This window comes from Sturnira hondurensis, unplaced genomic scaffold, assembly GCF_014824575.4.
Source record: "Sturnira hondurensis isolate 20B ecotype Veracruz unplaced genomic scaffold, ASM1482457v3 Scaffold0020579, whole genome shotgun sequence".
Lineage (NCBI taxonomy): Eukaryota > Metazoa > Chordata > Mammalia > Chiroptera > Phyllostomidae > Sturnira > Sturnira hondurensis.
Genome location: NW_028093210.1, coordinates 7163032 through 7307210, shown reverse-complemented (window position 1 = coordinate 7307210; position 144179 = coordinate 7163032). Strand labels below are relative to the sequence as shown.

The window sequence follows — 144179 nt, the reverse complement described above, 5'->3', positions numbered from 1 at the left end:
TAAAGTCAATATTTGAATAGCTCTGTGCCTAAAGTTTCCAGCATTGATATGTTGTTAAAAGGTTTAGATGACTGGACTGTTGGCTCCCACTTCCAGGAAACCACTGACCCAAAGGATCTCAGGTGAGGGCAAAGAGTGATTCGAGAATGTTGATCAGTGTTAGTTACAACAGCAAAAACCACAACCCGGAAGTGCCTCTAACTCGGGAAATGGGAAAATGAACTATGCCTAAATGATGAACTATTAAAGCACCATTAAATCTTGCTTTCAAAGAAGACTCCCTAACGTGGGGAGGAATAAAATATGTGAAGAGAAGAAAGGCAGAAGACATGACAATGAACATGCAGGGGTCCCACATTTGGGGCCAAGTGTGCAGAGAAAAGCCTAGGAGGCAAATCAGCTGTGACTACAAGTTACTTATAGTTTCTTCTTCATACTTCTTCTAATTTTGTTCTAATTTTATTATTTAAACGTTTTACTTATTTATTTTCAGTGAGAGGAAAAGGGAGGGAGAAAGAGGGGGAGAGAAACATTGATATGTGATAGAAACATTGATTGGTTGCCTCTTGCTCGCCCCAGTTGGGGGGCTTAGCCTGTGACCCACACATTTGCCATGACTGGGAATGGAACCGACGACCTTTGGGTTTGCAGGCCAGTGCTCAATCCACTTAAGCCACACCAGCCAGAGCTACTTCTTCTAAAAGTTTTACACTAAATGCATATCACTTAAAATTGGGATAGGGGAAAATCCCCCCAGATAGTATTCATTTTTTAAAAGCAGGTAAGATTTAGAACAATAGAACTGATATGTGGTGATGTGGTGGTTAATGCAGTAGAAAATAAATTCCAAAAAAGGCCATTACCTGATTCTCTCAAGAGCCACACTCTGTCTGCCCTGACAGGTATGCCTCAGTTAGTTGGGTGCTATCCTGCAAAGCACAAGGTTACCTGTTCCACTCCTGGTGCGGGCACATGCCAGGGATGTGGGTTCAGTACTTAGTCAGGCACGTACAAGAAGCAACCAATTGATGTTCTTCTCTCAGATCAGTATTTTTCTCCCTCTTTCTCCTTCACTCTCCCTCTCTCTAAAAATAAATAAATAAAGTCTAAAGTAAAGCCCCAAAACAAAAAACTATGCTCAATAAAGTCCCACCTGAAGCTTCAGATGGCTATTTACACACAGAAAGAACACCATCTGTCTTTTAAAAAAGCCCTGGCTGGTGTAGCTCAGTGGATTGAGCGCAGGTGGGCCTATGAACCAGAGGATCGCAGTTCGATTCCCAGTCAGGGCACATGCCTGGGTTGCAGGCTGGTTCCCTGCAGGCCAACTCCCAGCAGGGGACGCACAAAAGGCAACCATACATTGATGTTTCTCTCCCTCTCCTTCCCCTCTAAAGATAAATAAATAAATAAAATCTTTTAAAAAAGATTTTATTTATTTATTTTCAGAGAGAGGGAAAGGAAAGAAGAGAAGCAGAGAAACATCAATGTGTAGCCACCTCCATCATGCCCCCAACAGAGGACCTGGCCTACAATCCTGACATGTGCCCTGACTGGGAATCGAACCAGGGACTCTTTGGTTCACAGGCTGGCACTCAATTCACTGAGCTACCCCAGCCAGGGCAACAACATCATTATTTACAGAAAAATGTTTTGGCCTCTGAGACCTCTCTTCTCAGCCTGTATGCAGCAGCACCAGTTAAGAAGGACAGAAGAAGTTTTTGGCCATTTCTTACATCTTTGGCTTTTCCTAAAAACATCAAGTTGTTCAAAGCCTGCACTCTGGAGCATTGCAATGAGAGGATGTGAGTATAAACCACTTCTCCCTGTCATGAAGGAAAAGGCCACTGGTACCCCTGAAAAGCACCATGTTCATTTGGGAACTAGAATCTTTCCCACCTGTGGAGAGAGGGTGTGCTGACTGGAAAGCGTGTTCATTTGAAGAGCAGGTACCAGTTGTTTGTTCTGTGCCACCAGCTCTATCATTTATTACCCAGGATAGACCTTAGCAGCAAGCATTCTGGAGTGGACCAGAAGCAAAGGGATAAACACTCCCCACAGGCAGCATTTTGATTGCATCTGCTGGGTACAGTATAGCCCGGGACGCCTGGTGGCAAGAAAAGCAGAAGGGCACAGAGGGCAGGAGGAATTTAAAGGGAGCCGCTGAGCCCAAGGCTAGGCAGTGAACACCTGGCGCTGAGCCTCTCCTGGGGCCTCCCAAAGGCCACCTCCTTGGGGACCCACCTGTCCTAAGGAGAGCCTCCCTCTGCTGCCATGCTGGCTCTGGGGAAATTGCTCCCAGGGATTCCCCCTGCTGGCACTGGCCTTGGACACCAGGCTCTGCTCTCAGTTCCAGTCTAGACTCAGTCCTGGACTAGGGATTGCTGATGCCCCCTGGGACGGCTCCTATACCCTGTGTGTGATGCCCAGGACTGACCCCTCCCCTCCTATGTCTCCCCACAGCCTGCTCCTCAATTCCAGACTCCTTGTTCTCCTGTCATTTAGGACTCCTAGTGCCCAAGCTAAGTGAATGCCCCTGGGAAATAAAACACTGTGAAAAAGAAAATAAGGGCAAGGGCTCCGAAATGCAAAGAGCATTTGACAAGAGCCCTGGGTGAGGTGTTCTGCAAGGCGCTGGAGGAGGGCAATATTTAATTCAAAAGCCAAACCCCAAAGGCTGAATTCTGGCTTCCACTGAGGTGTCAGGTGTCTGAGCAATGAGGGGAGGGGACTTCAACCACCTCCTAGGACAGAAGCATCACCAGTTTGAGCTGGGATGTAGGGTAAGGTGTGGGTAAGAGGAAAAAAGCCCATTTGTCCATTTTCTCCCTGCAAGGCAAACCGCACAGTGAAACTGCAAAAAACACTTCCATACTCACTGGCATGGTTTTGTCTCCAAAGAAATAAATGGTCTTATAGCCGTCATTTTCCACATGTCCCAGGCAATACCTCTTGTCCCATCCATCAGGAAAGACATCAAAGCTGATCTGGCCTCCTGCCAAGTGGGGAGGGGAAACACAAAAGCTAAAGGTGGAAAGGAGGCTAATGACCTGTCACTGGAAAAATGTGCCATTTACTCGTGTCAGCTACTGGATTACACAGTTGATTTACACTTCTTTAGGGATAGGTTCTAGTTCATTCCACCTTATGTGTTTTTCCAACATTATTTCACCTAAAGTCTAAAAACGAGGCCTGGAGGATCAGCTCAGAAGGAGGGATGCATTTGCATTTAGATGCTCTGTCAAGCCCTGGGTGTAAAGGAAGCTTGGGGTGGGTGGGTGGGTGGGGTGAATGGGGTGGATCTGATAGGATTCAGCTGTGCTCATCTCCAGCTTCAACACACTGCATGCAGCTCATCTTGCAGGAAAAATGAAAATCACCCTGGGAGGTGTGGCTCAGTGGATTGAGTGCCAGCCTGTGGACCAGGGGTCACTGATCCGATCCCTAGTCTAGGGCACATGCCTCGGTTTCGAGCCAGGTCCCCAGCGTGGGGCATGTGAAGAGACAAGCAAACATTGATGTTTCTTCTCTCCTTCTCCTTCTCCCTCCCTTCTCCTCTCTAAAGATAAATAGACAAAATCTTAAATGAAAATCACACGGGAGGTGATTTACAGGCAACAAAATCCCTTTCACGGCTTTGTCACAGGAAGATGTTCATCTCACAGTTCAAAAATACTTAAAAACCCACCCATTCATCTATTATACACCATCCCTCTGCATTCCCATTACCCCACAACTGCACATTTATTAGGGACAGTAAAGTGAAAGAGCTTTAAGTGATGACTCATAGGCGCTGACAGGAGAAATCAGCTCAATTAAAGCATTTGACAGGCATATTCCACCAAAAAACAAGCCTGAGACATCAGTGCTGAGGGATAAAGTCTGTCAGCCACGAGAAATGTTCCAGTGCTGGTCTATCATGGCTAATAAAAGTCTGGTGAGCCTAGACAAGTCCCTTGCTTCTTTCTTCCTTTCTATTTTTTAAAGATTTTATTTATTCATTTTTAGAGAGAAGGGAAGGGAGAGAGGGAGAGAAACATCAATGTGTGGTTGCCTCTCATGCACACCCTACTGGGCACCTGGCCTGCAACCCAGGCATGTGCCCAGACTGGGAATCAAACCAACGACCCTCTGGTTCAGAGGCTCGAGCTCAATCTAATAAGGTACATCAGCCAGGCATCGCTCCTTTCTGGGCCTCAGTTTCTTGATTTGTGGAAACAACTGAGCTGACTGCTAAGGTTCCTTGCCTTTTCCAAACAGTACGTAAGTAATTTCAGAACATATTAAGTCTAATATATCTAGCAGGCTCTCATCCTATTTCTTTGCTATGGAGTTTACTAACGTCTTCTGCCCAAAGGTGTGAGGATAGTTCTTTTTTTAAAAGATTTAAAAAATTTTTATTTATTTTTAAAGTGAGGGGAAAGACAGGAGAAAGAAAGGGACAGAAACATCAATGTGTAAGAGATACATTGATTGGCCACCTTTCGCATGTCCCCAACCAGGGACTTGGTCTGCAACCCAGGCATGTGCCCTGACTGGGAATTAAACCAGCAACCTTTTGCTTTGCAGGCCGGTATTCAATCCAGTGTGCCATACCAGCCAGGGCTGAGGATAAGTTATTACTTGGCAATGAGCAAGATGCTCTTATTTTGATCATGAGAAATGCAGGGAGGAAGACTCTTGCTGGGTAAGACCTTAGAACTAAGCTCAGCAGCCCGAAAGTCATTTCCTAGCTGGGCAAGTCTCTTCCCCAGCCCACTATACAGGGCAGTAGTCTGCCCTAATTATGACTTCTCTTTAAATCCTCCCACTCACCTTAAAAGTGGACACAATGCAATTTCAAGCACCCACCAGCCACCCACAAACTGCTGGCAAAGCTAGAAACCCATTTGAACATACAATACCTATGGAAAATGTGAGGCCTTTTCCTGCAAACTCTTTCTGCAAATCTGCTACAAATTTTTGTCTTATATTTTCTTTCTGAGAAAAACAAAAAGATAATGATTGTCTATTGAACTGCACACTTTGACTATGGCCACAAAATGGTACTTCTTATCTTCACAAACCCAGGATATGTCAGAAAAACTCACTTTGTCGAGTTCATAGAACTCAATGCGTTCTTCTTGGCTGCAACTTCTTCCAATAGGGGACACATTTAACATTCCGTTTCGGAATTCAATGAAAGTACCCCTGGAGAGAAAAAGGGGACAGGTTCCTGAGGTACATTATTTTCTGTACAACATAATAGATAGATAACTAAGCTAAAAAGTTGGGCAACTTCAAAAGACAGAGGCTGGTATGATCTACGTTTCAGAGCTGTGCTGAGCCATATGGCAGCCATGAGCCACATGTGGCTACTGAGCCTTGAAATGCAGCTAATCTGAATTGAGATTCAGAGTGCTTTGAGATTTTAAACACTTAGTGGGAAAAAGGAATATACTCATCATTAATAATGTTTTATATTGACTGTTAAAATAATTTGGAATATATTGCAAATAAAATATATTAGGAATATATGGGGTTAAATGAAACATATTAAAATTAATTTCCTGTTTCTTTTTTTAACATGGCTACAGAAAACTTAAAATTGCAAGTGGGGTCCTCACAGGTGTGGCTCAGCGGGTTGGGCATTGTTGTGTAGACCATTAAATCTCCAGTTTGATTCCCGTGTCTCTGGTTGGGGGAGTGTGAGAGGCAACCAATTAATGTTCTTCTCACTTGTCACTGTTTTACTCCCTCTCTTCTCCTCCTTCTAAAAAAAATAAATAAAAATCTTTAAAAAAAAGACTGCATGTGTGGCTCACATTTCTGTTGGACAGTGCTGTCACTGGGCTGAGAATTTTATAGTTAATACAAAGCTATGAAAATCATGACCAGCTCTCCAAGTTCCCTAAGAGTTTGAAAATCTGTCTCAGACAACCTTGCTAGTGACCTCTCGAAGACACTGATTTTACCAAGCGATGCGACACAGGAAAAGGTTGTGAGAACCACCCCATAATCCTCTCTAATAACTGAGGAAATGCAAGTTACCCATTGGCAGACTCTTATTCAAGGGGTTGATTTGATCACAGAAAACAAGAACAGCCTAACAATTTTTAAGTTACCTTAACTGAATGTTAAAATAAAACAAAACACCTTTCCCCACCATGTTTTTACTTTGAGCCTCAAAGATTCTTTTAAAAATATATATTTTATTTATTTATTTATTTATTTTTAGAGAAAGGGGAAGGGAGGGAGAGAAGGAAACATCAGCGTGTGGTTGCCTCTCATATTCCCCCACCTGGAGACCTGGCCCAAAACCCAGGCATGTGCCCTGACTGGGGAATTGAACCGGTGACCCTTCAGTTCACAGGCCAGCACTCAATCCACTGAGCCACACAAGCCAGGGAAAAAAGTTTCTTAAAAACTCAAACAGCTTGTAAGCTATTTATTCTGACAATGCAACTAAAGTGTTTTGTGACAGACTATGTACTTTGAAGTGTCTTCCAGTTCCAAACACGGATGCCTACGAGGCTCTGAAACATTTCCCCTGGACTCTTTCTGCTCTTTCAGCCACACAGCCCTGATGTCCAGCCATCAGCCACTTGTAAATACTAGGAGGACACAGGCCAAGTGTGGAGTTGAGGACCTGCTCAAGGCCAATGTCACTTCTCACTAGGCCATGTGACTCTGGGCCCCTCTCTGAGCCTCACAAAGGGGCTATCAGCACTTGCTCTGGTTATCTCTGCAGGATCTTGAGAAAACCAAAGGTTCCCATCTATGTAAAAGCAATTTGTATACTGGGAAACAGTGAATACTCATCAAGTAAAGTAAAAACAGTAAAACTGCAATCACCAGATCCTTTCCCCTGCTGCGCTTAACTTGCAGAGATGTAACATGTGAGCCTATGACACTTTCTCAATATCCCCACCATCTGGGTGGTCCTGGAGTTGGTACAGACCAACCCTGCCCCAGCCTACTTCTTCTATCTGTACACCAGGGGACGAGGGGACTGGTGATCATTGCCAGGGCGACCCTAAGGCTGCAGGTCCTAAACAGTCAGAAAAAGAGCTCAATTATTTTCCCCAATTCAGGGACACAGTATTACTCTCATTCCCATGGTACGAAAAGAAGCTGATGCACCTTAGACAGCCTTCTGCTTTAAAAATCAGAATTAAGGCTACTTCCTAAGCAGTCAACTCCTCCCTGAAGTCCCACTGCACCCGCCCAACCTACATGGGGCACACTAGCCCTACTGCTGAGAAATGAGGGCAAATGCTGATCCAGGTGGGTCTCGGCTCTGCCTCCCGAATTCACCAGGCATGTCGTGCTAATTTGGAATTACAGCTCCGCACCTCGGTCTCCCTCATTAGATGGTACCTGTCTGAGGACAGCATTCTGCCTCATCTTTCAAATCCTTCCTTAATGCTTAGTCTAAGGTGAAGACTAAGCTGACCTGGGAGATAAGATACAGTTTTACTTTTTACTCTGGAAAATTTCTAATACATACAAAAGTAGACAGAGTAGGATAATGAGCCCCTATGTGTCCTCACCCAGCTGCAAGCTGGGTCCAGCCTGTCCCATCCCATGGGACCAGTTCGAGAAGGAAAGCCCTTTGCCCACTGATTGGAGGTGTTGAGCAGGGGCACTTGTTCCATCAATTCAGGTAGTTTCAAAAGTGCAGTTATCCTGAAGTTTGCCATTTAAAAAATGTTTTCCCCCTAATCATAGGTGTTCCATATAAAGGGCAGAACACTGACAAGAAAATAAAAAGCATTTCAAAGAAACCACCTGTACCCTCACCACAAAGAAACAGCCACTGTTAACATGTGTCCATTTCTTGCCAATCTTTTTTAAAATCCTCACATGAGTAGATATGTTTATTTATTTTAGCAAGAGATGGAAAGGGGGAAACATCGATTGGTTGCCTCCCATATGTTCCCCAATCTGGAAGCAAACCCATAACCCTTTGGTGCATTGGACAATGCTGCAATGACCTGAGCTAGGGCTCCTGCCAATCTTCTAACTGTGGGCTGTATGTACATTATGTTGTTCTTCAAGAATGGAATGAGATAACAGATCTAAGAGGTAGGTTCCCAAATCAAATGCCTACAAAAATAAAAAAAATAAGTGAAGTGGCCTGTGAAAGGCTGGAGGTAGGGTGGTGCTGTTATGTGGAATAGGACTTTCATCTCTCAGCTTTTCAGATGTAACGGAAGCCAGAATTCCAGACATTTCAAAATGGAAAACCAGACTTCTAAATGATGGCAATTAATTCAGGCATGATTTAATGTTTTGGGACAACTATACTGGGCTTTGTGTGTGATTTGGTCTGCTGGTCCCCAGTTTGAGATGTCCAGGTCTGGGCTTTATGTTGCTCTTTCCACACTGCTGATTCACAGGCACTTCTCCCCTAACTGGTAGCCTTTGAAGGCATATTGTTTTCAATTTCCATCAAGTGGACATGCTGTCCTTTATAAAATCATTCTTCTAGCACTGACTTTGCAGAAAGTTTCCAGTGATTCTTTATTAAGTACTGGGCTTTGGACTTAAATGAGTACCACCCACCAAAAGACATCACTCCATATTCCGTTGAAGCCTCTTTGCTAAAGGCAAACCCACCTCTTCTTCGGGAGTTTAATTTTTGCAATGTAGCTCAGACAGTAGTTGATTAAGTCTTGGATTAGAGCCTCACCCAAGTGACTTTGAATATTCTAGGATAAAGAAAATATTTGAGTTACTCAATTCAGTGAGAGGAATTTTCAAAAAGGTCTTCAGCCACTAGCAGTCGAGGATCACTAGGTGGATGCAGCAGGGAGGGTGACCAACCCACCACCTTTTCCCTTCTTTCCCTTTGTTCTCTAGTTGAAAACATTAGGCAAAACGGTAAGTAAGAGTGTAGTCAAGAGCACTTTCAGCTTCATTAGTCGAGATTTTTGTATTCATTATCATTATCATTATTCAAATGCTTAATGGAAGGCCTGAAGAGCTTATTGCTGCTGCTTTTATTCAAGCAAAATATCTACTGATTCTGACAAAAAATTTATATACCCCACTTTGGCTTTCTCATATATGTGACAGAACAATCCTAATACTAATAAGAGCTGCACAGTATTTCTTAATATGCTCGTAGTGAGGCAGCTTGCCCTAGTCTTTGTTTTCACAATAGAAATATTAGACTATATATCCTTAAAAAACAATTATAGAAATAAAGTTAACAAGTTGGATACATAATAGTCCTATAGTTTAACAATCAAAATGTAAAAAATACAGGGTGAGGACTCATCCGCCCACCCTTCAGCTCCCAAATATAGTATATTTTCCCAGAGGCAGACAGTGTCAATATCTTTTTAGAAAACATTTTACTAGTAGTAGACAGTTTGGATACTCAAGAACCTACCTGTTTACCCAAGAGTTTTCCATCTTTGTATGCTACCAAGCCATTTTCTGGAAACACATAATCATATTTTTCGACCACTGCAACCAAAACAAAACTCAGAATGTGATGAATTGAAACTTGTTTCTGTTTCTTGATTAACACTTATCTCCAACTGCTAAACTCCAGTGAGGGCTCTGAAAGAAGACCTCATCTTCACAGACTAGGGGAGTTTCTAAAATAGGTTTCCCAGACCCTGTAGACCTACTGAGTCAGAATCTGCAGTGAAAGGCCCATAAAAATCTCCAGCTTCCTGGGGTCCTGCACTGGTGATTGTGGTTCAGTAGGCTGTGGGAGAGCCTGGGAACTTACGACAAAGGGAACTCTGGGACACACTGCGTTAGGACAATAGAGAGGAGGCCCCTAGCCTCAGAGGGCACCCAAGGCAATGCTTGGGTGAGGACAGTCAGGAGACAGGGCCTGAGCTTGAGGTGAGAAGGGCAGTGGATGGGGACAAGTATTAAGGGCAAGGCCACAGACACTCACCGTTCTAGGTGAATCTATCAGCAACTTTAGAAATTTATTTTATAGGATTAAAAACAGAAGAAAATAAAGACAGTGAAAATGTTTCCCCAAACAAGGACCTACCATTCTCAATATCCTCCTAAGAAGTTAATCTTCTACCAAAACATAATTAGCAGTGTAGTTTACCGTCATTTCCCAGTTGCTCCTGCACTTTCTCAAAGTCTGAGCCACCTACTACTCCGATTTTGACCTTCTGCCTCAATTTTTGTAGAAAGTCATCCATTTCTTTGGTAATTTTCTATATTTCAAAATGGAAAAATACAAGAGTTATAAGCCATAAAGTAATCAGGAGTCTAAAATTACAAAAATAGAACTCTTTCATATATGCCAATCCCATTTCTAGATCAATAGGTAAGTCCAAATATTTTAGCTATAATTTTGGGACATCCACTTTTTACCAGAAAAATCTTAAATTTTTCTTATTTTTACCTCATTTAATACATACACTATGTTAACACCTGTTGTGTACTGATCTATGCATTTATATATTTGGCTATAAGCATATACATATGTAAATTGTCTTATTTCTTGAAACACAAGTGGACTGAACTCATTCATATCTTCTGCAGTGACGTGATTTTTCATGTGGTGATCATTCCATACCACACACGCTGAGATCTAGTGCTTCCTTTCAAATGCTACATTTTACTCCATTTACAGATTTAAATCGTATATAAATCATATATATACTTGAATATATAAACATCTAGAGTTCAATTCTCTCTTTTTCTTAAAAAAATGTTTAAGAGTACTACATATGATTAATAAAAAGAAATTGTACAGAGGGCTTAAATAGAATGCAATATTCTTATCATCTTCTAGGGGAATCTTGACCTGGTAGACAAAATCTAGAACCATATTAGCAGCCTCTATGAGTCAATGATCATGAAGAGAAGTCCCTGAGTCCTTCTAGTGGTTTACTTAGTCTTGACATCAGAATGGGGGGAAGTGGGAAAGACTCCTTTGACTGGAAAATATTAAAAATGGTATACTAACAACAGCAGCATCAATACTTCCATCTTCAAAAAGAAGCCTAAGGAGAAAATTTTATCTTACCCTAGTGCATATCGGTAAGCTAAATGGTATTGTGGTCAGCCATCAGACCTGTTCTACATTGTGAATGGGTTGTAGAAGGTGCCTTTTCACTTTCAAGTGGCAGCAAATATTTAACAGGAAATAAGATCCAGCTGCTTATGACCACAACAGAACCTCTAAACTATTTCCCACTGCAAGACAGATCTTTAGAGCAAAATTGTTGTGATGTTCCCAAGTAACTCGTGTTAATAATTACAAGGAATTCTTTATCAATCACCCTAGACACAATTATTAAGGTGGAAAAATGTTAAAAATTCACCTTCTGGAAAAAAATCATAGAAGTCTCTTTAGGGACAACTAAGGAAAACTGAGTGGAACAGAGAAAAAAATCAACAAAATAGGAACTGTAGGCCAGAATAAGCCACTGCCTGTTTTTCTGTAAAGTATGACTGAAACACAGCCATGTTCACTCATTTACAAAATGTCTATAGCAACAACAGAGTTGAGTACCAGTAGGTGTGACAGAGACCACATGATCTGGTCTTAAGCCCTAAATATTTACCACCTGACCTTTTACAGAAAACAATTTGCTGACCCTTAGACTAGGGTATTTAATAATAATAAGACATTGGTGAGTTTTCTTAGGTGTGATGATTATGCTGTGGTTATGACAGATGTCCTGTGCTCAAGAGATGTCCTTAGGAGTGAAGTACTCGGATCACGGCAGCTTAAGATACCGTACAGCAAAGATGGAAAAAAAGGAGATAGAGTTAATGTAGACCACTATTCAATTTAAGTGGAGGGGTTATTGCTGTTCTGTGTACTATTTTTCAGTGGTTCAGTATGTTTTAAATTTTTCATGACAGAAGGTTGGAAAACAATTCACCTAGGTTTAAGCACTGCCCCCTTCCTTTTGCAGGCTTTTATTCTAAGTCTGAACTGTTTTTAGATGAAGTGGCATAAATTAGGAAAGTACTCAGTACAATAAAATACTAGGAAAACAGTGAGATGTGCAAAACCCTGGACTCCATGCTACTTAGAATTTACCTGTTTAGGTCGTATCGTGTTTCAGCAGCTTCAAGAAAAGCTAACCATTTGACTGCTACACTGTATTGTGCTTATCAACGTTTGAGAATACATTTGTGAGGAAGGGAGAGGCTGGATAATGAGTAGATTGTTGCTAAAATATTTTCATTTTTTACCAAGAGCACCCACCACATAGATACCATTCTCTTTTAAATTGCAGTTTTTTGAGTGTTAAAATGATTTATGTTCAGTGCAAAGAATATCATACTTCCAATGTTTTAAGGAACTATATACATTATGGGTTGCCTGGTTTCATTGCTATTTCATACTTTATGCTTATATAGCATAATTCCTCCTGTGAATCAGATGCTATTTCCTGAATGGCATTATCCAGCAACCAGAAAGGTTTCCACCTTAGAAGAATGGCAGAAAATGGTAAACTTAGCAAACACAATGCCCTGAGGCCAGGAGATTGGTACCAACCAGAGCTGCTGAGTGAAATCGAGAGGACCTTGAGTCTCAGTCTCCTTATGTTTAAGGATAGTAACAACTATACTACCTGGGATGAAAGGTTGAGAGGGTCCAATGATGTGTGTAAAAAGGCTTGGAATGTAAGCCCTACACCATTATGACCAATGGGACAAATTGAGCAGCCGCCTGTTTTTGTAATACAGTTTAACTGGAACACTGCCACGCTGTGTCTACATATGGTCTATGCTGCTTTTGCATGAAAGTTGAGTAGTTACGACAAGCCATATGGTCGGCGAAGACAAGAGTAACTACTGTGGTTCTTCAGAAACAACGACTTGCCGACCTTGGCCCTACACCACCATGGGCTTTGAACGACCCAGGAGCGTGTGGTGATCACTGAATCTCAGAGTCAAAAGGGGCCTTTGGAGAACTTGCAGTTGAGTACCTTCACTACATACATCCAACATGTGGCTCAGACAGGTAAAATGACACGTCCAAGCTCACACACATTTGATGTGGACTGCTGAAGCACACCACGTGGGCAAAATTAAGGTGGGTAGAGAAAGCACTTGAAGACAGTAAGGGGACTGGGCCTCGCGTTTGATTGCTGGCGTTCCGTGATCAGTTTGTACAGGAGGCGGCCAGAGTGAGCTCATCACAAATGCCGATCTTAACTGAAACCTCTCTTGCCTGTAGCAGCCAAATCTGGAAGTGGGAAGCAAGTGTCCAGGAGTCCAAGGAGGCTCTCCACAAGCCTCCTCTTGAACAGCCTGGGTCTCCTCAATCACCCCAGACCCTCGGCAGCGGCAGCGGCTGAGGAAGGGGCGATGGTGGTGGTTAATATCGGTTAAACATGACTGAACAGCCTCCTGTAAGGCAAGATACTTTCATGAACTTGTTCGATTTCCTTGGACCCTCACAAGCCCCATATGGAACAGGCAAAAACTAGACGCTGAGGCTCACAGGTTAAGGGACTGGCTCAAAGTCACAAAGCAGGGACTCTTCTAGGTCTGTTCGACCCGGAGACCTGTTTTCCACAGCCGGGCACAAGGTACACCCCACAGCGGACAGAACTGAGGAGGGCACACAGCTGCGAGGGGGGCTGAGCAGTGGTTCAAACCCAGGGCTCGCGGCGAGTGTCCAGAACGGCAATTCCCAACCCAAGGCAAGTTTCTGCCTTTCAAACGTTTTCGCCCGCTCCCATCTCCAAGCACCCTGAGGTGTTCGGGCTCCTGCTCTAGGGCACGCAGAGCCGCGTTCAGCCCTGTCACAGGCGGAAGGCGGTCCTCAGCCGCCCCTCGGTGCCCACCCTGAGGGTCGTTACCCTGGTCTGGGGCCAGCAAGAGATTCTGCACCCGCTGCCCCCCGCCTGCCGGGCGCCGCCTACCTGCCGCGGGACAGTGAGGGTCCCGTCCACGTCGAAGAGACACAGCGCTGGGGGCGACGGAGCCATGTCGCCAGACCCCACACCGCACCTGACGAGACCCGCCAGCACCTGGAACTCGGTCCGGAACTTCCGGGTTCAGCCCGGGTGCTGCAGGGCACGTCGGGAGGAGGAGAATCCACTCCCACAGCGCCCACAGCGTCAGCAACCTCTGTGGACCACAAATCCCAGAACGCAACGCGCCTCACGCGGTCCGGAAGGCGGAGAAGGCGGTCTTAGAGGTCCCGCAGGCTGACGGAATTCGGTGGAAGGTGCAGGGCCATGGTAAGCAGGTGGGTGGTGGGGACTGAGGGAGGAGATGCGCTTTTCGGGTCGGGGTCTGGGTCGGGGCCGGCAGGCCGAAGCCTGAGGGTGTGATTCGGGGAAGGCGCGGGAGGTACCTCCGGAGTGGGTTACGATTTGTTATTCCCGGGCTTCCTGTGCGCCCGGGTCACGTGCGTCAACTACAGCGACGCTAAAGCTCACCGAGCATTCACTGTGCATCAGGTCCATCGAGTGCTCCTGAGGGCTTTAAGACCATCATCTCGTTCAGTATATTCTGAATCCCCGTTTGAAAGATGAAAAAAGCGAGGCCTAGAGAGGGGGGAATAACTTGCCCAAGAATCCGGAGCTAGAGTGACTAGGAGTCGGGATTGGAACCCAGACCTGTTCCAAAGCCCACAGCAACCGTCACTGCAGTAGTCAAGGTGTGGGACTGTGCTTCCACTAAAATCCTTGTGCTTCCGTTTGGCTCCTTCACCCCTCTCCTCCTCCAGTCTTCCCGCTCCCACTAACAGGGCTAAGAAATCACCATTTCCCTTCAGCACCCAGATGACGCTCTAAGCAAGCAGAGATTCCGAAAGTTACTGTGCTACATAACTAACGGATTTGTCCCCCACTGGGACATTTCCTGTTTGGGGAAATAGTCACCTGGCCTGATGGATCCAGTGCCCAGCCCGCAGCTGGCTCTGCCTATGACGTATTTTTGTTTAAATGAAGGGGAAGGGCTGTGCCTCCTTCCTGTGCCTGCTTGAAGAGCCTGGAGGAAGGAGGACTGGAGAGTCAGACACTGTCCCACTCTCTGGCTGTGTGTTCCTGGGTAAATTTCTTACCTTTTGTGGGCTTAGATTTTTACTATTTCACACAGCTTTTGTGAAGGTCATGTGAGGTAAAGCACCTGGGTTTCCCTTTCCCTCCATCTTTGTCCTGATGGTGACCTCACAAGATGGGCAGGAGCCTGCAGGTAAGATGCTTTGCAGGTGTTCATTGTGTGATGAGCTTGGTCGAGTTCTTTGAGAGAAATGGTCTCTTGTCTCCCTTCCAGGCTGCTCTCCTCCGAGTTTTGATGCGGTTGCCAGTGCCAGCTGTGTGGGGAAGGCCTCTCTACAGGCTGCAGTGCTGCAATGGGCAGGATTTTAGGCGGTGGGTGGGGAGTAGGTCACCCTTGTTGAAAGAGAAACCCTCAGGCACAGAGACAGAGAAATTCCAGATGATCTACCGGTTTGATGCCATCAGAATCTTTAGGTACTTGTCTCGGCTGAAGGTGGCACAAACGGCCCTGACGGTGGTGGCCCTGCCGCCTGGCTTTTACTGGTACTCCCAGGGCCTTATGGCTTTCAACTCCCTGTGCCTTGTGGGTGGGATAGCTGGGTTCGCCCTGGCCATGCTGTGCTGGATGAGCTATTTCTTCCGGAGGCTAGTAGGTATCCTATATGTGAATGAGTCAGGCACCATGCTGCGGGTGGCCCACCTGACCTTCTGGGGCTGGCGGCAGGACACATACTGCCCAGTGGCCGACGTGATCCCTGTGACGGAAACCCAGGACCGGCCTCAGGAACTTTTCATACGGATCCAGCAGTACAGTGGGAAGCAGACCTTCTACCTCACCCTGCGCTATGGACGCATCGTGGACAGAGAGCGTTTCACACAGGTGTTTGGGGTGCTGGACACGCTTAAGTGAATAGCTGGACACTGGGCTTCTGGATAACCTTAGGCTACCTGGATCTCTGACAGAAGGCTGAAGGTGTGGGTGAGGCTAAAGAAAGGCGACCTGTGAGCTGGGGACTTTGCCAGGATTCCTGGGAAACTTGCCTTTTGGAATGAGGAAATTCATGAGGCTGATTCTGGTAACCTAGTTTAGGAAAGAGGCCTTAGTGCCAATTCTTACCGCACTTGTATATGACATTCATGTAGGTAATGGCCAGCAGGTTCTATTGGGAGCCAGTTGTTGGAAGAAGCTATGCCCTGTTCATAGAAACAGAAAGTGCTGTGAAATAGGAAGAAGGGTGGGGCAGGGGGAACATAGTATTTGGAGTCGGAAGACATGGATTTTGTTCATCCTTAACTTCTGTCCTGGGCCAGGTAGCTGAATCTCTCTGAATCTTAATTTTTCATTTGTAAAATGGAAATCCTGCCTGTCTCATGGGATGTATGTGAGAATAAATAATAAATGTTGAGTGCTTTGCAAACTCAGCCTGCAAGGGCAAACATTAAGTGTTAGTTCAGAGGTGATGGAGTGGTAGACCCAGCAGCAGACTGGACTGGGATGAAACCTGGAAGTGGGTCATTTGGTCCTGCCAGACGGTAACTACACGACGGGCGCGCAAGTCATCAAGCAAATGTGGCATGTTGAGGGCAAAGGGGAACTAGCCAGAACATAGCTGTAAGGAAGCAAAAGGTGTTTTACTAACTAACGCAAAGAGGCTCCGGGACACACCCAAAGAGCGGGGTGTGTTCCAGGATGTGGTGTAAGAGCAACAAGGTTAGTCAGGCAGATAGCCATCTGGACAGTTACTAGGGAGGGAAATTTTACCCCTGTGCACAAGCTCAACTGACCAATCAAGTAAAGGAGCACGAGCCAGTGCACGAGTTAACTCACCAATAATCAGTAACCCTATTGTGCCCCTGAGCCAACCACTAACTGCTACATCTGCTTTTGTGTCCAGCGCGCCTCCATAAAACCGTAAGCCTGTAAGTGTTTGGCTTGATGCTCATTTGCAGCCCTTGCGGGTACCATGTCTCCAGACACTTTGGAGAGTTCGCCCCTGCGCAGGTTAAACTTGGCCAATAAAGTAACATCTTTGGAACCCTGAAAGTCTCCGACATTTGATCTCGCGGTTGGTGAATGCAACATGGCACCCTTGCAAGACAGTGCTCACTACCCAGAGAGGGCTTGGGGCTCTCACATCAGATGTCTCTGGACTGTGTGTGCCTGGGCCAATTCTTTGCCTAAAGAATAGGTTCTCAATCCCTGGCTCCATATGTGGAATCACCTGGAGAGCTTTTAAAAAATGTTACCCAGGCCTGTGACCATGCCCCCCAGGTGGTTCTCATGTGTAGCCTGGGTTGACAGTCACTGGGAGGAAGTCTCACCACACTGGGAGGTGAGAGCCCAGATTCTCACCGGCTTTGATATGAAAGAACTTTTGTTCTAGTGCACGGTCTGCTCTGTAGTACCAGCAGGTGGCACATAGAACAAATGTGTTATCCATTCCTTTGTTCCTGAGCTAAAATCATACCTCTCCATGTGAGAATGGGAATCGGGTTAGGGCTTTTACCACATGTGTAGGGCAGCACCTGGGAGCTGTGCAAAAAATCCCAAATCAACAAAGAGAGCAAAACTACCGTGTGTTGAACCCCTGTAGGTTCTGGTAGAAACTGGGCATGTGTGTTTTTGTGCTAATTTGAAGGCAGCCCAAGTTTTGAAAATCATTTTGTGGGGTTTACCCTTCCCCAAAACCAAGCAGCAGCTTCTCAAAATGGAAGTATCCTGTGGATTCAGGTGTTGGAATTAGCCGCTTTGACAAAATCTAGCCTCATTAGCAAAGAGGCTACATTGGTGATTAGCCTCTTTGACAATTCCAACATAGTCATCTCATAGAGATACCCAAGCATCCATATGAGAATATTCACTGAATGTTTCTAACAGCAAAACAAAGCAATAGTACCAACAAAATGAAGTAAGCTAAGTCTCTGTTAGTAGGTAACAGTTAAATGTTGGCAATGTGTAATTGAAAAATAAAATGTTGATAGATCCATATTATGGGATGTTACATGGCCCTTAATCAGAGTTAGACTGATGTAATCTGCTGATGTGGAAAGGTAACCATGGGGTAATGTTATGTGGAACAAACAAATTGCAGGACAATATTGTCTTGTGTGATCTTGTGTTTTAAAAATGCATACATTCCAAATCGTGAACAGCAGTTACCTCTGGGGAGAGTTTTCAGGGTTGAAGGCAGTGGATGAGATGAAGGGCAGCTCCTGGTTCAACTCTGTAACCTAGTATTTAAAATTTTCAAGAGTTTGACATGTGTCTTAACATGAAGAAAAATGTGATAAACACAGTGTCTTCTTCCATCCTTTCTTCCTCACGTCAGCTTTCTAGGTAATTTGTCGACTATGTATTTCCACTCTGGACTGGGGAACTGGGTTGACAGGAAACATTCAGTCACTGAGAGTGTCAGTGGGATGTAACCGTGTCCCTTGTGGACTGGTTTTCCTTCCTGTCTGCTGAGAACAGTGTGGGTTTTGTGCCCCTCCATGCCGCTCCTGCGCTATATATCATTTTAGATGCTATGGTCTGCTTTAGACCATAGCACCACAGACCGTGCTATTGTCTGTAGCATGTCAGTTCTCATATAGTAGTTGCCATTGACTGACTAGTCCTCCCTAAAATCATATGTTGAAACCATAACCCCTAAAGTGATGATGTTTGGAGGTGGGTCCTTGGGAGTTGTTTAGGGTTAGAGGAGGCCTTGGGGGTGGGGCCCTCATGACAGGATTGATGTCCTTGTAGGAAGGGAATAAGACTGGGTGCAGTGAGGAAGGCCATATGAGCACATAACCAGGAAGATGTATTCAACAAAAACCTGACCTTCCAGAACTTGAGTAGTTAATTGCTGTTTAGGCCATCCAGTCTAAGGTATTCTGTTACAGCAGCCAGAACTGACTAAGACGGGCCTCCACACTAGGGTGAGGTCAGTTCTAGCTGGGGATGTTCACACTGGGCACAGCTGAGATCTGTGGTCCTTCCTACACTGGTTACCAAAAATGGGACATTGTCATAGGGTAAAAAAATCCCATTGTAGCCCATCATTAAATGACCATATTTAATGCACTCCCTGCATCTGGTGAACTTAGCTGCTTGCAGGGCTAGGCTGGGGTGAGTTGCCTGAATAACCAGGGTTGGAGTTTTCCTTTTGCTGCTTTATGGTTTCAGGGCTTTCGAGTCCCCAGATGGAAAGCAAAGTCCCCTTTGATTCACAGGCAAAGTCCAACTTTTATGGCTTTTTAAAAAAATTCTGCATCATTCAACTATAAAACCTTGGCTGATCAGAATTAGTCAAGCAGGGCCGATACCATCTGGCCATGCGTGTACCAGGTGGTGACAAAACATCCGTTTTCCTTATTAGCAGTTGAAATATATTCCAGGATGTCCAGTTGAATTTACCTTTTTTGGGAATTAGATTTAATATTTATAAGTGGGAACTTAACTCTGACAGAAATATGTAGTTTAGAACCACATGTGCAACGCTATTCACAGATGAAGTGGCAAAGGAAGTATCTTCCATTTAGCACCTACTATATGCCAAGCAATTACCACATGTAAACCTCCAAGCAACTGTTCAAGTTGAAGAGCTGGAGAGAGACAGTTGTATGTAGGGGGAAGCATGTGGCTTTGAAGCAAGATTCCTGCCTGCTTGAATCCCAGCCCTGGCTGTGACGTGGGGCCAGTTATACAGTGTCTGTTTGGACTTTGGTTTCTTCACCTGTCAAGCAATGATAATAAAAGCACCCACTAAGGGTGGTTGAGGGGACTGGCTTACATGTTAGTGAGCATTACTGTTATCAACCTCATTTTGCAGATGAAGCTGCAAGAGGTGAAGTGACTTGCTCAAGGTCATCCAGCCAGCAACTTGAATTGGGTCACTCTTCTGCTTCATCCTGCTTCCTCAGCGGAGCAGTGCAGAAAATAGAAAACAATGATTGTTCTTAAAAATAATATTCATCCTTGAGGTTCTGGCACCTTCCACGCACCTGCCTTAGGCCTGTATGTTTAGGATGTCATACCGAAAACTCACCAGTTCATATCCACATACCAAGGCCAGTGACCAGGCCACTGTGAGAAAGGTCATTGGTAGTCTCTATCCTTAACCATGGGATTGGCACACATGTAGGCACACACACTGATTATACATGTTCTATCTTTCATACATCCATGTGTATCCTGACTTCAAACTGTGATTTTGAGCTTCAGCTTCCTCTCATTGAAAACAGGCATACAAGTACATAGCTCGTAGGTTTCTTGTGAAAATTGTAAAGCAGCGGTAGAATGTGGTTGCACATTGTAGATGCTCAGGAAACAGTAATTATTATGAGTGATTTAAAAAGACATTTAATGGTAGATACTGCCTTTCAAGTCAATTGTTTCATAGACATGTCAGATTTCAGAGCTGGGAGATACCTTGGAAAGCATGTGATCCAAGCCATAGATTTTACAGGTGAGAAATATAAGGGTGGTGGAAGGCCACTGAGACATCTGGGAGCAGAAGTGAGAAAGCCCACCACCCCTGCTTCCAGGTCAGGACACCAGGAGGATGAAGGTCCAAGTCACTTCTGCAGGTGTTTACTGAGCATCTCTTCTGAGTCTCCCTATTGATTCTAGTCGGTCATCAGCTTATCACCTTTGTTGGCCATAGAGAATCTGACTTAATTGGTTTGGGGTAGGGTCCTGGCATTAAGATTGTTTAAAAAGTTCTTTAGGGTGACTCTAAAGTGCATGCAGTGTTGAAAGTCACTGTCCTGTATGTTTTGGATTCTGTGCTTTTCCTTTCCTTTCCATTCATCCCATTATTGTCCTGGTTAGACTCCCAAGTCATCTTGATGGTGGCAGTGGCCCGACTCATCTCTGCACCTCCCTGTTTGTCATGGTGAACATGGAGGACAACCTCTGAAATGCACATTGAAATATCCCCCTGCTCCAAACCTTTAGTAGCTGCATCACTGTGTGGAAGGCCCATGCCCTCAGCACAGCACAGAAGGCCCTCTGGATTGGAGCCCTGCCCATTTCTTTGGCCTCGTCTCCAGGGGGTGCTGAAATCTCTCCTGTTGTGATCTAGTCATGCTGAACAATGTAGAAATGCCTTTTGTATCCCCCCATCTTTGTCCCTTCAGTTAGCTATTCTCTTGAACTGGATGCTTTCCTTCCCCACTCTGTGTCCCTGGAGCAGTTCCTGCTCAACGTTGAGGAGGAAACTCAGGGGCTCAACTTCCACCCAACTTAGGACCAATCCTTTGTGCATGTACAGCGTCCAGGGTCCTCCTGTATCCTGGTCCTTACGCTGTGTTGATACGACCTTTGCTACACTGGAAGGTGAACCGAGAGTAAGTACCATACCTTGTCCATCCCTATCACATTGTATGTCCTTGTGAGCCCTAAAGAAATTAATGGCTCACACCCAATGCAGGTAGAATGTTCCCTGAAGACATCCCTAAGAGGTATATTTAATAGGTACTTAATAAGTACTTGCCAAATAATTAAAACCATTTTCAATCAAGAAAGCCACATTCACTCTGATGTTTCCATTATAAATATATATTTTAAAATTTAACAATACTGATTAACACAGGAAGTATTTATGGAATTGTGCATATGGTCATCAGTTACATTGTGACATGTTAATTTCTTTATCATTTATTGGCAATGTCAACAGAATACTGTAAACAAGATCACTTTGTATGCGTAAGTTGGCGATGTTCCCTAGCTGTGGTTTTTCTACCATGAGCTAATATGTATATACACACACTATATAGATAGATAAGTATAGCTATATTAATGTGCACAATTTTGCATGGTTACTGAGTGTCAGTAAAAATTATTTAAAAACACCCATTTATAATAAAAGGGAGGATATGCTAAAATGCACTATTACTGGACCTTATTTTCTGTAAAAGTGACAAGATTTGCTAGAGACATTTACTAAACTCTGGCACTAATGTGTGATGGATCCATTTCCAGTCCCTCACCACAGAAGCACTTCTCCCTGGGCTCTGTCCTACAGGGTACCCTGTCCACTGCCCCCGGGCACCCCAAATTTTCACCAGCCTCTTCCAAGTTCCTACAATCTTTAGCTGTGCTGGGAATTCTTTATCTTGACATTTTTCCATCCAGATCCCCCCAAAAGCAGATGTCTCAGGAACTCTTTATTCTGCAAGCCAGTAAGAACTTGGTAAATGGCTTAAAAAGTTTTACAAGAATAACTTCCTTTGCTAAGGAGTGCATAAGTCTGGAAATGAGTTTCTAGATAAAGTGGTTTCATTTTCTGTCAATGCCCTCTGGGGAGAGAACAAAATATTGGAGCCACTCTCCACCAAAGAGAGCCAAGTTTCTGGTTGTGCCTTAGTTTAAAAGCCTTCTGGACTCCAGGAACCCTTATTGTATGTTTGTATCCAGTGCTGAAGTTCTCAGTAGGTATCATACTCATGCCAATAAAAGAATTATGCTTTGGTTTGTGTTTTGTTTGTTGAACAAGGCCTTGAATCTGTTTCCCCAGTGAAAGGTGCGAGACCATGAACTGGTAGGTCTTTGCACATGCTGTTCCCTTTCTGCAACACTTTTCCTTGCCTTGCCTGTTTGGTGAACTCTTGCTCATTCTGCAAAACCCTGCTCAAATGTGACTTTTCTTCTTGAAACCTCCTCTGATCCTTAGGTGGATTGAGGCACTCCCTCTGATTTCCTGATGCTCCTGTACATACTTCTGTCATAGCACTGCCACTTAGCTTTAATTATGGGTTTAAAAGTCTGTTGTCCACAATGGGATGTGAATCCCTTGAGAGCAGGGATCATGTTTTATTTCACATTTGTAATCCCAGTGCTTAGCACTAGGCCTGGGACAGAGCAGGTGTTCAATTCCAGTTTCATGAGTGAATGATTTAATAAATATACAAAAAAGTGAAACCTCACAGAAAAGGGGAGGCATAGATCTCCACTTAGTCGGCAGTGTCAATGGCCTTAAACACAGCAGAACTCCTTTAAAGCAATGACTTAGCACTGACTGCAAGAATGCAAAGCGAAAAGGAACTCATGGATCTGTCTGTGCCTGTTAGGCATGTTAGTGCCTTTCCTTCTCAACAAAAACAGGTGGAAGATCAAGTCTGCTGAAGAGTGTAAGCTGAAAGAAACTGCTTTGAGATCTTTGGATGATTATTAAAAGAGCAAAGTGCTGAATGGAGAACTTTGATATGTCCGTCTTCCCAAATGGGCAAGCAAAGCATTGGGAGATGAAGTGGCTTCCTTTTGGAGAGAGAACGCAACAAGCCAGACTTTCTTCATCTCCCTGCTAAACAGTCCTCAGTGCTGTGGGACTACCAGCTGCTCCTTTTAGGAGCCTGATGGTAGGAACTTAAATCAGTTCCAAGAAAGTCTATCCTTCAGGAGAGTTCTCTTAGCCTCAGCCAAGGTACAGTTAAGCCTTCAAGTACCATGTGCCTGATAATCTCCATACTCATTCCAGTTAGAAAAACCTCTGATTGGAGTGGCAAGGACAAGGAAACCACCTTGAACCAACAGCCTAATTTTTTTCCTTCATGGACCTCTGGTGCCTTTAATTCATCATGCTTCCCTCAAGAAGAAATCTAGCAACTGAGTGCCTTTGATAGAACAGGAAAGCTATTCCTACGGTTGCTCAGAAGTGGAGCAAAGAAGGGTGAACAAAACCTAGAGAAAGAGCCTCCTGGGTGAGGAGTCCAAAAAGCAGACTCCAGGTGACTCAGAGACAGGAAGAAGTCACCTGTCCCAGACCCTGGGCTCATGCTCCAGGGAGCATGAGCTTCTTGTGCTTCTGATCCTTCAGCTCACATGTTCCCCTGTGTGTCCCCTTCTCAGGCTACAGTTTTGTTTCCAGAGGACTCAATTGACATTTAACGGGGAAAGAGCCTGGGGGAGGGGTGGTGGACATCAAGTAAGAAACATCCATGATGCCACCTGTGCAGTCTCCAAAGCCCCATCAAGGGCAGAAGTCACAGATCAGAAGAATCCCCAGATGTACAGGGAGGAGTGGCTGAAGTCTTGAGAAGACCCCTTTCCACACCCCCAGCTCAATCCTAACGTCCCTACAATCCTGCCTTCATATGATCTGTCCTGTCCTTCACTGGACTGTGCTTGGACATGCTCGGAGTTCCACGGGTTGGGTGAGGGATGAATATGTTTGCATAGGGCAAGGGAGCCAACGTTCTTTTTTAAATACGTTTTGTTTTAAAGATTTTATTTACTTTTTAGAGAGGGGGAAGGGAGGGAGAGAGGGAGAGAAATATCAGTGTGAGGTTGCTTCTCATGCACCCCCAACTGGGGACCTGGCCTGCAATCCAGGCATTTGCCCTCACTGGGAATTGAGCTGGCGACCCTATGGTTTGCAGCCCACATTCAATCCACTGAGCTACACCACCCAGGATGGGAGCCAACGTTCTTGATCACAGAATATGGCATTGAGGGGAACTGGAGCCCAGGGGCCCCAGCTACCCTTCCCAGGAGCAAGTGTTACTTCCTTGGCTGGTTTCCAAAGAAATTGGTGTTCGCAATGGGCGGATGAATGGCTGGGACCCTCATGGCCCATCCTCAGACTGGAGCTCAAACAGAATTTTTGAGCTTAGACCAATGGTCACTATTGGCTCTGCATGGAGGAAACCAAAACCAGGCCCTTCATTCTCTCCCCTCCCACAAGCCACCAAAGATGTCCCCTCCCCTCTCACCACCCTCCTGTTTTTGCATTCACCTCTGATACTTTAAGTGAAAACATGAATTAGGCAAACTAATTAATTTGACAACTGTTGAGATCAGGTGCTTCCCAGAGTGTAGTGGAAATGGCTTTCACTTGAAGTCAGCTAAGATGTCACTGAAAATATTGAGGAACAGGTGTGCATGGTGATCGCTGAAGACCAAGGTGGGACAGAAATGAATGGATTTGTTGTCACAGCCCCCCAACACCACACCTGAAAGAAATGGCAGGAGGTGGGTTAACAACTTGGGCTCAGAGTCACAAACTGTGAGAACAAGGAGGGTGGTTATGCACCAGGCTACCCCCACCCATCCATGTCATTTTTTCCATCCAGGCTTCTGGCTGTCCTATCCATCCTTCCATCTGCATTACCTCTCTCTTTTCCTTCATCCATCTCATCCAGCATTCTTTTCCCTCCCTCCTTCTTTCCAACTTTGAATGCCTGCTCTGCTGCCCCTTAACTAGGTCTGGTGGTAGAGAAATCCTGAGACAGAGTCCTTGCCTTCCAGAAACTCATGGTGTAGGGGAGAAAGAAAATGAGCAAACAAGTAAATTAGAAAAAGGCAGGTTAAAAGCATGCATTTTGGGCTCAGCTGTCACTCAAGAGGGACAGACCCCTTATTTTCAAGGGTGACTTTACCATTGATTTGCTGGGTGTCCTTGTCTTGGTTGCTCAGCATCTCTGAAACTCAGTTTTTTCTTTTAAGCAGGAGGGAAATCATCCCTACTCTTCAGGGCTGGTACATGGGTTCCATAAAATGGTACAAGTGCAAGACCATTCTCAACACATAGTAGGTGCTCTCACCTCACCACTATATCCCCCCACTCAAAACTTTCCCATGGCCTCTCATGTCTCTTAGGAAAAAGTCCAGAATCTTTAACCTCATCCACAGGTGGACACCATGTGGGCCTGATAGCCCCTCCCCAACTTCATTCCCTAGCCCATTGGTCCCCAATTATACCCCATTCTTTTCGTTTCTCCAGCTCCCTCCTGCTTCAGCTAATTGTACATGTCCCTCCCTCTGCCCAGAATGCTCATTCTGACCTTCTGCACCGAGTAAAACCCTGTCCATCCATCAAGGCATAAGTTAAAATGTCACTTCCTCAAGGAAGCCTTCTCTGATGTCCTGGACTTTTCCACCAGCTATTCACTCTCTTAGCCTTTTTCTTCTTTCCTAGGATTTATAAATGCAGCTGGTTGTTCATGAAATATTCTCTTTAATATCACTCTTCCTGCTGGACTGTAAGCTCCTTGAAGGAAGGGACCCTTGTGGTCTTGATCATCATTAGGTCTCTAATGTTGGTGCCAATTCTTTGGTGAATTTTTGGTGAATGAATTAATGCATAAGGAAAATCCCCCTAGTAACTTTCTCTTCTTTTGAGAAAGAAAATTCAGAGTGTCTTCAGCCCTGTATGCCATCTGCACTCCCCTACCAGGGTAATGTGGGGTACTGATTAAGCCCACTTTCCACTTCTGGTCACCTTACCTTTGTTTCTGGCTATTAAAATGAGTTTATTCTGTGTGGATTCATCAAAGGAGCGAAAGGTGCCTTGTCTCTTACTCTGCTGATGAACTGGGGGTACCGGGTCTGGCAATGGAGGAAACAAGGCTGGCATCAAAGTCTGTTACCTTGGGACTTCCGCCAAGATGGAGGCATAGGTGGAAACACTGTGCCTTCTCCCACAACCAAGTTTGGATACAACAAAAGTTTTGGTGAACTACCACACATCCAGAAGCCAGAAAACCGAATTATACGGACGTCCGACAGCTACGAACCGTTCAACGAGGACGGTAAGAGGCAGAACCAGCAGCAGAGCTGGGTCAGCCAGGGCAGATCTAGGAGCGCAGGCAGCCCGGACCTAGTCGGGGTGCGGAACAGACTGACCAAGGTCGCACGCTCTCGCACAGTGAGACGGACCACACAGGCCCCAGGGGGCAAACCCAGTGGTGGAGGGCTGACAGTGGTGGCACACCCGCGTGCCGAGGAGCGGGGCGCGTGGCCCTGGTGACGGTGGTGGCTTCGGTGCTGGTGGGGGTCGCGGCGGCGGCGGTGGCGACTGCGGCTGCGGTGGCGGGCACTGGAGAGAAGCCATTGTCCCTCTTTGACACCGCCCCCACATACAACGTCACAACCCAGCGACTGAGTTGCCCTGCTCTGGTGAAAACCTAGGGCTCCGTTCCTGCTACTTAACAGGCACAAATAGCCCAAAGGATGGCTCAAGAAGAACTCAAAGTCCCAGAGCCAATAACTCTAAGCNTTAGGAGTTGTAATGGGATGAATAGTGGCTCCTCCCCAAATGTATGTTGACTTAGAACTTGAGTGTGACCTTGTTTGCAAGTAGGGTCTTTGCTGATGTATTTAGGTTAAGATGAGATTATACTGGATTAGGGCGAGCCCTAAATCCAACAATTGGCATTCTTATAAGAAAAGAGAAATTTGGTCACAGACACATACAGAGAGGGGAGAACACCATGTGAGAACAGAAGCAGAGATGACAGGGAAGCACTATGAGACAAGGAATACCAGGGACCACCAGCAACCACGAGAATCTAGTGGACTGGCCTGGGATGGATGTTCTCTCAGAGCCTCAGAAAGAATCAATGCTGCTGATACCCTGATTTCAGACTTCTGGCTTCCAGAATGGTGAAAACAAATTCTTATTTTAAGCCACCTGGTTTGTAGTAGTTTGTTACAGCAGCTCCAGGAAGTGAATATAGTCTCCCAGAGTAAAATATCTTGGTTATTCCCCACTCTCCATCATCCATGTGAAAGAGAGCAAAGGGGGGTTGGACAACCCACAATATTTCAGGTACTGGTGGCAGAGATGGGGGACAAGTGTCATCTTGTTACAGCCCCTTGGTAGGAATTCAGGTGATAATAAAGGCCCCACAGATATGCTAGGAACTCTGCTCAGCACTTATATGCATGTTCTTGATCCTCCACAGCACTAGTGAAGGACCCATTTTGGTCTCCACATTAGAGGAAGTGAGGCACAGAAGTCAATCCAGCACTCACTCTACTCATCCTTGTACTTGCGAATTGGCTGGGAACCAGTGATATGAACACATTCCTATCTCCCATCAGAGTGTGGAGGCCAGAAACAAAGCCTCATCCAGTTGGACACCCCTTTGTGGCCCTTGTCTCTCTCTCTCTCTCTCTCACACACAAACACACACACACACACACACACACACAGACACACAGTAACTTTAATTAATGCAGGAGTGAAAATCCCCATCTGCTACTCACTCAGTGGCTTTGAATGTTGCCTCTAGGCCTTTATATCTATATGCATCCTTTGTCTCACCCATTTGACTAGTCCTTGTTTTAGGGCATTCCTTTAATCTTAGCTCCTTCTTGCCTATAGCTTTTTAATGCCCTGATAAGGATGCCTAGCTGCTCCCATTCCTTTAAATGAGCCAGCTCAGGGCTTCTAAAAGCAAAGATGTCAGTCTTAAGAGGCTCTGCAATGTTTTCATGGAAGCCTTTTTTGTGGTATCATCCTGCATATGGAACCCACTGTGCACCCTGAGAAAGAAGACACCTACTAAGAAGAGCTCCTGGTGGCTAACTTGACTCAAATTAAAAAATAAACAACAACAAAAGAACCCCAAACAAAACCAGAGCCTAGCAGCCATTTCTACACAGGGGCCTCATGCAAAAGCCTGCACAGAACTACCGTCCAGTGTGCTGAATTGCCTGCCTGCACTCTTGTTTGTGCCACCAAAGCCAGCCTTTATAAAGAAGTTCCTGAAATTCTATTTCAACCAATGAGATTGAGGCTTTTCCTATCCAATCAGAGCTGAATATCTTCGACCAATCAGAGTGGCTTGATTCTGACCAATCAGGACAGGGTCTTCAGACCATTCAAACTGTGATGATTTGGAGTCCTCATTTGCATTAGTACAAATCAATTAGCATTCAGGGTGGGGACTTCTATCTATATAAACCAGCTTCCTGCTTGCTGTGAGAGTGCACTTTCCCTTTCTACCTGTTATTGTAAGCTGAACAGAGCAAGCTGGGTGGTTGGAGAGGGGCCTTGACCCTGGGTTGCCTCACAGACATGCTGTGTCACACTTGAGCTATTTTGCACCTGAATGAAGTTCCATTTTTCACCTCCAAATTGAGGGTTCTTATTGGCAGCTGAATTGGTGCCAAGGACCATCAGTGGACACCTCTTTGGGAAATACTGTCTTCAGATCTGGACAGGGAGCAGCCATGTTTATGATAGCTCACACCATCCAGATCCCCACCAGACTGGGCCCTGGCTGCATTAACATTTGTAAGCAGGGCTCAGACATCAACTAGGGAAATAAAGGCAACTAGTAGTTTCTCCTGCCCCAGTAATTTCTCCTGCCCCCCTGATGGTGAAGGAGCACCCCATCAGGAAGGAAGGGCCTGACTCATTGCAGAGGCTTTTTCTAGTACCTGTCCCTGCCCAACATCAATTCAAATGCAAATCCACCCCAGAAAAGAAAAAGAGGACTTCTGGTCAAGATAGTGGCATAGGCAGGCATGGCTCACCTCTTTGCATAACCACATCAATATTACAACTAAAATATAGAACAACCATCACTCAGAACTTTCAGAAAATTGAGTTGAATGGAAGTGTGACAACTATGGAATTAAAGATACCACATTCACCCAGACTAGTAGGAGGGGTGCACACAGAATGAGCTGGTTTTCTCACACACATGTGGTAGATATAAATTCAAGAGGGATATCTCAGGAGAAAAGGGTCCCAGCCCTATACTAGTCAACCAAGCCCAGGATTCCAGTTCAGGAAGGTAAGTCCCCACAACTTCTGGCTACAAAGACCAGTGAGGGCTAGGTCAGTGGAAGAAACTGCTAGAGCCCCAAGCAGTTCCTTTTAAAGAACCCATGCATGGACTGACCTTAGACCATATCAAAGTACCACCACCTTGCCCCTGCACAGCTGATCCTCCACAGAGGGCTGAGGTTGGTGGTCAGTGGTTACAGCCAACCCTTGTAGCTGATTGGATTGGGTAAATTCCTCCAACTGACCTACCAACAAGATCCAAGGCTCAGCTACAACAGGAGGGTGTATTCAGCCCACACAACAGGCACATCTTGAGTATCCATCTTGGGAATAGGAGAGGCTGTGCCACTGGACCCTACAGGAAAACTACCACTTTAGGCCACGCTACCACATCATGGATTCAAAGCTCTATCTATACATAGAAACAAACACAGGGTGGCTGCCAAAACAAGGAGACAAACATGGCCCAAATGAAAGAGCAGATAAAAACTCTGGAGAAAGAGCTACACAAAATGAAGATCAGCAATATACCAGGTGCAGAGTTCAAAACACTGGTTGTGAGGATGCTCAAGGAACTTAGTGAAGACCTCAACAGTATAAAAAAGATCCAGCCAGAAATGAAAGATTCACTAATTGAAATAAAGGGCAATTTATAGGAAATCAATAGTAGAGTGTATGAAGCCAAGAATCAAATCAATGATTTGGACAAAAGGAAGTAAAAAACAACCAGAACAACAAGAAGAAAGAAGAATCAAAAAATATGAGGAAAGTATGAGCAGCCTCTAGGACTACTGCAAGGGGTCCAATATTCTCATCATAGGTGTTCCAGAAGGAGAAGAGAAAGAACAAAAATTGGAAATCTATTTGAAAAAATAATTAAAAAACTACCCTAATTTGAAGAAGGAAGTAGACATGCAAGTCCAGGAAGCACAGAGTCCCAATTATGATGGATGCAAAGAGGCCTACTTCAAGATACATCATAATTGAAAGGCCAAAGATTAAAGTTAAAGAGAGAATCTTAAAAGCAGCAAGAGTAAAATAGTTGCTTACAGGGGAGTTCCCATAAGACTATTAACTGATTTCTATTTTATTTTATTTCATTTCATTTCATTTTATTTCACATCATTTCATTTCATTTATTTTTAGAGAGAGGGGAAGGAAGGGAGAAAGAGAGGGAAAGAAATTGCAATATGTGGCTCCCTGTTTCAACCAGCCAGGGCTCAGCTGATTTTTTAAAAGAAACTCTGCAGGCTAGAAAGGATTGGCAAGAAATATTCAAAGTCATGAAAAGCAGGCACCTACAGCCAAGATTTCTCTACCCACCAAAGCTATCATTTAGAATCAAAGGGCAGATAAAGAGCTTCCCAGACAAAACAAACAAACAAACAAACAAACAAACAAAAAACTAAAGGAGTTTGTCATCACCAAACTATTATTATATGAAATGCTAAAGGGACTAAATTAAGAGAAAAAAGTTCACCCCAGTTGGTGTGGCACACTGGATTGAGGGCTGGCCTGCTAACCAAAGCATGGCACATGCCTGGGTTGCCAGGCAGGTCCTCAGCTGGGGGTGCGTGAGAGGCGACCGCACTTTGATATTTCTCTCCCTCTCTTTCTTCCTCCCTTCTCCTCCCTCTAAAAATAAATAAATACAACCTTTAGAGAAATAAAAAGAAGATCAAAACTATGAACATACATAGGAAAAATAAATACCCATCAACAATTGAGTCTAAAAAACTAAGCAAAAAAGAATAGAGAAAGAATCGTGGATATGGATTATGTTTTGAGGGTTTCCAGATGGGGGCTGGTGTGGGGAACTGGGTGAAGAAATGAGGGGATTAAGAAGTACAAATAGGTAGCCACAGAATAGCCATGAGGATGCCAAGTACAGTATAGGAAATGGAGTAGCCAAAGAACTTATATGCATGACACATGGACATGAACAATGAAGGGGAGATTTCTGAGGGAGTAAGGGTGCTGGGTGGAGGGAGGCCAAGGGGGAAAATTTAAGATAACTGTAATAGCGTAATCAATAAAATACAATTAAAAAAAAGAAAAAGAAATTTACCTAGAAGGTCTATGTTGTCTTAACAGCCCCACTTAACCACTCCATAGTCTTTGCAATCAAGCATATCTGGGTTTAAAATCTGGCCCCCTTGCTGTTTCTCACCTTCCCAAACCTCTTTTTCTCATGTAGAAAATGAGAATAATAATATTTTTCTAAGTTCAATTTGTTCTGAATTAGGGTTTTCAGATAAAATATAGGGTGCCCAGTTAGATTTGAATTTCAGATAAATAATTTTTAGTATAAGTATGTCCCAAATGTTGCATGGGATATACTTTTATGCTGAAAAAAAGTTGCTGTTTTTCAAATTAAACTGGCATTTTATGTTGTAATTGGCTAAATCTGGCACCCTGCCTAGGGGCAAATGGTGGTCCTTGGAGTTGCTGCCTCAGCACCTGCTGAAGGAGCAGGAGTGCTGCCATGCTGGAGGGCTCAGATCCTGGTCTGGGGACTGTGGGAGCTATGGATGGGGTCCTGGGAGAGCTGGGGTGTGGCAGAGTTGGGTGGGTACCTGCAGGTCCAGCAGCCCTGTGAGCAGGGCCTTCCCGGCATGGGCTGCGTTATTCAGCAGGCCCTCCCGCTTGATGACATTGATGACCTCAGCCAGCAGCAGGTTCTTGGACGGGTCACCCAGCCAGGTGTTAAAGATCCGGTATGTCTAGAAAAAGCATGGGGTGTTGGAAAGGTTTACTCTTGGGCACACCCTTCACGGGCCCACGCCCTCCAGACACACCTTGCCCCCCATTTAAGAGAGAAACAAACTCGGTGAGTGTCGACTAAGAGCCAAGAAGGACTACACATATTATCTCATTGAATTCTCTCTATAACAACAACCCTGTGGGAGGTGGGATATCTGGTCACACAGAGGCCAATTCCTCATGTGCTGGGAAATCCCTCAGTGCTGGGGAAATCAAGAGTTAGTTGGCCCTTAACTGTAGTCATAATTTTATAGAGGAGAAAGCTGAGGTTTTGAGAGGTTGTGATTTTTCCAGAAAAAAAAAACAACAGTGCAGGTAGACTTAGGAGTGGACTGATGGCAGTTTGGCCTTCAAAGACAACCCAATTTATTTTTCTATAAATTATTCAGGGTGTCAATGCAGCCAACTAAAACATATTTCCCAGCTTCTTTTGCAGTTAGGAGTGGTGATGTGACCAGATCTGAATCAGAGTGTTAGAAATGCAAGAGTTGTGGGATTTCATGGAAAGCCACTGAAGGGGAGGCTCACTTTGTGCTTCCCTCCTTTTTCCTTCCCACTGCCTACAATGGGATGTGATGGTTGGAGCTCCAGTAGCCACTTTGGACCATGAACCATCCTTGAGGGTGTTTCTACATGCAGAAATGGTGGGAGGAAGGATCTTAAGTCCCTGATAACTATGTGTGTGTTTATGAGAATCCACATTACTCGTGTGGTACAGTATAGTAGCTAAGAGCTAGATTGTTGTAGAGATAAAAGCACATGAAGAGTACTTAGAAGTGCCAGGCACAGAGTAAATGCTCAGTTTATAGCAACAGTTATTAACACAGAGAAAAATTAGAAGACTGACAATAGACTGATATGAAGTCAGCCCTGTAGAGAGTGGGGGTGATTGAAATCACTGGTTAAATTGATAAGAATTGGCCTTTAGAAAACTTCTGTGTCACTTTAAGCATCCACTCAGTTCCTGGTTTGTGAAAAAGGCCCAGTTTTGAGAAAGCAATGATACTTCACCCATCTCTCTACCCCATCTGGAAAGGAAGAAGGGTGGAGTAGGCACTCACAGCATTTGGCCTGAACTCCTCCTTGTGGAAGAAGCCCCCGGTCATCATCTTTTTGCTGAAGGTCATCACATCTGCAGGATCATCCAAGCCCCAGTGCTCATGGGCCCAGAACTTGCCAGTGCAGCCCCCTCCTGTCTGGACCTCATCTACCAAGAAGACACAGCCATGCTGGAGAGAGAGGAGGGAGAAACACACACCCACCATGATCAACCAAGCTCTGACCCAGTCATCCAGCCAGAGTCAGGGCTTTCTAAACTGCAAGCCAAGTGCATGTTTCTGGGCAAAACTAAACAAATGCTCAAGCAGACAGTCCCACCAGAGCTGTGTCTGGACATTTCCTCCTGCTGTTGAGCCTGAGCCAAACCAGAATGTCGAACACGCCCTGATCCAAAGCCCAGCAGCATTTCACTTGGCTTCAGTTGCCCTGAACCAGCTGACCTACTCCAGAGGAAACGTGGCCCCGCAGTGAGGCCTGGCCCTGTCTCTCAAACATCTGCTGTCACGTTTGGCAGTTCTGCTCATCGCCAGAACTGTTCTTTACTTCACATTTTGTTTAAATCAAGTCATGTAGTATAACCTTCATCTGCGAACTTGAAGGTTGGATGCGCCATTTGTACATGTGTGCAGGACATTAAAATAAACATGACATTAACATAAAGTTTGTTCATTTTGCTTCTGCTGAATGTGGGCCACACGGGGCTGAAAGGTGAGGTGGGGACTCTAGGAAGGAAAGGGTAGAGTCTGAGGCCTTCCCAGGAATGCCTTGATTACGAAAGCCTCTGACTAAGAAGGCATGGCTGGATGGAGGCTGGCTTTGCAAAAAGATTTCAGGGAAGAATTCTCTGTCTTGCCCCCCTACTCCCAACTTCTCTACCCGAGAGGCCAATAGGTAGCCTCTGAACATCTGGAAGTTTGCAAGGATCCCAAAGCTAACCCTTTGATCTGGGAAACCAGCTGGAAATGGCCTGTGGCCTTGTCCAGCCTTGGCCAGTGCACTGACCTTCCTGGAGATGTCTCTCAACTTCCGGAAAAAATCATCAGATGCGTGGTTGTCTCCACCCTCAGACTGGATGGGCTCCACGATGATCCCGGCTACTGTTTTCTTCTTTTTTCGATATTTCACAATCAGATCCTCCACCTGTATCCCAAAGCGTGAAATGACAATGGCTTGTGGAGGCTCCTTGAGCAGCACCCATGCACAGGCACGTGGGGTCCCATGACCCCCTGGAAGTTATGTTGCACATGTGTTTGTGAGCATTTCCAGTGAGCACGGTGATACCCACTTCAAGCTACATGTGTGGATGGGATGTGTCCTACTTAGGATTTGTGCTGGCCCCTGTGGGGATACAGACTGCTAACTTGGAGCAAATTATCTGACGCTCTGGAGCCTCACTTTCCTGATCTATGCAACGAGCATGCTGACAGAATCTTTTGTCGTTATTGTTATATTGTTATCATTATTGGTAGGAGAGTCCTTTCTGTGCAGAATTGGGATGAATATCTGTTTAAAAAGCTGAGGCAAAACTCATCTATAGTGATAGAAATCCAAGCAGCAGTTGCCCAGATTGGGGTGGCGGTGGGGGTCCTAGACTGACTTCAGATGAATCCAAGGAAATTTTCCAGGCTGATAAGATGCCCTTGGTTGGAGTGATGGTTACATGAGCATATTTATTTGTCAAAACTTATTCAACTAGGCATTTAAATGACTGCATTTTATGGCATGTAAGTTATGTTAATAAAGTTGAAATTGACTTTTTACAAATCTGTTAACAGTGACAGGGTTGTAAGAAAAGCACCTGATTGTCTCCAAGTAGTTATAGTTCTTGAACTTGTATTCCATTATGGGCATCATCTTATACATAATTAAAGAGTGGTGACTGTGGTACTTTATTAATAATTTAAAAATATACATAATTTAAATACTCCAAACCATACACTTAGATAGAATAACAAAGGACAATCCTTCTGAGTTATGCAGAACTAAGGAAAAAACTTTCTGTTTGGATGATGTGATTTAGGCCTTGTTCTCCACCAGTCCCTCCATGGGAGCTCTGAGATGTTTTTCTTTGCTTTCAGAGAATTGTTTGCAAGTTGTCATTACGTGCTTACTTTCTTATTTGTTCAGTGCTGTGTTTCCTACTACTGGGCACTCTCTAATAAGATGGCCATGAGCCACATGGGGCTACTGAGCACTTGCAATGTAACTGGTCCAAACTGAGATGTGTCTCAGTGTAAAACACACATAAGATTTCAAAGATTTAACACAAATAACAAAACATAAAACTATCTTATCAATAATTTTAAGTATTAATTACATGTTGACATGATACTATTTTGGATGTATTGGTTCCATAAAATGTTACTAGAATTAATTTCACTCACTCCTTTTTACTTTTAAAAGAGGTGATTATCAGAAAAGGTACAAGGACTGTAGCCTGCCTTATCTTTCTATTGGACAGGCTGTACTAGACTCCATTATCTTGTGTCTTTTATTTACCACAAAATGTCCAGCACCTCGCACTTTGCTTCACACTTAGTACATTGCTTCACAATACCTACTTAGTACCTTAGTAGGTATTAACTATTGTTTGAAACAAATGATACGCCTAAGATGTAGAGTCAAATCCCAACCTGAAGAGTAAAAGCCATTTTCCCCAGCAACAGAGTTCTTCCAGTGTCTTACATGGAAGCCCAATATATGGAACAGGTCAAAGGGGTGGGGGCTCTTCTGGTTGAAGTGGAGGCACGGCAACAGGGGTACAATGTACTCAGTCCTTCCCCTGCCCCTTGCACCCTTAGGCTCCCAAAGCAACCCCAGGATTTGAGAGAAGGGTGGAAAACAGTGAACTAGAGGATCTTGTGCAACTTTTTCTATGAGCTGCCCCATATTCTTCACACAAATTCATTTTTTCTCATTCTAAAACCACTGATCCTTGCCTCCAAAGAAACTTGAATGATACCGAAATCGGTACCAAAAGTGGAGTTAGGGACACTGGGTGGCAAAATCAGTGAGTCATTATCTTTCCCAGTATGGAATGTTGGAATCGGAGGCCTCCCTGTCCTTATGTCCCTCCCGGGGAGTACTGTGCAGGCCCGAGATAAACTCTTGGGTTGTCTTCTCCAGGGTGAAGTGTTGGGGTGGCAAGCGTAAGGGAATGGGGAGGTGGGAAGGATCTGGAAGGGTCTGGAAGGTCCAGGTGTTACCTCTTCTAGGCAGCGGGCCTCTTCTTGTTTGTTCTCCTTCACAAACTCCTCCAGAGGGTATTTCAGCCGTGGGAATGGTGCAATGGGCCAGTCGAAGGAAGGAATGTCAATCTTGTGAATAGCTTTGGAGTGTGTGGTCGCTAGGCAACCTAGACTCCCCACAAAACAGAAGAGCAGTTGGTTGGCTTAGGGGAACACAATGAATAGTCTTCAAAAAGGAGATGATGGGCATTTCAAGCCAAGACCTTGATTGACCTGGGAATTCCTGTAACATCCTAAAGCTGAAGAAGAACCTGTGAATCATTTGTGAGTGTGTGTGTGTGTGTGTGTGTGTGTGTGTAGCTTTCTCATTCATCACAGATTAAGTACAGGCTTTAGAGGCAGGGAAACTGGTTTATCCTGGCTCTGCCACTGTATGGCCTTGGAATGTTTCTCTTCTTTCTGAGCCTCTATTTCCCTGTCTGCAAAGTGCCAATAACAATCCCCACTCTGCAGAGTGGTCTGGAGTCAATGAGACAAGGTGGGGAAAGTGAGATCAAAGGCAGCCTTTTCTATTGTTGCTGCTATTATCACTATGTCACCTGGGGATCCCAGCGGCCCCTCCTTACCCATGGTCCTTCCATGGAATGCACCCATGAAAGAGAGGATGCTGTAGTCTGGGCAGCCAGGGGCCTAGAAACAAGAAATCATGGGCATTAGTAACAGTTGTGAGAAGTAGGGGACTCTGTGGCTCCCCTCCTGAGAATGAGAAGGAACACCAAAGTCTATCAGAAGAACTGGGGGTCTCAGGCTGAAGTTACAAACTGGACCCCTACTTCTACAGCCAGCCAATAGATGTTTTGCCCGCGTGACCTGCCAAAATATACTTTTTCCAAAAAATATTTTAATCAAGACATTTCACCTAAGTATATGAAATGTTTTCTCTCAAGTTCTGTATCATTTGGGCTCATTTTTGTCACCCAAGCCTAAAGTCTGGGCAAATGTGCAGCTCCATGGCCCACTGCCTGTCTTTCTCCTTTATATCACTGGCCATCACCTGCTGGGCTGCTTGGGGCTTTTGAATTTTCAGCCTGTCTGCAGGCTCTTCCAACTCCTACAGGCTCTCCCCCCACTCCAGACTGCTCTGGCTTCCATAGAAACCAGGTGGGCTAAGTGGGCCATGATAGGAGGCTGAGCAGGGCACCTCACAGGGAATGAAAGCCCCAGACCTTTGGACCAGGTCTGCTTACACCAGAGTGGGAGGCCACACCAGAGTGGGAGGCTGGGCAGTGCAGACCCTCTGCCCCCATCTTTCTGTCTTCCCAGGGTGGCTGCCCCTGTGTTCAGGAGAGATACCTGAATACCCAGTCCCCAGTGGATGGCACAGCTGCATTGTTTCCTGACTCTCCAGCAGGCAAGGAATCAGAACTGTTTCAAGCTGACTCCGGGAGAGCTACTGAGGATGCCGCAGAGGGAGCCATGGGGTCCCCCTTGTCTCTGGAAATTTGATACAGCATGCTCTTAGGCTGGCTGATCTCCACCAGGTACCTGAGACCCCTGGTAGAAGCTCTAAGATATTTTTCCACAAACTGTAGTATACCATCTTGTCATTTCCCTTTAAGGAGAGGAAACACTTCCTTTGTTCCTTTGTATTTAAATATACACATACTATCTCACATCTTTGGCTGCACACATTAAACGGGAGGAATAAGATCTAAAGATATTGGTGAACTAGGATGTCCACAGATATCAAATGAGAAAGAGGTAGAGCAAGATCTCTTTCTTTTAAAAAATAGCCAGAAGAAAAAAGAAAAAGCTTAACTTTATGAAGGTTTGTATGAATATGGAGAAAGGTATAGATCTATTGCTAGCAAGAGGTGAGATCAGGAATAAAAAGTTAAGAAAGCACAAAGGGAAAATATGAAATAAAACAATCTCACCACTCATAGGCATCCTATTATAAACACGTTAGCAGGATTTCTTGTAGTAATTTCCAGTACATTTATTTACAGTGTCCATACAATTAACATTCTACTGTTTTTTGCTAAATTATAGTACACGTCTCCAAGCAACGAATAACCCTTTCTAACTATTTTTGCTGCGGGATGTTGTAGATGTTCATAGTGCATAATTGGGTTTAGTGACCCTTGATTCCTTTTTTAAAGTCATCAGACATTTCTGTCTAAATCATAATGGGACCACATATATGAAAGTGGGAAGGGCAGGCATGCTCTGGTTGAAGCTGGCTGCAGAGCTTGGGTCTACCCACTTGGTTTTCCCTGTGGTCCCCACTACTGCTGTGCCCCAACAGTGGCCTCCTGGGTGTCTCTGGGAACCCATACACTTAATTTCTCTTTCCTTATTAAGTGGTTTGCAATCTTTTTGGTTATTGTTACTCTAAACACCAGTGGGGTGAATACCCTTGAACACATATTTGTGTTGACATTTTGGATTATTCTAGAGATGACATTAAAGCCCTTCTTAGACGGGTTAAATTCAGGCAGTTGCCCTGGGAAGCTGTTGTCTCAGGTCAGGAAGAGCTCCACTTTGCCTTGATATCAAGGGAATGAATTAGGGAGGCAGAATGCTTGGGGAAGTGTTATGGACATTTATGGACCGGATGTTTATGCTCCCCAAATCATATGTTGAAGTCCTAACCTTGATATGATGATATTTGGACACGGGGCCTTGGGAAGGTGATTAGGGTTGGACGAGGTCATGAGGGAACTTTCATGATGAGATTAGTTTCTTTATAAAAAGAGGCACAAGAGAGCTTGCCAATACTCGATAACATGGGAGGACTCAGTGAGAAGGCACCTGTCTGCAAGCCAGGAAGAGAGCCTGCCCTGGAGAACCAAATTGGCTGCACCTTGGACTTCCAGCCCTCATAGCTGTGAGAAAACACAGGTGTCTTGTTTAAGCACCCCCCCCTCCACCGCACAGTCTATGCTATTTGCCATGGCAGCCTGTGCTGACTATTTGGGAAGGACAGGGTCTATTAACTATTGTTGTAGACCATTCTGCCTGGTTCTAGGAATTGTATCTCGACCCCTTGTGGCTAAGGGCGAGGGATGACCTTTGGAGTGCCAGCTGCAGGAGACAAAGCTTGTCTCTGGTAGCAAATGCTGCCTCAGTTTCCTCTCCCTGCCCCCAAAGCTTGGTTGGAAGTCAATGATGGGTAAGACCCCTCACAGTGGGGGGCAACCTAAGCCAGTCTCAATCACTTAGGAAACCTTCATGGAAGGACTCAGGAGGATGCAACAAAGAGCAATGGACTCTCACCCCCTGGCTTTGACATAGCCCGAGTCCCCATGTTCTTTGGGAGAAGCACTTCCTGGCTCTAATCCCCTAAAGCCTGAATACCTGTTGGGGAGAGGTGCAGCTCCTTGCCTTGCTATAGTGTGTCCTGGGGAAAAATCTGGCATCACAAAGACTTCCTGATAAACCTTTGAAATCTGCTCTGCTAAGAGTGCTTTCATTCATATGTTAAGGGTTCTAGCAGGAAACCCTAAAACTCTATTCCTGACAGACTCTGCAGCCCTCAGATTTCTTTGAAGTGTTATCTACTGTTTGATCCTTGCTGCCCTGTATTTCTGTGTATTACAACCCAATAAAAGGCTATGGAAGAGGGGGCTCGTGGCCTTTTTCTCCTAGGAGAAACTGGCCACTGCTAGCCTTTGTCTCTCCTGAGAAATTGGCCATGGCTCACCTCTCCTCCCTAAGCAGATCACATCATGTCTCGGCCGCATTCACTTTCATCCGTGGCACACAGGGGGTACTTGTGCGAAGTCACCCCCACAGGGCTCAACGCTTTCCCCCCTGAGAAACTGGCCACTGCTCATGGCCTTTTCCTCTGGGAAGATGACCACCTCTCCTCTGCAAGCAGACCACATCAGGTGTCAGTCATGTTCACTCTCATCCGTGGTGAGGCTGGGGGGACTTGTGAGAAAAGTTGCCCCCACAAACTATTGTCAGCCAGGAGGGGGGGTTCTGTGGCACCTCACCTCTCCTCTTGGAGGAGGAAAAAGGGCCCACTCCACTTACCTGGTTGACCATACACGTCTCCAGCTCCTCTTTAGAGAAACCCGTTTGACCCCTCTCCTTGCTCTGACAAAAAAGAACAGAACAAAGTCTCAGAGATGTTCTGTGGTAGGAGAGGCTTCCACTTTTCAATCAGACCCATAGTTAGTCCAGACAATTAGAGAACACTCTCTCAAGAGTTCATCTTAGGTGTTGATTGAGAAGTGAAGAAATAAAACAGAGTCACTATGGTCAAGCTGCTGTATTATTAACTTCAAGTGGTCTGAGGCATAAGGAAACAATTATTCTTGTTTAACTGACTCTGGGAACTTAAACTTTCAAATTCTCTATATTCTCATGTCAATAATTGGAGGTACATCGGTGCATTTGCTGTGCATCAATGCCTGGACATACATAAAACCTTCAGAATGACCTCAAGAAGAAAATGTTGCATTGTGCTGACCACCAAACATCTGACAATTACCATCTTGGACCAATCCAGGGGCTAATACAGAACTCATTCTTCTTAAGAATATACTTTTTGCTTGGTTCTTGGCACCATCCGCCCCCCCCCTCCGGCCCCACGGGGCTGTTTGAAAAGTCCCATCCAGGCAGTGCATTTTGAGCATGGTCACTGTGTCTTGTACTCCAGACAGTTGGGGTAAACAGTAGGACTAGGAAGTATGTGGCTGGGTGCTGGGGAACCTTTGTGTGTGTATGTCTTTGTGCCTCAAACCTTACCCGATACCACATGAAGATGGTCTTGAAGGCGTTTTCATTGGAGCAGGAGCCGCAGGCCATGGTGATGACCTGGGACATCCCTCTGGGAGCCACCTGTGGGCAGAGAAACAGCTTTGGGCTCAACTCCATCTTGACCCCTCCTCCTCCAGCTGGAGCTGTGGGAGGCAGAGGGAGGATGGGAGGGAACTGGGCACATCCCAGAAGCAGCCTGGGAAAGTGAACTTGGGCTCTTCTGGGGTGGTGGAGAAGCCCAGGCTGAAGGGCAGAGAGGAATAAAAGGAGAAACAAAGCCCAGTCTACCCCTCCTAATGCAACTGCCACCCCTTGAGATGCCCACATTTTGCAGATGAAAAGTTGAGGTTCTGAATAATGTTAATCATTATAACAACCAGAACAGAAACATCAAGGCAGGTCGAATAACAGGTAAACCTCCTGTCATGGAAAAAATATTTATTTTTCCTGAGTTCCATTTTTCCTGCACACAGGAATCCTTTATTTTCTTCAAAAGGAAAAGTAAAAATACCTTTTTGTGATAGAAACAATGCAAGGAGCAAGACTGAAGGAGAAACACCCCATCCTAATTGTTCAGCATCTCAATCCTCTCCTTCTCCTGCTGGTGCTGCCTCCTAGAAGCCAGGGCTGCCTTTCCAGGGTGGATGGGGGTGAGGGGGGATCTGGGCCAAAATATGGAGTTGAGTCCTAGTAGCAGAGGGTCGTTCCCATGGACTCCACTCACTGAGAGCAAGGATTCCCGCAGCTTCTCCACAAAGTTCTCCGGAGGCAGGATTCCTAGGGCAGGTCTATTGATGAACGTGCTCTGCAAAGAGGTCCAGAGACAAACAGTGACTTCTCAGGCCTGACCCAGCTCCAGGTCCACCAACCACACTGTTCACAGGGATGGAGTCCAATAGGCTGATGGTATCGTGTCCATGCTGGAATGATGTATTTCCCCACATTTGGGGATAAATCCACTACAATTGCTCTGGATTTTAAGAAGAAATGCCAATTTCTTGGTTGTGATATTGCACTATAATTATATAAGATGCTATCTTTGGGAGAAACTGGGTGAAAGGTACATGGAACCTCTCTGTACTATTTTTGCAATTTCCTGTAAATCTGTAATTAAAAAAAACAGCCCACCAGAATGGCTAAATATTGAAATATGGACAATAATAAGTGCTGATGAGGAAGTAGAGCACCTGGAACTCTCATCACAGCTGGTGGGAAAGTAACATGGTATGGCCACTTTGGGAGGCAGTCTGGCAGTTTCATATAATGTTAAACATACATGTACCCTATGACCCAGCAATGCCACACCTAAGAATTTATGTAAGTGAAATGAAACTGTATGTCCACACAAAGACATGAATGGACATGAATATTTATAGGGTCTTTTTAAAAATTTGCCCAAACCTGTAAACAACTCAAGTGTCCCTCTGCTGGGGAAAGGATTCATAAACTGTGATACATGCACACCATGGAATGCTACTGAGCAATAAACAGAAACAATCTACCAACACACACAAGGGCAAGGAGGACATGGTAGAATCTCAGAATTTTGGTGCTGAGTGGCAGAAGACAGAATCAAAGGGTTACACCCAGCATGGTTCCATTATGTGACATTCTGGGAAATGAGAAACTATAGGGACAGAAAACAGCTCATGGTTGCCAGGGGATGGGGTGGGATTGATTATAAATGGGCTCGGGAGAACGTTTGGGGTGATGAATTGTACCATGATGATTTTTGAAAAATGTAAAAAACATGTAACATAAAATTTACCATCTTAGCCATTTCTAAGCATACAGTTCAGTAGTGTAAAGTATATTCACATTGTAGTGTAGCCATCACCATTATCCATCTGCAGAATGTTTTATCTTATAAAACTGAAATTGTATATCCATAAGACACTAACTGTCCACTACCTCTCCCCCAGTCCCTGGAAACTACCATTCTACTTTCTGTCTCAATGAATCTGGCTATTTGAGGGACCTCATGTAAGTGGAATCATAAAGTATTTCTTCTTTTCTGACTAGCTTATTTCCTTAGCATAATGTCCTCCAAGTTCATCCATGTTGTAGCATGTGATAGACTTGCCTTCCTTTTTAAGGCTGCATAATATTCCATTGTATGAATGAGCCACGTTTTGTTTATTCATTCACCTGTCAATAGACACTAGTGGCTGATTCCACTCTTTGGGCCTTATAAATAATGCAGCTATAAACATGCATAGGCAAATGTGCATGAATTTATAATGAGTGTATGACAATGGATTTGGCAAACTCACACAACTGTACACTACAAACAGTGGATTTTACTGCATGCAAATTATACTTTAATTAAATAAACATGGAAAAGGGCACACAAGGCAGCAGCAGTTCTAAAATTTTTAGGACTTCCAGCTAAGATGGAGGCATAAATATATACACTTTGCCTCCTTGCACAACCAAAAGAAGGGCAACAACAAATTTAAAAACAAAAATAACCAGAACTGCCAGAAAAATGAATTGTATGGAAGCCCAACAACCAAGGAGTTAAAGAAGAAACATTCATTTACACTAGCAGGAGGGGTGGAGATGGGCAGCTGGGACAGAAAGGACCTATAGCAATGGGTCTTTTGGAGATGACTGGCTGACTGGGCGGTCCCACAATTGTGTGCAGATAAACTGGGAGGAACAACTTGGGAGTAAGACAGACTGTGCAATGCAGAGTTCCAGCACATGGAAATAAAGCCTCAAAACTCCTGGCTATAAAAATCTGTGGGGGTTGCAGCAGTGGGAGAAACTCCCAGCCTCACAGGAGAGTTAATTGGAGAGACCCATAGGGTCCTAGAATGTGCACAAGCCCACCCAACCCAGGAATCAGCACATGAAGGGCCCAATTAGTTTGTGGGTAGCAGAGGAAGTGACTGAAAGCCAGATGAGAGCCGAGCAAGGAATACTGCTCACTCTTGGACCCCACCTCCAATATATAGCACCACAAAACAGCAACAAGGGTTGCCCCACTCTAGTGAATGCCCAAGGCTCCCCCCTTACAACATAATGGCTACGCTGAGACAAATATGGCCCAAATGAAAGAGCAGTTCAAAACTCCAAAAATACAACTCAGTGCTGAAGAGATAGCCAACCTATCAGATGCACAGTTCAAAACACTGGTAATTGGGATGCTCACAGAAATGGTTGAGTATGGTCGCAAAAAAAAAGAGGAAAAAGTGAAGGCTATGAAAAGTGAAATAAAGAACAAATATACAGGGAACCAAGAGTGAGTAGACTGGGACTCAACTTAATACTTTGGAGAAGGAAGAAATAAACATTCAGCCAGGACAGAATGAAAAAACAAGAATTCAAAATAATGAGGAGAGGCTCAGGAACCTCCAGGACAATGTTAAATGTTCCAACATCTAAATAATAGGGGTGCCAGAAGGAGAAAAACAACAGCAAGAAATTGAAAACTTACTTGAACAGATAACGAAGGAGAACTTTCCTAATCTGGCAATGGAAATAGACTTCCAGGACCTCCAGGAAACACAGAGAGTCCCAAAAAAGTTGGACCCAAGGAAAAACACACCAAGGCACATCATAATTACAGTATCCAACATGAAAGATAAGAAGAGAATCTTAAAAGCAGCAAGAGAAAAGGAGACAGTCATCTACAAAGGAGTGTCCATAAGGCTATCAGCTGATTTCTCAAAAGAAACCTTGCAGGAAAGAAGGGGCTGGAAAGAAGTATTCCAAGTCATGAAAGGCAAAGACCTACATCCATGATTGCTCTATCCAGCAAAGCTATAATTTAGAATGGAAGGACAGATAAGTGCTTCCCAGATAAAGTCAAGTTAAAGGAGTTCATCATCACCAAGCCCTTATTATATGAAATGTTAAAGGGACTTACCTAAGAAAAAGATGATCAAAATTATGAATAATAAAATGACAACAAACTCACAACTATAAAAAATTGTACCTAAAATACAAAAACAAAAACAAACTAAGCAAACCATTGGAACAGGAACTGAATCACAGAGATAGAGATGATGCCTTGGCTGGTGTATCTCAGTGGATTGAGTGTGGATTGTGAACCAAAGTGTCACCAGTTCAATTCCATGTCGGGGCATATGCCTGGGTTACAGGCCAGGTCCCCAGTGGGGCCCACATGAGAGGCAACAACACATTGATGTTTCTCCTCCTCTTTCTCCTTCCCTTCCCTTCTCTTTAAAATAAATAAATAAAAGCTTAAAAAAGTATATTTTAAGAAAGATCAGGAGGAAGATGGTGGCAAGATAGATGGGAGTGCAGTCCACTTCCCCCTGCTCCTGGGTGAAACACCTTGCCGATCTTCTGAGGAATAGACTGGATAGCCAATGGAATTAAAGCATATATGAAGACTGGAGACCAAAAATTGTAGACAACATTGAAAAATCAGATGTGAGACAATGAAACCTGGAGCTGTGAAAAGACCAGAGCTGGACCCAAAGAGGAGCCACCCCAACTGCTGAGACAATCACAAAAAAGAGTCAGTGGGAACTGTGAACACCAGGATACCTACTGGAAGAAGAAACCCACCAACAAAGGAACCACCAATAGATAACAACAGAAGAAGGTGAAGGAGGAAGTGGAAGCCACACCAACTCAACCCAGGACTAATCTGGAAATACGACTAAATGGTAGAGAAACTACTCAGAATAAACTACGGAACAAGAGCAAGAGAGAATCTTCAAAACCTTGTACAATTGGAAGAACCAGCTTCAACACAACCTGCCCACACCTGTACAACAAAATACAAGACGTGGTGGATGGAGTGACCCTCAGTTAACCAGATGGAGGGAAGAACCCACCAAAGAAAGACCTAACAAGAATCAAAACTCAAAGACATACAGAGAGCCAACATAAATGACACCTAAGACCAGCAAGCTCAAGAGATCATGGAGACTGCACCGTTGAATCTCACAGGTATTGTACTATAGATGTTCACACCATAAACCCAGGGACTCAGAACAGATCAATTTAAGAAGCAGAGGCTAACAAGAAGAGCCCCACAAACAATGGGAAGACAAAGAAACAATCCCCAAGTGAAAGGAAAGGAGAGAGCCTCAGAAAGAATGCTAAATGAACTAGAGGCAAGTCAACTATCAGATATTGAGTTTAAAGCCATGGTTATCAGGAAACCCAATGAGCTGACAGAGAATTACCAAAAATTACAGGGGAACTACAATGAACTCACTGCAAACTATATCAACATGAAAAAGGAAATAAAAATTATCAACAAGGGCCAAGAGGGAATGAAAAATACAATTTCTGAACTGAAGAACACAGTAGAAGGAATTAAAAGCAGGATTGATGAAGCAGAGGATCGGATCGATGAGCTGGAGGACAAGGTAGGAAAAAAAACACCCAGAAAGAACAAGAAAAGGAAAACAGGCTCAGAAAGAATGAAGAGGGCCCTGGCTAGTGTAGCTCAGTGGATTGAGTGCAGGCCTGGGAACCAGAGGATTGTGGTTTGATCCCAAATTAGGGCACGTGCCTGGGTTGCAGGACAGTTTCCATCAGGGGATGCACGAGAGGCAACCATACATTGATATTTCTCTCCCTCTCTCCTTTCCTTCCCCTCTAAAGATAAATAAAATCTTAAAGAACAGAAAGAATGAAGAGGGGTTAAAGGAAATGCAGGACAACATGAAATGTAATAATATCCATATAATAGAGATACCAGAAAGCAAAAAAGGAAGAGCAAGGGATAGAAAACCCATTTGAAAAAGTAATGATGGAAAAATTCCCTAATTTGATGAGAGGAAAAAGTCACACAAATCCAGAAAGCACAGAGAGTCCCAATCAAGAAGAACCCAAAGAGGCCCACTTCAAGACACACCATAATTAAAATGGCAAAATTCCAAGACAAAGAGAGAATCTTAAAGGCAGCAAGGGAAAAACAGGAAGCAACGTATATGAGAGCCCTGATAAGACTAGCAGCTGACTTCTCAATGGAAAGGCTCCAAGCCAGAAGGGAATGGCAAGAAATATTCCAAGTAATGCAAACCAGAGGCCTGCAACCAAAACTAATTTATCCAGCAAGGCTCTCAATTAAAATAGGTCAAATAAGGAGCTTCCCAGACAAAAGAAGCCTCAAAAAATACACCTCCTCCAAGCCACCTCTACAAGAGATGCTAAAGGGTCTGCTTTAAGAATAGGAAGAAAAACAGTGAGAGAGAGAGAAAGGAACATAGGTACGAAAAATGGCAAAGAATAAGCACCTATCAATAATAATCTTAAATGTAAATGAATTAAATGCCCCAATCAAAAGACCTAGAATAGCTGAATGGATAAGGAATCATGACCCACACATGTGCTGCCTACAAGAGACCCACCTCGGAACAAAAGACCTACACAGACTAAAAGTGAAGCGCTGGGAACAAATATTCCAAGCAAATGGACAGGAAAAAAAATCCAGGGTAGCAATACTCATATCCAACAAAATAGACTTCAAAAAAAGAGCCATAAAAAGAGACCCAGAAGGTCAATTCAAAATACTCAAGGGAAAAGTCCATCAAGGAGACATAAACATTGTAAATATATATGCACCCAACATAGGAGCACCCAAGTACATAAGAAAATCTTGGAGGACTTTAGGAAAGATCTTGACAGGAACACAATTATAGTAGGGGATTTTAACACTCCACTGTCAAAAATGGGCTCGTCTTCCAAACAAAATATCAACAAAGATATTGCAGCATTAAACAACACCCTAGATGAAATGAACTTGACTGATATATATATAGAGCCCTTCATCCCAAAGAAGCAAAATATACATTCTTTTCAAATGCACATGGACCATTTTCAAAGATATACCACAGGACAGAACACGAAACAAGCCTCAACAAATTCAAGAAAACTGAAATCATATCAAGCATTTTCTCCAACCACAAGGGACTGAAACTGGAAACCAACCTCAAGGAAAAAACCCCAAAACACTCAAACTCATGGAGATTGAATAGCATGCTATTAAACAATGAATGGGTCAAGAAAGAGATTAGGGAAGAAATAAAAAAGTTTCTGGCAACAAATGGAAATGAAGTCACAACTATCCAAAACTTATAGGAGACAGTGACAGCTGTCCTGAGAGGGAACTCATAGTGATACAGGCCTACCTAATAAAGATAGAAACATTTCAAATAAACAGCCTAACCCTATGCCTACAAGAACCCGAGGAACAACAACAAAGACAGTCCAGAGCAAAAGAAGGAAGGAAATAACCAGATCAGAGCAGAATTAAATGACATAGGGACTAAAAACTCAATTCTAAGGATCAATAAATTCAGGAGCTCATTCTTTGAAAAGATGAACAAAACTGACAAGCCTTTAAGCAGGCTTATCAAGAAAAAAAAGAGAGAACCTAAATAAACACAATTGGAAATGAGAGAGAAGAGATTATGACTGATACCACAGAAATACAAAAGATTGTAAGAAATTACTTGGAAAAACTATATGCCAAGAAATTTGAAAACCTAGGTGAAATGAACAAATTTCTACAAAAATATAGTCTTCCAAAACTCAATGAAGAAGAAGCAGAAAGCCTGAACAGACCAGTAACAGCTGATGAAATTGAAGCAGTAATTAAAAAGCTTCCAACACACAAAAGCCCTGGATCAGATGGTTTCACAAGACAATTTTAGAAAGCATTTAAGGGAGAGCTAACCTCCATCCTTCACAGATTATTCCAAAAAATTCAAGAAGTTGGAAGACTCCCAAACTTTTTTTTATGAAGCCAGCATCATCCTAATCCCAAAACCAAATAAAGACATACTGAAGATAGAAAACTTCAGGCCAATATCACTTATGAACATAGATGCTAAAATCCTCAATAAAATGTTGGCAAAACGCATCCAGCAATACATTAAAAAGATCATACACCATGATCCAGTGGGATTCATCCCAGGGATGCAAGGATGGTACAATATTCACAAATCAATAAGCATAATACACCACATAAACAAAACAAAAGAGAAAAGTCATGTGAAGATATCAATAGGTGTGGGAAAAGCATTTGATAAGGTACAGCACCCATTTATGATAAAAACACTCAGCAAAGTGGAAATAGAGGGAACACTCCTCAATCTAATAAAGGCCTTATATGAGAGACCTACAGCCAACATCCTACTCAGTGGGTAAAAACTTAGAGCTTTCCCACTAAGATCAGGAACAAGAAAAGAATGCCTGCTTTCACCACTCCTAGCCACAGTGATCAGACAAAGAAAAGAAATAAAAGACATTCAAATTGGAAAGGAGGAAACAAAACTCTCATTGTTTGCAGATGACATGATAGTGTACATGGAAAATCCTACAGACTCTACCAAAAAACTGCTCGAACTAATAAATGAATTTGGCAAAACAGCGGGATACAAAGTCAATATCCAGAAATCAAAGGCATTTTTGTATACTAACAATGAATCAGCAGAAGCAGAAATCAAGAAAAAATCCCATTTGATATAGCAACAGGAAAAATAAAGTACCTAGGAATAAACCTAACCAAGGAGGTAAAAGACCTGTACTCAGAAAACTATACAACACTGAAGGAAGAAATTAAGGAAGACACAAACAAATGGAGGAAGAATTTGGATTGGAAGAATTAACATCACTAAAAATGTCCATGCTACCCAAGGGAATTTATAGATTCAACACAATCTGTACTAAAATACCAATGACATATTTCAGATATAGAACAACATCTCAGAAATTTATATGGAACCATAAACAACCCGAATAGCTGCAGCAATTTTGAGAAAGAAGAACAAAGCAGGAGGGATCACAATATCTGATATCAAACTGTATTACAAGGCCACAGTAATCAAAACAGCCTGGCATAAAAACAGACACATAGATCAATGGAAGAAAACAGAGAGCCCAGAAATAAACCCAAGTCTCTATGATCAATTAATACTTGACAAGGGGAAAAAGCATAAAATGGAATAAAAATAGCCTCTTCAACAAATGGTGTTGGGAGATCTGGACAGCTACATGCAAAAAAATGAAACTCGATCACCAACTTACACCATACACAAAAATAAATTCAAAGTGGGTAAAAGACTTAATTATAAGTCACGATACCATAAAAGTTCTAGAGGAAAACATTGGCGGGAAGATCTCAGACATTCCACGCAGCAACATCTTCACTGATATGTTCCTTAAAGCAAGGGACATAAAGGAAAGAAAAAGCAAATGGGACCTCATCAAACTGAAAAGTTTCTGGATGACTAAAGAAAACAGCAGTAAAATGAAAAGAGAACCAACTGTATGGGAGAACATATTTGCCAATGATACCTGGGACAAAGGTTTGATCTCTAAAATATATAAAGAACTCACATGACTCCACTCCAGGGAGACACAAAACCCATAAAAAATGGACAAAAGACTTGAATAGACACTTCTTCAAGGAGGACATACAGCCCAGAGACATACAAAAAAATACTTGTGGGGGTGACTTTGCCAGCAAGTCCCCCGTCCGCCACAGATGAAAGTAACACTACCAAGACATGATATGCTTGGGGAGGAGAAGTGGCCAATCTCTCAGAGGAGAAAGGCCAAGAGCCCCTTCCTCAACAGCTTTTATTGGGTTGTAATACACAGGAATACAGGCGGCAAGGATCATACAGTAGATAACATTTCAAAGAAATCTGAGAGCTTAGTCTGAGTCAGTGTCTGTCAGAAAAGAGGGTTGCAGAAACTTTGAAAGTCATACTTATTTCCTGCTCAGACCCTTAACATATGAATGAAAGCACTCTTAGCAAAACAGGCTTCACAGGACTTACAGGAATTCTTTCTTATGCCTGATCACCCCGGATCCCACTTTAGCTGGGCAAGGGGCTGCACTGCCTCCCCTATCAGAGGTTTTCAGGGGTTTTTTTGTATCCTGGGATGAATCTCACTGGATACATGCATCCATTTGTGGACTAGAGCCAGGAAGCACTTCTCCCAGAGGACATGGGGAAGTGCTATGTCACTGAAGGTCATGACCTTTGACTCAAGCTATGTCAAAATAGCTGGGGGCGGGGAGTGAGGGTCCGTCACTCCCTTTTTGTTGCAGCTCCCCAAGTCCTTCCATGATGGCCTCCCAAGTGATCGTGTTTGGCTCAGGTTGCCCCTCCTCTGAGGAGTCTTACCTGTCATCAACTATTGACCATGCATTGGGGGCAGGGTAGTAAACAGAGGCAGTGTTTGCTACCAGAGACAAGCTTTGTCTCCTTAGTGGCTCACATTCCAGAGATTGCTCGCTCATCCTTAGCTATGGGAGGCAATTACAATTCCTAAAACCAGGCAGAGCAGTTCCCAACAGAGGTTCAGCATCACTAGCCATCAGAAAGATGCAAATTAAAACCACAGTGAGACATCACCTTACACTGGTCAGAATGGCCATTATAAACAAATCAATAGACAAGTGTTGGAGAGGATGTGGAGAAAAGGGAACCCTAGTGTAGTATTGGTGGAAATGCAGACTGGTGCAGCCACTGTGGAAAACAGTATGGAATTTCCTCAGAAAACTAAAAATGGAACTGCCTTTTTAAAAATTTTTTTATTTTTTATTTTTATTTAATTATTGTTCAAGTACAGCTTTCTGTTTTATATTCCTAGCCCTGCCCACCCCCGTTAGTGCTCCCCACCTCCCTCCCATTTCCACCTCCCACCTTAGTTATTGTTCATGTGTCCTTTATACTTGTGGACCTGCCTTTTGACTCAGCAATTCCACTGCTAGGATTATACCCTAAGAGCCCTGAAATGCCAGTCCAAAAGAACCTATGCACCCCAATGTTCATAGCAGCACAATTTACAATAGCCAAGTGCTGGAGGGATAGTCCTACATTCATGTAGCTGCATTCTTGAACAAAAGCAGCCCCTGCCTTCCTGGCTTCAAAACACAGGCTTTGTTGTTAGCTGTTCATGCAACAGGGTTAGATACACACTCAGGGCCAATGGTTCCAAATTTCTCACCAGCTGGGCCTTGAATACTTTCCTAAAGTGAAGAAAAAGATAATATCCAGTTCTGGAAGAACACTGATTGGAGTAGAAGTTTCAAACACAAGATATGTTAGTAATGTGTGTTAAGAGCCTTATAATATTTTACACTCTGACCCAGTGATCTCATTTCATAGGCCTCCTCTAAAGATACGATTTCAAAGGTGGACAAAGGCTATAGATTTAATTATTCATGTAGCATTACTTACAACAACAAAAAAAGGAGAAATTCTCTAAATGTGGACAGTAGGTTATACAAACTAAGCAATTTCAACTCATAGTGATGTTCTATGGCTAGTAAAATGGTCTTTAAAAGGTTACAATTTTACATCAGGGTTCATGCTTGGTGTTACACATTATGGGTTGTGGCAAATGTAATAATGACTTGTGTCCACCATTATAGAAAAGACATAGATGGAAATGCAGATAGAATAAGAGCAGAGCCATCCCATCCCTCGAGGTCTAGCCAGTCCCCCTGGCAGGACTGGGAAGAATCTGGGAGGGGCTGCACAATGGATGAACAGTGAGATCACCCAGAACTGGGTTTGGGTTATAAAAAGGGATTGGACTAAATGCAATGCAGCATCCTGGACTGGAACAAAAAAGTAGAGATTAATGGAAAAATAGAAAATCTGAGTAGAGTCTGTGGTATGTAATACACAAAGGTTAATTTCTTAGTTTTGGTGAGGATACCATGGAGAGGTGAGGTGTTAATATTGGGGGAAATGGGTGAAAGGTAGATGGAAACTCTTTACAACTTGTCTGCAAATCGGAAATTAGTCTAAAATAAAAAATTTAATTAAAAAGAGTGAGGATTTACTGAGCCTGGAATCTGGGGACTTCTCGGGTCACTCTCTCTCTTGGATAGTTGGTGCAATTAACTCAACATAAATCCAAATAGTGGAATCACTGCATAGGAGGAGAGAGGACCCCTAGAACTCAGCCTCCTAGTTGCTGAGGAATTTGGCTCTGAATGCTAGACATTGTGGCAGATTCATACTCCAGACTAGGATAAGTAGCAGGGGCAAGTAATGCTTCTCATTGGAGAGTCAGGGAAACTGAGGACCAGAGAGGTCAAGCAGCTTGCCCCAAGTCAGACAGCCAGGAAGGGGCAGAACCATTACTCCAATCCAGGTTTTCTGACTTCAGATTCCATCCTTTACCAGACACTGTAGGCAGCCTCTGCCTGATAATGTTAATGATGGGTGTGAGTTTGCTTGGTGCAACCCAGGGACCTTGGCTGGCCGGTAGGGGCTTCAAAGGGCATTTCTTTTGGTTCTGCTCTGAGTGGCACTCCTGAGAAATCAAGCCTATCAAGAGATAAAGGTAGAGGCGAACTGCCATCATAGGCAGAGGTGGAAGCAACTCACAGTGGCGATGGCCAGGCTGGCTGGCAGCTTGATTGCCTGTGTAGGCCCAGGGAAGGTGTGTGGGTGATGTTCTTGTTTAGCAAAGCGTGACATTAAGAACAAAAGATATCTGGGTAGGGTAGCAGAATCAAATGAGGACAGGTTTCTAGAACCCTTGCTGTCAGACTCAGCAGCCCTAAAGTGCAGTGTAAAGAGAACGGACTTTGGTTTAAGTGGCTGTATAAACTAGGGCAAGTTACTAAACCTCTTGGGACTTCAGTGTCTTCATCTGCCAGAACAGGGCCCCTCCCTGGGTGCTGGTGAGGAGCCAGTGGGATGACACAGCACTCAGATGAGGCAGGAGCCCAGTCTTGAAGGACAGAGTCACACAGGTAGAGAGGCCCAGAGGTCATAGGGATGGCACATGTCTTACTTGGCCTGGCCGGCTGTCCTATGTCCACCCCAGGTGCCATGGATGTCAGACCACACTGACCATTCATTTCAGTGTGAAGGTGCACATGTGGTGCCCAATAATCATTGCATAACTTGTGGGCACTGCAATGACGAGGCCTCAGCAATGTAAGAAAATTGTAACTGGAACCCAGATATCGGATCTAGAAGACACGGCCTCATTTTTTCCACCCACCTGAAGTAACAGTGTGGGATTTTCGGGGTGCTGTGACCCAGGAACAAAGGGTTGATAAACCCTTCTTCAGGACTTCAATGACTTGGTAGGAATCTGCGCAGGACAGGTAAAACACCATAACCACCACCTGAACACATCTCCAGCCAAGAATTTAGAAGACTCCAGAGGTCAACCAGTGGTCACCTAGCCTGATGCCCTGGGTGTACCTACTGAGTTTAGGGGCAGCCAACTGCTGTTTCTCTAAGATTGTGCCAGTGACCCTGCCTAAACTCAGTCCTCCTTGTAACAAGGTCAACACTGTGATTCAGGCTGTAATCTAGACTGTTCTAGACTATAATCTAGACTGTGACTTCACCATCCAAACCCAGCACCAGAACAGTGTCCAGCACATAGCAGGTATTCAATCAGTAGTTGGTAAATAAACAAATGTCAAGAAATGAGACTGAAGAAGCGAGAGGCAGATCACAAAGGGCTTTGCACTTAAAGTGGGAGGTGTCCACAGGCAGTGGGTACCCAGAAAGGGTTCCATGCACAGGGCAGTTTGGAGGACAGTTTGGAGGAGATGAGAATGGATGTGGAGCTCGGAACAGCTGGAGAGGAAAAGAATCTGTTAAGTGGAAGATGCAGAGCTATGACGCCTCTGACTGGCTGAGAGGCGAGGGTTGTGGTAATGGAAGATGGAGAGTGGCATCCAGGTTCCTGGCAGGGTCAGGTAGAGGCAGGGCAGCCCCCCAAATCAGAATCCCTGGCCCTTAAAGTCACGTGTTGTTTGGGACGATTCTGCCTCCCAAGGCAGCTGACACTGCAAATGTGTGTGACATGTTTGTTGACACATTCTTTCCAGCACCAACTGCTGAGGCATCTGGGATTTGCACAATGTTTCAAAACAAAGTCAAGCTTTGAGTGTAAGCACACCCGCAGAGCCTACACACCCGAGACACCCTCAGGAGTCCCCTACTGTAGCCCCTGAACTTGTCAACTAACCGGAGGGCAGAAAAGTCTCTAAGTCCCTCCCAGGCAGGACATACCCATTTATAAAGAGGGAAATGTCTTTCTTTTCTATTATCTTCCACTGTGCGGGTTTAAAGGGCACAAAGTTCAAAGGCTGGAGTTGGTTCCTAATGGGGTTGGGCTCTCAGTCCTCCCCTGACTTTCTTAGATTTTTGAAGGGATTCATACTCCTTATGTGTGGATGCACATGTCACTCTCTGAGTAAAAGGAAAGTCCCCTCCCAATGACACTTGGTATCGGTGAGGATGTGGAAGGACCATAACTCACCCCACTGCTGAGGGGAATAGAAATTGACAACCAGTTTGGAAATGGTCTATGATGACCTGCAGCTCCACTCCTTGCCTTGTATCCCCTGGAGACCATGGCTGTGGTCACTGGAAGACACATACTCAAATGTTCACAGCAGCGGCCTTTGTAGGAACAACCCAAATGCCCACGAACAGTGGGATGGACACAGTAATTGCAGTGTGCTCACACACTGGATGGCTCTACAGCCTAGGGAAAGATGGTGTGTGGCTTTGCACGACAAGGATGAATCACACACATGGATTTTGAGTGAATAAGCCAGACATCGTGAAGAGTATACACTGTGTGTAATGCCATTTATGTGTCAAGAAAGAATGGAAGAAACACACCTGTGTTATTAGAATAAAGGAACTGGTCTGGGGGAATAGTAACGAGGTGGGGGCATGTAGTGGAGACCACCTGTAATTCATGAATTCTCACTGGAGGTGAAAAACATCCCACTCTGTGACAGAGAGCATAGACGGCTATGTGGTATTACCATAGCATATGCCATACCTGATATACCATATCATATAAACACATATGCACACATGCTATTGTACAGGTGTATTATCTACACAATATGGCTCCCAAGAAGATGCCAAACCCATGAATATGTTATAGGGCAAAGAGGACTTTGCAGGTGTGATTAAGGTTCCCAATTGGTTCAGATTTGGAGATTACTCTGGATTTTTTGGGTGGGCCTAGTGCAACTACACGAACCCTTTGCTAAGAGCAGAAACAGTGGTGGAAGACAGAGCAGAGGTTTGGACTGGGCTTGCTGGCAGGAAGATGGTGGGATCACATGGAAACTATGAGAATGAAATGCTTTCTGCTAACAACCTGAATGAGCCCCAAGGCAGATTCTCCCCCATAGCCCCTAGCTAAGAGATGATTTTAGCTCTCCCAGACTCCGAGCAAACCACCTGGCTGAGCCTGCATCCCGGCATGAGATTTCATCACACTGCTGAGAATGGCGCACAATTTAGAGCTTACGAATTATTTCTGGAATTTTCTATTTAATACTATTGGATCACAGGTAACCATGGGTAACTGAAACTGTAAAAAGTGAAACTGTGGCTAAGGGGGTTACTACACATACAATGCTCTTTGTTATTTTTTGTCATTATTATCATCATCATTGTTTATGCCCACATAGTACTGCTTACCTCACTCTACAGCACTTAGCATCGCTGGGATTCTCTGCTTATGTGTAGAGAATTAAATTAATTGACTGCCTCCATGGGAGTGGGGGCTGTGTTTTGGCTCCCAACGTATTCTAAGTGACTAGAACATAGTATGTGCTCCAAGGTCTTTGTGGGATAAATGAATGGACCGTTTCCAAAGGTGTCCCACTAAATTCCCATGAACACTAAATTCCCACTAAATTCCCAAATCCCCATTTGGGATTTACTCTGTGTAACCTAGGGACTTACCGCATTTTGAGGCTGTTGGACGAGTTTCAGGAGCGCAGGATGGCTATAACCTGGGGAGGGGGAATATGGTTAGAGACCAACATCACACCGGAGGGTCCCCATGCCCCTCCTCCATTGCCTGCCTCTCCCCTCCTTTCCAACCTTTTCTTATGCCAAGAGAACTTTTTATCCTTTGCAGACTTAAGACCCATTCCTGGGCCCACCTATATCCCCTGACTCAGAATCTCTCAGGGTGTGGCCCAGAAATGTTCAACAAGTTCTCTAGGCAATTCTGGGGTTCAGGTTTGAGACCCACAGAGCTAGACAGACATAAGAGGAGGTGAGTGCAGGTGAAAGTGTTCTCCAAGGGCTGCAGGTGGCTCCCTAGGCTCATGTGATGAATCACAATGTGGTCCTTGCTTTCTCCCCCAGTGCCTATAGATTGAGTCAAACTGCAATAAATGTTTGCTCAGGAACAGAGTGAGTGAGTGACACAACCTGCAATCTGTGACCAGCATATCTGGCTCTGCCTTCCTACATTTGATTATTCCCCGAGTCCTGTTGCATTTACTGTCCAGCTTGGGCCTGACATTCCAGGACAAGGTTTAAGATACCCTTTCATTCGGCAATCACTCTTCTATGAATTTATCCTACACATGTGTATAAGGACCAATGTACACATATCTTAATTGTGCCACTCCAATATCTCTAGGCCTGAAAGCAACGTGAGGTCCATCAGAGCAGATCAACTGTTGCCAGGATTAGCAATAACGAAGAAAAAGGCCTCTGCACATAGTGGATGTTCAATAAATAGAAGCTTTTATTGAAAAGGAGGGAGGAGTAAGACAGAACCGCATAGCACTGGAGCCAGATGCTCTGGGTTCCAACCCTTTACTTACATTTATTGAGTATCTTACTGTGCAGGGGGCTTTCTGTTCATTACTACAAGTCCTGGCAACAGCTCCCACAGGATGGTCAAGTTTGTAGGAAGTACAGAGATCAGGAGACCAGTTTGTAAGACTCTTAAAGGCAGTGGCAAGTGTTCAGCTCAACAGACATTAGTTGAATGAATGAATAATTCAGAGAATCCACTGCCATGGCAAGAACCCAGAACTGTCATATGTGAGAAAAGACTGGCTCATCTATGAATCTTGGAGCAGGAAGTAAAACTTAGAAAAACTCTTATCACACATACCTTGTACTTATTTTCTTTCAATCAATTCGCTTTTCAATGTAACTAAATTTACTTTGAAAGGAGACTTTATAGCATTATGGTAAGAGGCCTATCCACGGCTCTAAGATTGGGGCCTGGTGCCTCCAGAATAAGAGATTAGCGAATTTGGATGGGAATTAAAGACTCAGCATCACCCAGGGGAGAACTTCTCCATGGAATCAGAGAGAACAGAGGTGAAACGCTTGTGGTTTCACTCTGCCTGCTGCAGGAAGCATGGTCTCAGGGAGTCTGGGGGGAAACCACGGGGAGAGGGTTGTTGACAGTCTTCCTGTGTCCTTCCCCCTCCCCAAGATGATCCAAGGTAAGTTGGGCCCAAGGCTGAAAAGCACTACTGCTCAAGGAAGGAACACTGTGGGTTTTTTCCAACTGTTTTCTGGCAAGAGGTCTTTCAGCTCTGGCTCTTTATCACGTTGTCTGGGTGTTTATGACTTTTCTGCCTCAGCAGATAAGCAGGTTCAGGGAAATCTCATTAAGCCACACATTCAGCTCGTCTATTGGCTTCAGGACAGATGAAAGTAGAGCTGTCCCTCTGATCAGTGTAGTCCTACCTCTGGGCTTTCAAAGCCGTGGACTGTCCCCCCACAGCAGGGCAGGGCAGGGCAGGGCAGGGCAGGGCAGGGCAGGGGTGGCTCTCTGGGAAACTGCAATCACAGCAGCAAGCTTAGGTGGCAGAGTTACTGGTTCAAATCATTTGGCTTCCTGGACACTCTGGGCAAACCCTGTACTTTCTTGAAAGCTGGCTCATGATTAAACTGGGGATGCTGTTTAAAACACACAACGTTATAGGGCTGTTTAGGGATTTAATGAGATAACATGTTAGGCCCTTAGCAATATTCCAGGCATACAGCAAATTCTCAGTAATTATTAGTTTAAAAAAATCTCAAAGAACATAGATATGGAAGGCAAAGTGGCCAGAGAGAGAAACTTAGAAGTTCTAGTCTTTTAACAACTGCTGCAGGCCTGATCCCCACACCTGCAACACATACACTGGCTGGCTGGGGACTGCAACTGAGGGAGCCCTGGGGGTGAGAGGGAGGGTGGAGGAATCAGCTGGGGAGAGACATTGGCCCACAGTTCCACGGCTAATATATGGTAGAGCTCGAGATAGAATCCCTTTCACTCAGACACAAAATGGAGATACGGGTCGTAAATTTTAGCATCCAAAACGCCTTCAAAAGCCAAGGCATCTCTGAACAATGGGACTTTCCAAAAAGAATGAGTCACCTGCTTACTGTATAATTGCATCCTAATGGGAAATAAACAGGTTCAAGGGACTGTGATTGGGGAGAGCAGAGGAGGATTGGAGACCTAATTCAGGGTTTCAGGGGAAAGGCCTCCGGCTGCTGGGGGTGGGGAGCTGCTGACAGGGAGCTGGAACAGTCCAGCATCATCTGTGAAGGGACAGACCTTAGTGGACACTCAGCCTACAGACCTGTGAATCCAAGGGGAAGCCACAGATCAAAGAAACACCAACCATCCAAGCTGCAAACACTGGCTACTGCATGTCCAAGTCAGCCCTCTCCACCCTGTCATCTGTGTACCTTCCTACAGCAGCAAGTCATACTCTGTGTGACCAGAAGGTGAGCCTGGTGAGACAGATGCTGTTGGTGCCCCACTAGGGCACCTGTAAGGCTCAGGCCACCCTTAGCCCAGCTGCTGTGCATGTGGCCGATAATGGCTCCAGCTGTCTCTTTCTCTGCAAATGGCTCTTGGTGAATGGAAGCCACTTTACCCCAGAAATGAAGTGTCTTCCCTCCTGGCAGCTGATGGGCAACGACTGACTGGCACAGGGGCACAAAAAAGCAAGTCTGTTGGCTTAAGACTGAGACCAACTCTGGGGCACAAGACATGCTCAAGAGCCCCCTGGGGATCAGGTAGTGGTTGGTCTCTCTGGCTGACAGCTCCTCCCTCTCAGCTTTGCTCCCTGCCCTATGCCATTTCCCTTTCTCTCCTTTCTGCCCAGAGCTCTCCCATAATAAACTACGTGCACAGAATCCCTGCTGCAGACTCTTCTAGGAAATCCAATCAAAGAGCACACATCAAACTCTGTGGTCACACAGACCTGGGTTCTCATCCTGGCTAAACTTCCCTCTGCAAGCTGCTAATCTTCACCTTCTCTATCTACAAAACTGAATGCTAATGCATACTTACCATTTCTGGGGAGCGGTAAATGAGAGAAGACATGTAAAGTTCCTAGTAATACACCCTCTACGGATTACCCGTTCCTTTTCTCTGCCCTTGAGGGAAAGAACATGAGGGGATGTGCCTGCTGGAAGGGGCTTAAGTCCAGGTGGCCACAACTAAGAGAGAGAGGAAGTTACATTCAAAGACTGATTTTCCAGCTCTTACCTATGGGGACAGAGGAGATCTGGGAATAAAGATCCAACATTCGGTTGCCATCCACATCGACTAAGTAGTTGCCTCGGCTCTCTTCATAATTGCAGAAGAAATGCACAGCCTCTGCATTCTTCAGGGAAAGAACAGCCTGAGTAAGTCTTATCGCACCTCCCTAGATTCTCAATCTTTACGATTAAGCTTGAATTAGTGAAAAAAAAAAACAAAAACCCATGACCTGACCATTCTATGGATACATGGAAGGTCTCTATGGGTGCTGGCAAGGTCACATCTCTTGCCCTGAGCTAATTAATTACACTGGTGATTTGCTTTATGATAATTTTTTAAGCTGTGAATTTGTACTGTATGAAGTTTTCTGTATGTGTTTGATACATCACAACAAAAAGGTTGATATATAACTCTGAAGACAATTCTGGTAAGATGTATGTGGTAAGCCTTAGAGCTTCCACTAGGAAAACTAAAAGAAAAAAATAGTAATTATGAAAAAAATAAAAAAGTTACACTAGAAGTCACTCACTTAATGCAAAAAAATGTAAAAGTAAAAAAAATAAAAAGGGGAACAGAGGAACAAAAAAATGAGATAGAAAAAATGTAAACTGGAAGATGTAAATACAACTATATCAATGATAACATTAACTGTGGATGGACTGAACAATTTAATCAAAAGTCAGAAACTATCAGACTTCATTAAAAAATTAAACTACAAGCTATTGACATGTGACATACTTTAGTTTCAAGAATAACAAAGAGTTTGAAAGGATGCAAAAATACATGATTCTCACAGCAATCATAAGAAAGTTGGAATGATTTGTCTGATAGTAATATCAGAAAAAACTGACTAAAAACCAAAAAAAATGTTACTAGAAGAGAGGCATTTTATGATGAGAAGAGGTCAGTCCACTAAGAAGATTGTTTATAACAATTATAAACATAGAAGCACCTCCTAAAAGAGCCCCCAAATATATGCAGCAACAACTGACAGCATTGAAGGGAAAACATAATTCTACAAGAAAAGTTCTCTGTGTATTGGAGATTTCAATACATGGTTTTCAATAATAGATGGACTACATCGGCAGAAGATTAACAAGGAAATAGACTGGAACAATGTTCAAACCAACACACCTCACGAACATCTATAGAACACCCCACCCAACCACAGGAGAGGACACGTTCTTCTCAAGTACGTATGAAACATTTTCCAGGATAGACCATATGCTAGGCCATAAAAAGGCTTGATATATTGAAGAGGACTGAAATCACACAAAACGTATTTTCTAATCACAATGCAATAAAATTAGAAATCAATAACAGAAAAAAAACTTGAGAAGTTCACCAAAATGTGAAAAATAAACCACATGCAAATAACCAATGAGTCAAAAAACAAATCACAAAGAAACTTAGAAAAAAGGTTCAGAGTCAAAGCCAGCTGCATGTATGTATGTATGTGTATGTGTATATATGTGTATATATATATATACACACACACAAATATATATATATTTGTTTTTTAGGATAGAGCCAGCAGAGAGAAAGCACCTGTGTCCCTCAGCTAAACTGGAACAGAGAAGCAAAGGAAAGAATGTTACCTCATCCCCACTTACCTGAATTATATTCAGCTGTTTCATTAACTCCTGTGGGCAAGAAAAGCAAAAGCATTATAGCAAGGACACATGTTTCCAAAGTAGTTTAAAATCTTTTGTGTCTTCCCAAGTCTTGGAGCTCCTTTCCTCTTCATGTCAATAACTTTGATAGTTAATTAGTCAACAATATTATCAACATTTTAAAATTGCTTAATATAAATAGTAGGTGGGAAACTACTTTTGACAGTTAAATTACCCGTACAACAGATAGACTGGAGATTTAGACACTTGGAAGATAATCAAGTAAACTAAAATATTTGACAAAAAAGTTTAAGCTGAGGCATTTATCTAGTGTCCATAAAAGCATAGGTTTTCTTTTTATTAAGGAAAAAAAAGCTTTAACACCATGTTAGAAAAATAAAGCCAACTGAAAATGTACATGTGCACGCAAAGACCCATGTATTATAAACAGTCCATAAACCACTGTGCACCTCTGTATAGAAACCAGGAGTATACACAGTCGCTTTAATATAATAAACATTTAATCTCTGAAAATGATTTAATATAAACTTTGGCAATTAATATTATAAAATTATATACATCTACCTCAAAAAAGGAAATATTAATGACAAAATATCAAAAATTATTCCAAAATGATTTCACTACTATTGAAGGAAAACCCACTGCTTCCCAATAGATGTATGAGTTTAAAAGACTTTATTTTTGCTAGCAGATGCTCTCCATAATAACTATAATTAGTTATTAGTACAAAAATTTCTGAATTTATAAATAGCTGCAGTGACAAAAGGGCTATATTTTGACACTAAAAACGTTTACACTGTGATTTTTCTTTTAGGTGCAAACATTAGGAAGAGTACTGCATGTCACTTTATAGAATCAAGGCTAGTCAGTTTTCCAAAATGTGCTATATGCAGACTTTGAAGCATCTTTGAGTAGAATCTCCAGTCTCCCTCATCACTCAGTTTGTGTCTCTTCCATCTCGCACACTGACATTTACTCCAGGGATTCAGAGCTACCTAATGTCGTTCATATGCTGTGTGCTATCACCATGCATGATTCTCCACATACCCTTTCCCTTTCCTAGAACGGAATGCACTCCTTTGGCAGGTTCCTCCTGTCTGTCCTTCAAGATCAGGCTCAAGGTCATTTGTTACCCGTGCCCTGTGCCATATAGAATTGCCACGTCCTTCCACTGTTGGTAGCATGTTCTGCCCTAGCCCTTGACTTGCTTTGGACAACAGAACAAGGTGTAAGTGATGGTAGGCCAGTGTAAGGCCTGAGCCTCGAGAGACCTGTGGCATGCTCTCTTTTACCATTGCCACGAGAACAAGCCTAGCCCAGCTTGCTGGAGAATGAGATACATGGAGTGGAGTCACTGCATACAAGTCACTGCAGTGACAAAGTCAAGCCTAACCTGGAACAACCAATGGCCAGTTATTCCCCAGGCATGTAGATGAGACCAAGAGAGCTGACTAGCCAACTCCCAGTTAACCCTAGATGCATGAGCAATCTGTATGCTACTGAGATTTTGTGATTGTTACCCAGCATTATTATGGCAGCATATACTGATATCGCTCAACTGGGAAGACTTCTTTGACTTCTTATGATAGAATGCCCTTGCTTAATGTCCCAGATCTCTAGTGGTCAAACCTCTGAAAGCAGCTAAGAATACAGTTCCTACGCTCAGCCGTGTTCTTGCTTCATTGACCCCTTCTGCTCTTTTCCAAAACTTCCACTCAGGTGTGCTCAACTCACCTGAGATCTAGGCCCTGGGACTTCCGTCTTCATCAGAGGCCCATCATAATCAAATTCAACATCGACTTTGGCTGCAGCCTGACTGATATGTCGGGATCCTGCAGTAAACAAAGATAATGAGAACCCCTGGCAACAGTAGACATAGTGATAATTCTTCCCTAACAGACACCCTATGTTCTCAACAGAGGCAGTCCCATCCTAGCCTCAACCCATCCTAGCCAGACCACCACAGAACACTGAGTCTGGCCAGACCTGGGCACCACAAAAACACTACACATTTTTGAAAAATGGGGAAGCCCAGTGCCAGTGATGTTGTAGGCAAACAGGCATGCTCATGTCCTGCTGGTGTGAGTGCGAGCTGATGACAGCTTCCTATACCTTTTGACTGAACAATGTCATTCTTTTTTTTAAAGCAGAAGTTGGTTCTTTCTTTTTTAAAGATTTTATTTATTTATCTTTAGAGGGGAAGGGAAGGAGAGAAGGAGAGAAATATCAATGTATGGTTGCCTCTCGTGAGTCCCCTGCTGGGAACTGGCCTGCAACCCAGGCATGTGCCCTGACTGGGAATGGAACTGCGATGGTGTGGTTCGCAGGCCCACACTCAATCCACTGAGCTACACCAGCCAGGGCACAATCTCATTCTTTATGATCCATCCTATGCAAATAATGGGACCAGTGCACAAAGATGTAGGTTAAAAATATTTGTAATCGTACTGTCTCAAATAACAAAGAGAAAATGACCTAAATGTCTGACAATGAAGGGTAGCTCAATAGAATATGTACAACATATTCCACCATTTATGGACAATGGAATATTGTGCATCCATTAATAGTTTCAAGATAGACATACTGAACATTTATGGATATGGAAAGATGACCATGATATTAGTATGTGAAAGATCAGATAATAAAATCATCCAAATTTTGTAAAAATTTAATTTAGATCCAAATGTATTCATATTACAGACCAGAATTTCTCAGCATTGGCACTATTGATCTTTTGGGCTCAAAACTATATGTTGTAGGGGGTTTTGTGCACTGCAGATGTTGGGCAGCATCCCTGGCCTCTACCTCCTGGATGCCAGTAGCACCTACCCTACGTTGTGTCCCCAGTTGTGACAATCAAAAACCACCTGGGAGAGACAATCAAATGTCTAAATGCTGATAGTCCCCACTTACAGATTTGTTGTTAAAAAAGTTTTGGGCCCAGTCATTTGCTTGAAACTCATTTCACCTTTTTTTGCATAGTGATAAAATTATAGAAGGTGTTTGAGCTTTTCCCCAGAAAGCTTTTCAGTTCAGCGTGCTGCTGAGACATAGAGGGTAGCCTCAAACCCCAGCCTCATTGATCCCTGAGTGAAAGGCAGCATGGTGAATCCAGGATAAATGTGCAATGATTTATAATAATTTACAATCAGTAAGCCCTAGAAATCCCTATAATGTCCCTGGTCATCTTTTATCTTCCTGGTACATATTTGGTGTTCGGGAAACGTTAGTTCCTCTTACTTGGGTTGCCATAATTGCATCAAACTGGGAATCAGTAGTGACTTTATGTAACTCATATACATGATCTCATTTCATCTTTACTCAACCCTGAAGGGGAGCAGTTACTGCTTTCATTACATAGGAGTGGAAACTAGAAGCCAGAGAGGTGAAGAAATGTGCTACTATTTCTCTCTCTGTCTCTCTCTCTCTGTCTCTCTGTCTCTCTGTCTCTCTGTCTCTCTCTCTCTCTCTCTCTCTCTCTCACACACACACACACACACACAGCTGGCTAAACCATTTTAAGCCATGATATTAGAAAACATATTTACATTCATTCTTAATTTCCCACAATTGCTTTGGATATCTGAATTGATTATGCAATGTAATTAATTATGTTGCCCTTTGAATGTAAAGTCCAGTTAAAATCCAATACTACCCTTATTTTAAAGCATGAAGAAACTAGCTTTTGTTGGCTTCTGTTTGATCTTAAAATGAAAGAAGGATTCCTAAAGAGTTGATTCTATTAGCAGAGAGTTAAGGGTCCTGGGACATATTGATATTTATTTTTAATACTCAACTGTTTATCTTTTCCCTGGCCAGAACTCCACGTTACTGGTCAAGGCTGATTTCAACTAGGCCTGCATAAATCAGGGATGCATAACTAGATAAAAATAACTCTTAACTGGTGCTGATCTTGCTTTGTTTCAGCAAAGGGGGAAACTAAAAAATTCAAAATTAGCATGCTGTCCTCCAAATGAGAATGTGCAAGTTCTCCCTTCCTATGTCCAGAAAATGTCTTGATAACACATTGTTTTGCATTTCTTGGGATCTGGAAAGTAGGAATACCAGGAATGGAGGCAGTTAGCTGTGAGAGCTGCAGCTATGATGATGTCAAGACTCTGAGAAAACAGGAGCTGGTAGGTGGGGTAGGGAGGGGCAGTGGAGAGAGGGCAAGAACCTTTTCATTGGGAGCAGGTATTGATGGGGCACAGTACGGGGATGCCAAGGGCCAGGTGCAAGGCAGATGGGTCTGTTTCAAGAACTTCATCGATTCCTACCATGTGCCAAGCCTTAGTGGGTGTGGATGGAAGAGGGCCAAAACCGCTGGGCAGAGATCCTGAAAATCAGTGCCTGGTAAATTTGGTGGCAACAGTGCTGTCAGACAAGGAGAGATGGGGGACCTCACATGTGACCTAGGCAGGCCTTATTTAAGCAAACTCTTGCCTCCCACAATGTGGATTGCCTCCCCAATCCACAACCCACTTGTGAGAGGATATTTTTGTTTCCATTTTTTGGATGAGAATCATAGAGGTTTCCCTATGTCACATAGCTAGTGAGTTGGAAAGGCAGGGTTTGAACCCAGGTTTAATACTTCTGCTTTTCCCTACTATATCTCACTTTTCAATTCGTAGAGAAAAATAATCAAATACCAAATACCAATATAATATCAATGATGATATATAAGATCCTAATAATTCTCTTGATAATGAAATATAATGTCATAAACCACAAGAGAAAAGAACAGGATTTGAATAGTCAAGGAAGGACGCCTTTTCTGGGATCTATTGTATCCAGTCACCCAAGCAGATATCCATTTACCAAGCACTTATGGTGAACATATCAGGGATTATCCTGAGCACTTCACATAGATGCCTCATTTAATCCTCACAACCCCCAGCAGGTTAATGTTAGTCCCATGTTACAGAAGAGGACACTAAAGCTCAGAAAAGTCACTTTGCCTAAAGCTGTGAGTGGTTAAACTAGAAATTTGTCCGCCTGACCTTTATTTTCCTAGATAATTTTAATGTAACTGATGCAATCTTTGATGTCGCCTAGTGTAGATCTTGGAAGTAAAACATTTTAGCAAAACAACTTGCATCCCCTAAAGGCAAATTGCTACCAGAAGCACTAGGGTAAGGGTTACTAAGGAAGAAAAAAAAAAGAATATTGAATGATCCAGCATTTTCATAATAAATAAAGCAGTACACCCGGAAGGCAAGGGTCTGCCTTGACATCCAAGACGAGGCACAGTGGGTAAGTCCAGCCCAGCCCTTGAGGTCCAGTAGTGATGCTCACCACCCTCAGTTCCCATGCTGATCCACAGTCAATTTTTTTATTCTCACTCGAGGACATGTTTATTGATTTTAGAGAGAAGGAATGGGAGGAAGAGAGAGAGGGAGAGAAACATTCATGTGGGAGAGAAACATTGATTGGTTGCCTCTCATACACACCCTAACCGAGGAATGAACCCAAAGCCTAGGTATGTGCCCTGACTGAGAATCTAACCCACAACCTTTTGGTTTATGGGACGATGCCTCAACCAACTGAACCACACCAGCCAGGCCCACAGAATCAATTTTTAACTTCAAACTATAAAAACAGCCACCAAATGCTTTTAATGTCCTTTTGATCTCTACCAGGGGTAATGAATGTCATTTTCCCAAATAATAAGGGTGTAAGCCTAGTCAAAGTCAAGGTCAAGCTCACCTGGAATTGTTTGCTCCGCTTCTCTTTTAAATAATCTTATCTCTCCCCTCAACTATCCATTCTACTTATTTTTTGATAACATGCTCATTGAGGAAATATCAATAAGCAACAATGAAAGAAAATCTACATCTAATTTCACCACCCAGAGAGAACCATTTTGTAGTCAAGTCTCCCAGTCTCTGTATTCTGTTTGTCAATGTAATATTATAAACTTTTGGGGGTGTGGCATGAGACAATGCCACTGGGAACACTGTCTCAAGCTATGAACTATCCTTATGTTTAATGGCTTTATGGTGATCAAAGGGTGAGAAACACACAGAAGCATCTCCACACAGTGGGCATGCACTAGGCTGTGGCTTCTGACTTGGGTGCTCTCCTGCTCTCCCTCACCCAGAGAAAGTAGCTGCCATATGTTTAGCTGCTTCAGGAAGATGTCCACTGGGTCCCAAATCCAGTGCAATCACATGAGTGAGCTTGGAAGGGGACCCACAGCTCTGATCGTGAGCCTCAGATCAGCCCAGCCATGGCTAATAGCTTAGCTGCACCCTCATGAAACACCTGGAGCCAGAAGATCCAGATAAAGTAGCCCTGGATTCCAAATCCAAACAGTAGGAGATAATAAACACGTATTATTTTAACTAGCAAAGTTTGGGGCTATTTATTATAAGGCCATAGATAACTAATACATTGGTTGAGGGTGTGAGTCCTGGGGCCACACTGGCTCAGGCCCTTGCTAACTCTGGGCAAGTTACTTAATTACTCAGTTTCCTCTGTTTTATGGAGTTGTGGCAAGGACTAAATGGGTTAAGGATAAGCTTTTATTCCTATAATTTTAAAACTATTCTCCTATTGTTACTCACCCATAAGCAGTGTATGAGAGTGCACACATTCTTCTATCTTTGTCAGCACTGTATTTTAATATTAAAAGACTCTATCCCCATCCATCCATCCATCCATCATCTATCAATCCTATTGGATATGCCAAATTGATAGGCTAAAAGAAAAAATATCTCATGGTATGATTTTATAAGTCTCACACACATGTGTCAAAGATTCAACTCCAGCCAAGAAAATGCAGAGCTGAGTAACTCTAATTTAGCCACTTCTGGTTTTTTTTTCCTGAATTGTGTCTCCATATCCATGTTCATAGAAATAGAAGTTAGGATACTCCTCAATTTTTGTAAACATAAATGAAGTGCTTTCACATGAACCATTTCTTCTGATACAACTAACTTGTGAAGCAGACAGGATGTCATTACTATTTCCACTTTCCTGATGGGAAAACTGAAGCTTGGAGTTCTGCCCATTGTTAGGCTCCCTGGGCTAATAGGTGGTGGATGAAGCTGGTAGCCCAATCTTATAAGTCTTAATCCATTGCTCTTTCCTTGATGCCTCCCTGAGAAGGCTCAGATGGCCTTGAGAATGACATTCAAAGGCTGAGCCACATGTGCTCAGCACCCAGTATAGCACCCACTCAGCACCCAGTGGCTCAACAATACTGGTTATGGAATGAATGAGTCTTCCATGCCCACAACCCTCCCTCCTACTTGGTGCACACTAGACCTAGATTATTCTGGTTTCAGTTTATTTTTAACATAATAATGAGTAACATTGATATGCTTCTAACTAAATAAAACAAAAACCCTCAAAACCCACTAGTAACTCTTCAAGGCAATCAAGGTTGAGAACAAGAAAAGACTGAGAAGTTGTCACAGAGCAAGGAGAAAGGGGCGGTGTGACAAGATGCAATGTGGAAACTTGGACTGGACACAGGGCCAAGAAAGCATTAAGGGAGCACTGGTGAAATCCAAAGAGAAGCCTGGAGTTTTGTTAGTAGTGATGTACCAAGGTTGGTTTCTCAGTTTGGACAAGAGTATCCTTGTGATGTAAGATGTTAACGAGGTGGGAAACTAGGTGAGGGGAATATGGGATCTCTCTGTACTACCTCTGTAACTTCTCTATATATCTAAAATTGTCTCCAAATAAAACATTTCTTTTAAAATAAAGCCTGCTAATACTCTCAGGAGAGGAGCGAGCATTCCTGCTTTTTATGTCACCCAGGATACAAACATGCAAACCGAGGATGCAGCCATCAATTTGTCTTCAGAAGGCAGACAGGACTGACAACAATAAGGGGACACCATGATGACAAGCACATGGCTCTTAGAGAACTGGGGACAGGTTGGAGGCACAAGGTGTCCTAAAGGAGGTTAGCGCTATCCTGTCTCTCTCCCAGAGCCACATGGAGGCACACAGAGAAGGGGTGATAACTCGAATTCACGTGGCTTTGTGATCTTGGGCAAATGGCTCTGCTTCTCTGAGCCACAGTTTACTCACCTGTAAAATGGGATTCTCTCCTGCCTTCCTCACGGGGAACCATGGGGAACAAGGTCTCAAGGGATCCTACAAGCAGGGTGCTCACTGAGGAAGCTCACTTGGCTAAGCTGCCTGCACTCAGTGAGGCAGAGAGAAAAGGGAGCATTTGAGACAGCTCTTCTGAGGGACAGAAGAGCTGGTGGTGCTGCCAGCAGGATAGGTGTGGGGCGTGAGGAGGTGAGGGAGAGGGTAGTGGGTGTGGCATGTTCCAGGGAGGGCCGCCTCCTGTCCAGCACCCGTGAAGCACAGCTAGCCTTTAATCAATTCCAGTGACTTTTGTTGCTTTCTTTTCTTCTTGGCAACAGCTCTAGCTGTGTGTTTTGTCTGATGGTCCCTGTGGGGACAGCCTGGGCCCTTTCTCACTGTGGGGCCACCACCTCCATGCAAGCAAGTAGTGTGGGGTCAGCTCTCTGCCCATTGCAGAGCTGTCTGCTGGGGGGACAGAAGCATGTGGCAGAAATAGGGGAATGGAGGGGTGGTGATAGGGACTGTTTCATGGGGGATGGTGGGACAGCCCCAGAAACACTGGCTGACCAATGCCTTTGTCCCCAACGATTTTTCCAGCCCAGAGTCCCTAGTCTGGATAGCATCTTCTGCTAGGACCAGTTACTTTTTGTCAAGACCCCAGGGCTTACCGGGCCCAAGCAGGCAGTAGTTGCGCTGGAAGCTGCAGGCCAGCCGCCGGGTGAGCAACATGGAGGCCATGATGGAGGCCCTCTTTTGGGAACAGAGAGCCCCTTCACAGGCTCCCACCCTGAAAGAAGGGGAAACACAGCATTAGGCCAGGGAAGATCACTCTCCCTCCAGCCAAGTATTCCACTCCCCACATTTCCCCACATAGCGGAGGAGGTTCTTCTGACATCAAATCCTTTGCTTTTATACTGAATATACACTTTAAATCAAAGCCCACTCACATGTATTTTCATTTGACCTTGACCATAATACCCCAATGTGAAAGAAATAATATATGGAGCCACTTTAAAGTGGAGCTGGAACTGCTACGCCAGATAAACTGTCTTGAAACAGTGAAGCAGGGCAAAACAACTTTGGGACTGAGACTAAAGCAACCTTGTTTCCCAAAAAACTGCTGCCAAAGATAACAAGAAAGCAGATATAACTATGAGATGATGACTACCGGACTGAAAATTAAAAACATTCTCTACAAAAACATCACAATGTTATGTTATCTTCACCAACAGAAATGTCTTTCTTCTGTTGATGTAGTCGTTCCCTGTGCCCTCTCATAAATGTGCATTTCCTTTGTCTCCTAATTGGAACACTATTTGGGCTTCTTCCTGAATCAGTATGTGTGTTCGAATGGCTGTTCTTATTGATTTTAAATACTTGCTTGTTTGCCTCTCACTTTGAAAGTCCTTTTCATTTTGAAATTAACATCAGGTAGTAGGATTACACCCATTTTCTAGATGGAAAAACAAAGAGAGGAGATAGAGTTTGCCTGAGATGCCTTTGTAGATGAGCTCAGTGCATTATCTACCTGAGACGAGCTAAGCAAGTCTGTATTCTGCATGACGGAAGGACCAAGACGGAGGAAACTTCAGAGCAGATGCCTGGGAGCTCCCTCTGCCTTGTTCCCACACAGAACATTGGTTGTTGGGCTGTCTGGGAACCCTGCAGACCCAGGGGAGGATCTGGTGGCCCACCTTGGTGCGATGTGTACATCTCTAGCATGAGCAATCATCCTGAATTTGCTTCAGACTGAGAGGGCTCCCAAGATGGGGGATTTTCTAATTTGAAACTGCAACAGTCTTGGCAAACTGGATAGTTATCCCACACAGCACCAGCAGTCAGAATTCTTAGCTCCCACTTCATAGGAGTGTTGGCTGACTCTCTCCAAACTGTTTCTGAATCCTGTCCACAAATCCCTGAGCATAGCTTTGCTGGTTGCCTTTTACATCATGGACCAGGGGCAACTCCTCTCCCTCACCTTCCATTGTCTCTTTGTTTCTTTTTATCACCTCTCCCCACTCCCCTCCCCACCTCTCCAAGCCCTTCCCACTCCCCTTCCCCTTTCTCCAAGCTGCCATTCAAACTTGCTTTCTATGCATCTTTCTGTTTGTGGGTTTTCTTGCTAAATACCTGCTTTGTTATTTGACACGTGTATTTTCAGTTGTGTTGTGTCTCAGAGCAATAATGGCAGCATTTGTTTCTTGCTACTACTTGTGGACCCTGTTTCCTGGGTCCTTTCTGGGTGCCACACATTGTTCTAAGCACATTACATGCAGAATTATTAATATCTGTCATTATTATTTATACCCAGAAGAATGCTAAGTGTCCCCTTTTTACAGTTGAGGAAACTGAGGTACAGAAAAGTTAAGCAGTGGACCTGAAAACAGAATTCAGGTCTGTCTGACCCCAGAGTCAGCAAACTTTACCATTACTCAGCACCGAGTCCAAACACTCCATAGATGTCCATCCACTCATTCTGCAACAAAGTATTTCATTCAGCACCAATTTGATGACAGCATGAAGGAAGCATCAACTACAGGTGATGGACAGAGATCCAGAGAGATCCCGCAGTGTGGAATGGAACAAGGATGATGGGTTGGTTTCAGAAAGCCCAGTGTGCATGAGCTCAGCAGCACAGGTGACGTGTGTGGGTGTCTGGCACCCAGCTCTGGATAATGGGTTGGCAGCACCCCCCAATACAGCAATGGGATATCGGGCTGCATTATAAGCAAAGAGGGAAGGAGGGAGGTGGTTGGCATGGATTTGAAAATTTACTTATTCTGTGAATATTCATGGTGCCTCTACTATGTGCTGGTCCTCACCTGGGCACTGGGTACAGGGATCAATCAGATGCAGTCCTTGTCCTTACCATTATCATGTATTGAGCACTTACTATGTGCAGGCTGATGCCATCCCATTTCATCCTCAGGGCCTTCAGAGGTAGCTGCCATCATTAACCTGTCTTTACAGATGAGGCAACTGAGGGTGCCCAGGGGGTGGGTGCTGGAGGCACCTTTTGGGGTATCAGCTCAGCACACCACACCTCCCCACTCTCCCAAATTTCCCCTGGGAGCCATGTCTGTTCTGTGTGACCTACTGGTTTAGGTGGACTGGGTGGGTCTGGGCCACAGTCCTGGGAGCTGTAGGTCAGCTGCCCTTTACCTGGTGAGAGGAACCAGCCTTCAGACAGGGTTTTTGGGTGGAGAAGAATGCAGCCTATGCCGACAGCAGTAGTGCAAGAGAAAGGAAGTGGGTCCTGGATAGAGGGACTGTTTGGTATCATTTCAAGCATGTAGCCCAGCTTGGCATTGGATGCAATACTCACTCCTGAACATAGTGGGGTGAACCTGAGTCCCCTTTCCCCTGGGAGTGAGCAGATGAGGGCAGGGGAGAGCCAGGAGTATTCAGCTCACAGATGTCCCTCTGCATGGAAGGAAACAACAGGAGCCAGGGAAAAGTGTTCCCGTCCTGGTAGTGCCTTAGTAAGAAAGTTCAGAAAGCACTCCCCCTTCCTTTTGGGCTTGCTTGCATTACCTTGAGTGGATTTCTGTTGCTTTCAAACAGTCTCAGCTAATAGCATGGTTAGAGTTAGAGCTGATATAAGCCCTTATTCTTGGGAGTAACACTGCCTCTTCTGCCCAGGGCTGCAGGTGGAGTAAGGTCCTGCAGGGTAGTTGAGGACAAAGGCTTCAGGGCCAGCAAACCTTCCTTTCTCCTGCTGCAGGACCCAGGATTCTTCCTGGGTGCAAGTGACCATGGTGTGCAGTTGCTGGGTGAGATTCTGAAGGGTACTGTGTCCCCCTCAATCTGCTCAACCATTCAGCAAGTAGGGTATCTCCCCATTTTTGATATGAGGAGATGGCATTTGGGGGAGTTATGGTATTGGCCTTGGACAGAAGGATTGTGTGGGACTGTGTGACCCCAAAGCCCTTTCATTATAACATATCAACTAATTCAGCAAATAACAAAACATCTAATGGTAGTAGACACAGGGCTGATGAATACTAATGATCTAGTTCAAAGAGAAAATGTTACTGCTCTTAACCAGAAGGAATATGATTAAGAGAAGCATGCGCTTGGAAAGTATGACCATAAATTAACTGAGAAACCAGACTCTTCCCCTGATAACTCAATAAACATTTTTAAATCTCTTCCAGAGTATTCAACTCAAGGCAAGCCTGTTAACTGAGCAGCCTGGTAACTATAGAGAGGGCAGTTGCTGGCTCTCACTTAGAACCATTGGTCTCAAGCGGGGGCGCTTAAGAGTCCACATAATTCAGTTTCCATTAACTGTGTTTTTAAAAATTGGAGAGTCTCAGAGAACTCGAATATTCACATTTGAATTCTCTGCCAAAGGGGGAGTCACACCCGCACACTTTCAATTACAAAATGTCACACTGTGCCATATCTTAGATGACATTTTTGTGGCTCACAGTTCAGACAAAAGGTTTTCTAACAAAAGACCTTCTAACAAAACCTGATCTCCGTCAGACATCACTTCTTGGCACAATACACTTCCAACAGCCAGAAGAGTTAATGTCATTTACTTGTTCACTTTCTCTAGCTCATTAATTTAATCAATCAAATTAATTAGCTCCTGTTATAGGCAAGACACTGCATTATTTAGGCACAGGAGAAACTAAAATAAATAAAATGCTTTTCTCTTTCCAAAGCTCATAGTTTTTAAAAAGATATTATTTATTTATTTTTAGGCAGAGGGGAAGGGTGGGAGAAAGAGAGGGACAGAAACATCAGTGTGTGGTTGCCTCTTGTGTGCCCCCTACTTCAGACCTGGCCTGCAACCCAGGCATGTGCCCTGACTGGGAATCAAATCAGTGACCCTTTGGTTCGCAGCCCAATGCTCAATCCACTGAGCCACACCAGCATGTACAGTATATAAAAATTTTCCAGTTCACTGTCAACAACTAATTATGCATAAGACAGAGTAGAATAAAGGAATCATGATTATTTGCTGGTATGAGCAAGGTGCCATGGGAACAGAGATTGATTCTGGCAGAAGTTATGATGGCCATAAGGTGTCATCTGAGTTGTACCTTGAAAGGGGCGGAGATTTCAGAAGCCACAGAAGAAGGGTGAGGTCGGGGGGTGGGTAAGGCCCAAGCAAATGCTTGGAGGTGTGAGAGGACGTGGAATGGTCAAGGATTTGGGGATGAAATTATGGAGTGATGGAAGGAAAGACAGAGGGCAGGCTCTGCGGTCGCTGAGGAAAGGGGCCCGGCACAGAGGCAGACTCCCTGAGGACTTGCTCTGCAGCCCCTCAGACACAAGCCAGCCACAAGGGAAGGCTCCCTTTCCCAGGCAGAGCTCACAGAGGCATGAGAGGTGCTTGGGGGCAAATCCCTAACAGGGCTGGTGCAAGTTGCCACCACCTCTTGCCTGAATGAGGGCAAGGACACGCACAGTGGCCCCCTCCTCGGCTTACTCTTTTGTTCTTTTTCTATCCCTTTTTTACTGGGTCCCCAACCTTTTTAAGGATAGTTCATCTCACATCACTCTCTTACCTAAAAACACTCTAATTGCACTTAGAAAAATACATTGTAAACTCAGAGAGGGGGGATCAAGTTTTTCTGAGCTCAGCAGAGTTCCTGGAGTCAATTTATGTGGTGGATGAACCCAACAGGTCTGAGCTGTGAAATGGGTACAGAACAACCTGCCTTTTAAGGAAGATCCGAGGACTGATATTAAAATGTGTGAGCAGGTCTGAAATGTGTGCAACCTAACAATATTCTCCTCCCTGAAGTCAGTGGGTACCCCAGGCCCACTATTCCTACCCCCAAAGCAGCATGAGATCACCCTCCACGCCCTTTGCCATCTTCTGGACTTTGGATTGCACATCTGGGAAAAGAAGCCGGTGGCTTGAAGGGTCCTGGGTTGAGGGGGCGCTTTGGGGGGCGTTCTCAAAACTGGAATGGAAACAGGCTGGTAGCTGGTGCTCCTGGTCTCTGAAACCCCAAGTCTCCCTGTGCTCTCCAAACCTCCTCTCATTACACAGCACATGACTTCTCCCATTCTTAATTCTCATACATATGTATTCGCTTTACATATTTCTTTAAAATTAACTAGCTTTTAAAGTTTACATAAAGTGTATTTCCTAGGATCTCTTCTAATCACTATCCAACACCCCTCCTTCAATGTTTCATTTGCTACAAACGAAGGTGACTGAGAAAAGGATGTAATAAAAGCAAAGCTGGTTATTAAACTAAAAGCTGGGCAGTCAACTGCCTGATGGTCCTTTTTGCTGGAATGGGAGACGGGCAGATATCAGACAGCTGTGAAAGGCAGGCTAGCACCAAACGGAGACTTTTTCTTTGACAAGATCAGAACCGAAAGAGAAATTTAAATCAACCAATAACTAAAACAAAACAGGAACCATCAGAGTGCATGGCAGGTGAGGACGATTTCTGTCTCGGGCAGGACGTGGACCAGTGATAAGCGCTGCTTCTTAACTGCAGGTCTTTCTTGGCCAGAACAAGGTGAGCACCGGGGTCCAACCAGGTAAGTCCTCCGGTGGACCCACCTCTCCCCATCCCTCTCCCTGTAATTAAAATGCTAATTAGCCTTCTCCCACTCCCTCTTATCTGCCTCATGCATTTGGAATGTTTAAGTCTATAGGATGAGAGGATTCAGGTAAAAGGCCAAAACATAAATATATAAACGAACCTTTCTAGTTTGCTTTGGAGGGAGAATAAAAGTCAGAAAATGATTGGCGGCTGTTTAGGGCTCACTTACTACATGCCATGTACCTTCCACAGGTAATTTCTATCATCTGCAGTGTTTGCCTTGTATGACAGTCTCAGAAGGTTTGTGGGCTTCTCCAAGGTTTCAGAGCTCACGAGTCGGTGATCTGGCTGGGGGCTCTGCACCTGTGACAGGGCCCCACCCAGAACAACTAAACCCAAGTCACAGGGGTCTGATCTGGGCACAGGGGAAATTCCCAAGGTAAAGTTGACAACTACTGTCATAAGGGGTGCTTGGTTGACCCTGCCCTTGACCCAGATTTGCACAACCTCCATGGCCCTGGAAATGGAGGGGGTCTCACTTTGAAAGTTAAACATCTGAAAGATACAGGAAGAAAGGAGCTATGGTAACCATTTGAGGAAGTGGTGTGAGGGTGTTGAGCATGAAATCACCCTTCTTTACCTGCTGTGTGACCTGGGACACGTTAAGTAACCTCTCTGTGCTTCAGCTTCTCACTTGCAAAATGGGGATAATGCCAATGGAACCTACCTCGTGGGCTAGCAGAGGCTGAACAAAGACCAGGGACTCAGTCCCTGCTGCATCCCTAGCCCCAAAGCAGCGCCTGGCTGCAAACAATCTATGAATAAAGAGTACGCCTTCCACAAATGACCTATGAAGATGGTGTCTCTTTCATTTCTCCAATCTGCTGCCCTGTGAACATGAAATCTTTGCATGCATCATTGGCCAGATATGGACTTCCCATCCCACTCCCCAACAACACACACACCGCTCTGGGGCTCCGGAGAGGCTCTCTCTCATTTTCCTTTCTGCTCTCAGGGCAGAGACAAAAGCGCTGGCAGGGGTTGGGGGCATTTTTTTCCAGTCAACAGTCGCAGCCGTTGGGTTTTCTGCACACTCAATAGTGCACAATAACACAAGTGAGCCTTGGTTGTCAGGGCCAGGGATCGTCATGGCAACCAATAAAGCTGGAATCCTGGGCCTTTGCAGATGGCTAACAGGGCCCCATTCATGGGGCTGTGATGGATGGTGGATGGCACTGGGGCAGAGGCTTTATTTCAAACCCACTTCCCTCCTCCAACCCCAGCTTCCTCAGCAATCCCGCCCTCCCCACCCCCACAGCTATCTCTGTAGCTCAGCCCCAGCCCTTCCTTCTGGCATTCCTAATTTCTTTTCTATAATCTTCCTTTTGGGGCATCATACAATATCAGTGACTTGAATAAGAGGGGAGGAAAACTGTTCTTGGACACAGGCAAGTGTTGACTCCTATTAAAGAGAAAGGATGCAATTTAGAAAGTCACAGGAGCCAGAAATTGGGTCCTAATGTGCCATATATTATCTTGATGACTCAGGGCAAGTTGTTCAACTTATCAGGACCTCAGTTTCCTCATCTGTCAAATGGGAAGAATAAAGTTCACTCGTGAGGCCATGAGGCACTTGGTTGGTTAGGGCCAACTGAAGAATGTACACAGGACAGATAAGAGATGGTTCACTGCAGGCCACAGTATCAGTTTCCAGAGAACCCTCTACCTTGTAGGGAAGGCATTTCTTCTACAGCCTGAAGGACTGGGAAGAGCTATTTGCAGGTACAGTGGCCTTGTCACGAGCCTGAATTTTCAGGTTCCACAACTGAGAAGCTGCTCTATTGCAACCTCGTCCACCCTCAGGCATCTGGGCCCCAGTTCATTCCACCTCCCTTGCCCCTGCCTACCAGGCTCCATCAGGAAGAGTGAAGTGGACTTAAATCACACACGTAGGGAGCATGATCACAGTGACCCCAGAAGGAGGGTAGCTCCCCAGCCTGTGAGCAAAGTGAAGGGGAAAAGGAATATACAAGTCTTCCAATATCTGAATGTGAGGCACACTCAGGGGAATATTTGGAAAGAAGCATCATAAATGGGTGAGCTAGTTTTGGATTTCTGACCCTACAAGAGAGGAGAAGTGAAAAACAGTCTGGTTTGAGAAGGCTGCTTATGTCAATGTGGAAGAAGCTACCGCAGGCCAATGACACAGAAGATCTGGTCTCTAAAATTGGTTTGCTCTGTTCCACAAATATTTACAGAGCACCTGTGCTAGGCCCCAAACACCATGCTGAACAAGGACATATCCTGCTCTGTTCTCTGGAACCTTTTGTCCCCGATGGGGAGGAACAACAAACAAACAAACAGATAAGGTCAATACGATTGCAAGAGATGCATACATTTCCTGTTCAAGAGAACACAAACATTTTAAGAACTCCAGGAACAAGTATGCAAACACCACAGCATATAACAAGTCAACTACTTATTTCCCTCACGGTCTGCAGGTGGGCGAATTGTAAACCTGTGTTGGTAATTGGAGTTAGGGTGTGTGCCTGACAATCCCTTGGAAATACCTTAACTTTTCAGTAATTCAAAGCACCTTTCATTTATGTGTGTACACAGGAATTTGCTACGATTTAAGGAATGCCTACTGCGTCAAGCCTTACCACACTCTTATCTAATCCTGAAAGGCAAACACTTCTATTCCCATTTTTCAGGTGAAGGGATAAGCTTAGAGACGTTTTGCCATTTGCACCAGGACACACAGCTGGAGACAGTGGAGCTATGTCAGAACTAGGGCTGGTCGGGCGTGAAGACCGAGATCTGGGCACACTACCAGTGTGATGGTTTTGGTCCTTACTCAGAAACCCCATCAGACAACTCAGACCAGCACACATCTCTTTTCCAGGAACAAAGAACTTCAAAGCAGCAACTATCACTGGCTGCAGTCTTCCTGAGGACACTCAGCTTTTGGCCACACACTCATTCATGGTGGCCTGTGATCGCCCTAACTGAGCAATGCCAACCTCAGTCTACATGTGGCACTTTTCCCATACCCGAGTGCTGTCCTCGCTGTCCCTTCCAGGGTGCAGATACCCTAATTCCACGATGATCCCCCACCCCACCCAATAGAATGTAGGGTCCTTTGGGTGGAAGAACTGGCATCTTTACAGCTCCACAGTACTTAGGGCAGTTCCCAGTAATGGAGAATGCTTGCTGGGTGTTTTAAACATTAATCTTGTGAAAAAGAGTTTGCCTACTGGTTCTTGGGTCCTAATTCTGCTAGCCAACTCTTTAAACATTTTGGTGCAGGACAGCCAGCAAAGGGGAGGTCCAAAGATACAGCAATGAAAAAGCACCCTGATTTATGTTGCTTCCAAAACACACTATTTCAACTATTCTCACCCTTGCCTTGCTTTGTGGCCATAACAGCCGTCAACCACACGACCCTGGCCAAACAGTCTAGCCTTCTGGATGGATGGCACTTGTGCGTCGATTTCCAAGATCCTCACGCCCAGCCCTACCTCCCCATCTGGCGACTTGTTTTTCCTGAAACATCAAATGTAACCTGTCCACTAGAGAGTGCTTGGCCGCGTCTTCCCGCAGGACACCAGACGGCAGATGGCTGGAGCCATCAACAGCGCAGCTGACAATGCTTTGTTTAGCCTGTTTAGTGAAAGGACTGGGGCCCGGAGGACAAAATACGGTACCAAGGAAAGAGCTGGGGACATGAACCTGGGGGGAGAGCCGATCACAAAATGCTCGTAATTATTGCTTGTCAATCAATTGTTTTCTTGGTGTTTTGTCCTCCCGGAGACAAAGATCCGGAGTAAATAAAATTGTGATGAAATCAACCTGGGTGGCATCCAAACCTCCCCAGCACCTTGACTCTCATCACCAGGTGTTCTCTACCTTTCTTCTCTTTGAGGAAAGGACTCCACTTCATGACTTTTTCTTGCTTTTAGGGGAAAACAAACTTGCTAAGCAAGAAAAGCAGACATCTAAAACGATACTCTCTGAGACATGTACAGAAAAGCCTGCCATCCTCCAGGCAAAAAAACCGTTGAAGGAACGGTTGAGGGCTTTAAATTTAAATGATTTTGTTTTTCCACATAACAAAGCTGACCCAGTCACCCTCTTGCTTGAACCTCCCCTAGCTCCCCACTCTCTTCGGGATGAATCCCCCCTGCCTGGCTGGGCACACAGCCCGCCCCTCCATCCCCCCACATGTAACTCCTGCCCTTCCCTGACCCCTTGACTCTGACCTGCACACACTCTGCTCTTTCCTGCCTCCAGGTCATTGCATATGTGGTAATGTCTTTAGGAATGCCCTTTTCTGCCCCCACCTCCTATTCATATTCTCTTAACTGTTGTGCCCATTTTCACAGTGCCCTTCGGGCCACCTCCTCCCAGAAGCTGCTCTGGCTTTCAATTCAGGATTAGATGCCACTCACCTGTATTTCTCCAGCACTCTATTTTTTTTTAATGAACATTTTTAAACACACAGGATGAACTTGACTATACTTACCATCTAGCTTCAACTGTCACCATTTGTCATGTTTAGATTACCCATACATTCATATATACATGTTCTTTTCCAGTTCACCTGTAATGTGACAATATGGCCACATCTGTCTCTTCCTTTAGCCTGTGAAATTCATTCATTCATTCATTCATCCCTCCATCCATCCCTCTAATCATTCACGGATTTGTGCTCAGGCACTGCTACTTCCTGATGGCCTGCTGCCTGAAGACACAATAGTGAATCCTAAGGACTCAGGTGGGGGTGGTGGAACCAGACAGCAGAGTTTCTGCATCTGCTCCAGTGGAAGAGAGAGACAACAAAGAAGTAAACAAAGAAAACCTTTTCGTATTGTGAGGAGGGTCATCAGCCTAACTTGATAGCAGCCGATGTGTTTCTGCGCTCTCAGCATCCAGTTCCACGTGATGTGTGGAGAGGGCCCAACAACCATGCTGCACTCTGGGGCCTGAACGCTCTGACCACGGGGTCCCACCGAGGCAGCCTAGGTTCTGCGGTCCCTAGGGCAAGTCCTTTCCCTGCCACCCCCTTGCAAGGGGATGGGGTGGGGAGACCAAGATGACTGAGGATCCAGCCACCTGCTCAGAACTGAGGCCACCCCATGCCGCAGTCAGCTCTCAGGGGAACTTTTCAACACCTGGCTGGCAGAACTAAAGAGCCATGAATGAATTTATAAACACTCTCTGTCTGGGTTCTTTCTTGATCACTCAGAGGAGTTTTAACGTATGCCATGTAGAAACATCACAAAACAAACAAAATACAAGAGGCTGTTTCCAGCCCTGTGAAGTGGATCTCAAAGGTTCTGGTGAGCTCCTGTGTGTGTGGGCTCCCACTGACAGGTGTGTGCTTCCTAGGAGGTCATCACAGTGCACCCGAGTGACTGGTTCACAGGGGAGTTATGAAGGGCAGTCCTTGGGGCGGGGCGGGGGGAGAGGTGGCATGAGGAGACCTCTGACCTCTCCAACCCTGGTTCCCTGCCCCTCCCCAAACCCACTTAGAGACGGCCTGCCAGAGGCATGGGCTGGCCCAGGGGCAAGGTCTAGAACACAAGCCAACCCTGGGTGCAGAAGAGAAAGATCTTCCAGGTTTATCAATGGAGAGGGTGTGGGGTTATAAGAACAAGGATAAAGCAACAGTGACAACAAACATTTAACTGATCACTTTGGGCCAAACCTTGTTTTAAGCTTTTTACATTAATAGTGCCTTTAGTTTTCAGAACAACCCTCTGAAGTAGTTACTATTATCCTCCCTTACAGAAACAAAAGGTAAAACGGAAGCACAGAGAGGTTAAGTGACTTGCCCAACAACACACAGCCATTAAGTAGCTGAGCCAGGATACAAACCTAGGCTGGCTCTAGATTCGGTGCTCTTAACCTCTACACCATAGTAAAGAGTTGAAGTCACTAAGACACCATCCAAAAATGGTTCTTCTAGAGGCACAAGACTGATAAGTTATCCTTGGTAATTTCACAATAATGATGGACAGTGTGCCAGTGGAATCAATGTGGGTTTTGGCTTGGGCTCAAATCTGGCTTTGTCTGTTTTATCAACTAGCAAATGGGTATGATAGGACTCCCTCATCCTCAGGTTGCTCAGAGGATTAAAAGATGCAATCTGTGCACACAACTAGGCAGATGCCTGGCACATAATAGGCATTCAAAATTTTTTAAAGCTACAGAAAAGTTGCAAGCACAGCTCAATGACCACCCGCAATTCGAGAGCCAATTGTCAATACTCTGCCACATTTGTACTCTATCTATCTACCATCTACCTTCTGAATTATTTGAGATTTGCATACATTGTGATATTTCACTCCTAAATCCTTTGGTCTGTATTTTCTAAGAGCAAAGACATTCTCCTGTACACCCTTTGTACAAGTTATGAGATACGAGGCGTTTCACACTCAGGAAATTTATCATTGATATAATACTATTATCTTACATATGATCGTTGTTCAGATTCCCTCACTTGTCTCCAAAGTGTCTTTTGTGGCTGTTTTTTGTTCCCTGGATCCAGGCTCCACCCCGGGATCACATCACATCCGTCTGTGTGGCTCTTTAGTGGTCTTTAACCTAGCACCTTTCTCAACAGCTTTGCCTTTTATGGCATTGACATTTTAAGATTCTAGGTCAGTCACTTTGCAAGTATTTCATCTTAACCAATATTTCTCTTCAAGTTCTTGTAAAATAAACTGCAGCTCATGGGTAAATGGAGAAAGGGGTCTGGAAGGTACACGACACCAGAAATACATGGGATTTGGTTGGGGCAGGAAGAGGAAGGCTTATTGAATCAGATCGACTCTGTTGGAAGTTACAGATTTCCTAGAAGCAGTGACAGAGGATGTTTAAAGGTGATTAGAGCTTTGGCAGGTGAACTGAGGTGGTGGGGCCACTGCAGACAGTGGTCATGGTATAAGGGAATGAGAAGGGCAACCTGGAGGAAACGCAAGTGGCAGCAGTGACTGAGAGTGAGGTACCCCACTGAGTGATCAGGGCCTGTTCTTACTCGGACTGGAACGTACCCAAGGCTGGTCCTCATCGGATCTGCCCAGGATGTGCCCAGCACTGTCAGCATGTACCCAGACTGACTGGCTGCCACATCTCCCGAACATTCAGCGACTGGCAAGTCCCTCCAGGGTTGACCTGGCTGCCAGCTCTCACACACCAACTGCAGGATCTTAAACGGCAGGTCATCAGGATTTCCACATCTTGCTTTGCAAATGAAATTTTGCTTTCTCAACCTGCTCCTTTTCTTGCTGCCTCTGGGGACATGGGCTGCTTCCATGAAAAAATAAAAAATGAATTTCTCATTGACTGCAGAAGTAAAAGAAGCAAGGGAGTCGCTAAGTTTCCTCACACCTACTCTTGGCATAAGCCATGCAGTTTGTCAAGCAAAAGATTCTCACTGCAGATCTCTGCCCTCTGTATGTATCATTGTACCCCTGACTGAGCCTTCCAGTCCCTGAGTTTCAGAGAGAAAGGGGCGTGTGTGTTGTTTTAACCCTTGGAATGAAAAGGAAGGGTTTGTTTGGAGGCTTGAGCAAAAATGCCTTTTCAAGGTGACCCTTACTTCATTTCCTGGGGCCCGAAGGCAGATGTCTGACAAAAGCAATTCCTTATCTATCATGTCACGCCCATCGTTGTTTATTTTGCTCCCGTTTGAAAGGGGCTTATCTCGCTGTGTTCTCTTCACAAAGCACCCTTGAAAAAAATCTGTCAAGTACAATCGTGTGTCCTTCAGACTGAAAGTCACACACAGACTCACTTGCACATGAACATGTGCACACCCAACATCACAGATAATAGTCACGGACACACATTGAGACACACCCCCACATGCCAGCAGATATGTGCAAATACATGAAGGTACACACACGCACCTCTGCACTCACGGAGCCTGGTCGTCAGAGTCCGCAGCAAGCCCAGCTCCGCCTGCTTAAAATGCTTCCTCTATGCCATTCTTCAGAGTCCTAGGGACAGGGCTAGCTGGTCCATCCTAAGAGGTGCCGCTGGGTCCCAGTTCCCCCTCTGGAGGATGTCCCGGACTTAGTCCCCAGAACATGGGCTCAGGTACAGGAGGGAGGAAAGGATTCCTCGGAAGCAAAGTAGACGTGGGAAAAGGATGTGCCCAGCTGGGTCCCAGCAAGTGCTGGAAGCAGAGGGATAGAGGGAGGGTGAAGGAGGAGGGCAAGCGAGGGGGGTCGGGTGATTGAATCCGGGGAGCGGGATTGGGGGTGGGGGGCAGAGAGAGAGATTGGGCAGAAACAGAAAGGAAAAGTCCATGCAGAAACAAAGAGAAAAAGAGAGAAAAAAGAAAAATAGAACATGGATTTCTGAAAAAGATGTTTTAAGCTCAGCTCGGCTTAAGACCGAGGAGAGTTGATCTGGGAACTTTTGAAACAGGCTATCTACTTCCCCTTTCTTCTTCCAGGGGCCAGGGGCCAATTCCCAGATTTTCCCCTAACAGCCTCAGGAACACCTAAAACTACAAAGCAGAGATCCGAGGCTTCGGAGTCCTAAATGGCTTCCCCAGGACGGTGGTGACGGCGGCAGCGGCGGCTGCAGCAGACCTAGTCTGTGACAGCCACAGCCATGAAGGGACTCTGAGGGCACACACTCATCTCCAAGACCTCCCGGGCCAGAGAGGCAGCTGCAGCTCTGACAGTCTCCCTGACCTCCGGGAGCGGGGCAGCGGGCACTGGAGAATCATTACTCTAGCCTTCCCCAGTAAAGCACCCCCTCCCCCATTATAGCCCAAGCTGGGGTCAATGCCTGTCCACAGAGGGCCAAGAAGAGGAAATGGGAATGGTCACAAGGTGAGGAAGATGAGTGGGGGGTGGGGAGAGACACAGAGCTTTCAGTCACATGCAGCTCATTAGTTGCCATGACGACGCCAGCGGGGAAGGGGCACTCAGATTGGAAGCTGCAAGAGACACGTAGGTTCTAAATCTCCGCGACAGCTCTTCAGTTGAGCTATTACGCCGTTGCCGTGGCAACCAATGGGATCAAATCGCAGAGAAAATCTATAATTATTACAAGCCAGCTACTGGCAAACTCCGCGCAGTAATCAGCCTGTTAGGGCAATTCATCCTGAACTGTGGGAGCGAGAAACGCCTGTCCACAGTCCCCAAGTCAGGGAAGAAAAAGGCCGAAGGAGACTGCAGATCTGTTGATGCTACAAAATGGGGACCTGGCCAAATGAGGAGTAAATATTAGGTAAACAGTACGTGAACTTGCCAACATTTGACCATTAAAAAACATTCCCCATGATTTTATTATGGAAATTTCAAACATGCAGGAAAGTTGAATTGGACAGTGAATACCCGCATAGCCACCGCTTAGCTTCTGCTGTTAACCTTTGCACTGCGTTTGCTTTATCACCAATCTATCCCTATCCATTAATTTTAATGCATTTCAAATTAAATTCCAAATATCAGTACCCTTCCCCCTCAAATACTGCAGCCTGTGTCAGATTAAATATTTGATACTTTTTGAACAAAAGCAGCAATTTCATATGGTTCAATCTAATAGAGTAAAATCTAGATTTCTGCCTGTCATCTGTCCATCCAACCAGCCACCCAGTCTCTCACTTATCCACCCACCCATCCATCCAAGCATCACTGGGAGATCTCATACACACTCAAGGTTTCATCTCCGTATCTTCCTTCCATGTCCAGTAGATACCTCCAACAGGATGTCCTTCATGTTAAGCTCAGTATGTTCTCAGCTAAAACCATTACGTTCCCTTCACCACACCTATTCCCTTTCTTGTGTTCAGTATCTCAGTAAACAGAACCACTGTCTCCCCATTTGTCCAAGACGGAAACCCAAGACCCATCCTTGATTCCTTCCTTCCATTACCTTCATTCACTACCATGCCCTGGGATTTTACTTTCACACTGGCTCTTTTCTCCTCTCTCTCTCTCTCTCTCTTGCTCTCTCTCATGTCCTAGTTCAGGTACCCATTATTTCTTAGCTGGACAGCACCCCCAGCCTCTTAGCATGGTCTCCCAGCTACAATCTTGCCCTCTCTGACTTACTTTCTCCACACTGACTTATTCTCATGAAATATCTGGCCATGGTGATGGTATGGGGGAATTGTTACCTCATAAGTGCTGGTGGGGACATCAGTTTATACAAATATCTTGGAGAACAATTTATCAAAATCTATTAAACTTTAAACACACTGGCCATTTTTTCTTGGCATAATTCTACTTGAAGGAGTTTGTCTCACTGATATAAACTGAAGGCAATCTAAATGTCCGTCAGCAGGAATTGGCTGAAAACATGTTGGTCCATCCATAATATAGAGTAACATTCATCTAATAAATAGATTGAGGTAGTGCTTTGCATACTGATAGGAGAAAGTATTTCATGTATTAAATAAAGGAAGTTGCAAAGGAGCTTGTATGGCACAATGTCTCCTGTGTCCCCAGAAGCTCCTCACTTCTGTGTTACAAGTGTCAACACTCACTCTCCACCAGACTGGGGAAGAGAAGAGGCCCAGGAATGCCTTTCTTGCCTTCCTAAATAATACACAGCACAGCACTATCAGGCAAAGTCAGCCCTGAGGCTGCTGGCTTATACTAGGTGTTGGTCTTCTCTCTTGTTCGGGGGCAGGACTGCAGAAGCTGTTTAACTGCAGGGTGGAGCAAAAACTGAGATACACCTTGGAGGCAGACAAGTTTTAAGGGAACACATAGGGCTAGTTCTAGGTCCTGCTCAGACATGGAAGGTCGTCTGTGCTTCAGTCTCCCCAGTTCTATAAGAGGCCGACAATAACCTCCCAGAGTCATTTGGAAGGTCAAAAGTGGTGACAGAGGAGAAAACAGTAAATCAAAGTCACCTTGCTAAACAAATGAGCTATCGTCATTAATTCATCTTCTGTATCTGCTCGGCCCACTTCTGAATACTAAACACCCTTAGTGCGTGTGACAAAAGCTAGTCTCCTTTTGTGGTAAAGAATCTTGGTCCCATTTTACAGATGAGAAAGCTGAGGCACAGTTGCCAAAACTTCCCTAGTGCCATAGAGAGAGATGCTACCCAGATAACCCCCAAACTTTCTAATTGCAAAATCCCTGCTTTTCCCATTTCTTATTCATTCCTGCTTTTTAAATCAGACCTTTCAACCCGTGCTGTCAAAAGAAATGTAAATGTCAGCCACGTGTGCAATTAACATTTTTCTAGTGGCCTCCTCCATAAAAGGAAACAGATGAAATGAATGTTAGTTGTATGTCTGATTTAGCCTGGTAGATCTAAAATATCATTTCAACATGTAATCAATATAAAAAACTAGTAAATAAGATTTTAATTTTTTGTCATACCACATCTTCAAAATTCAATATGTATTTTATGTTTAAAGCACATTTCAGTGCTCAGGAGCCACATGCAGTTTATTGGAGAATGCAGCTTAGGTGGTACTGACATATACCTGGCATGGGTCTAAACTTTAATGATATGGGCCATCATTTAGTGAGCACTTGCTATGTTTCCGGTCCTGTTCTAACTGTTTCACATAGATTAACTCCACCTATTTGTATGCCCCTGGGAAGTAGGTTCTCTTATGAGCTATGAAAAAGAAAAATGAAGCTAAGGTAGTTCTGGCAACGTGCTCAAGACCACATTGTTAATTATGCGAGGAGCTGGAGTTTAACCGGAAGTTCATCCAGAAACCTGTACCCTCAAGCAGCCATGCTAAACAGATATCCTTTTACAACATGTTGGTCTCATGGGTCTGTAAATATTAAGCTCCCGAGAACAGAATTTGACTGGTGACACTTAATTTTAAACAATCTGATGAATCAATACATAAGATCAAATAAGCATTAGTTAAAAAGTATGCAACACACGCTGAACTTCATAACAGTGTGGGTCCTCAAGAATTGATAATAAACCAGGCAATGAATGACTTCCCCCATTGGCATGCCCCCTCTTGTCTGGGTGGGATATGAATGAGAGGGACACAGTGGCTTCATTGTTTCATGGGATCCATGTGGGAAGGCCAACTGGTTCCATCTCTCTCCTCTTACTCAGGCCAAATGCCACTGCTGATTTTAATTAGGACATGTGTGTACTGGCTAAACTCTACTGGGGACAGAGGTACTCGTGATTTTATGACTGGTTCTGAGATGATCCTGTTCAAAGCCCAAAAGATGCATGCTCTGGGGTTGCCAACATCCCTGGCTACTGGCAACGGTGCCTCGGAGTTCAGTCCAGCCAGCTTTTTATTCCTATAATTGTGTTGCTGTTCAGAAATGCAGGCTTCTCCCTTGCCTCTTGCAAACTGGCATAAAAGTCAACCACATATTAGTGCTGACTTCTTGAACATGACCAGCATTACCTGGTTATCAGCTAGAGGATGAAACCAGAGAAGGGAGGTACAAAGAGAGCTGTAATCTGCATCTAAAATATGTCTCTAATTCATCTGCTTCTCTCCCTCATTTCCATTAACTACTCTAGACCAACACAGTCATCTTCCTGCTTCTACCTCCTTAGCTTATCAAAGCTAAGGTTCAGGTCAAAGCTTGTTCAGGTCAAAGTTGGTTCCCTGTCTTCCATTAGGCCTCTGAGATGCTGCTCAAGTATGCCTACCTCCTCATGTAACCTAACTCACGTCATGCCACTCTGCCTCTTGCTCACTCTGGCCACAGTGGCCTCTGATTCCTAGAAAGCACAAAATTCCATGGCCTCAGGGCCTTAGCACTGGCCATTCTTGCTGCCTGAACTGCTTTGTTCATCCTCCTTGGCCAACATCCATGTGTCCCTCAGGTCCCTAACAGTTTATATTATCTCTTTAGAGAAGCTTTTGTGAACCTCATGGAAATACATTTGTCCTGCTACAATTTCTAATAGCTCCCTGGTTGTTTCTTTCCACAGTTTGCACTTATACATTTATTTGTGTGCATATCTTCTGAATTCATGCCTTCCATGCTGTTCCTCATACCCCAGAGATGTAATGTCCCAGCACACAGTACAGTGCCTGGCACACATGACAGGCACACTCAATATTTGGGGAGTGAATTCCTACTATTCCCATTTTACAGATGAGAGAACTGAGGGCTTGGCAGAGAAGACACTTCCCCAAATGACACAACGATAAAAACCAATTACTGCCCTGGCTGGTGTAGCTCAGTGGATTGAACGTGGGCCTGTGAACCAAAGGATCGTGGTTCGATTCCCAGTCAGGGTACATGCTTGGGTTGCACGCCAGTTCCTGGCAGGGGACATATGAGAGGCAACCATACATTGATATTTCTTTCCCTCTCTCCTTCCCTTCCCCTCCAAAGATAAATAAATAAAATCTTTAAAAAAACACAATTGCTGACATCCTGTTGTGTGCAAAGTCCTAAGCAGGAGGATCTAGAGGCTTTACTGAGAAATATGGCCAATTCACCAGCACAGTTTTTCTCAAGAAATTACACCATTTGCCACAGGAACTATGAATCCTGCCTTCTCTCTAAAGCGCTTTATGAAACTGACCATGTGTGTTAGGTGTGAAGTCAATTTCCTCTCTTTGAAATGAGACCCAGAAGATGGAGGCATAGGTAGATAAACTTTGACTCTTCGCACAAGCAAAAGAAGGACAACAACAAATTTAGAAATAAAAAGGAACCAGAACTGCCAGAAAATAGAACTGTATGTAAGACGAACAACCAAGGATTTAAAGTAGAAACATTCATGCAGACTGGTAGGAGGGGCAGAGATGGGCAGCAGGGGTGGAAAGGATGCGTGGCAAGGTGGCAGCTGGTAGACCAGGCCATCCCACATTTGTATGCAGATAAACTGGGAAGAATAACCGTGGAGCAAGATAGACTGTGAAACCCAGGGTTCCAGAGCAGGGAAATAAAGCCTCAAAAGCTCTGACTATAAAATCCTGTGGGGGTTGCAGCAGCAGGAGAAACCCCCAACCTCACAGGAGGATTTGTTGGAGAGACTCACAGGGTCCTAGAATGTACACAAACCCACGCCCCCAGAATCAGTACCAGAAGGGCCCAATTGGCTTGTGGGTAGTGGAGGAAGTGACTGAAAGCCAGATGAGAGCCGAGCAAGTGGCATTGTTCCCTCTCTGACCCCTCCCCCACATACAGCACCACAACTCAGCAACATCGGTTGCCCTGCCCTGGTGAATGCCTAAGTCTCCACCCCTTACAATGTAACAGGTACACCGAGACAAAGAATTATGACCCAAATGAAAGAACATATCAAAACTCCAAAAACAGAACTGAGTGATGAAGATAGACAACCCATCAGATGCAGAGTTCAAAACACTGGTGATCAGGATGTTCACTGAAGTGGTTGAGCATGATCACAAAATAGAGGAAGAAATGAAGGTCATGCAAGGTGAAACAAAGCAAAATATACAGGGAATCAACAGTGACAGGAGGGAAACCACTACTCAAATCAACATTTGGGGGCTGAAGGAAGAAATAAATATTCAACTAGAACAGAATGGAGAAACAAGAATTCAAAAAAAAAAAAATGAGAAGAAGCTTAGGGACCTCTGGGACAAATTTAAATGTTCCAACATCTGGATCATAGCGGGGCCAGAAGGAGAAGATGAAGAGTAAGAAATTGAAAACTTATTTGAACAAATAATGAAGGAGAACTTCCCCAATCTGGCAGAGGAAATAGACTTCCACAAAGTCCAGGAAGCTCAGAGAGTCCCAAACAAGTTGGACCCAAGGAAGCACACACCAAGGCACATAATTACACAACCCAAGATGAACAATAAGGAGAGAATCTTAAAAGCAGCAAGAGAAAAGGAGACAGTTATCTACAAAGGAGTGCCCATCAGACTGTCAGCTGATTTCTCAAAAGAGACCTTACAGGCAAGAAGGGGCTGGAAAGAAGCATTCCAAGTCATGAAAGGCAAGGACCTATATCCAAGACTGCTCTATCCAGCAGAGCTATCATTTAGAATGGAAGGGCAGATAAAGTACTTCCCAGATAAGGTCAAGTTAAAGGAGTTCATCATTACCAAGCCCTTACTATATTAAATGTTAAACAGATTCATCTAAGAAAAAGAAGATCAAAACTATGAGCAGTAAAATGACAACAAACTCAAAACTACCAACAACTGAACCTAAAAACAAAAACAAAAACAAACTAAGCAAACTAGAAGAGGAAGAGAGTAAGAGAAATGGAGACCACATGGAGGGTTATCAACAGGAAGGGGGAGGTGAGAGAATGGGGGAAAAGGTACAGGGAATAAGAAGCATACATGGTAGGTACAAAATAGGCAGGGGGAGGTTAAGAATAGTATAGAAAATGGAGAAGCCAAAGAACTTATGTGTACGACCCAAGGACATGAACTAAGGGGTGGGGGATGCTGGTGGGTGGGGGACTGCAGGGAGGAGGGGAGAAAAAAATGGGACAACTGCAATAGCATAACCAATAAAATACATTAAAAAATAAATAAAACACTGATTTCCAGAAAAGAAATGAGACCTAGAAAATAAAACCAACCAACCTACCTACCAACCAACCAGGAGTCATGCTACTTACATTTCTGCTCTCTGGGAGTTAGAACATCAACCCTGGTTCCCTCTCCAAACGGATACTACTGGAGACTATCTGGGCCCAACCCTTTTGGAAAACAAGGTAGCCACAGGGAATCAAGAGATATTAAGTATTTGAACTCCAAATAATTCCACCTCCAGGAATTTAGCTAATGCAAGTAATCCTAAATGAGGAACAGTTCTGTGCTCAGAGATGTTCAGAGCAGTGTCATTTAGAAGAATGGATGGCTGAGAACAACATAAACAATGAACAGGTGAGGATCACTCAAATAAGTTATAACAACTTACTCATTTACTAAAAATTATGTTAAAAGGCAAGAAAACAATTTCTGAAGCCATTTAAGACCAAAAAAAGTCTGTAAAATGTTATAGGCAGTCTGGCTATAATTTTGTAGAAGCACAAAAACAAAACCATAAACCAACACATGAGAAAGGAAGGCTGGAAAGAAATGTATTTTCTGTCCAGTGCTGTTTTATCTTGGATATGGGGTTATGGGGTGGAAGTCTACTTTTTCCTAACATTTTGTATTTTGTGAATCATCTCTGATGACCTGTGTTATTAATTTATTCAAATGTTTGGAGGGAAGAAGTGTCTCACATAATACCAGGTGACCAATGAACATGAGTTTGAACAGCATGGGTCCGCTTACATGGAGATGTTTTCAATAAATGCTGTAAATGTTTTCTTTCTCTTTATAATGATTTTCATAATAACATTTTCTGTAGCTTCCTTTATTGTAAGCTGTATAATGCATATAACATAGAAAATATGTGTTAATTGACTGTTTCTATTACAGGTAAGGCTTCTGGTCAGAAGTAGGTAGTTAAGTTTTTTGGGTAGTCAAAAGTTAAACTCAGAGTTTTTACCTCAAGGGGGTTGGTGCTCCTAAGCCCCGTGTTGTTCAAGGGTCCACTGTACAGAGAGGAACTGACAGGGAGTGGGTGCAGCCTCAGTCGATGGCAGCAGAACGTGTCTGGACATTTAATTATAGGAAAACAATTATTGAATAACTCGACGTGGCATTAAGAGAGGGAGCCCAGAGGCACGTGCAAACTGATCCACGTTCGGTTTGGTTTCCGAAGGTGTGCAAAGAGGAGATGAACTTCCAAATGAATTGTTAAAAAAGGACATTAGTGTCCTGGTATGGAAGCAGTGCAGATTGCATTCCAGTCCCCAGCAGAAAATACTTAAAAGTTGAAAGTAGGTCAAATAGGGAGTTTAGTGCATTTGTAGTCAACACAAGTGGAAACTTCTCGACTCATCCTGAGCCAGTGGAGGAAAGGGAAGCTCGGAGTTAGGAAGTCCGAGATTTTTGAAAGACCAGGAAAAAGGACATTCTGAGGCTTTGCTGCTCTGGGAATTCAAATTCTAGGCCAGGGGTCTGCAAACGATGGTCAGCTGTCTGGTTTTATAAATGAAGCTGTATTGGAACACAGGTGCACTTGCTCATTTACAGCTGCATTGGCTGCCTTTAGGTGCTGCAATGGACTAGTTGAGCAGGTACCTGTGACAGAAACTGCATGAACCGCAATGCCAACAATGTTAACCTTCTGGCCCTTTATTTTTTTTTCCAATTTTTTTATTTAATTATTATTCAAGTACAGTTCTCTGTCCATTACTCCCATCCCATCCCACCCCCCACCCTCCCAGTTGTTGTCCATGTATCCTCCATATAGGTTCCTCTAAATCCCTCCCCCATTTCCCCTGAAATTCCCTCCAGGTGTTGAAGGACAAATACCATATGATCTCACCTCTAACAGGAAGCTAAACAACAAAGCAAACAAGCAAGCAAAATATAACCAGGGACACTGAAATAGAGAACTTCTGGCCCTTTAAAGAAAATGTATGCTGAACTTTGATCTGGGCGTTGCATGCCTTGAAACCACAGGTCGGTCCTCTTTTCCTTATAAGAAGCTGGTGGTTCGTCACTCTGTTTCCAGAGGACTTTGGTTTTTTGAGAAAGGGTGTGTGTGTACCCTGGTTTGGCAGAGCCACCTTCAGTATCCGACACTGTCTCCTTTTCCTGAGGACCCTGGCAACACTCGGAGTCGCGTGTTTCTCCAGGGTCAGCAGTTACAGACTACCTAGTTTTTCTGTATCTATCAATATTTATAAGACTTTCCCCTTGGATTATATTGCTTTTTAACAGAAAAGTTTTACATCACTATTCTCTCTGGGAAGCAGTATTATTTTCTGTAATTAGAAGGTCCCCCCTCCAAAATAACACAATGACAACCAAACTGTGTTGATCAGCTCTACCTGAATTCTGGTGTCTGCACAAAGCTAAGTCACTCCACCATCCCAGGTGCCCTCTCATGCATCCCATTTAAGCCATCAGTAAATCCTGTTGGATCCTTTTTTTAAAAAAAACAAAACCCTCACCTGAGGATATTTTTTGATTGATTTTACAGAGAGAGGAAGTTGGAGGGAGGGAGGGAGGGAGAGAGAGAGAGAGAAAGAAACATCAATGTGAGAAACACCGATCAGTTACCTCCTGTACATGCCCTGATTGGGGTTTGAACCTGCAACCTTTCGGTGCATGGGACAACGCTCCAACCAAGTGACCCACCTGGCCAGCGCCTGTTGGTTCCTCTTTTGAAACAGATCCAGAATCTGCCCACTTCTCCCACCTACACCACTGCTACTCCTCCCCAAACCCTCCTCCCCAGAGCTCTCACCATGGCCTTCTAGCCACCCCTGCCCTCCTCATTTTTCTGAAGTCTGCATGTAATCAGCACAGGAGTCAGAGTGGACCACTGTAAAAGTCAGGTCAGATCACATCAATCCTCCGTCTGCTCAAGCCTTCCTGTTCCCATCCCAGGGAAAATGCCAAAGCCATTGCAGTCATCCCCAGGAGGCCTTGAACGACGCCATCTCTCTGTCCTTGCCCCCTCTCTTCTCTGCCCACCCCTCCTGCTCTGCTGCAGCCACGCTGGCCCTTTGCTGCTCCTAAAATGCACCAGGTAAGCCCACCTCAAAAGCTTTGCTCTTGCCCTTTCCACTACTCAGAAATCTCTTCCCCAGAGACCCACGTTTATCTCCCCGTCTCCTGAGGTGTGATTTTAAATTGTATCCTGCCCTTCTTGTCCTCTTTTCTTTCTCTGCTTAACATGTGTCACCTGTTTTGCTAACCTTAAAAAGTTGTTGGTCTTCCCCACATCCACAGAATGCAAGCTCCATAAATACAGAGCTTTGTGACTATTTTGGTCACTGAGATAGGTGAAATGATGCAGCAACAGTTATTACTCTAAACTTACAAAGGGGAAACTGAGGCATGGGCAAAATGAAAGAGAAATACCAGGTCAGGCAGATTTTAGCTCAATAACTTAGAAAGCTCCTTGAGCTAGAGTGGACTCAACTCCATAGGTTGGGAGTCTTCTTACCTAGGACACAGGAGAGAAGCCTGAAAAACCAGAAATGGAGTGTGGTTGGACTAGATCAGCCCCAGCATTCCTCCAGGCCCAGGCTCTGAGATGCTGTGCACTGCCTGTCCACTCCCGTGGTCCACAGCCTTGCCCAAGGAATGGCAGGCAACTGAGTCGGTGTCTCAGGGGCAAGCTGCTCCATTCAGTTAGCACTGATAACCGTTCTGTGTCTCTCTGCTCAACAAGACTAGTATTCTTTTTGAAAAATTGACTTTAGAGTTTTAGGGAGAGAAGATGGGGGAGAGGAGGGAGGGAGAGAGAGAGAGAGAGATTGAGAGAGAGAGAGAGAGTTAGAGAGAGATTTGTTGTTGCTCCACTTATTTTGCATCAGTTGATTCTTGAATGTGCCCTGACCGGGCATTAAACCTGCAGCTTAGCATATCGAGATGATTCTCTACCCAACTAAACCACCTGGCCCGGGCAAGAGTACTATTCTTTTTGAGCCTTAGCATCATGCCATCACAGGGAAGACTTCTAGCCGTGCAGATGAGAATACCAAGGCAAGGAAAGCCGAAGGGAACTCTGGTGGGTCAGGCTTTACCTACACTCACTTTGTGCTGATTTCCAGACATCACTGATAGTATTAAACATCTTGTGATGCCATGGTGGTGTCCTTTTGAAGATGGGGAAACCAAGGCTAAGGGAGGTTACAAAAAACTCACCCATATTTTTGCAGCCAGTAAGCGCCTGTCTGGTTGCCTAGCTTTTCTGTAGAACCACAAGCATGGTGCTAAGGGGTGATTCTACAGAGGCAGACAAATGCAATCTTTGCAATCATTTGGCTCCTGCAGAAAACGAAGACTCCAGCAAAGCACCAGCCTCTTGTCACAGCCAGTACGAACTATCTGCCTCTCATTTTGGTCTCTGAACAGAAATCTCTGAGGAGTTCTCTTCCCTCCCACAATGCCAACTCAAGTGGGGAGATGATCTAATAGACTCAGCAAATTCCCCCTAAAACCATGTGGCATCATGCCACTCTTTTTAAAGAGATTTAAAGTTTAAATCTCTTTAAATTTTTAAATTTTAAAAATCAGTCATGATCCTACCTAATTCAATACATAAAAATCAAACCCCAGGTGGGTTATAGAGATAAATCTGAAGGCAAAACCTGAAAGTTTCTAGGAGATAATAGAGGGGGCAATGTGAATGACCTTGGATTTCTGAAATAGGACACAAAAAGCATTAACCATAAAAGATAAAACAATGACCTATATAAAAGTTAAAAATTCCAATATTCTAAAGTCACCATTGAAAATAAAAATCACATATAAAGTAGAAGATAATTGTAAAACATATGACTGGTAAAGGGTTCATTATCCAGCATGATAAAACTCCCAATTAGCAATAAAAAAATAGACAACTCAAAAGAAAGGTGGATAAGAGATGAAAACAGGCACTTTATAAAATAGGAAAACCACACGACCAATAAACATATAGAAAAGATGATCAAAATCAGTAAGTAGAGAAATTCTAAAGACTACCACATACCCCCCAAATGGCTAAAATGATAAAATACAATAAGAAGTCAAGGTGCTGGAGCTGGAGAGGACGCAGAGCACTTGGAACTCTCGTACGCACCTGCTGGTGGACTCTAAATTGGGCAGCTACTTTATTCTAGAATGTTCATGGCAGCACTACAGGCAGAGCTCAGACATATTCCTTCGGGTTCAATTCCAGACCACCACCAAAGAGCAAACATTGAAATTGAGCCACACGAATTTTGGGGTTTCCGAGTGCGTATAAAAGTTATGTTTATACTATACTATAGTTTATTAAGCTCATGATAGCATTAGGTCTGCAAAAAAACCAGTGTACATATCTTAATTAACAAGTACTTCATTGCTAAAAGTGCTAACCATCATCTGAGCCTTCAGTGAGTCATAATGCTTTTGCAGGTGGAGGGTCTTGCTCGATATTGATGGCTGCTGACTGGTCAGTACTGTGGCTGCTGAAGCCTGGGGTGCTGTGGCAATTTGGTAAAATAAGATGATGATGAAGTCTGCTGCATTGATTGACTCTTCCTTTCCCAATTTCTTTGTAGCATATGATGCTGTTTGATAGCATTTTACCCACAGCAGAATGGTCCAAATTGGAGTCAATCCTGTTGCTGCTTCATTAATTAAGCTTATGTCATATTCCAAATCCTTTGCTGCCTCACCTTGCACGTTTATGTTACGGGGATAGTTTCCTTCCTTAAACCTCAGGCACCAACCCCTGTAGGCTTCAAACTTTTCTTCTGCAGCCTCCTCGCCTCTCCCAGCTTTCACAGAATAGAAGAGAGTTAGGGCCTTGCTCTGGATTAGGCTTTGGTTTAATGGAATGTTGTGGCTGGTTTGATCCTCTATCCAGACCACTAAGACTTTCTCCATCTCAGCAATAACATTGCTTCCTTATTATTTGTGTGTTCACTGGAGTAGCACCTTTAATTTCCTCCAAGACTTTTCCTTTGCATTCACAACTTGGCTATTTGGCTCAGGAGGCCTAGCTGTGAGCCTATCTCCGCTTTCAACATGCCTTCCTCACTAAGCTTAATCATTTCTAGCTTTAGACTTAAAAGTGAGAATTATGTGACTCTTCTTTCACTTGAACACTTTGAGGCCATTGCAGGGTTGTTACATGGCCTAATTTCAATACTGTTGTGTCTCAGAGAATAAAGAGGTCGGGGGAGGGGCGGGCAGGGGATGGTCGGTGGAGCAATCAGAACACACAACATTTATCAATTAAGTTTGCTGTCTAGATGGGTGCAGTTTGTAGCACCCCAAAACAACTACAGTAGTAACATCAAAAATCTCTAATCATAGATCACCATAACAGATATATCGATAATGAAAAAGTGTGAGATATTGCAAGAATTATAAAAATGTGGCATAGAAGCATGAAGTGAGCAAATGCTGTTGACGGTAGACTTGTTCAACGCAGGGTGGCCACAAACCTCCAGTTTAAGAAAAAAGCAATGTCTGTGAATTGTAATTTAGTGAAGTACAATAAAATGAGGTACGCCTGTATTTATAATTGCCTTAGTATAAACTGAACTGTTTCCTCCAAATTTGTATGCTGAGGCCCTAACCACCAATGAAATGGCTTTTGGAGACAAGGCCTTTGGAAGGTAATTAGGTTTCAATGAGGCCAAAAGGGTGGAGTCCTCATCACAGGATTAGTGCCCTTATGAGAAGTAGAAGGGGCTCCAGAGTGCTCTCTCTGCCATAGGAAGAGACAGCAAGAAGGCAACCAGCCATGTGCAAGCCAGGAAGAGAGAGCCCTCACCAGACCTCAACTGTACTGGCATCCTGATCTCAGACTTCCAGCTGTCAGGACAGTGAGAAACAAATTTCTGTTATTTAAGCCACTCAGTCTACGGTATTTTATCATGGCAGCATGAGCAGACTAAAGCAAACTGCAAACTGCAGACAACCCAAATGTCCATCAACAGTGGAGTCCATAAACAAATTGTAGCCTATTCATTTTATGAATTACTAGGCAACAATGAAAATGAATGGACCAAGCTACAGGAAACAACATGGATAAACTATAGAAATGTTACAGTCTGCAAATGAAGTAGTCACAAAAAGAATACAGTGGAAAAACAAGTGAACTGAACAGGTAATGAAGAATGCATCCTTAGGTAGTATATTTGTAGCTAACTGTAAGTAAGAGCAAGCAAGGATCTCTGTGAGAGATGGCAGGTGATGTGGAGATGGGGTAATAATTAGGAAGGGCACATGGGGCCTGCTCCTTTTGGCTCTCCTTCTTGACCTTGTTGGCAATTACATGACTATTAACTTTGCAAAAAACCACTGAGCTGTGTTTTTTGTTTTGTGTTTATTTCTGTATGTGTGTTATATCTTATAAGAAATGGTTTATAGAAAGTATTTGGAAAAATACTCATATACCTTCTGATGTAGCAATTCCTCTTCTACGAATAAATGCTACAGAAATATTTGGACATGTGTGAAATGACTCTATACACAGTCCATTCATGCTTCCTTTGTGATGGCAAAACATTGGAGACAACCCAGAAACCCAACAAGAGGGGACTGGTTGGATAAATAAGTGTCCTACACAATGGAATACTCTGCAGCCATGAAAAGGGGCAAGAAAAGATCTCTATGATATATTTATAATAAAAAACAAAGCACCAGACTGTGACCATTTTTAAAATACAGAGCTACTTGTAGGGAGCAGAAGGGTCCAGGAGGTGGGGATAAGAAAGGAAAATAGGTTTTTTTGTAAACACAGGTGTTCCGTTTGTTTTACCATGTACTACACCATTTATTTGAGAAATGATTATCGTTAAAAAGCAGAATAAGCATGTACATACAGACTAGGTGAAAGGCATGGATGGGAAGGAGGAGGGATTCCAACCTCTGGCACTTAGAGGTCCCCAGTGAGACTTGTGTTCAAAGAATTGGGCTCCGACTTGAGCACTTCTTGATTCAAGTCTAGCTTTTGGCTCTTCCTATCTCTGTGATGTTGGCCAACCAACTTAAAATGCTCTGATTCTGTGTCCTCATCTACAAAAGAGGACTTTCCCTCCCGGGTTGTTGAGAGCACTGAATGAGATAATCCTCAGAGAGTCCCCCAGTCAGCAGGTAGAAAGCATTCGACCACATTCCCTCTTGTTATCCAATCTAACAACCACCAGTATGATGTTGCCACTTTATAGATGAGAAGACTGAGGTCCAGACCTCCCAATCTTAGGGCACTCCAGGAGCCAACAATGTATCTGCTTCCTAACACTGGCTTTTCCTTGACCCTATAAGGAGAGTCTAAGAGACAGACCCAAACCCAGGCCCACAGCAGGCCCACAGGGTTGGATCTGATTGATTCCTGCAAATGAGTTGTTGGTGGGTGGCTGCTGGAAGGAAGTGCTTTAGACTTCCTCCACCTACCACTGGTTTTATTCAGCATTTTAAACCCTGCTTTCTCATCTGCTGTGGCAGCTGCTCCTTCCAAACTCCCCTGATACAGCAAAAGGATAAGACAATATTATTCCCATTGATGCGTAAACTGAGCCCAGGCAAGGCAGTTATCTTTTCTGAGTCTCCATTTCCCACCTTGAAATCTGATCAGTCTTTTCTCCAGAGTTGCTGTGAACAATGGATGAGCAAATATACAAAAGCTCCCCAAACAGCCCAAGCACCCACTGAATGCTCAGCAAATAGGAGCTCCCACTTTTTATGGGCCACTGTCATTAGGGCAGGCAGAGCCTGAGTTGAAACTCCATCCAAGGTCTTTGGAAGGTTTCCTCTTGTCCTATAGCTTGTCAGTTACCCTGACAGGCCAGCTCTGGATCCCACCTGGACCCTGTCCCCAGGTCAGAATGTCCATGGTCTTTTGTGTGTGGTTCTTTTGTGAGCCCTGCTCTCAGCCCCTGGGAAGACCGTGCACTTGGGCTGGGGCATGGTGCCAGGCATACACATCTGCATGCAGGCAGTAGTTTTCACAAATGCTCCATGATGTGCTCATTTCCAGCCTGTCCCCAGAACTCAGCCTGAAAAGCCAGCACAGAGCTATTTACAGCTCTGGGCAAGAAGAGGGGAGGCAGGCCATGTCTACAAGTCCAGCCTAGGTGGTGGCTTGCTCTTTTGGCTACTGCAAGAGGCTGTTCAATCAACTTTGCCCCAAAGGAGCTTAGAGGTCCTAAAAGCTTTTGCTCAAAGGCCAGTGATCCATCCCAGGGATTGCCTGGTTCCATCATGAGACCCATTCAAAGGCAAGTGGAAGAAGGTGTCCTTGGGTTCCCACCAACAGCTGCCAATAAATTCTAAACATTTGGAAGGAAGAAGGAATACAAGAGGCCTGCGAAAACTAGGGGCAGCTCTAGCCTCTCTGACACTGCTCTAGGTCATGGTTGGCAAACTAGGATGGTGATAGTGGGGAAATATCTGCCTCCCAGCCTGTTTATTGTAAACAAAGTTTTATTAAAACACAGATGTGCTCATTCATTCACATGGTCCATGGCTGTCATCATGATACAGACAGCTGAATAGTTACAATAATTTGCCTAGCCCTAATCTAGGTGAAGCTCTCACCATCTCAGTTTCCAACAGGCTACTTTGTCTGAGCCTCCTATAGTCAGTCCATTCTCCATCCAGCTTCTGGAAGGATCTTTCCCAAGTGCTAATCACATCAGGTCACCTCTTTGCTTAAAATCCTCCCATGATTCCTGATTGGTCTCTGGGTCAAGTCCAAAAGAATTATCATGGGTCACCCGGCTGTCCATGATCTGGCCCTCCTGCAACTTCCTTTCTCCTCATTCGCCCACCCTCTGCTCCAGCTAACACCTCCCCCTTGCTCTGAACATTGGTTTTATAGGAAAAAAATGAGTCTCAATGAAAAGGTATGCATTGTCTACATACAGTGCAAATGTTCACGTTACCTGATTCTAGCTCTGTCCATTATCCTTAAGCTATTTTTCCAAGTCTTCGTAATGTGTAGCACACTGATGGACAAGCAAGTTCTGTCTTGTCCAACCACTGTTTGCCTACATTTGCCACTCAGTTCAACATTCTTTTAGTCTATAGATAATTATGCTTTATTTGAATTTTCCTTTAAATCGGTGATGACATCTGCCCAGTTTTCTCATTGAATGAGCTTCATGAAATCCTTAACAAGTATTCATTTTTGTAATTGTATGGGAGTCATGATTTTATCCTTTCTTTTCCTGAAGATTTTCTTTTAACAGTTCTCCAGGAAGTCTCTGAGCCTTTCTGTTCATGTTCTCTCTGTTGATATCTTCCCTGTCTTTTCTGTCTTTTTCTTCTCAAAGTTCTTCCCCAGCATCCCTAGAGACAGATCATGTGACCTCCTTCTTCTCTCAACTGGTACCTCTATCCCCTACCCTCCCCCGGGGGACTCATCTCACTGAAAGGCAGTTGTTTATGGGCCTGACCCCTGTTCCCCACAGCTAGCCTAGAAAATCCTCTGGTGTAATAGCTGGGTCTCTCTCTCTCTCTCTCTCTCACACACACACACACACACACACCAACATCTAGAACTGTACAGGACACATAGAAATTGTGCAATAAATGGACACAACCATTAAAGAATGAATGAATGTCAGATGCGTACACTGCCCACCTAGACAGAAGCCACTAAGAATGAGACCTTGTATTCCTTGTTCACACCATTTACATGATGCCAGCATCCAGTATCTACTAAGTACCCGATAAACAGTTGTGAAAAAAACACTGAAGAACAATAAGAATGCCACTTCAGTTCTAGTTCTTGGACAACTTTTAGGTCATCTCCCTTTCCTCCACTTTAAAAAAAAAATCCTCATCTGAGGATATGTTTATTGATTTTAGAGAGAGGAAGGATGGGGGAGAGACGGAGACAAAGAGAAACATCAATCAGTTGCCTCCCATATGTGCTCGAACTGGGGATCTGGGGATCAAACCCACAACCTTGGTACGTGCCCTGACTGGAGATTGAAGCATGCAACCTTTTGGTGTATAGGATGATGATCCAACCAACTAATCCACCTGGTCAGGGCCTTCCCCCACCTTTGAAGAGCAAACATGGAAGCTTCAGAATGCTACCCTCCCACTCCATATTTTTATGTATCATCACTGTGGTATTTCAACCCCACAGAATATTGCTTGCAACTGTGGAATGGATGGCAGTCTCCAATCTCCTTCATGATCCTTGTACAACCTTGAGCAAGGCACTGCTCTCATGGGCCTCTATTTTCCCATGGGTCAAATAAGGTCAGTTCAGACATCCTAAGAGATAAAATATATCAGGCAAAGATATATGAATGACCAGTAATGTCCTAATGATGTTACAGCCCAGACACCATTCACATTGTCACAGATACTGTCAATCTAACTCTGCCAAGTTACGCACGGTTAGCTCTCAGTGGTGAGGGTATAGAGATGTCCTAGGAGAGGTTTCTCAAACTTGAATATGCACACGAATCCCCTTTAGGATATTACTAAAATGTAGGTTTACATTCATAGGCCGGGGGGTGGGGTGGGCAAGAGTCTACATTTCTAACCAGCTCCGAGGATGTGATACTGCTGGTCACTGGACCACACTCCCAGTAGCAAGATACTAGGACACCTTTGAAAAATTCTCAGTGTGGCCAAGGGACAGATTTCCAGTATGCTGCCAACAGTTCAAGACCATAAATATTAACATTGGCAGTTAAAGCTATGGGACATCCTAGAATGAACACCCAAGGTTGGCAAGGTGGTGGAAGTATGATGCAGGCTTTCCAAGGTCGTGGAAACTGGGTGGGGGCATTGTGCCAGGCCAGTGATACTACAGAAGCACAAATTCTGGTGGCAAGGGCCAGAATCAATCTGTGTTCTAACATAGCCTCTATGTGACTCTGATGCTAAAGCTTGAGAACCATTGTGCTAGGCAGTGAGAGGGGGAAGACTATTCCAGCTGGAAGATTAGTGTTTCGTTTTCCCATAGTAGAGTTTTAGGCACATGTCCAGACCCTGTAAATGACATTCATGTATTCATCCATCCATTTCACACCCTCACCCCTCAGTTTACCCAGCCAACAAAGGGGCTGTGCCCATCCTACAGTTCGTCTTCCACCCATCCAACATTCAATGAATACGTCCTGAATGCCCACTGTGTGCCCTCTGAGACACCAGACATATGACTGAAATCGTCGGTATGCACAGCTGTCTTAGCCTCTAAACCAGTAATTCTCAACTAGGAGCACTTTTGCTCTCCAGGAGAATTTGGCAATGTCTGGAGGCATTTTTGGTGGTTGCAAACTGAGGGGAAGTGTACTACTGGCATCCGGTGGGTAGAGGTCAGGGATGCTGCCGAATATCCTGTAGCGCACAGGAGAGTCCCCACAGCAATGTCAATACTGTCGAGGCTGAGAAACTTTGCTCTAGACTGTGAGCCCACAGGAGCTGAGCAAATATCTAAATACAAGAGGAAATGGCAACACAAAAATACCTTCAAGTCTATATAAAACTCTTACAGCTCAATAAAATGACAAACAACCCAATTCAAAAAGAGGCAAAGGTCTTGAAAGGACACTTGTCCAGAGAAGACATACAAATGGCCAACAACCGCATGAAAAGATGCTCACCATCATTAGTCATCATGCAGAAACACAAATCCAAACTACAGTGAAGTACCATTTCACACCTGCTGAAATGGAAATAAGAGTAGTAATATATTATTATTACTACTTCACTGCTTAACATGTGTCACCAGCATGTCCATACAGAAGTGGTAGCAAAGATGTAAAAAAAATGGGAATGTTCACACATTGCTGGTGGGAATGTAAAATGGTATAGTTTGTCATTTCCTCAAAAAAATAAACCAAGAATTACCATATGGCCCAACAGTTCCACTGCTGGGCATTTACCCGAAAAAGCTGAAAACAGGACTTCAACCCAGAACTTGTATATGCATGTTAATAGCAGCCTTAGTCACAATAGCTAAAAACTGGAAACAACTCAAATGTCCATCAGCTGACGAATGGATAAACAAACTGGTCTATCCATACAAAAGAATATTATTTAGCTATAAAAAGGAACAAAGTACTGGCACATGTTACAACATGGAGAAGCCAGACATAACAGCCCATATATGCATAACTCCTTTTATGTGAAATATTCAGAATAGGCAAATCCATCTAGTCAGAAAGCAGGTTAGTGGTTGTTCGCAGTACGGGGAGGAGGAAGTGCCTACTTAATGGGTATGTTTTCTTTTCAGGGTGATAAAGAAGTTCCGGACCTAGACGGTGGTGATGGTTGTATAATATTGTGAATGTACTAAATGTCACTGAACTGTACAGTTTAAAATGATTAAAATGGTTAATTTTATGTTGTGTATTTTATCATCATAAAAAGTATACTTATGCACGTACTGAATGCTCATTGAGTTTCTACTGTGTACCAGGAGTTGTGTTATGCACATGGGACCCAGGAGTAAGCGAGACTGGTGTGATCTCTACCCTCCAGGAATTACAGAAAGGAAGAAAAACGAGCTCACAGTCCTGGACCCAAAGAAGCCTTGGGTGTGGGTGACAGGAGTCCAGAGGAGGGAAATGGGTTTCCAGGCTGTGGGTGGGGAGGATCAGGGAGATGGGCTATAAAAGAGAATGGGGGATGGCTCTTGGAGGAAAATTTGCCCTTGGAGAATTGCTCTTGTTATTGAAGGAATGTGTGGTTAGAGGCTGCCTCAGGCCATCCCGTCCCCCGTGATGGTAAGACAGTTGAATGTGTGGCGTATCTAGAAAAGCAAGGACAGCTGTACACAAGGGAGGAGGGAAAAGAGCAATTACCCTCAGAACCTTGTCCCCTGGACTTTCTGCTGGGCAACAGTGCGGAGTGGGGGTTGCTGATTTAGCCAGCTGTCACTCAGGAGGATTTTGCCCTCAGCCTTCAGCTTCCCAGCTAGGGGCCAGGCAAGCAGAGAGAAGGGGAGAGCCAGGACTCATTACCTAAGCAGGACTATGTACTGGATGTTTGAACAGTTTCAGTTAATCTTCATAATAACCCTATGAGATAGGTTCTACCACTGCCCCTCCTTCTCCTCCTCTTTACAAACAAAATTTACTAGTATTCTCTTCATAAAGATGGGGAAATGAGACACCGAGAGGTAAAGTGGCCATGGCCTGACGCCCCCATGCTGGTAGAAGTCCAGTTCTGTTCCAGTCAGTCTGATCCCAAGATCCACTGCGATGCTGGTGGTATTCCCTGAAGCTCTGCTAATGGAGATGGGGCCTCAGAGTCCTGTCTCCTGGCCCCAGACTTGCAGGAAGCTCACAGGCCTGAGTTTCAGCCACTGGCAACTTCCAGCATGACCACATCCCGGGAGAGAAGGACTGGTGTATGAAGGTCTTCAGACCACATCCATCACCAGACACTGGGGGTAGAGGCAGCTGAGAGAGGCACAGCCTGGGGTTCTGGACTTGGGCTGGAGTTGCACTGCCGTACTTCTTGGCTGAGTGACTCCAAGCAGATCTCCACCTCCGTGGGTCAGCTTTGCTCTTTTTTAGTGAATGGGAAGCTGGCTAGCTTATACTCTTTCTTCTTCTTCCATTAATATTTTCTTATATGTATAGGTCATTTTCATCCTCCTCACTTCCCTAACTACCTATTTTTATACTATTTACATATATTATTTTTCCAAAAATGGAATTACACTTTATATATTGATCCTATGACCTTATCATTTTCACAAGATAGTAAAGTTTCGGGGAACTTTCCAGGTCAGGAATGTAGACCTACCTCATTCTTCTAAAAAGACACTCATTTTCCCATGTGACTGCACCGTAATGGAGCCCCTTCCCTTGCTGGTATTTAAAAAACCCTGCAGTCTTGTGTTTCTCTCTCTCTGTGCACGTGAGCATTCCTACAGAAGATTTCTAAAAGTGAGATGGCTGGACCAAAGGGCATGGGTTTTAAATTTTGAAAGAGACCACCAAATGATCTTCTGAAGAAGGCTCCAGAAGTAGGTTACTTGTAAAACTGTTTTAAAGGGAGCATGCCTGTTCCTTTGATCCCTAGCAGCATAGGAAGTGACACCCTTAGGAAGTTATTTAACCTCCACGAGCTAATCTGTGCTTATCTGTTTGCTTATCTGTGAAGTGGGAAACCTAGAGTAATACACAGGAAAGTAATCTGGCATAGCAGAGTCCTGTTTAAAATTGTCATTAGCATTGGGAGGCTCAGGGCTGAGCACCACCTGCTTGCCCTGCTTCCATGCAGGAAGCAGAATGAGGGAGCCCGTGCAAGGAGGATGCTGTCTGATATCGTGTCAACTCTGTGCAAGGCACATATATTAGACCAATGGTCCTCAATGGGTATGGGGGAAATGACTTTGCCTCCCAGGGCAATGTCATCAGGCCATGCTCGGAGACAGTTCCACTGCCAAAACTAGAGAGGGTAGCAATTGGCATTTAATGGGTAGAGGGCAGGAACAATGCTGAAAATCCTACAGTGCACAGGATGACTCCACAACACAGGACTATCCAGTCGCGCACGTCTACAGTGCCAACGATGAGAAACTATGCTCTTGACCTGTCTCTATTCTGATGCCTGCCTTACTAACAACAAACCTCATTCAAGTACACTACGGCTCAGAGAGGTGAATGACTCGCCCAAGACCCCACAGCCAGCAGTAGCCAGGAGTTGACTTTTGGCCTCATCTAACTTTAGACTCTAGTCTGTTCCATATACTGCACTCTCTCTGGGCAGATTTCATTCTTATCTCCAAGTGCCAGCTGACTTTTCACTAGCTTGGACCCTGGCAGATTATCTACAGAGCAGGTTTAAGTTTTACCTAAAAGCCCAACCTCCCTACCATTTTAGACTTTGGGCTTGTAGTCATAATCATTGTTTCCATTTATTGCCTGCTATATACACTTTATGAAGATTAACTCATTTCATTCTAATAAGGACTCTGAGGGAATCGGGTCACAGAGAGCTGGCTAGTTTCCCCAAGATCACATAGCAAATAATAGGTTTGGGCTCTAGACCCAGATAAGAGGGGTCAGAGACCAAGCTCTCAACCCCTGTGCGCCATGGTCCCTTCATGCTATAAACATTCACCTTGGCACCACGAACTGGCTGCTGTTCTACACTGGACTATGATAGTCCAGAGTCCCAGCTCGTGTCCTCCATCCAATGCCTCGGGAAAAGAAGCAGTTCTCTGAGCAGGGATGGGAGATTGCTGCAGGGAACTTGGAGCCAAAGAGGATGTCCGGGGAGTGAAAGGAAAGAGGCCCTGGATGAAGGGGACCTAACTTCCTCAGACCCTGTCCGTAGTTCCTGGAGCAAACCTAGCTATGCAACGGAGGGTCCAGTAGGAGTCTTGGCTCCAGCATATTGCAACCAATCTTATTTGCTGTCCTGGGTCTCTTTGGATCTTGCCATGCCTAAATTTGGCAGTGGGCTCAGTAAAAATAGCACACGGAGTGAATAGTGAAGTGAAAACTCGCAGGAATGGATTCTACAAGGTGGCCTGTTGGGGATGGTGCTGAGCTCCGGCTCTACCCCTTCCTACCTGTGTGACATTGGCAGTGCCTCAGCACTTCCTCTGACAAGTGTGGACAGCAGCACCCAGTGGTTTGGGTTGTGAATGACTGAAGGTAGTGAAGACTGGAGGTAGTGTCCAGGACCCTGAAACCCTACAAACCCTGGAGAGGCCATGACCAGCTTTGCCACCCACTGGCTGGGTGACCTTGAGCAAGTCTCTTCCCTTCTTTGTACGCCTGTTTACTTAACTGTCAAAGGAAGGGGCAGATTATGATCCAGAAGCCCTTTGAGGTCCTAGGGCTCCAGAACGGGGCCATTTCTCCCCCCGCCCCAGGGCTGGCCTCTTTGGACACCCAGGACACACATTTCTTCATACTCCAGGTTGCAGGGGAAGCTCCAAAGAGCAAGGCAGAGCTCCTTGCCTTTCTCTTCCCAGTTCCCACAATCTGACCCCCTGGAGAAGAGCGGTTCCCAGTATCCTGTCCCTTAGACCAGCTTCATCAAGGCAGTGAAGCCAATACCACCTCCAGCCCAGTGGATGGTTCCCGCAGCCTCCATCTCCCTTGATCAAGCACCTAGGGAATTCCACTGGGCAATGCCCAAGGAGCTGGGGTGGGAAAGGGCAGCCCCAGGGAGCTAACAGGGGGCTCTTCTTTCTGCACAGACACCCCCTCCTCCAGGAGAGGAGTTAGGCTGTCTCTGGGGAGGATATTCTGAATACAGTCCTTGGGGTGTGTGTGGGTGAGTAGGTGTTGGGGTGAGGGGGGGTTGGAGTCCCTGCTGGTTCTGCTGTCTTAGAGGTCATCTCTGCTGTCAGAGTTTGGAGGCTCCTAGAAGAGTCTCTACCCTCAGGACCCCAGTTTTAAGGGCTTAGTCACTAGGCCTTCTTATTAACCCCCTGCTTCTAGTCTTATCTCTGGCTAGAGTGAGAAAAGGTAGATGAAATTAAGTGGAGCAGTGAGGTGTGGCAGTACAGCTGGGACGAATGGGTTAGGTGAGGTGGGCAGGGGTGGGTATGGGGTGTTAATGGGATGGGGTTTGTGTAAAAGGGTTAGATAGGGGTGGAGTGACATGGGGCGACTTGGTCTCGATCCAGACCCTTGCCTTGTTTCTGAGCATAAAAGCCCCTCATTGTACATCTTTACTGAAGGAAGAGGGGAAATAACCCAAGCACTTTAGTGGTGGTGTCAGAGGCAACCATGTCATTCTTATGAGTGGGAAGGGGGTCTTGAAAGGTCAGGACAGGAAATCGCCTCTAAAGGCAAATACCAGAGCCTAGTTTCTGAGGGGGAGATGTAGAGAGATCCATATTGGGTTTGAGGGTGACATGCAGAGTCTCTGCCCTGGGAGGTCCTTATTTTAAAAAGAGGCTTATTTTACAGGGTATCTGGGAGCCTCCATTTTCCATAGAGAACACACTGTTACCTATGCGCTTAGAAGACCCCATTATTCAGAAGGGTGGGGGGAAAGAAATTCAAACTTACTTTTTAGGCAGGGGGAAGTGACATGAGTCTCCAAAGAGATGAGAGGGTCCTAGGTACCTGGGGACGCTGGACCCCACTTTGGGGGGCACATTTCATTCCAAGGGGTAAATCAGAGAGACCTCATCTCTAGAGCCCAGGGACAGGAGGAGGAGCCCATTTCTGAAGAAAAAAGGTGAGAGACCTCTTTTGCGGGGGAGAGGACCACAGTCTCACGGGGGTGAGGGTCATGCTTCAGAGAGATGCCAGGTTTCTGCTCCCTGGGGGCAGGGCCAAAGGACTCCATCTGGACTCCATCTCGGCTCCCCCGCAGAAGGGCCCGCCCTGCACAACCCAACACCTCGCCCTTACCTCCAGGCCCCAGCTCTGTTGTGCGGACTCCGATCTGCGGGGCTCGATTTGCGGGATCTGCGTTCTGCGTTCGGGCTGCGCCGGGTCTCTGCCCCGCTTCCCCCAGCGACTCGCGGGCCTCTCTGGTTCCGCCGGGTAGCACCGGCCAATCAGCGCTACTTGCCCCAACCCTCGCTTGCACCTAGCCAATGACTGTGCCCGCCATGGACCACCGCCCCCCCGGGGGGGAGGGGGAAGGTGGGGCGGGGGTAGAGTCCGATCTTCAGGGGCGCAGGAGCCGGGGCCCTTGAGGAGGGACCGCGAGGGCCGGGAGCAAGGCTCGGAGTGGTGGGAGAAGGGGCCGAGGAGGCTTTCTGATGGTGCAGGCTATGGGAACCCGTATTTAAAAGGGGGGCGGCTCTTTTGATTGATTTAACCTCGACCTTAATTACCTCTTGTCCCTTTTTCTGGACCCTTGGGAATGCAGGTGAGTGTAGATAACCCAACTGCACTTGGCGGCCCAGAACCCAAGCTCTGGAACCCTAAAGTCAGAATCAGAAAAGGTCTCATATGAAATGTAGGGAAAGAGCATCATTCCTTTCCCTGTCTACCTCCCAGTGAGTGAGCTTGTGCCTCTCTCCCTCGGCTCAGCCCTCCTGGCCGCAATTCACTTAACACCTCCTGGCCCACCAGCTGCAGAAGGCAAATAGCTTGTGCTTTGTGGGTGCAAAGTAAAGAGCACTGGACTAGGAGTCTATGGTTCTTCTGCAAGATGTAGGGCAGGTCACTGCGCCTCCCTGATTCTGTTTTCTAAATAGAAATGGAAACAACAGTGATAGTACCTCCTCCATGGGTGTAAAGGAGATTGGAGATGTGATAAGACGCTTTATTAAAAATTAAAATGCTATATGAAAACTAGTTAATACTAAAATGTAAATGACTGATAGCTCTGTAGCTTTCTAAAGGTGTCTAGAAAAATGATACATCCCTTCAGTGGTAAAATCAAAGACAAAAGATTGCCCATCAGAACAACATGAGATCCGCAAGTGCTCATAATAAATGGTTGAATGGAGATTCCAGACCTTAAAAGGCCAAGAAACAGCACTGTTTGGTTTTCCCCACTCAGTTTCGTCAGGTAACTATTTAGTCTACTTGAACCTTGCAAAACCCCAAGGCACCTCCCCTTTACTGTCTTTCAGAACCAGGCTGCCTTGTGTCTGATTAGTCAGGGAGGACTGTAGTCCTAGGAACTAAGAGTTTAAGATAAATATAATGCAATCAAATAAATAAAAACTTTCAATAAACCATGTGTACCCTAGTGTGGTCTGTGACTGCAAAGAACAGAAACAATAAGAATAAATAATTCAAAGAAATAGAAAATATAATTAATCTAGAGTTCTGCTGAAACTGAGAGAGCTTTGACAATTTCTTTGGCTGGTTAATTTTGTCACCTTGCTTGCAGAACTTTATGAGGCCAGGGCTATAAATCGAGCAATTTTTCCTTTATACCCCAAGGGGTGTCCAACCTTTTGGTGTCTCTGGGACACACTGGAAGAAGAGTTGTCTTGGGCCACACAATATACAAACACTAATGAAAACTGATGAGCAAAAAAAAGTTTTAAGTAAATTTACAATTTTGTGTTGGGTTACATTCGTAGCCATTCTGGGCCATATGAGGCCCACAGGCCGTGGGTTAGACACTCCTGAAGCTATGAAGACAATTCCCTTTCCTGCCCAAGACTCACCTGAAGAAGTCAAATGGTCAATAAACACAGAAGGAAATGAAGTTGTCGAAGGAAGCCAAGTGAAAGTGATGAAAAATTTCACTTACCAAAATGGTCTCATTTTTATTATTATAATTACTATTATTTGTGAAATTTAAAGGAAGTGGACAACTTCATAACTTGCTGATGAGAGTACAAATTATCAAAGATTTTTCTGGAGAGAAACTAGGTATTCTATTTTTAAAAAAATTATTAATGAGCCCTGGCTGGTGTAGCTCAGTGGATTGAGCGCGGGCTTGAGAACCACAGGATCGCAGTTTGATTCCCAGTCAGGGCACATGCCTGGGTTGCAGGCCAGTTCCCAGCAGGGGACACACTGGAGGCAACCATACATTGATATTTCTCTCCCTCTTTCCTTCCCTTCCCCTCTAAAAGATAAATAAATAAAATCTTTTAAAAATTATTAATGAGCTTACCCTTTCACCTAGTAATTAAACCTCTACAAATCTATCCTAAAACAATAAATGGTACAAAAATTTAGTGAAAAAGTGGTTTACCAACATTTTGTTTATTGTAGCAAAAGAACTGGAAACAAATGTACAATAATGAGGACTCTGGAGGGACATCTGTTGCATGGACGGAATGCCTCCAATAATGCATAGGTGTTGAATATTGAATGATATGAAAATGTCATCTCAAAGTATTAAGTGAACAAAAATATTCACCAAAAAAGTTTATTTGGTATTGTCCTATTTTTGTAAAATCCATGTGAATATAGATAGATCAGTGCTGTCCAATAGAACTTTCTGTGATGGTAGAAATGTTCTGTGTCTCTGCTGTCCAACATGGCAGCCACTAACCACATGTGTGTAGTGACACTTGTCATGTCACTAGTGGACTGAGAAACTGACATTTAAAGTTTATCAAATTTTGGTTTTAAGTTAAATAGCCACTCGTGGCTGATGGGTATCACATTGGACAGTACTGAGATAGATGAATAGATAGATAGATATATAGAAAGATATATCTATTAGTATGAGTAGTTATTGCTGTATGTTAAAATTATGGATGATTTTAATTTTACTTTATTTACATGCCACTAATTTCTAATTATTCCATAATGAATATATATTGCTCTAATACTAAACTATATATATTTAAAATTAAAAACAATCCAATTGAAAATGGTCAGAGCATCTGAATAGACATTTTTCCAAAGAGGACCTACAGATGGCCAACAGACATATGAAAAGATGCTCAGTGTCACCAATCATTAGAGAAGTGTAAATTAAAACCACAGTGAGATATCACCTCACACTTGTCAGAATGGTTATCATTAGTGCATCAACAAATGACAGTCCTGACTGAGTTGCTCAGTTAGTTGTTGCATCATCCCATATGCCAAAATTATTGCAGGTTTGACTCCCACTCAGGGAAAATACCTAAGTGGCCGGTTCAATTCATGGTTGGGGTGTGTACAGGTTGCAACTGGAAGATGCTTCTTTGTTTCTTACTCACATCAATGTCTTTCTCTCTCTGATCCCTCTCTAAAAGTAATAAACATATCCTTGGGCAAAGATTTAAAAAAATAACAAGTGTTGGTGAGCAAATGAACACTTGTGCACTGTTGGTGGGATTGCAAATTGGTGCAGCCACTGTAGAAAAACAGTACAGAGAGTCCGCAAAAAATTAAAAATAGAGCTGTCATACAACCCAGCAATCCTACTTCTCGGTATTTATCTGAAGAAAACAAAAACACTAATTTGAGAAGATATACATATGCACCCCAATGTTCACTGCAGCATTACTATAATAGAGAAGATGTAGAAGCAACCTAGATGTCCATCAACAGATAAATGGATAAAGAAAATGTCATATGGCCCTGGCTGGTGTAGCTCAGTGAGTTGAGTGCAGGCCTGAGAACCAAAGCATTACTGATTTGATTCCCAGTCAGGGCACATGCCTAGGTTGCAGGCCAGGTCCCCAATATGGGGTGTGCTGGAGGCCACCATACATTGATATCTCACCTCCTCTCTTTCTCCCTCCCTTTCTCATCTCTCTAAAGTAAATAAAATCTTTAAAAAATAATAAAAAAGATGTTGTATACACATACAAACACAATAGAATATTATTCAGCCATAAAAAAGGAATCTTGCCATTCGCAACAACGTGGGTGGACCTTAGAGGGCATTTGCTAAATGAAATATGTCAGACAGAGAAAGACAAATACCCGATGATTTCACTAATATATGGAATCTAAAAACACAAAACAAAATGAATAAACAAAACAGAAACAGACCCATAAATATGGAGAACTAGCTGGTGGTTGATAAAGGGGAGGTGTGGTGGGAGGATGAAAAATAAAATAAAATGAAAAACAAAAAGTAAATGTCTAAACCAAATATAGTCCACCTTCTGTTTTGTATGACCTTCAAGCTATGATATAAATTGGATTTTACATTTTACATGGTAGAAAATAATCCAAAGAAGAATATGTTGAATCACATGAAGATTATATAAAGTTTAAATTTCAGCGTGCACAAATAAAGTTTATTTTGGAACACAGCCATACCCATGCACTTATGCATCGTCTATTGCTGTCTTCGTGCTTCAATGGCAGAACTGAGTAAGTAGTTCAGACAGAGATGGTATAGTTTGCAAAGCCCAAAATATTTACCATCTGGCCAAAAAAAAAAAAAGTTTGCCAAGCCCTAGTCTAAAGTAATCAGGGGAAAGAAAACGTGTGGAGTCATCATCATCTGTTAATTCATTCATTCAACTATGTATTGAGCCCCCACTGTAGGTGAGGCTCTGGTGCTAAGCATTTGGGAGGAGCTGTACTGTTTTGGTTAAGGAGGAGTGTGACAGGGATATTTAGAGCCAGGTGCTTCGCAAGCTGATTCTCAAATAGCTTCATTATGACACTTGTGAAGAAAATTGTCAACAAGTGGAGAAAGCCCTTCTCACATTAACTCCTCTTGCATTTTCCACAGTTCCGTGATTTTCCTATGGGGCTGCTTGGGGCAGCAGGTGTCTTCCAGGGGATGCTGAGAATGTTTTCCAGAGGCTGGCTGAGGTCTAGAATGGGAGCTCCTTTCAAAAGAGCAGTTCTGTTTGGGAGGCTCCCCCTGCACCTCCTGAGAGGAGAAATTAGGGCAATGGAGTGTGAGGTTCTCAGGGCCTCAGTAGTGTGAGCAGGACAGGCGCTTAGAGATCAGAAACTTATTGCACAAAAGAGGAACAGGCCAGAGATGAGAATTAACTTGCATAGGGTCAGATTAGAATGTGTGCCTTACTTCCTAGGGCTGTGGTTTCCATACTTCCTGTTCACAAAATAATAAAGGGATAGCATTGAGGGCATTTGGGTGTGATGGACAGAGGACTAACTTAGGACCTGATATTGGATTCCTGTATCACCTACAATGGCCATGTGACATTGAAGAAGTCATTTACACCTTTCAAGCTTTGTGTTGTCACCTGTAAACTGGATAATTAAAGTATCTACCACAATATTCACATGTAAGAGAAAGAAGTTGGACCCTCATCTCATACCATATACGCAAATTAGCTCATAATGGACCAGAGACCTAAATAGAAGACTCAAAACTATAAAACTCTTAGATGAAAACACAGGGATAAATCTTCATGACCTTGAACTCGGGAATGTCTTCTTAAATATGACACCAAAGCATGAGAAACAAAAGACAAATCAGTGAATTGGAACGAATCAAAATTATAGTGCCAAGAATGAAAAGACAACCCACAAAATATCTGGGAGAAAATATTTGGAAACTCTATATTAGAAAAGAGTCTAGCATCCAGAATCTCTTATAGTTTTATAACAAAAAGAAAAACAACCCAGTTCAAAAGTGGGCAAAGATTTGAATGGACATTTCCACAAAGAAGAAATACAAATGGCCAACAAACGCATGGAAGGATGTTCAACATCATTAGTCATCAGGAAAATGCTAATCACAGCTACAATGAGATACCTTCTCACACTCACTAAAATGGCCACAATAAAAAATGGAAAATAATAATTGTTCACAAGGATGTTGAGATATTAGAGCCCTTGTATTTTTTTAAATATTTTTTTTACTTAATTCTTGTTCAATTACAGCTTTCTGTCTTATATTCCCAACCCTGCCCACTCCCCGCCCCATGCTCCCCACCTCCCTCCCATTTCCACTCCCCACCCTTAGTTATTGTCCATGTGGCCTTTATACTTGTTCATGTGAGTCCATCCCCTTTTTCCCTATGATTCTCTCCCCTCTCCTCTCTGGACCCTGTCAGCCTGTTCCGTATTTCAGTGTCTTTGGTCATATTTTGCTTGCTTGTTTGTTTTGTTTAGATCTCTGTTAACGGTGATATCATATGGTATTTGTCTTTCACTGACTGGCTTATTTCACTCAGCATAATGCTTTCCAGTTCCATCCATGATGTTGCAAAGGGTAGTGGTTCCTTCTTCCTTTCTGCGGCATAGAATTCCATTGTGTAAATGTACCATAGTTTTTTGATCCAGTCATTGACCGATGGGCATCTAGGTTGCTTCCAACTCTTGGCTATCGTGAATTGTGCTGCTATGAACATTGGGGTGCATAGGTTCTTTTGGATTGGTGTTTCAGGATTCTTAGGATATACTCCTAAGAGTGGAATTGCTGGGTCAAAAGGCACGTCCATTTTTAGTTTTCTTAGAAAATTCCATACTGTTTTCCATAGTGGTTGTACCAGTCTGCAATCCCACCAACAGTGAACTAGGGTCCCCTTTTCCCCACAACCTCTCCAGCACTTGTTGTTTGTTTCTTTGTTTATGATAGCCATTCTGACTGGTGTAAAGTGGTATCTCATTGTGGTTTTAATTTGCATCTCTCTGATAGCTAGCGATATCGAGCATCTTTTCATGTGTCTCTGGATCCTCTGTATGTCCTCCTTGGAGAAATGTCTGTTCAAGTCCTTTGCCCATTTTTTAATTGGGTTGCTTGTCTTCTTTGAGTGGAGTCGAGTGAGTTCTTTGTATATTTTGGAGATTAAACCTTTGTCTGAGGTATCATTGGCAAATATGTTTTCCCAAGCTGTTGCTTCTCTTTTTATCTTGATACTGTTTTCCTTAGCCATGCAGAAGCTTTTAATTTTGATGAGATCCCATTTGTTTATTCTTTCCTTTATATCCCTTGCTCTAGGGGACGTGTCAGTAAAAATATTGCTGCGTGGAATATCTGAGATTTTCTTGCCAATGCTCTCCTCTAGGGCTTTAATGGTTTCACGGCTTATATTTAAGTCTTTTATCCACCTTGAATTTATTTTGGTGTATGGTGTAAGTTGGTGCTCAAGTTTCATTTTTTGCATGTAGCTGTCCAGTTCTCCCAACACCATTTGTTGAAAAGGCTGTCTTTACTCCATTTTATGTTATTGCCCCCTTTGTCGAATATTAATTGACTATAGAGATTTGGGTTTATTTCCGGGCTCTCTGTTCTATTCCATTGGTCTATGTGCCTGTTTTTGTGCCAGTACCAGGCTGTTTTGATTACAGTGAGCCCTTGTATTTTTGATGGGAATATAAAATGCTGCAGCCACTATGGAAAACAGTTTGGTAGTTTCTCAATAAGTTGCACACAAAAATACCGTATGACCCAGCAATTCCACTCCTAGGCAGATATCAAAAAGAATTGAAAATAGGTGTTCACAAATAAAATTGGATATGAATGTTCATAGGAGCCCTACAATTGCTAAAAAGTGGAAACAACTCAAATGTTCCTCCACTGATGAATGGGTAAATAAACTGGAATTTCCATACAGTGGAATGTTATTCAGCAAGTCAAAGGAAAAAAGTACTAATATGTGCTACAAATTAGATGAATTTTAAAGACAAAAGGCCCCATGTCATATGCTTCTATTTATATGAAATATCCAGAATAGGCAAGTCCATAGAGACAGAAAGCAGATTAGCAGTTGCCAGGGCTGGATGTCGGGGGAACAAGGTGTGCTTCTTAAGCATACCAAGGTGGGTTTGGAGTTCTCATTTGGGAAGATGAAAACTATATAACAGTGATGGTTGTGCAACATTGTGAATGTACTTAAAGCTCCTGAATTTCACAGTTTAAAATGGTTAAAATGGGCCTTGGCTGGTGTTGCTCAGTGGATTTAGCACTAACCTGTGGACTGAAAGGTTGCCAGTTCAATTCCTAGTTAGAGCACATACCTGGGTTGTGGGCCAGATCCCCAGTTGGGGGTATGTGAGAGGCAGCTGATCAATGTTTCTCTCCCTCTCTCTCTCCTCCCCCTCTTTCTAAAAATAAATAAATAAAACATTTGAAATGGTTAAAACGGTGAATGTTGTGGTCTATCTTACCACAATGAGAAGAAAGTATGTACCACTGTGCCACTGTTTCGGGTGAATGAGAGAAGGGGTTCATTCCTGGTCCCTGGTGGGTATCCATACACTGGCAGCTGTTGTTATTACTAGTCCCACCAAGTTATCTACCTGACTGTGAGATGCTGACCTGAGCTCATTCCCTCACTCGCCAGCTTAGTTATTGATCTGTCCATTCATTTGGTCAACAAATATGCATTTAGCACCTACCATGTGCAGGTGCTAAACTGTTTTTGGCACTCCAGCCCCCTGGAGCTTCCAATCTGGTGTTGGGAGACAGCATATAAAAAAAGGTTAACAAGACTTCCAGCCAAGATGGAGGCATAGGTAGGCACACTGTGCCTCGTCCCACAACCAAAGTAAGGACAACAACAATTTAGAAACAAAATAACAATCAGAACTGACAGAAAATTGAACGTTATGGAAGTTGGACAAGCAAGGAGATAAAATAGACATGTTCATCCAGACTGGTAAGTGAGGCGGAGTTGGGCAGCTGGATGGGGAGGGATCCAGGCACAAAAAACAGTGGCACTGGGCATGAAAGGCACCTCAGGCATGCAAAAGGGCTGTGGGCAGACCCTGGGAACGCAGGTGGCAGCTGGGAGACTCTGGGCTCAGGGTGGCAATGGGCAGACCCAGCAAGGTGGCAATTGTGAAGCGAGGCGCTGCGCACAAGGCGGCTGGCTGACCGGGGAAGTGGTCCCCCATTCATGCACAGATAAGCTGGTGAAACTGGGGAGTGAGACAGACCGTGTAACCTGGGTTCCCAGTGCTGGAAAATAAAGCAACAAAACACCAATTGAAAACACCTGTGAGGGTTGAGGGGCAGTGAGAGACTCCCAGCCTCACAGGAGAGTCCGTTGGAGAGACCCACAGGGTCCTAGAATATATACAAGCCCACCCACCTAGGAATCAGCACCAGAAAGGCCCAGTTTGCTTGGTGGAGGCAGCAGAGGGGGCTGAGGTCTGACAGAGAGTGGAGCAAGTGACATTATTCCTTCTTGAACCCCGCCCCCACATACAGCGTCATAACCCAGAAACTGGGTTGCCCCGCCCTGATGAACACCTAAGGCTCTGCCCCTCCCTACATAACAGGCATGACGTGAACAAAAATGGCTCAATCAGAAGAACAAGTCAAAGCCCCAGAGCCAATACTTTTAAGCAACCAAGAGATAGCCAACCCTATAGGATGCATAGTTCAAAATACTGGTGATCAGGATGCTCACAAAACTGGTTGATTTTGGCTGCAAATTATATGAAAAAAATGAAGGCTACACTAAGTGAAATGAAGGAAAATGCACAGGGAACCAATAGTGATGGGAAGAAAACTGAGACTCAAATCAATGAAGTGGACCAGAAGGAAGAAAGAAATGACCAAACAGAAAAGAATAAAGAAACAAGAATTCAAAAAAATGAGGAATCTCCAGGACATCTTTAGATGTTCCAACATCTGAATTATAGGGGTACCAGAAGGGGAAGAGGACTAGCAACAAGTAGAAAACTTGTTTGAACAAATAATAAAGGAGAACTTCCCAATCTGGCAAAGGAAATAGACTTCCAGGAATCCCAGAAAGCTCAGAGTCCCAAAGAAGGTGGACCCAAGGAGGAACACACCAAGGCACATCATTATTACATTACCCAAGATAAAAATGAAGGAGAGAATCCTAGCAGCAGCAAGAGGTAAAGAGACAGTTACCTACGAAGAAGTTCCCATGAGACTGTCAGCTGATTTCTTAAAAGAGACATTATAGGCAAAAAGGGGCTGGAAAGAAGTATTCCAAGCCATGAAAGGCAAGGACCTACATCCACAATTGCTCTATCCAGCAAAGTTTTCATTTAGAATGGAAGGGCAGATAAAGTGCTTCTCAGATAAGGTCAAGTTAAAGGAGTCCATCATCACCAAGCCCTTGTTACATGAAATGTTAAAGGGACTTATCTAAGAAAAAGAAGATAAAAAACATGTACAGTAAAATGACAGCAAACTCACAATTACTAACAACCACACCTAAAACAAAAACAGAAACAAACTAAGCAAACAATTAGAACAGTAACAGAACCACAGAAATGGAGATCACATGGAGGGTTATCAACAGGGGAGTGGGAGGAGGAGAGAGGTGGAAAAGGTACAGAGAATAAGTAGCATAGGCTGTAAGTAGAAAATAGGGGGAAGACAAGAATAGTATGGGAAATGTAGAAGCTAAAGAACTTAAGACACATCGACATGAACTAAAGGGGGGAATGTGGGTGGGAGAGGGTGTGCAGGGTGAAGGGGAATGAAGGAGGGGAATGGGACAACTGTAATAGCATAATCAAAAATATATATTTAAAAATTTTTCAGAAATACAAATACATTTGAAGTGGCATAAAGCAAAAAAAAAGTTTAACATGTAACTAAGGAAGCTTATTTATAACAATAGATGCTATGAGGGAAAATAAAAATATGATGTACCAGCATCAGAATGGGTACATCAGCCATGATGGCCAAGCAGTCATCTGGAAGGCGTTAGCATTGAAGCTGGGGTCTGAATGCTAAGAGGGAGGTTAGTTGAGTTTTTCTCATGCTCATACCCTTTGTGCTGGGCTCCTTGAAGATCCAGGGGCTACCTCCTGCTTTTCTTACTTAAATGACTCTGGTAAGACAGGTAGACAGGCATGACTCTGCCATGCCCAACGGAAGCAGCTGTTGCAACTGAAATGTCACAGACTCATGACAGCTTTATTCTGCTGTCATTGTGATGACTGGGTCCTTCAGAGTTGCCCGTCCAAAGGAGACATGACAGTGCAGCTCACCTTCCAGCTAAAGACACATTGAAACAACGGGGGAGCTGTGCTATCCCTTAGTGCCCCCCGTGCCCTGCAGGGTTTCCCAGTGACAGAAAATGCATAAGGCAGCCCCTGATAACAATTACCCTGCTCAAAATGTCAATAGGGTTGAGGTTGAGAAACCGCAGATTAGATAAGGTGTATGTAGTTCCAGGAATATGGAAGGACCTTAGTAACACTCAGTCCCTTCTTCCTGTGGCTAGAGAGGCCCTCATATTCCTCCAGTTTTTCTAGCCAATCATTGCAAGGGCATCTCAGATGGAGGAGTGTGGCTCCCACTCTCATCTCTGCTGTTGGAGAAAATAGCAAAGCATTTCTGTCTTTTCTGAGATCTGGGGGCTTTGTTGGCATGTCTGAGATCTGTGAGGACAGTACTTGGCACGCAGTAGGTGCTCTATTAATACCCACCAATTTCATTGCAGTGTCACCGGGCAGTGTCGCTAGAGGCCCAGGGAGGGCCTGACTCCTCTTGCCCTGCCCTGGGGAGTGTTTGGCCCCCTGGAGCTGTCCAGCAGCTCCCTGCTGAAACTTCACAGAGGAGCCACAAACCCAGACTGAGACCAAGCTCTTCCCCCAGGACCAGCAAATCCACAGCTCTTTCTCCTCTCCTCTCCTCCTTACAGACAACAGAAGATGAAAACCAGGAGACAATATGACAGAGAAGTCACATCCTCAGACTCTGGGGTTATAGAGATCCAAGTTTATATCCTGGCTGTGACAACTAAGAATTGTAGATTTTATACAGGTGAATTAAGCTCTCCAGGCCTCAGTTCCTCCTCTGTATGATGGGGATGGCGGTCACAATGCCTGCACGGCTGGGCTCTCAGGAGTGTTAAATGGGAGAAGTGTCTGCAAAGCACATAGGAAGTACTCCACGAGTATTAGCTATTACCACAAACATGATCACAATCATCACCCTCACAGTGTGGGTCCCTTCAGAAACAGAACCCAGGACAAGGATTTGAGTGTTTTATCTGGGAAGTGATTCCAAGAGACACCAGAAGGGGAGTGGGGGCATGAGATAGGGAAGGAGAGGTGGATAATAAAATGATTGCTTTGGGCAACTGGAGCTGTACTCCACTGGGGAATGCTGGGGACCAGCAGCAAACATTCTTTTCAGAGCCACCCCACCCAGGAACAGGGAGCTGGGGTACTCATACAGCATCTACTACCAGTCGTTGGTCATGTACAGCCCGCCCAGGTACCTCTAGCTTTGCCTGCAGATCTTGTGTAGTTCCTGGGATCAGCTCCTGGGACAGATCCACCAGACTGGCCGTTGTTCCCCAGCTGTGTGACTTTAGGCACATCACTGTCTCTCTTTGAGCCTTAGCTTTCTAAATGCAGATGGGATTGCTGGTTCCTGAGAGGATTAAATATGGTAGCTTGTGCATGCGCTCACCCCATGTAAGGACCCCATCTTCCTTATGAGGACAACCCACTGAATCAAAGCTGCTTTTGTTGAAATATTCTCCACTCTCCTCTGTAATCCCAGGAAGATGACAACCCTCCCAACACGCCACATTTCTACGTGTCACTGAGTACCTGCCACCCTGGGTCCTGAGCAAGGGTGCCCATGACTCTAGGCTGCCTTGGCCCCTCCTTATGCCCATGGCATGGCACAGCAAGCTGAGCTGGGTGGTCATATGTGAACAAATGAATGGCTTTGGGATCAGGAGCCCTTAGAGGGTACAGGGCAGACCACTGGCCTTGAGTCAGACCTACCTGGGTTCCCACGCAGCCCTGTGGCTCACAGGCTGTGGGGCCCAGGAGGAGTCCTTCCCCTTCCTGGTCCTGGGTTCCCTTGCCCATAAAACAAGGTGGTACTGTGAGATGCTTCTGCTGGACAAGTTTAGATGGTGGAGTGTCATCCTGATTTCCCAAGCACCTCCCCTGAGTCTCGTGCAAGGGGCTCTCCCTAAGGTTCCAGGCTCCTCACCATTAAGGATGCCAGAGTCACATGGTCATATGCGGGTCCCATGAGACAGGTCCTGTGAAAGAGCTTTATAAATGTAGAGTGCTGTACTCGTGTAAGAAATAATTATTACCTGACCTGGTGGTGATTAACTGGGCACATCTAACCATGCCACAACCATGTTTCCAGTGTGGGTTGTCACAACTGGGAAGAGGAGGAAGACGCTACTGGCCTCGAGTATTAGAGGTCAAGGATGTTGCTAAATACCTAAGTGCACAGAACAGACCTACAGCAAAGAGTTATCTGGCCCCAAATGTCAGTAGTGCTGAGGTTAAGAAACCCTGTTCTCATACTACTCCTCTGGTTTGGCAAGTCTGAACTTGGGCCAGTTTTAACCTCTCTGAGCCTCCGTTTCTTCACCTATAAAATGGGGATAAGAATAATAGTCTTTCCCCCATAGGGCTGTGGTGAGATTTAAAAGAGATGACCCATGTAAACCCTCCTGTCCAGGGCTGTACAAACAGTCAGAAAATAGGAGGAATGGGAGGACCCCCTCCCCATCTCCTCACTTCAGTTCTGACTCTTCTCTGAGTGACTGCCCTCCCCTGGACCATCCAGGTGTGCGTTGTCATGGAAACATTTCAGGGATGGTGCGCTCAAGAGCTTGAGTGATATTTTGCTCCCCAAAATAACCATCCCGTCAATCAAGGAACACTTAGAGAAGTGGTTAGGCAAATGAGATTAGTTTACTGTTATTCCCACTGTGGAAGGCACCTGCCTGAGGAGTTTTCATTTTTCCCCAGCCAGGCAGCTAATGAAAATGCAACAGCAAGTAATTAATAATAGTGATAATGACAATGATGGTGGTGGTGGTGATGACTACCATCTCTTGTACATCTGCCCTGAGCCAGGTTATGTGACAGGTGGCTTACATGCACCATTAAGTTCAACCTTGAGAGGTAAGAACTAGCAGTGTGCCCATTTTACAGACATGGATACTGAGGCTCACGGAGTGAGTGTTGGGGTTGTTTTGAGTCCAATTCAGACACTAAGCACCATGCTCTAACCATTGAGCCTTATTGCCTCTCAATAACCTTCAGTGGAAGATTTGGGAGAAGGCTCAGTTCCTTTTGTCCCTGGCCCCAGCACCCAAACCATCAGCTCTAGGCTCCCTTCTGGTGAGTTCTGAAGGTAGAAACTCTACCACCTGCCCAGGGGGCCCATTTCTGAGTTTGACTTCTTTCGGGTCCAGACACTCTTGCCCCAAAGAAGTGCTCCCGTAGGACTCTTTCCAAAGCCTAAGGCAGAATCATGGCTCAGTGCTGGCATGTCAAACCCTCTGATCCATCCCAGAACAGTGGCACAGCGTAGTCTCCAATCCACATGGCTCCTCTTGCCTTCTGACAAACAGTCCCTACCAGGGGCAAGAACACTGGCTATAGGGCCAAACTGACCTGGCTGTAGACCCTACCTTTGTTCCTTCTGAGTCTTGGGACCTCGGATATCCTACCTATCCTTCTTGAACCTCAGCTTACCACCCTCTAAATAAATGGTAGGGACTTGGCAAACATGAATTTGACCTGGATTAGGGTCTGGGGATAGATGGCTGCTGGCTGCTGTCAGTTCTAGTGTATCACTGCAGGTTNTCTTTCGGGTCCAGACACTCTTGCCCCAAAGAAGTGCTCCTGCAGGACTCTTTCCAAAGCCTAAGGCAGAGTCATGGCCCAGTGCTGGCATGTCAAACCCTCTGATCCATCCCAGAACAGTGGCACAGCATAGTCTCCAATCCACATGGCTCCTCTTGCCTTCTGACAAACAGTCCCTGCCAGGGGCAAGAACACTGGCTATAGGGTCAAACTGACCTGGCTGTAGACCCTACCTTTGTTCCTTCTGAGTCCTGTGACCTTGGATATCCTACCTATCCTTCTTGAACCTCAGCTTACCACCCTCTAAATAAATGGTAGGGACTTGGCAAACATGAATTTGACCTGGATTAGGGTCTGGGGATAGATGGCTGCTGGCTGCTGTCAGTTCTAGTGTATCACTGCAGGTTAGTGAGGGTCATCAAGAACCACTGGGGACTCACATTTTGGAGCAGCTGCCAGTGGCTGTGGGGACTGATGACTGTGCCCTGGATGCCTCATTAAATTTCTGCTGTTGATTCATGAGGATGGTGCGCCACCTCGTGGCAAGAATCCTCCAGTGAGCCAGCCTGAAGGTGAAGTACACTGCCTTCTCCAGCCTCAGAACCTGGGGGAGGAGGAAATGACCTACCTCCAGGTTGGCTGGGAGAGAGGAAGCCAAGAACAAGCTCCATGCCTTTGGATGGTTGAGCCAGAGTAAGTTATATTTAGTTAATTCATTCCCTTATCCATTTATTCATTTGGCCCAGCTGGCCCCTTCTCATTCTTTGGGACCTGCATGTCCTCCTTGCACCCCACCACCTCCCCTCATCACCTCCTCTTCTTCATTAATGCTCACCCAGCCCCCTGAACATCATTATTGTCCCTCATGGCACTCATCCACCCCATCAAGGCTATAATTCTCAAACCATTAAAACATGATTCTTTTAAAATTGACCGGGAGTACATGTCAAAGTCTCATTTAATCCATGAATGAGGGACTGTGCAGGATGACAAAGATGGTTCAAAAGAGAACACACAAAAAACAGGGATTTGCATCATAGGTGGGAGTATGATGAGACTCAAATTTAGTTACTGACCCACAGGGCAAAAACACTGTACCCCTTGGGGTTATCTCCCTACTGGGCAGAACAGTCAACCATGGCACTGTTTGAGTTTCACGTTATTGTAAAATGCTTGCACCTGCTCATTCGTGCACACAGGTACACTCTCACAGGTGCCATAGCGTGCAGTCAGCTTTTTGTCTCACCTTTTTTTTGGCATCAATGTTCTTTGCATGACATATGGTATGTTTATTTCTGTTTATCACCTGTTGCCTTGTTTGGTATGTGGATTCTGTGAGGGCAGAATGAGATATGAGATGTCTTGCTCCCTGCTGCCTTCCCAGGACACCAAGTCCAAGTGCTTGATGTTTCCTGAGGTTCCCCTAAGAAATTACTATAAACTGGGCAGCTGAAAACAACATAAATTTCTTCTCTTAGTTCTGGAGACCAGAGGTCTAAAATCAAGGTGCTGGCAGGACCACATTTCCTCTGAGGGCTCTGCTTCTTCCGGCCTCTTCCAGTTTCCCGTGGCTCCAAGCATTCCTCGGCTTGTGGCCACATCACTCCAGGGTGCTTCTGGCATCACGCTGCCGTCTTCTCTGGGTCTCAAACCTCCCTCTCCTTTCTCTTAAAAGGATACCTGCCTTTGGATTTAGGGCCCACCCTACACCTAGGATGACTTCAGGTCAAGACCCTTAACTTAATTACATCCACAACGACCCTCTTCCCAAACAAAATCCCGTTGTAGATTGTGGGGGTTAGGATGTAGACATATATTCAACCCAGTGTGGTTTCAGAAAGCTTTGGGAAACAGTTGTCTTCTGTTTCTCAGGAATAATTGAAATTGTCTTGAACTCCAAGTAGCAGAAGACAAGAAACCCGGGTTTCACTGTGGAAACATCTTCCCAGATCAAGGTGTCAGCAGATTTGCTCTCTGGTGACAGCCTGCTTCTTGGCTCACAGAGAGCCATCTTCTCATTACAACCTCACTTGGAGGAAGTGGGGACTGAGCTCTCTGGGGCCTCTTTTACAAGAACATTAATCCCAATTCTGAGGACTCCACCCTTAGGAGCCAATCACCGCCTAAAGGCCCCACCTCCTATTACCATCACATTGGGGAATTATGTTTCAACATAATAATTGGAATGGGGGTGGGAGGCACAACATTCAGTGTAGCAGATGATGATTTCAGACAGGTTTCGTGGGTCTTATAATGACAATGATCGATGGTCCCTGAGGTGAAGCCCTGCTCCCAGGCTCGGCTGAGGGAGGTCTGCCCCTGGGTTGTCAGAGCGGCCTTAGAGCTGTGGACCAGGTTGGGTCCAGGGCTGCCTCAGGGCCCAGAGGGACAGCACTCACAGCAGATGAAGGTGAGGGACAGGCAGTGGCTGCCTCTCCTGCTGACATTTCTGGGGTTTCCTCCGCATTTCCCATCTCCTCAGCCCATGGAGCTATTTTTTTCTGAAAAACAGAATCTCATTCTACAAGTTCACTTCAGAATCTCAGTGTCCCCTGTCTGGTCAGTGGCCACGTTGGAGCCTAATTTTTGCAGTCCCAATGGCTGGTTCTGCAGTTGGCATCTGAGGCCAGGGGGAGGGGGGAAAAGCCCTTGGGGCACAAATAAAAAAAATTAGGGAGCTGGAGCAGAGGACGGTCTCACTCAGATTGATCCCTGAAAATGGCATCCTGCTGCGTACATATCAAGAGGTTAAATTTGAAGTTTTATTTATAACCTCCGAGGGATCATGGGTGCCATAACCTGCCATGTTTTGGGAAACACATGAAAGCAGAGATGGGGTCATTAGGAGAATGCCCATGGGTGGAGGGGTGGTGGCGCTTCATCGGCCATGTCTTGTCAGAAGACAGTCAGTCACCCAAGCCGGAAAGCTGGCTGTCACACTCAGTCCCCCTCCTCCTCCTGTGCCTCCCACCCCAAATGACCCAGGAACAAATCTCAGCCCTCACATTCAGGTGGCAAGAAAACGAACAGGTTGGGGTAGACTGGAACCTGAATGGGAGCTGGTGCGTAGAGGACATCAGTGTGACTATCAGAACACTGCCTGGCTACGGAGCCCCGTTGGTGGTCTTGTCCCCCCCTTCCATATTGGGCAGCCCCTGGTAACCCCACCTATGGGGATTCCCACCTGTGTTTGACCCCCTCCCCTGGAGTGTGGGCTGGACTTCGTGACTCACTTCTACGGGACTGACTATGGCAAAAGTGATGGATGTCACATCTGAGATCCACTTACAGGAAGGCTGACTCTGACCTGCGGGTACTCTCCCTGCTCCTCTCCCGGGCTGGCTCTGCCAGTGCTGCAGGCAGGGCACCAGCTGCCCTCCGGAGAACCACACGTGGAGGGAGTATTAGTTTGCTAGGCTGCGATCGTGAGACATCATAGGCTGCAGGGCTCACACAACAGAAATGTATTTTCTCACAGTTTAGGAGGTTGGGCATTCTATGATCCAGGTGCCACCAGGGTGGGTGTCTGTTTTGGCTTTTATTATAAAAAAATTAAAATTTTTTCTTTTTAGATTAAACTTGCATTTTTATTCAGGTTTGATTTTAACAACCTGTTGGGGAGACAGACTGCAGAAAAGGGTGAAGCCCAGCTGGGCAGGGCCCTCCTAGATGCCTGAGGACAGGGCAGGTGGATCCCCTTTCCCCTCCTCCTATTCCCTCCCCATCTGAAGGGACTTGGGGAAAGACAGAGGCCGGGGAGGGGGCTGGTGCACTAATAGGGGGCACTCATCCTTTTGGATCAGGGCCCCACACTTATGACCTCACTTATCCTTATTTCCTTAGAGACCCCATCTCCAAATACAGCCACACTGGGGTTAGGGCTTCAACGTATGACTTTTTGAGGACACACCACATTCAGTTGATAACAGTGGGAACATGAGAGAAGTCTCTGGTCAACGTCCGGTGGAGAACTGAGGCCCTCAGACTAGAAGCCAGTGAGGAGCTGAAGCCTGCTGACAGACATTCGGGAGCTTAGAAGTGGATCCTTCGTCAGCTGAACCTTTGCATGGGATCACGGCCCCTGCCCACACCCTAACTGCAACCTGTAAGAAAGCTTGAGAGGCACCTGCTTAGGTTAAGCCCACATTCCTGACCCCATAGAAACGGTGAGAGAATAAATGTTGTTTCCAGCTTCTCAGTTTGGGGATACAGTAGTTCGTCCTTATCCTCAGGTTCACTTTGCATGGTTTCAATTACCCACGGTCAAGGCAGTCTGAAAATACTGACCAGAAAATTCCAGAAATCAGCAGTTCATAAGTTTTAAATTGTGTGCTGCTCTGAGTAGCAGGATGAAATCCCGCACCATCCCTCTCTGTCCCATCCGGAAGGTGAATCGCCCCTTTGCCAGTGTTTCCACGCTACAGACACTCCCCCCCCTCCCCATTGAGTTATTTACGATCAATGGCTGCCGGTCACGTCAGGGTGCTTGTGCTCACATCAGCCTTAGTTCACTTAATGGTCCCAGGGCTCAAGAGCAGTGACGCTGGAACTGGAACGTGCCACCGAGCAGCTGTGAAAGTGCTTCTCTCCCTCGGTGAGAAGGTGAGTGTAGTGCAGTAGGATACTCGGAGAGACACCACGTAAACATCACTGTTATCAGAGTACATCTTCATAATTGTTTTACTATTCGTTATTCTTGTTCCTCTCTTGCTGTGCCTAACTTACGAACTAAACTTTATCACAGGTATCTATGTATAGGAAAAACATAGTATACGTAGGCTTTGGTACTGTTTGCTATTTCAGGCATTCACTGGGGGCCTTGGAACGTGTCCCCATAGGTGAGGGGGGGACTACTTCATTTTGTTACATGACACATATACAACTAATACAATCTCTTTCCCCTGCGCCCTACAAGGAGCCTTACTTATATGAGAGTTCTCTAGCCACTGGGAAGAGACTCAGCAGTCATCCCCTCCCCCACCTCACTATGGCTGGATTTCTGCACACTTTCATCTTGCTGCTACGCCCATCAGTGCTCTCTCTAGGAAAAGTAATGGGCTAGAAACACAGGTAACATTTGGAAACCTCAGCCTTTGGTACAGGCTGTGGCTCCTTTCTCCACAAGGGCTTGGACATGGCCAATTCTCTACCAGGGAAACTAGACAACATGGAGCTTTCATGGGTCTGGAGTCCTATTGCTGTGCCCTGTTTGGGTCTCCCCGAAGGAGCACCAGGCACAGGGTCTTAAAGCCCAGCCACCCCTGGGGGCTGATCTGCTTTCCACACAGGGAGATGAGACTGTTTCTCTAACTCTTTAGAGCCTTTGGGCCAAAGTTGACGTTATTTTCCCATATTGGCTATTGAGCCACATTCGAAATGCTTGGTTTGACCCACTTGCTTTCAAATGCATCTCTTGGTAGAGGCAGTGTTTGGGGTGGGGGATGTGAATGTGTGAGAACCTCATTTTCTTTTCTCTTTATTTTCAGTGAAAATGAAAACCATAAAAATAACCCACACTGGATGTCACCCTCAGCTGGTTGTAAAGACAAAATGTGTATACAGTACCAAGGGCAAAGGTGTCTTACCACCCACTTTCCCCAGTCCAATGCCCCCGGATTGACCTGAGCTTAACAGTGCAGTGGAACTTCCTGGGTAGACACACATCCCTTAGAGCTGCCGTTTATAAGCTGTGCCATGTCGGGGAACTACTCAGACTGGTGGTCAGCCTGATGGGTGAGGGTGGACCCTAGAGCCAGACTGCCGGGGTTCAGATCCTATGTCCGTCCCCCACCACCTGTATGACCTGGGGAGAATTACCTGGCCTGCCTTTGTGCCTTAGTTTACCCAACCGTAAAATGAGGTCAGCACTACATTCTTGTGTGTGTCGGAGGATTTAGTGAACTAATGCATGTAAAGTATCTGGAAGAGTTGGCTGTTGCCATCTTGATTTTCCAGGATCTCCACAGAGCATTGTGCTGGAGCCTGGCTCCAAATTTCTCCCCTGAGGTCATCCTTAGGAGGCTCCTCCCTGCCCAGATGTTAGGTTTAGGAGCCAGTGCTGATGTGCTGTGATCCTGTATCCAAGTCCCTGTCCTACTCGTACCACCCAGTGGCTTGAGCCTTGGAATTGACAGGGAAGCAGGTTGAGTGCACTCAGTTCTCATTAATTAAGGCTTTACTACATAGGGCAACTCAAAAACAAAGTTAGGTTTTAATCATTATTAAGTCTTCCACTTAAAATCGCCATGTCCTACCCATGGGAAACTAGTCTGAGACCCACTTCGACTGGGCATCTATCAATAGAGATAGATTTTTCTATTAATTTATTTGTACACTGCATTTGAGCTAGCTTTATTTCCAGTGGCCTTCAATCACTGGTGGTGGTATTTCTTCCTTCACTTCCCTACCCTTTCCATTCATCCCATTGATGTTTAGCTACCCACATCCAAATCTTATTCACTGAATGCAGACAGTCTGACAGGGAGGAGTGCCTGTGTGAGAACAGATAGTGGGGCTGTCCCCAAGAATGCAGGCACTTCTTGTCACCCAAACCTATGGTCCAGCGCTGGCCCTGCCCCCTAACTTTTGGTGTAGCATGGTCCTTTGTGGCTTTGACAAGGCTAAAATTCATAAAACCATCAGGTCGATTTCTCAGTCTGTTGGTAGAGAGACCATAACATCACTTAATAGTTACAGATTTGAAAATCACCAGTTGGCCACCCACTGGTGCTGGGCAGAATCACTAACTAATGCTGAAAATGGGCAAACCCTGCGGACACCCCATTTGGGGCACTGTGCTGAGTTGCTGTGTGAGAAACAGCATAATCTGGAGGGTCTCCCAGGTTCAAGCTGCGATCCATGGTTGAAACCCCATCTACTGCCAATATTGGAGGCGTCACCGTTTGCTCGGCATGGAAGTGGGTTTGAACTGGCAATCTTACTCCCAAGATGCAATAGGTGTCAATCTAATACTTCACTCACCTGGCTTTCTAGAAGGATGTAAGACAGGAAACACCACACATACAGCGGCACCACCCCACTGGGAGGACCAGCACCCTGCACACAGCTACTCTGCCCCTGAATCCACTAGGGACACGTTTGGTTGCTGCAGCTAAGGGCTAAGGTGTGGGTGGGTCAGTTTGATGGGACAAGCTGGGACAAGCTGGGTCTCCTACCAATATTTTATATCAGAGCCATGTAGGGCCAGGGTCTGCCACCACCTCATGGCTCCGGGCCAAGGTCAGCCCACACGCAAGGGCCTCACTACAGATGGGGCAGACCCAGCAGCCCACATCTATCTTCAATCTGTACAAAGAACTTGGACTCACAGGTTGAGCCCGGGCAGCCCGTTCCCCTTCCCAGCAGCCCTCAGGGAGTCTTGTTGGATATGGGGTCAGTGATGCAGAGGATCCCTTGCCTATTCCTCTAAGGGGCTCCCAGATCCCCCAAAAGTAACCCTGGGGGATAACATGGAGCTTGGAATTTAAGGCAGGCTGTTCAACACAACTTTTTCCATTTGCTCTTCACCCAGCTATTGCCATAGGGTAGGGCACAAAGGGACCCCATTTTATTTATAGAGGTAGGTGTCGTTTGCTCAAAATGATTTCTCTAGCAAGTGACAATTAAGCCTGAGGAGTCATGCAGGCCACAGTCTACAAGTTGAAAATGCTTCCAAACCAAAAAACTCTATTAGGACAATATCTGCAATCTACCGAAAATGTCTCATCTTACATGAATTACCTAGCATAATCTTCACAATAACCCTGTGAAGAGCAGTCTCACCATCTCACAGATGAGGAAGCTGAGGCTCAGAGAGGCTAGCTCATGGGTCCAAAGTCATCTGGCTGGTCTGTGGTGGAGTCAGACTCAAGTCTGCCCAACCCAAGTCTATGCTCTTAACCAGGTGTCAAAGCCTCACTCTTAACAGTGTGGCCACTGGGCCAGCAGCACCAGTGTCACCTGGGAGCTAGTTAAGTTGCAGCACTGACCTCCCACCAGGCTGGAGTCAGAATCTCCAGTTTGGTGAGACCCCAGGTGACTTGCATGCACCGTCATTTGAGAAGGACTGGGGCACCACTACTTGTTGGGTTTACCACACCTTTCCCGTGCAGGCTTGAACAACCAAGGCCCCTTCCTGGGCCATATATATTTCTGAAAATATTCAGAAGTGCCCGAAAAAAGAAATGAGTCCAATGGCTTGGGTTAATTCCCCAGAAGAATATCTCACTGGTTTGATGATTTTGAGATATCACAGCTAAACGAGCACTTACAGAGGCTCAAGCAGAGCCATAAAACAGTGAGAAGGGTACATTTACACTCGGAGAAGAATCTGATGGTGCTGTGAATTACAGTGGGTCAAGATTATTTCGTCTCCACTTAGAGGAAGCTTTCAGGCCGAGTGGCTTAGATATAAAAGCATTCGCCTTAATGCTCCAGGTGAAAGGCATGACAACTGCGTTGCTTGGTGCCAATTATGTTTATGGACTTGTCCCCAGGAGTGCTAGGAAAACGTCGCCGTTGGTGCTGACATATTGGCAGTGGTGGGCTGTTTAGTGGGGTTCTCTTTTGAAGACTCATTATTGATATACCCCGTCACATTCTGCGACTCTGTCCATCATTGCAAGTCTATCAGGGATGGTTTTTGTGTAGGAACCCTGGAAAACGGGAGTAGCTCAAAGGCTGTACTTCTGAAACCACTGTGCATACAAGCCTCCCGGAGTCCTGTCCCAGATTCAACTCCGGTCTGGGCTGGGGCTGCTGCTGCCCTAACAAGCTCCCAGGGGATGCCACCGCCACTGCTGCTGGTGAGAAGAGCATGGGTGTCGGCATCAGATGGGTGCAAGCTCTGAGCTTGACTCGACTCTGACACTTGGCAGCTGAGTGATGTTGAGCAAGTTGCTTAACCTCTCTGAACTTCAGCTTTCTCATTATAGGATCACTCCTGCCTTTTAGGGCTTTTATGAAATTTAGGGCTAATATGTGTAGATTTTTCTTCCCAGTCCCAGGGGAAAGGGGTGAGATTCATTCTCCTGTATCGCCTTCACTGCAGGTTCAGCTGAGACCCATTTTTCTTTCCTAAAGTAGCGAATTCTCTTATTTCAGGTCCAGGTTTCTCAGCCTCAGCACTATTAACATTTGGGGCTCGATCATTCTTAGTTGTGCGGGGAGCTATACTGTGCACCGTAGGATGTTTAGCAGCACCCTGGTCATTAGCACCACCTCTCTGACTTGTTATCCAAACATTATTTGCAAACATGGCCAAATGCCCCTGGAGCCGGAAACTGGGAAGCACTGTTCTAGCAGTAATTCATTAGTGTTTCATTCAACACATGCTGAAAACCTAGTCTGGGCCAGATCATTCACCAGGAATATATTGCTATTAAGACAAACAAGGGCTTTGACCTTGGAGGCCCAAGAGGATGGAGACTTTATCCTTTTGGAGTCTCAGTCTCCTCAACTGTTAAATGGGTACAGTCAGGCTGCTGACCTAGAGTGGCTAGGGAGATGAAATAAGACTTGCAAATGCCTGGCCCTAGGGTCCAGGTAAGTCAGTGGCAGCAGGTATGATGAGCCTCGTAAACGAATGTGGGTGCTTGGGGAGGGGTGAGTGTAGGCAAGGACAGCTGGAGCTGGAGGGGCAGAGAGAAGCCAGGAGGCCTGGGCTATGCTGGGCCCTGGAGGAAAGTGCACAGGAGAAGCACGCCAGGGGAAAGGGTGCTACAGGGAGAGCCAAGGGCAGCAGGACGATGGGATCCAAACGGGAAAGGATAGAAGGAGGGAGAGATGGTAGGAGAGCCATAGAGTGAGTGACAGGGAGGGATGGAAACAGGAGAAGCACAGAGAAAAAGACAAGACAGACAGGCACACGCATTTTGGTTATAAAGGGTTAAAGCAGGAAACAAAGGCCACCTGCCAGGAGAGTACAGTGCCACCTAGCTCTGCCCCCTCCCCCCCAGGGCCCTCTGCAGAGGGACAGGGACGGAGCACCCGCACCGCAGCCATGATGGGAAAGAGGCTTCAGTGTCTCAATTTCCATGGGGTTATTACAGTAATCGTGGTGACAATATTTGTAAGAAGATGGCAGAGGGGACCATTAAAGGCTATTGGCGCAGCCCTGGGTGCCCTGACCCAAGCGAAGTGCAAACGAACTCGAGCTGAGAACATTTGCCCAATCTGACCGAGCAGCTCTCGGAACCATCCTGCAACACGCTGCAAGTCAGCAGCACGAGAACGCGGACTTGCAGCCCAGAGCAGTAACGTTCCCAGGCTGCTACCGAGAGGCAGCCACTGACTCCAAAAAACTGTTTTGGATCATATAAGGTCATGCTTGCTACATTTAAAATACAATAACATCTCAAGCACGTCACACCGTGAACCTTTTATTTTATTAGAAACTATCAGAAGAACGGCCGAGGACCTGTGCCTGCAGATGTGATGGTCACGTTACCGGTTCCACAAAGATCTTCCACAGCTCCTGCAGCACACAGAGAAAGGAGAGACGTCCCAGAGGCACAAATGAGGAGTCACAGTTTCATAAAGCGATGTAATTAGCAAAGAACAAACACGTGAGCCCAGGGCAACATGCAGACTACTGCAGGAGTGGGGCACTCCGGGCTGTTCTCTCTGCTTCACCGTGGAAGGGAAGCCGGATGGGTAAGGCCCAGCATGCATCCGGGAGGCATCAGGACGCCCCAAGATCAAAACAGACCAGAGAACGGCAGCAAGTGGCCACAGTTTCTCCATTTAGGGAGGGCTTTAGTGCCCTGTACCACAGCTCCCGAATTTAGAAGCAGTTTATTTTCTTGGCCACAGGTGAGGAGGTACAACCACACACTAGATTCTTGGTGGAAATTTCACATCCTGTTAGCTGTCTCCTGGGAGGCCGACAAGCATCAGGGTACTGGGCAGGGACCAGGCTGCCCAGAGGTGGCACAGCAATAAATGGAAGCAGAACGTTGGACGGGAAAGAAGACTGATAAAATTCATTTGAAATAAGGTTTTGGAGAAAAACTCTAGGAATCGTCTGGATACCAGAAAGATGAACAAGTGGATCCTCGCGCAAATCAGGGCTTACACATTGCTGGAGGCCAAAATGATACAACTAAGCTGTCCTACTTTGGGCACATCTTGATGGGCAGGGCTCTTTGGAAAAGGCAGTAATTCTGGGAAAAACAGAAGGCACCAGGAAGAAAAGGGACAAATATGAGATGGACTGACTTCATAAAAGAAGCCACAGGCATGAGGAGGGCTGAGCAGTGCCACTGAGGACAGGACACTGTGGGCATCATGCATTCACAGGGTCCCCGGGAGTCAGAGCCCACTCAGCAGCATGTGAACACACACACACACCTTCTTGCAACGGCAACCACACAAACGCCCTGCTGCGCTTACTTCTGGAGCAGGAGAGTGGGAGGGAGGACCCTGTGTGAGCCTCCTTCCCGCCTTTCCTCCTTAGAGCCAGGCCCGGGTCTCCACAGACCCAAAGAAAGGGAGGCCACAGCTAAAAGGCAGAGTATAAAAGATATAAATTCTGGGGCTTTGGACTTCTGTGAATCCAGCTCCTGGAAATGTTACAGAATTTTCAAGGGTAATTTTGACTTTTCAAATTTTCTCCAAGGGCTGGGTTTAAAATAGCACTTGAAGCCATGTGGCTCTGCGGTGCCCTGGCCGAGTGACCTGCTGTGGTAGTAACTGAGACAGTGATGAAATGGGCTCAGCATAACACGTGGCACAGGTACTGTTACCAGGATAACATAAGAGGCGGAATCTGGCAGGATCCCATTGTGCAGGGTCAGGAGGGTCATCGGTGCCTAGTCTGAAAGGCCAGCACCTTTCCTCCATGAAGATGTGACCATAAGCACCCGAAGTCCCTGTATCAAGACCTCCAACCCAACCAAGTGCCGCTCTCTGACTTCCTGCGCCCCAAACGACCTCCCCCCTCGGGCCTGCTTCCTCTGGTGTCTCAGCTGCCACAGGGACAGAACGTGCTACAAAGCTGATCATTCACCTGGCAGGCTCAGCCCTGGACGTGGCGACTGTTAAGAGCAGGGTGGGAACCCGCCATGGGCTTCACTAAAGAGAACACTTTGCCCAACTCAGCAGCATCGTACCGGGGCAACAGTGGCCCCAAGGCAGGTGGCCGCACCTACCAGCTGCCGGATGCGCTCATACACGAGGTACTGAGGGAAGGAGGCTTCCAGCGGCTCCACCGTAAAGCGTAGCTGGCCATCCCTGTGCTTCTCCAGCTGGTGCAGGGAGGAGTGGAAATGGTCATAGGCTTCACACGTGACGTCCAGGTGACTCAGAGTGAAGTTCAGCCTGCAAACAAGTGGCCAGCATTCTGCCCATCACCACTGGGAGGGTCTGATAATTCTCTCACAACCTGCCTTCCTGCTGCCTCTGATCTCATCCATGCCTCAGAGTTTTCACAGGGTGGGTACTGTGTGCTGAGCTTCTATGTGCACTGCCTCTCCGAGTCTATAGGACAGCCTGGAAGGTGGAATTTCACCTCCATCTCACAAGTGTGGAAACTGAGCCTCAGAGAGGTGAAGTCATGCGCTCAAGGCAACACCACTGCCCTGAGGGGCGACCACTGGTGCAGGAGTGGACACAGACCAACACCCAAGGTTGGGGCTCTGTGTGTGTGTCTGCTCACCCTGCCGTCACCACCCAGCACAGATCTGGGCACGGCTTGCTCATGACTCTTTGTATGATGAATGGCTAGAGGGGGGTGCAGAGGCCTGTGACAACCTGGTGGGCAGAGAGAATGCTTCCGGGAAGCTGGTGGGGTTGGGGAGGTTTTGGAGGGCGACTTCAGAAACGAGTCCTCACAGAGCATCTCCAGTGGGGCCACTCACACCTTTCCACACCTTTCCATACCTTGGTGGGCGACACAAGTAATGTGAAATCTGAACCCTCTGCCTCTTTCCCTGTCCCCCCCAAATCTTCCATTATGAAAAACATCAGATATAAAAAGAGCGAGAACAGTATATGAACTGCCTAGCTTCAGCCACTGTCACCTCTGCTCCCTTCCATAGATTAAAAAGAAAATGCCAGACATCATAGTTATTTCTTCCATACATACATCTGTGTGCATTTAAAGGCCCTTTTTGCTTAAAACATATTCAATGCTAATTCTTTACCACTAACTGTCTCGTCAGTATGCAACTTTCCCTGACCATCTCAATGTTTTCCTTCCTGGTCTATAAAACTAGGACTCGGGTGAGGTTCACGTGTTGCCCATGGTCACATGGGCCTTGCAGGCAGTCCTAGGTCAGGGGTGTCAGTCTCTTGTTCACCGGGGGCCACATCAGCCTGCGGCTGCCTTCGAAGGGCCTAATGTAATTTTAGGACTGTGTAAATGTAACTACTCCTTAACTAGGTGCAAGGAGCTCAGTGCTGCTGGGTGAAAACAAGGTGCCGGGCTGGATGAGACAAGGTGGAGGGTTGGATTTGACCCATGGGCCTTGTGTTTGCCACCTGTGTCCTAGACACTACCAGTATAAACAACAAGTGGGTGGCTTTGAACAGAGCTGTGATCACTTCCATAGGGTGAATTTCTAGATGCTGAATTGCCGGGTCAATAATTCCATTCGGTTTTATGGCTTTTAATACATATTCCAAACTGCCTTCAGAAAAGCTAGAGAAAATTGTGCACAGAGTGCCTGGCACTGCATCTATTATAAGATGAACACTCCATCAGTAGGAGCCCGAATGTCTTAGGATATTCAAGCAGAAACGTCCTGGAGGGGCTGTGTCTGCAGCAGGGAGACCTGGGGGACTCAAGGAGACAGAGGGCGTCCCAGAGGAAACGTTCAGAAAGAGCAGAGGCCCTTAACAGAGTACGGTGTCCATGTGGCTCCGCTCTGGGGCATGGCCTGCACGCAGGTCCTCGACTACTGACTAGCTGTCCCTTGGACGTCTCTTCCATCTGAAGAAAGGTAACGGCAGTGCCTGCACACAGGCGGGGTGGGCATGTGGATGAAATTGAAAGGAAAGGACACACAAAGGGTGTCCTGACAGTCTCAGGGACACTACCCCGACACCTGCAGAAGGCGAGAGACCTGCTCTCGGGAACACTGGCACGCCCCCCCCGGCACGGAGCTCACCTCTTCTCCACAGAGAGAATGGCTGTGCAGGCGTTTTTCAGCTTGTGAGCGAGCCGGAAGAGCGTTTTAAACAGAGCATCAGTTAAGTCATCGTCATAAAACACTGTGGGGAAGAAAAAGGGCACAAAGGGAAAACATACAGATAGCAGAGAAATCCATTCCTCAGAGGTCCACACGGGCACTGTGGACTGAACCCTTATAAACATGGCAGCAACAGCCCTCAGAATTGACATGCACGTAGACACGCAGGATGTCCTTGGAAGATGCCTCTAACATGTGGAGAACTCTGCAGTGGCAGAGACACTGCACTTGGCTACACGTGGTGAGGACACCAGCTATGAGGGGAGGGCATTCTTACCTTCGGCCGCAAGCATTATGGTGGTGTGGCTGTACAGGTCGGAGATGTCTTCTTCTGACCAGCTGAAGGGGACGTCAGGATCTGTGAAGAAGGAAAAAAGGCTATTCTGTGCTCCCTCCTTTCTCACTGGGAGACTGACTGAAAGAGGCTTCAGGAGAAGAAATGGGGTTGGGCTGCGGTGTGGGGGGCACTGTCAGGCAGCCCCAATCCCCAGGGCCCAGTTTCAGGGACAGGGCTGCCCCTGCAGAGACCTACAGTGAACGAGGTGCCCTTTCTGCTAGAGGGCAGCTGCAGTCAGCGAAGGGCAGGCAGATTTTGGTCTCACCCTTTGCCTTTCTAAGTAGCCTGTGCAGAACATGATCTGTACCTGTGTCCATGGCTCCTGACCTCTGACCAATCTGGGTTTTAGGTTCCACGCTAGAATGGTTTCCTCAGAGGATGGCTGGGGAGGTGACAGGACCTAAGATATGCTACATGGTTGGTAGGTGACAGGAATTCAACAAGCAATGATCTTCTCCACTTGATGTCTTACATGGAAAAGAAGTTTTCATGCAAAGAAGAGCAAGTGTACAGGTGTGAAACAGTTTGTATAAGGAATTTAGAAAACCCTCACCCAGGGTCCTAGAGCCATGTGGCTCCCTGCTGTGGGCAGGGGGCAGGGCATCAAGTGCAGGTGGTTGCCCAGCACCACTGTTTGCAGAGAAGTGGTCCAAGCCCTGGTACCTGAGACTTGAGTTCACACCCTGACCCTGCCAAGCACCAGCTGCACAGCCCTGGGTAGGCATCTACCCCGAGCATCAGTGTTCCATCATTATTCAAGGATTATTGTAGCTACTGTACAGTGACACTGTGAGGTCTGAATAACATGAATGCAAGTGTTCATGAATGCAGCAGGTGCCCAAGAATGACATCTGTCACTTTCAGCTCATAGAGAGAACTTGCTGTGAGCTGTGGACTGTGGCAGCAGCTGGGACTCTGCTGTCAGTCAAGGCCACAAGGCCAATGGCCTTGAGATGTTACCAGGAACCAATGAATCAAATGGGATATGAGAGGAAGACACATACCTGTGCAGAGGTTGTCTTTCAGCCAGTCCAGTTCTCTGACCTTAACTACACTGCCTGTAAAATATAAACAAAGAACTTTCCAAACTCTACAATTAGGAGAAAAGAGAAACTTCACACTGTAGACCAAAATCCACCCATCTATCCATCCTCTCACCCTTCTGGTATCTTCCCTCACTCCTTCCTATCCACGCATCTTCCCATTCTTCCCACTCATCCATATATATCCTCTCTGTCTTCTACCCAACCAACCATCCATCCAGCATTTTTTGAGTGCTAAGTACCAGGTCCTATGTCGAACACAGGAAATACAAAGATTTATGAGACATGTGCCCAACCTTGGGGACCACAGCTGAGAGACTGGCAAGTTATCAGACACAGACAAAGCAGCTTGGTCATGGCAATGTTAAAGGCGTGTGTCCGGTGCATAGGGGAGAGAGGAGCTTGTGTCTGATGATGGGGGGGCATGTCAGGAAAGGCCCAGAGAAGGCGATTCACACCTGCTTCTTCCTTCCTGTCCTTCCTGACTGATTCCTACACACTGGGCATTCAACAAAGGTAACGGCAGCAGTCAGGCTCACAGCAAAAGGCTCACAGAAAAGGCCCACAGCAAAAGGCTCACAGAAAAGGCCCCTGCCCTCATTTGGCATGTGGTCTAACGGGATGGTAGACACCAGCCAACCAGTCACATAAACAAATTTCAAATGCAACAGTTCAAGGTGTCATGAGTGTCTGTTACAGGGCTGTGACCACATCTGGAGTTCTGAAGACCTAAGCATAATCAGGAACCAATAGGAGGAAGAGGGAGATAAGACCATTCCAGGCAGAGGGAACAGCAACTGCACAGGACCAAGGGAAGGAGAACCTCCAGCAAGGCCTGGAGGGCTGGAGTGGAGGAACCACTCGTGTGCAGGGCTACAGACAGGCAGGGCCAGACCCTGCAGGATCTCAGACAAGCAAAGGAATTCAATTCAGTCTGTGCTCTGAGAACAATGGGAAATCTCTCAAAAACTTTGGTAGCTGGAATGCCCTGATCTGAATCTGGAAAAGTGCCCCAGGCTGCTCAGAGGAGGAAGGTCTTGACAGGCAGTCCGGTGAGGAGCTGGCTGCTGGCATACAGCACTTAAGCTTATTCCTACAGGTGGTGCAGAACCTGAAGATCAAGCAGTTGGTGGGGCAGGGGAAACATTCCAGACAGAGGAAAGAGCATGTGAAATGAGTTCCTGGCTCACTGGATGCAGAGCTGGAGCAGGACTGCTAGCAGAGGAGGCAGGAAAGGCAAGCAGGAGCTGGACCAGGAGGTTTGGGAGCCAGAGGAAGAGCTTGGACCTCACCCCTTGAAGGGGCCAGGCTTGCATCTAGACAGGTCACTCGGGATGCTACATGGATGGCAGCATGGTCAGACAGGGAGCTAGGTGATTGGGCAGGGGGCCACTACGATGTCCAGGAGGGATGGGGCTGAAGTAGAATGTGGTGGTGGCTGTGGGAAGGGGAGATGATGCCAGGAGAGAATCATGGAGGATGTGAAGCTCTGAGAAGCTAAGACTATGTCTGCTCCCTGCATTCATCTTGGTGTAGATGGAAGTGGGGGAACCCCATCTCTCAGGGTCACCATCTGGGGTATTTGTCCCACTTGCCAAGGATACCTCCCTCCCAGGTGGAAGACCTGCTGGGCCTCACCTCCAGAGGCAGTCAGGTGGCTGTTGAGGGCAATATTTCGCTGGCACATGGCTAAGAGATCTGCACCGACATCTGGAATGACAGAGGGAGTGACATAAAGCATCAGCCATTATGACACTTTTATCTCTGAACTTTTGCCTGGAGAGAGCTGGTATCAACAGCATGATGACAGAAATGTGCAAAAACAAGGTCACCTGAAGGCTCTTTCTAGTAAACTTTTCTTTAAATAAGAGATGATCATCCTAGCGGAGACACTGTGCATGCCAGAGGGAAGGGCACGAGCTCCCCTTTTCTACATTTTGTGAGCTTACGAACCTGCACGGCACTTCTCCCAACCCATCCCAAGTGTTTCTAACAACCCCGTGACCTGGTATCATGGTTCCCATCTCACAGAGAAAGAGACTCAAGGAAAGTCATGTAACTGCTTAGAGCAAGGGCTGGGATCCCAACCCAGGTTATGTCTGACTCCAAATCGAGGCCCACTCTTTGACACCACAGAAAACTGACCAGAATTAGAAGGGTGTTCGGCTGAGATTAATGGATATGCACAGCAGACTCAAACAGGCTGGAGGCATGCTCTCCTGTGCACGATTCACTGCCAACTGCACCTTCCCCCAGCTACCTGCCACTCTGACCAGGTGGGGAGTCCTATCATTTCAGCAGAACTGAGTTGCAGTGCAGTGAATCCTTGCTGTAGGGGGTGAGGGGAGGTAGAGGGGACAGTGATTTTCCAAAAAATTAATTTTTAATTAAGAGAACTTATGTGTGGAAGGTACAGAAAAGCCTTGTTAATGACACTTGCCTGTTCACTGTGGCTGTGATGTCCCCATCCCACCCGCTGTCTCTATTCCATGGACCATGCAGAGCCTGGTAAAGAGGGACAGCTCCCTGCTCACAAGTGGACCCACTGATCCCTTCTCCTGGGCCACTGGGTAGAGAGAATATTGATGGTGTGTGCCTGATAGCACATTCAGAAGTTTTTAAGCCTCTACAATAGTTCTGTCAAAACAGATCTTGTGTGGGATTGTCACCCATGAAACAGCTGAGTGGCAGCTCTGGCTGAGTAGAGGTGGGAGCCTGGAGCCCTGGGGCTGTTCCCCCACCCCTTATCACATATGATCTTGGCCAGTCATTTGACCTTAGCCTCAATCTATCCACTTGGACGAAGGGATGATAACACGCTCCCTGGCAACTGCCCAGGGTCACTGTGAAGTTACGAGCAGGTACTGATGTACATGAAAGGCTTTGCTAACCATAATGTGCCATCCAAGTGCATGCTCTCTTCTTCGTGTTGGTAAATTGCTCTCAGGCATAAGACAACTTGATTTCATCCTGCTATTAGGCACTAGGCATAGAACACAGCTCTTGGATGTTGCACTGTGGTTTGTCTCTGGGAAGGGCTCACTGGCAATCTACATGAAATTGTCAAGGAGTGTCAAACAGGGTGGTTACCTGCAGGCTCCTGACAGTGGTTAACTCAGAATATCTGAAAAGTGTGTCTGAAGCACAGGGAATCCCTGGCTTCCTCTTTCCTATCTCAGGAGCAGCCCAGGAAAATGTGAACTAAGAATCAACGAAATGCCATCCCCCTCAGCAGATACCATTTTTGACTAGTACATATTAAAGATTTAAAACATAATACTAATATTTCCCTAATGAGATAACACTCTCATAAACTGTTAACACTCTTCCTATAAGAACACGTTGGGAAGTTTGGAGTTTAGGTGACAGTACCAGGCTCCTGTCAGTTTGCTGGTTTTCATCAAGTACGGTTATGTAAGATAACTGTATTAAAGGGAGCTGGTGAAGGGTACGTGATAGTTTCTGTACTCTTTTAGCAACTTCTGGTGAGTCTGATACTTCAAAATTAACAATTAAAAGGGAAGTCAGTTGGCAATACAGATCAAAAACTTAAGAAAGGTCACACTCACTCCTAGGAACCTTGTCTAACAATGAACAAAGGTGCTCACTGCAGTGCAGCTGACAAACGCCAACCCAACCAAAACACTCCTGGGGCAGCCACAATGCCCACCCAAAGAACA

The 144179-nt window shown here is 45.2% G+C and overlaps 4 protein-coding genes across 9 annotated transcripts in view; 1 reads left to right on the top strand and 3 right to left on the bottom strand.

Annotated features, from left to right (window-relative positions):
- Positions 1 to 815: 815 nt before the first annotated feature.
- PMM2 (phosphomannomutase 2) lies at positions 816 to 14029 on the bottom strand. Of its 3 annotated transcripts, none has more exons than XM_037029809.1 (8): positions 13860 to 14026; positions 10067 to 10178; positions 9380 to 9456; positions 8602 to 8693; positions 5091 to 5190; positions 4905 to 4980; positions 2880 to 2995; positions 816 to 1085 (listed from the first exon to the last, which is right to left on the bottom strand). In XM_037029809.1, the coding sequence occupies exons 1-8, from the start codon at positions 13923 to 13925 to the stop codon at positions 1071 to 1073; spliced, it is 654 nt and encodes a 217-aa protein (XP_036885704.1). In that variant the 5' UTR covers positions 13926 to 14026; the 3' UTR covers positions 816 to 1070. The 3 variants fall into 3 exon arrangements, with proteins under 3 accessions (XP_036885704.1, XP_036885702.1, XP_036885703.1); XM_037029807.1 differs by lacking the exon at positions 816 to 1085 and adding an exon at positions 1831 to 2107 and having other exon boundaries at positions 13860 to 14029; XM_037029808.1 differs by lacking the exon at positions 816 to 1085 and adding an exon at positions 2618 to 2771 and having other exon boundaries at positions 13860 to 14027.
- A 94-nt stretch (positions 14030 to 14123) lies between these two features.
- LOC118975743 (transmembrane protein 186) lies at positions 14124 to 16368 on the top strand. Of its 4 annotated transcripts, XM_037029812.1 has the most exons (3): positions 14124 to 14180; positions 15043 to 15138; positions 15220 to 16368. In XM_037029812.1, the coding sequence occupies exons 2-3, from the start codon at positions 15121 to 15123 to the stop codon at positions 15853 to 15855; spliced, it is 654 nt and encodes a 217-aa protein (XP_036885707.1). In that variant the 5' UTR covers positions 14124 to 14180; positions 15043 to 15120; the 3' UTR covers positions 15856 to 16368. The 4 variants fall into 4 exon arrangements, with proteins under 4 accessions (XP_036885707.1, XP_036885705.1, XP_036885709.1 ...); XM_037029810.1 differs by having other exon boundaries at positions 15043 to 16368; XM_037029814.1 differs by lacking the exon at positions 15043 to 15138 and having other exon boundaries at positions 14146 to 14180.
- Positions 16369 to 24762: 8394 nt separating this feature from the next.
- ABAT (4-aminobutyrate aminotransferase) lies at positions 24763 to 110622 on the bottom strand. Its single transcript, XM_037029968.1, is given in 17 exon segments — positions 24763 to 24884; positions 26158 to 26226; positions 26229 to 26259; positions 32029 to 32175; positions 33277 to 33444; positions 34277 to 34414; positions 36481 to 36629; positions 37089 to 37152; positions 40504 to 40566; positions 41221 to 41313; positions 41957 to 42037; positions 56940 to 56989; positions 60502 to 60619; positions 62109 to 62138; positions 63864 to 63961; positions 70847 to 70965; positions 110477 to 110622. Coding segments are annotated over 16 exon segments (1491 nt in total). The 5' UTR covers positions 70917 to 70965; positions 110477 to 110622.
- Positions 110623 to 135293: 24671 nt separating this feature from the next.
- Positions 135294 to 144179, bottom strand: part of METTL22 (methyltransferase 22, Kin17 lysine) — a 17125-nt gene continuing 8239 nt past the window's right edge. Inside the window, 6 exon segments of the mRNA XM_037029864.1 lie at positions 135294 to 135404; positions 137080 to 137248; positions 139039 to 139141; positions 139397 to 139477; positions 140461 to 140514; positions 142138 to 142209. Of these exon segments, the coding sequence (XP_036885759.1) occupies positions 135369 to 135404; positions 137080 to 137248; positions 139039 to 139141; positions 139397 to 139477; positions 140461 to 140514; positions 142138 to 142209 (515 nt within the window). The 3' untranslated portion in view covers positions 135294 to 135368.

What these genes read in the sequence shown, in the direction of transcription:
- PMM2 (XM_037029807.1), bottom strand. Translation starts at nt 13,925, where the DNA reads ATGGCTCCGTCGCCCCCAGCGCTGTGTCTCTTCGACGTGGACGGGACC. An exon ending in ATTAAACTCCCGAAGAAGAG is followed by an intron (nt 5,191 to 8,601) that starts GTGGGTTTGCCT and finishes TTTTCTCTCCAG; the next exon opens with GGGTACTTTCATTGAATTCC. An exon ending in AGTTCTATGAACTCGACAAA is followed by an intron (nt 4,981 to 5,090) that starts GTGAGTTTTTCT and finishes TGTTTTTCTCAG; the next exon opens with AAAGAAAATATAAGACAAAA.
- LOC118975743 (XM_037029810.1), top strand. Translation starts at nt 15,121, where the DNA reads ATGGGCAGGAGCCTGCAGGTAAGATGCTTTGCAGGTGTTCATTGTGTG.